The sequence below is a fragment of the Centroberyx gerrardi genome, chromosome 15 (assembly GCF_048128805.1).
Source record: "Centroberyx gerrardi isolate f3 chromosome 15, fCenGer3.hap1.cur.20231027, whole genome shotgun sequence".
NCBI lineage: Eukaryota > Metazoa > Chordata > Actinopteri > Beryciformes > Berycidae > Centroberyx > Centroberyx gerrardi.
The window spans coordinates 950328-1094506 of NC_136011.1; the positions used below are offsets into that span (position 1 = coordinate 950328).

At 41.3% G+C, this 144179-nt stretch overlaps 3 protein-coding genes across 4 annotated transcripts in view; 1 reads left to right on the forward strand and 2 right to left on the reverse strand.

Moving 5' to 3' along the window:
* Nucleotides 1-30870: 30870 nt before the first annotated feature.
* On the reverse strand, nt 30871-75694 carry LOC139915205 (neurotrypsin). Of its 2 annotated transcripts, XM_071903728.2 has the most exons (14): nt 75491-75694; nt 72089-72128; nt 62023-62265; nt 55270-55408; nt 53970-54148; nt 51568-51715; nt 48430-48608; nt 47260-47401; nt 42397-42611; nt 40716-40857; nt 37496-37774; nt 35883-36005; nt 34628-34908; nt 30871-32012 (listed from the first exon to the last, which is right to left on the reverse strand). In XM_071903728.2, exons 1-14 carry the CDS (start codon nt 75560-75562, stop codon nt 31693-31695), a joined length of 2502 nt encoding a protein of 833 aa, XP_071759829.2. In that variant the 5' UTR covers nt 75563-75694; the 3' UTR covers nt 30871-31692. The 2 variants fall into 2 exon arrangements, with proteins under 2 accessions (XP_071759829.2, XP_078145014.1); XM_078288888.1 differs by lacking the exon at nt 72089-72128.
* Nucleotides 75695-78675: 2981 nt separating this feature from the next.
* On the reverse strand, nt 78676-84441 carry chchd1 (coiled-coil-helix-coiled-coil-helix domain containing 1). The gene is made up of 3 exons (XM_071903731.2): nt 84139-84441; nt 82606-82724; nt 78676-79706 (listed from the first exon to the last, which is right to left on the reverse strand). The coding sequence occupies exons 1-3, from the start codon at nt 84275-84277 to the stop codon at nt 79596-79598; spliced, it is 369 nt and encodes a 122-aa protein (XP_071759832.1). The 5' UTR covers nt 84278-84441; the 3' UTR covers nt 78676-79595.
* A 25976-nt stretch (nt 84442-110417) lies between these two features.
* The window catches only part of LOC139915206 (rap1 GTPase-GDP dissociation stimulator 1-B), a 48060-nt gene continuing 14298 nt past the window's right edge, over nt 110418-144179 (forward strand). The window contains exons 1-5 of the mRNA XM_071903729.1: nt 110418-110430; nt 120366-120470; nt 134425-134547; nt 143023-143148; nt 143912-144040. Of these exons, the coding sequence (XP_071759830.1) occupies nt 110418-110430; nt 120366-120470; nt 134425-134547; nt 143023-143148; nt 143912-144040 (496 nt within the window). The remainder of the gene's footprint in view (nt 110431-120365; nt 120471-134424; nt 134548-143022; nt 143149-143911; nt 144041-144179) is intronic.

Below are 144179 nucleotides of genomic sequence, written 5' to 3' on the forward strand. Positions count from 1 at the left end.
TGTAACAGCCAATAAATCAAAACCCATTCGCATGATCGATCCCAAACTTCTCAGCCTCGTCTTGAATGGCATTTCTAACATGCGTACTGAATTTTGTACGATTCGACCAAAAGGGGGCGCCGCAAACGCCAAAAATGGGCGTGGCCTAACACAAAAACGGCCATAACTCCGCACCCGTTTGTTCAATGATCCTCGGAACCACTGACACTTTTTTCGCGACGTCAGTACCGTTCAGAAAAGGCTTGAACCCCTTTCATGGCCACTTGCGGCTATATTTTTCATTTATTTTTCATGACACAATTGCATCCTGTCACTGCATCCTTTGTTTGTCATTGCATCTCACTGCATCCCAAAATAAATAAATGAGTTTGAGCGGGGTTGTCCATGGTGCTGAATAGAGCTGCAATGATTAATCGATTAGTTGTCAACTATTAAATTAATCGCCAACTATTTTGATAATTGATTAATCGGTTTGAGTAATTTTTTAAGAAAAATAAGTCAAAATTCTCTCATTCCAGCTTCTTAAATGTGAATATTTTCTGGTTTCTTTACTCCTCTATGACAGTAAACCGAATATCTTTGGGTTGTGGACAAAACAAGACATTTGAGGATGTCATCTTGGGCTTTGGGAAACACTGATTGACATTTTTCACCATTTTCTGACATTTTATAGATCAAACAACTAATCGATTAATCGAGAAAATAATCGACAGATTAATCGACAATGAAAATAATCGTTAGTTGCAGCCCTAGTGCTGAATCTTTAGGCCAAAATAAGGCCCACTGTGCTGACTAGTGAGATAAGTGAAAATATTTTCAGAGTAAGAAATTGAGTTGTATTGATTGTTTGGTTGTACTGATTTATTTGCTTTTGTTTGTGAAGCAATCTGTGTTAAAGTTCTATAGTAATAATAATAATAATGTCAAAATATTATTTACAGACTGTATTTACAGACAATTTTATTTTTTAGGTCACACAAAGGTGGAATTGTTGCAGAGACATTTGCAAGGTCAATTCAATTCAATTCTCCGTTAAATCAACAAGTGATATTCTCCGAAATATCTGCTCACAAGCACGCCTGGCATTACGATGCCTTCGCCTGGAATTGGACCAAAAAAGGTGCCAGTACCCCTAAATTGGTAATATATCCCACTTCAAATGTATTTATGCATTTCATTACATACAAATATAATATTGCATATATGCTACAATAAAACCAACTGAAAATGAAACAAGACTGCAGTCAGTTTAGCTGCAAAACAACTAGTCCTAACCTGCCTTGCCATTTAAAAAAAAATCAACACAGAAAAATGTGCTGGGTTAGTGCTGTAATAATATCAGAGAAAGATTACATCAGAGAAAGATTATATACTTACAAGCATACAGAAGACTGATGCAAATAGACAGAGGCCAATATTGTCTTTATATAACTGACGGGCAGAGCTGTCTGTGCTTTTTGGAGGTAGTGGCAACAAAGCAATATTGACCTTTTGTAGTTGACAGTCATGATATAAGAAAACTAGCATTATGTAACTTGTTACATACATGTATTCCTCCTTGCGCTGCCTTCAGTGTGTAGGATGCTGTCTGCTTAAATGAAGCCCTATCAAGTCTATGGCGCACTTTTTAATACGGAGATACTCTCTTCATCCAACTAAGGCGTACCAGGAGGTGGCGGTACGGAATAAGAAGTAAGGGTACTCATGTGGACAAAAATCAGAAGTGCCAGTACTCAGTACCGGTGAGTATCGGCCCATTTCAGGCACTGCACTGCTGCCATGATCACTGGAAAGTCTGGGCGTGACACCCCTTATAAATGCGCTTCAATTACCACCAACTCTCTGAAGATGCTAATAATTTCACTGTAACTGCGTGTGGCAATTAGCGCCGATCTTTGTGAATTGGACTGTTTTTGCAATGAGGCTCATTTGCATAGAAAGGGGCCAATTTTGCACCAAATGTATGCATATTACCTAATTTAAATACGTGCAAATAGCACAGGAGCACCGAGACGCTATTTGCGTGGCAGCGCAGTTAGCGGTGCATTTCACCCTTTGCGAGTGCTTTGTGAATTACACGGTTTCTTTTTGTCTTATTTGCACAGGTTTAGCGTCAGCAAAAGCCGCGCAATCCTTTTGTGAATTCGCCGATCAGAGTTTTATGAGTGCAGTGCAAAGACTGGCATATTGCCCATGTTTACCATTGGATTCCACTGGATAATGCTGTCACTGTAGGTAAAGACAAATACTTAATCCTATTGAAATTAAAATGTTTCAGTTCCTGACAGTGTTCCCCACAGGCTGCATTTGCTATGCTTAACTTTTTTTTTTTACCTATGACACACCTCACCAGAGATGGGGTGCCCAGTAGCTTGCTGAGGTTTCTGGCCTGGTGCTGGTTCTCCTTTCTGTGGTAATTCCTGGAGGTGGGCGACTGGTTGGTTTCATATGGAATACCTGCTATACCGGTCAGCAATTTGGCCCTCCAGAGTGGATGGGTGAATGCTGCATTGCTTCAGGAGGGTTTTAGGGTTTTGATGTGGTCCTTGTAGAGGTCCTTGTTAGATCTACATCCAGGAGTTGCTGGGGAGGATTACATGATCTATTCAGCACATCTATCCAGGATTTGAGACTGGCTGAGAATGTCATTGTGGAGTACCCTGTCTTCCCATATCACGCCCAAAATCCATTAATCAATAATCATCATGTTCACCCTTTAGTTGTACTTGTCAGTTCTAAAGAATTTTCAACAGGGTTTCATACCTTTTTAGAAATCTTAGCAAATCATTCTTACCCTGGATTTATGCATGAGACACATTGGCAGACATTCTAAAATTAGACAAAGAGGGTGACTTTTTCATCAGTGTGATGAAACTCTATATAAAGCGGTGTCTTGGCACTCAGAATCAAACAGCCCTTCTGTAAAAAGACAGGATGAAGGCCTGTGTTGTGCTTAGACATTTGAGTTGTGGCAGATTTGTTTTTCTTTTCTTTTGAACTTCTCAGGCAAATACCACATAGAGCAAAGCAAGAAAAAAACAGGTCACATAGTTAATTTCTTCCAACTATTTTCTATATACTAATACTGAAAGACTGATGTGTTATTGCATTACTAGTCAATATAACATCCCTTATAATGTAATAATTGTCCATTATTACAATAAAGTTTGAAGATATTATATTTTCTGGCAATTTAAACAAGTTTTTATTACATTTTTGTCCCATTATAGATGGACATTTTATTGCACGTTGACCAGTTATTACATTATTAGTTGCTACGGTGCCCAAACAATCAGCCTTCTCTCAAAGCCACTGAGATTTCCTCTTTGATCCATGTTAGCCAAAATAATGGGCAACTGGGTCTGCCAAGCGGTTTATATATTCTCACCTTGCACCCAGTGGTCAAATGATCTTGCCACCCTAGTCACGACTACAGTCACTCCCCAGTTTCTGTGGCAGACTGAAAACCCATCTCTTCAGACTCCACCTTGCCTACTAACTTCCTGTCCCCCTGCCTAGCCCCTCAGCCTAGCCAGAGTCTGTATCCAGCTGCCCTATACCTGACCCCATCCTTACCCAAACCAGGGTCATGCTATCTGATCCATCTACAGTATCTATTATTATGCTAATATTAGATTAATATACTTAATTCAATTAAGTGTATATATATGAAGTAATCAATCATTATTTTTACATTTGGAGAAACATGTACACTGTTTATTGCCTATTTTGGTCTTGGTCCTGGATTTGCTGTGGTCTCAGTCTTGACTTGGTGTCAACCCCCTTTGGACCTGGTCTTGACTCAAACTTGATTGGACATGGTCTTGGAATTGAATCGATTAAGGAGGTCTTGACAACAGCCCTCGTTTCATAATTTACCACATTTACACCTAGATCCGGCAGCAGCCTGTCACCACTTGATATGCCTTTTAAGAATGCAGGAATACGCTTTCAGAGTTCTGTAACACACACAAACACACACACACACACACACGATCACAAGGGTGATGCACATATCTATGACACTACTCAAAAGCACATATATTAACATAAATATTTAAGTGTAGAGGTACTTAAAGTATGCAAGGCATGTAATAAGACAGATGTGTATGTTTGACAGATGTGTTTCTTTAATCATAGTTTAGTGGCATGTTTTATCAGTTATGGCACAGAAAGATTTCACTGACTGCAGGGAGATGGGCAAATGCAAATTCATAATAATATCAACAGGAAAAAATGCTATCAATGTATAATCTTCAGTAAAGGGGATCCAGGAAGTACATTTGGTGACAAAATAAGCATTTCTCACATTTGTACTGAACAGAGACAACCAGGGCCGGACTGGGAAAATCATTCAGGCCGGGAAATATAGCGCAAAATATAGCCCACTTTTTAAGCGGGGGGTCGCCCACCAGGAAAATTTTAGTTACAAAGACTTCATTTCCTGCATTCTGGTGAATTTTAGTGCATGTGAATCACAAACTAATGAGCCAACAACTGCTTAGTACAATGTACTTTTATGAACCTCAAATAAAACCAAAGGTACATATCATTAAGGAGGGAGATGACACAAGGACTAACGTTTAACCAATATTTATTCAATAATAAATAACTAAATAAATAACTAATGTACTTACAAAATAGAAAATGAGGTGTGGGCATCAGTTCTTCAGTGGTGGGTGCAGGGTGTTGAATGAAGTGTACGGGTGTCAAACTAGAGTAAGTGTGTGAGATGCAAAAAAACTAAAACAAATTAACATATACGTATACAACAGCTTAGCTGGAGGTACTGCAGGAGTCAGGAGGGATGGACAGCTGCTGGGTGAAGGTGGGCTTAGACAGACCTTCACTGCCCTGATTGCCAGCCTGCAGAGGTGGGCAACTCTTTTTTCCACTGTCCATCTTCAAGCGGCGGTTATGCTTGAGTACAGCCAAAACGACAACAGCTTTTAGCCTTCCGTGCCTGGCTGGCTGCCTCGTTTCTATTGGCCACGTGGGTATTCGTCACAGCGCGCAGCGTTCACAACACTTCCAAACGAGGTGGGGGGGAGAGGCGACCGCGCCCACTTAGGAGACAGGAAGTGTATACCATTTCATACCATTGGCGCAGCTTGTAATGCGTCATCTTGTATATAGAGCATCTTTGCTATCGCGCCGCTGCAACTATCGTAGAAACACTGGCCTGGCCTGGCCTGCTTCTAAGTTCAGTGGCCTGACTGCAGGCAAAAAAAAAAAAAAAGTTTTATTTTTTTTAATCTGCGGCCTGCGGGCCGTTTAGCAGGCCAGGCCACCGGGAAAACTCCCGGTGCTCCCGATGGCCAGTCCGGGCCTGGTGACAACATGCTGTTTCAGGTACATCTTTGAGGTACATCTCATAGGTTCAACACCACTTTGTAGTTAAACAGCTCATGCCTGGTTTTCCAAAAGCATATAGAGTTGGCTAGTCACGTGGTACAGTGGTTCAACAAGTGGCTTTCCCGATGTTAACCACTTCACTCTATTGTTGACGACAGCCGATCTGTATCAATGAGGCTGATTATCTTCTACGGGGTGAAGCAAGGCTCCATTATGTGATTGCTATCATCAATGCTTGCTAATGTTTCAACCAAAGATCATCTTCCCTGAACAGAAGATTCACCACTCTCAGAATGGCAGAATGGAGAGAGTGCTGCACAGTAAGCGCAAGATGATTAGGGGTCAATGGGGCATTTCACGAAAAAAAACAAAACATTGCAATTTGAAGCCATTATTGGTCTATTATTTCTTTAAGGAATATGTCTGCAGAAGATGTGAATTTGTCAAATTCATTTCATATATACCATCATTTTTTTCTTTATTTTCTTATCCTCAGTTAGTGCGTCATGCACACGTGTTGAAACTGATTCACCTGACATGGCCAATCAGCACTGTTTAGCCACATCGCTACAGAAGCTAGGTTTAAAAAAATCTAGATATAAAATTGAGAAACAAATGGTCATGGAAATAATGGAATTTGGGAATATTAGCACTCAGCTCGTTTAAGAATCTTGAAAAAATTAAAAGGTCAAATGCTGTAGAGGGACATAAAGTATGATTTTTAGGCGTGTAGCCCAGTCATTTTAGAGCTTGTTTGCGCTTACTGTTGGTAGGGGGTGCTCCTAATCACCCATTTTTTAATAAACAATTGAAGACATAGGGAGCGTATCTTCCTTTCAAGACAATCTTTGTTTCAACCTGTCGAAAAATGAGCTTGGCTGTACTTGTTATTAATGCCGGGGTGCTTGCGTTTACGTAGGAGGCATAGGTGTTAGCCGCTAAAATAAAGTACAAAAAGTCAAAAAGGAAGGATAGTGAAGCATTAAAAGCTAAATCACATCTTGCAGGAGAAAATGCTAACCCTCACCCCTCGTTGTTCATCTCAGCCATGCTTGTGTTTTGTCTGTTTTTTACGTCAGCATCGGTCTCACCCGTTATGCCTGGTTCACCCAGGATGTGGAACAGCCACGTAGCAGAAGTTACACAGGCGAGTCGCAGCTGGGCTTTTCACTTCAGACCAGACGCGTATTTCTCCACGCCGTCCAGCAGCCCTCCTGCACTACAGGAAGAGAAATACCCCGTGAAAATAGGCTGTATGCTACTTGTGCTCCAACAGTCAAGGCAACAACATCCAACACCTCATCTTTTTACTGTTGTCCTTGTAGACACAATGCTGACAGCTGACTTTTCCACATCAGGGATTAAAGCAATATTCCACTTAGTTTTAACATGGGGGTTATTCGGTAGTTGACCGCCATGAAAACCAGAATAAAAACTACTCACTTACTATAGATCAGATGCAGCTGGGATGAGTTTTTAGTGTTTGAATGAGGCCACAAAAATAACCTGAGAACTCACATTTAACACATTTATGAACAGATTCAACAACATATCCTGCTTTTAAGACAATAAAGCAGTAATTGGTCCTTCCTCATTTTGCATTTCTATTCTTGGTTTACACTACAATTAGTATTTCAAAATAAAAGTAGATCTGGGCCCGGATCTACTAACAAGTCGCAATTCCAGGCGCAGCGCAAAAGCAATTGCGGTGAAATTGGTACCGCCAGCGGAGGTGCTGAAAAATTAATTTGAATTGCGACTATAAGTGCAAATATAAGGGCCAAACAAGTGTTTGAGTCCGGAAACGAAAATAAAGAACTTGTCTATGCGTTTTTTATTCAAATCAAATGAATGTGAAATGTTGAATGCGTTACATTCACTCTTTCCAAAAACAAAAGACACATTTACGATACCTGGGTCAGTCGCAGCTCTCTCATCTTCCTCTCTAACGTTGTCAGTGTCATGCTGTTTTTTTGGCACAATGCCACTAAATATGGTTTCCCCCGTTATCGAGGTGTAACGTTCAAGAGGAGAGAGCTCCGATGTCTCCTCGCCCCGCCGGTGGCGCTGACACAACTGTCGCTGTGCAGCAATGCGCTTCTTGGTGTCAACCTTTATATCGGACAATTTCTTTTTTATTTTTATTTTTATAAAGGGTTCAGCTCTCAGAGCAGGCAACATTAACTGCTGCTGTGACATGTTGCCACTCAACAAACTTTCTTTGTTGGTGACGTCCGAACTGAGGCCACATGGGACATGTATCTTTTCCATCTGACTCTGACGCTTTGCCAATTTCTCACACAGAGAATGGAATGACAAGTACATTTACATACACATCAGTATTCATTCAGGGCGTTTCATTGACCATCTATGGTTAATTGTGGGAGTTAAGGGGCGGAGTATGAGGCTTGTGTACGTGTGCAACATTTCAAGTTGGATTGTGATTTATAAAGGGGAAATTGTGTGCAGGTGTTCGTACGCATGGTTTTATTTACTTTCAAATATTTTTTATTGAGCCAAAAAATCTTATGCATACAGTATATTATTGTGTCAATGCTCATTTTCACTTATATGAAAAAAAATTATAAAATTATATTTACATATCTTCACAGATACAAAACATATGATACAAAAAATATAGGATTGTTTCTTGAGATTTGTAACAAAATCAAAAACAAACAAACCAAAAAGAGAAAGGGAAATTAAAAGTAAGGAAATAAGTGACCTATATCTTCCCCGTAGCCTTCCCTATCTTCCCAAGCCTTCCCTGTTTCCTTGTCCTCTACCCTTCACTCACCCAATTACTCATTAAATAAAATATGACACAGTGTATAAGTGTAGGTTGCAACTTAGTAACTTCTACGTGCAATGTATGATATGAGGGGTTGCCAGATCGTATTATATTGTGAGAGTCTGCCCTTTAATACATATCTTATCCTTTCCAAATGTAATGTACTGGTCAGATCACGTAGCCACATTTTGGAGGTAGGAACCGTTGTTTCTTTCCATGACATAAGTAATAATTTTTTTGCTGTGATGAGGCAGTAAGAGAGGAATTGTTGTTGGGCTGTGGTAAGTCTTCTTAATGGTTCAGATACACCAAGAATAATCAGTAAAGGTTCTGGTTCTAATGGAGTGTTAATAATTTCTGAGATGTTGTTGAAGATATCAGTCCAAAAAGATGTAACTTTGGGGCATGATACGAAGCTATGAAAGAGAGTTGCCTCTGAGGAATGACATTTATCACACGTGGGTGATACGTTTGGATATATACTGTGTATTTTTACCTTGGAGTAATGGAGTCTATGCAGTATCTTAAATTGTATAAGACAGTGTCTGGCGTTATTTGAGCATTCGTGTATGTGTTCGAGACTTTCTTCCCATATGTCATCTGGTATTTGAATACCTATTTCATTTTCCCAGCTGGTCTTAAAACTTCCAGAAGATGGAGAGGTTATTGATAATAGGGTGTCATATAGATAGGAGACAAAATTATCTTGATATGGTGATGTTTTAAGGCAATTGTCTAATGTTGATTGTCTTTCGATTTCGAATCCTATTAAATATTTTCGTATGTAATCTCTAATTTGTAAATATCTGAAAAAGTTGCTGTTTGGGAGGTTAAATTTCCTTTGTAGTTGTGCGAAGGTGGCAAATGTACCCTCAATATATAGATCTTGGACACTATGGATTCCTGAGTTACTCCATGTAGAGAAGGTTTTATCTAAATTGGATGGGATGAATGTGGGATTTTTTGCGATGGGTAGAGCGAGCGATATAAGTTTAAGACCGAAATGAGATTTAATTTGTTTCCATATACGTGTTAGATTGCATATGATAGGATTATAATTGTAGATTGATTTAACGATTGGAGTGGGAGCTAGGAGTATTGTACCTATGGAATAGGGATGATAGTCTTCCTGTTCTATTTTTAACCAATTAGGTGGAGAGATTGAGGTATCTAGCCAAAAAGTAAAGGACTGAATGGCAGAAGCCCAGTAATATAGCATGAAATTTGGAAGAGCTAGTCCACTTTTAGATTTGGGTTTGTAGAGATGTTTTCTACTTATCCTATGAGTTTTGTAATTCCATAAGAAAGGTATTATTATTGAGTCTAATCTCTTAAAGAATGCCTTTGTCAGAAAAATAGGGATGTTTCGAATTAGGTATAATACTTGAGGTAAGAAGATCATCTTAATGGAGTTCACTCTGCTGAGTAGGGAGATAGGGAGAGTTTTCCAGAATTGGATTTTACTTTGTAATTTATCTACTAGGGGTTGGAAGTTGGCCTGGGAAAGAGAGGAGTGATGTTTCGTAACCTCAATCCCTAGATAAGTGAATTTGTCTGTGGATATCTTAAATGGAAAATGTTCTAAGGTATTTGGAGGGATAGAATGGACTGGCATCAATATACTTTTATTCCAATTAATACTGTATCCTGAAAATGTACCAAATAGGTCAATTTTTTCTAAGATTGTAGGTATAGTAGTTTGTGGTTTTGTTATATACAGAAGAATATCGTCTGCATATAATGATATTTTGTTTGTTGTTTCTTTTGTGTCGTAGCCATAGATTTGGGGGTCTAATCGAATACTCTGGGCAATGTTGTGTTGGACAAAACCACGTAACACGTCATGTCATGTTGAATGCTCAAAGCTAGAATGAGTCCCGATTTATTCTTCACCTCCCAAGCACCCCTGCATGAACTACAGTGCCCCCTAGTGGAGCACCTAACATACAGGTACATAGACTGTGTAATAGACTGAGAAGCTATTACTACATCTCCCTTTCTTTGAAACAACAGAACTCTTTCATAACATGTTTCTTTTTTTTTTTCTTCAAACAAACCTATATTCCAACAATGGTGACGGAACATATACAGGTCAGGGTGGACTACCTGAACCTGTGGCTGAGGGTCTACGGGATTATTCTGCCCACAAGAGACCCTTCAGTGTTAGGTACTGTTAATGTGGAAGTCCATTAAGTATGGTGGGGGGCGGCGCACCCTCTCAGGGTACCGACGTGGAGAAGTTGGAGGCGCCGCTGCCCTCGAGGGAGCAACTCCCAGCTGTCCTGGTGGGTCTAGCTGTCCAGGTGGGTCTGGGATGGCAGGATCTGTTAGGTCCTCGTTGTCTGGCTGAGTGAGTGTGAGGTCTCTGCGATTACGCCTTACTGTGCGGCCTTGCACTCGCACATAGTAGGACCGAGGTGTGTGTGCCCACTGATGCACGGTCCCTTTTTGTTTAGAGTCACGCACCCAGACAGTGTCCCCCGGGTTTAGGGCTGGGAGGGGTTTGGCTTTGTGGCGAGCATCGAAGTGAGCCTTCTGCTTCCACTTGGCCTGCTGGTCTACCTTCGAGAATGCAGCTAGGTCAGGCCAGGCTGGTGTGAGGAGCGACGGATGAGTTGGCACCGTCGTGCGGAGTCGTCTTCCTTGGAGGAGCTCTGATGGGCAGTAGCCACTGGCAAGGGGTGTGGAGCGGTAGGCAAGTAGTGCCAGGTAAGGGTCAGGTGATTTCCTGAGGAGTTGTTTGGCTGTACGTACGGCGCGTTCTGCTGCGCCATTGCTCTGGGGGTACAGGGGGCTGGAGGTCACATGTGTGAAGCCCCAGGCCTTTGCAAACAGTCGGAAGGTGTCGGAGGAGAACTGGGGTCCATTGTCTATTATTACCTGCAGGGGGACACCCTGGCGGGCAAACCAGGACTTGATGCGCTCGACAACTGCTTGCGAAGTCGTTGACAGTAGTTTGGCGATCTCAATGAACCTTGAGAAATAATCAAACATGACAAGGTACATGGAGTTATCCAGTTGGAAGAGATCCGCCCCAACTTTCTGCCATGGGCCATTGGGGGTCTCCCCAGGGAGGAGAGGCTCTGGAGGTTGCAGTCTGTATTGTGAGCAACTCTGGCATTTTTCAACAGTCTCTTGTAGCTGCCTACTAAGTCCTGGCCACCAAACAGAACACCTGGCTCTTTCCCTGCATTTTGTGATGCCTTGGTGGCCAGTGTGGAGTTTGTCCAAGATGTCGTTTTGCATCGACGCAGGGATGACTAGCCTAGTTCCTTTAAGTAGCAGGCCCTGGGCTATTGTGAGGTCTCCAGAGACGGCCCAGTATGTCTTAAGGGCGTTGTCTCGCTTAATGTCCTCCGGCCATCCTTTAAGACAGTATTGCACCACCTGTCTTAACAGCTCGTCTGCCTGTTGTGCTTGTCTCAGTTCTGTGAGGCGCCCCTCTGTGATGGGCAGTGAAGTGAGTACGGAGTTTATGTACCCTTCGACCTGCTGCTCTTCTGCGTTATCCTCGGGTGCGCGAGAGGGAGTAACTGGCGCCCTGGAGAGCACGTCTGCAGTGGCCAGACTTTTACCCGGGACGTGTGCGATAGAGAAGTGAAACCTCATGAGTCTCATTCTGAACCGCAGTATGCGGGGAGACAACTCATCGAGGTGTTTGGTCTTTAGGAGGGCAAGGAGTGGCTTGTGGTCAGTTTCCACCTGGATCGTTAACCCCAGTATGAAGTCCTTAAAGCGTTCACAGGCCCATGTTATGGCCAGAGCCTCCTTTTTGATTTGAGCGTAACGCTGCTCGGTGGGAGAGAGGGCCCAGGAAACGTATGCGATGGGGCGCTAGTCGGATTCTTGTCGTCGTTGGAGGAGGACTGCCCCCAGGCCATAAGAGGAGGCATCCGCAGAAACCTTAGTCTCATTGGAAGGGTCATACAGCGCCAAGCCTGGTGGGGTTGTCAGCTCGTTCTTTATGTCATTGAAGGCTTGGCATTGTTGAGGCCCCCAGTACCAGGCAGTCTCCTTGCTCAGGAGGTCTCTAAGCGGCTTACTTTTCTCTGCCAGGCTAGGGATATATTTCCCCAGGTGGGTGACAAGGCCCATGAAGCAGCGGACTTCTGGAACGTTCTTTGGTTCTGCCATCAGCATGAGGGCCCTGACTTTATCAGGGTCGGGCCTGACTCCGCTGCCGTCAATGATCTGTCCAAGGAACTTGACCTCGGTCTTTGAGAACTCACACTTCACGTTCAGGGTGAGACCCGCTCGATGCAGCCTGTCCAGGACAGCCATGAGCCGTGCATCGTGCTGTTCCTGGGTTGCAGCAAATACAAGGATGTCATCCATCTGGCATACAACACCCTCCAGACCCTCCAGGAGCTGGGACATGCGCCGCTGGAAGTGTTCTGGAGCCGAAGAGATCCCAAAGGGCAATCTCCGGAAGCAAAAGCGCCCAAAGGGGGTGATAAAGGTAGTCAGGAGCATCGACTCAGGAGAGAGAGGAATCTGCCAGAAGCCTGACTTTGCATCAAGCTTTGTGAAGATCTTGGCGTCCTTCAGCTGGCCGAGTGTGTATTCAACACATGGCAGGATGTGGAGCTCGCGGCAGACATTTTCATTCAGGTTGGTGAGATCAACGCAGATCCTCACTTTTTCTGTTCCATTGGGGACCACCACCATTCCAGCACACCAATCAGTGGGCTGCTCAATGCGTGAGATGATGCCCAGCTCCTCCATCCTGAGAAGTTCCTCTTTGACTCTGCCCATGAGGGGGAGAGAAACTCGCCTCGGAGTAGTCAAGGCAAAGGGTTTAGCATCGGGACTGAGGACAATGTGGTACTCCCCTTCAAGTTTGCCTATGCCCTCAAAGAGCCCAGGGAAGTGTCTTTTAGCCGCCTGTTCCACACTGCAGGAGGAGGAGTTAATGCTGCTGATGTCGGCTCTCTTAACCAGGCCCAGGGCAGTAATGGCAGGGCGGCCTAAAAGGGCTGTGCAGAGGCCACGGACCACGTAGATGGTCTGCTTTGAAGATTGTCGGCCCACTTTTATGTTGGCTGTGAACTTTCCCCTTACATCCAGTTTGATTCGACTAGGGCCGTAAAGTGGTTTTGTTGTGTGCTGCAGGGGCTCTGTTTGTAGACACTGATAGAGTGAATCAGATATTACAGTGACATCGGCACCTGTGTCTAACTTAAACTGAATGTTATGACCACCCAGGCTGACATCTGTAACCCACGGCTCCTCAGCGTCAACCTCGAGAAAGCCAAGGAATGCAATTTCATCGTCGGGGTCCTGTGACACCTCTGAGAGTACCGGGCGGGACCTGCAGACCGCAGCAAAATGACCCTTCTTCTGGCAGTTCCTGCAGGTTGCCTCTTTTGCGGGGCATGATTGTCTATTGTGTGAGCTCCTGCCACACCACCCACATTGCCTTGAAGTTTGAGTTTGGAATTTCTGACTCATCCCAGCCTTGATGTCGTAATCAGTAGGGTGTGATCTCAGGGTGCTAGCATTTTTAAATGGATTTCCCTTTACTGCTACAGCGTCCACCGCCTGCTCAATTTGGCTTTCATTTTGAAGAAGGCTTTGCTGTTTCTTAACAGCCTCATTTTGAAGAGACAGTGTTTTTGCCCTCTCCAGTGTAAGGCCTGGATCCATTTGCAATTTTTCAGATAACTTAGCTTCTCTGAGACCAACAACCAACCTATCCCTAATGAGCTTGTCACGTATTGGCCCATACTCACAATGTTCAATCAGCTCATATAATGCCTTGATGAAGCTATCAATGGACTCACCCCTCTCTTGGACTCGCTTGTGGAATCTGGCGCGCTCAAAGATCAAGTTGCGCCGGGGGATGAAATGGTTGGAAAGTTGCGTTTTGACGGTATCATAATCCTTCAGCTGGGCAGCCGTGATATCCCTGCATCTGATAATAGACTCTGCCTCTGGCCCCATTGTGTACAGTAGAGTGTTAACTTGCTTCTCCTGCGACTGTGTATCCAAGCCTGATGCCTGGCGAAATCGTTCGAATCTGCTCAACCAAAGCGGCCATTCCTCTGGGCGAGTGAAGTCGAAATCCGAGGGTGGGGAGATCTGGAAAAAAGCCTGATGGCTTGCTTGTGGTGGATCCGTAGACATACCGAAACTCACTGAGTGGCAGGTATATAAGGAAAGTAAACTGCTGGTTCCTCGTCTTGTAACCACACCTACAATACGTAACACTAGCGCATCTATGGTAGCTTTAGCATATCTTCGTCTATGCTAATAAATGTCTCGCCTGTTACTAGGCTACTCACTCGCCTGTTGCGTGGTTAGTTGGTGTTACCAGCTCGTAAGTGCACGTTCTTTGTGGATCCGCTTTTAGTTTAAATTAAGCCACTTCTGATACCATGTTGTGTTGGACAAAACCACGTAACACGTCACGTCATGTTGAATGCTCAAAGCTAGAATGAGCCCCGATTTATTCTTCACCTCCCAAGCACCCCTGCATACATGAACTGCAGTGCCCCCTAGTGGAGCACCTAACATACAGGTACATAGACTGTGTAATAGACTGAGAATCTATTACTACAGGCAAGTGGTTCTATGGCTAGTGCAAATATTAACGCAGATAGAGGGCAGCCTTGCCTTGTCCCTCTGAATAATTTAAAGGGAGGGGATAGCGTCTGATTTGTAAGAATTTGTTCTGTTGGGTACTTATAAAGAAGTTTAATCCATGCTAGAAAATTATCCCCGAAGTTAAATCTCTGGAGGACCTCAAATAAATATGACCATTCAATCTGGTCGAATGCTTTTTCAGCATCAAGCGTAAGTATGACCAGATCTTCATTTCTCTCCCGTTTTGTGTACATAATATTAAAAAGACGTCTTAGATTAAAGGTAGAATTTCTATTGGGTATGAAGCCCGTTTGATCCGTGTGGACTAATTTATTTATTAAAGGGCTCAATCTATTGGCTAAAATTTTAGCAAAGAGCTTTCCGTCTAAGTTCAAAAGAGAGATTGGGCGATATGAACCTACTTCTTGTGCATCTTTTCCTTTTTTGTAGATCATTGTGATTGTTGCTTCAGTTAAGGTTAGTGGTAGAATGCCATCTGATTGGGCCTGTGTGTACATTCCAGTGTTTCCCACACATAGACTTTACTTGGGCGGGCCGCCCAGGTATATTAACGGCCGCCAAAGTATATTTGGCGACCCATTTTAGCATTTTTTTTTTATCCGTCCGAGAGAACGACGCCATCCGCGATCGATTAACTAGTGGACAATCTCCCCTCGCTCTACCCCTCCAGGGTTTCCCACACATAGAAAACTTTGTGGCGGGCCGCAACAATATCAGCACTGACTGCCACAAATTGTCTTTTTTTTCTCTATTTAATCGTAGAACTGCGTGTAGCGCATTGATTCGCTCAGCCCCTAATTGCTCCACGCGATCTCTCTCTCTCGCTCTCTCTCTTTCTGTCTATCTCTGTTACTCGGTCTCTGTCTCTGTCTCTCTCTCTCGCTTGCTCTCTCTGTTGCTCCCCTCTCTCTCTCTGTTGCTCGGTCTCTCTCTCTCTCTCTCTCTCTCTTGCTCTCTCTGTTGCTCCCCCTCTCTCTCTCTCTGTTGCTCGGTCTCTGTCTCTCTCTCTCTCTCTCGCTCACTCGCTCTCTCACCGGACCCGTCTGTTTGCCTCCCACTGCACACGTGTGAGGGATATTTTTTTTCCATGCCAAGAAGACGGCCGACTGAATTCCTGAAAAGAAGAACTAACAGTTAACGTTACTCGGAATACAGCTGAGTTTCTGAGATTAGCACGCTGTATAACCTAGCTGCTACTGACTGATAACGTTAATAATAACTTTTTAACTCTGACTCTGAATGTTTGCTCCCTCAATCCAGATTAATATTGAAAAATATTTTCAAAGAAGGAAAAGGACTCGTCCTGAGGAGGAGCAGGACAGTCTGGACCAGAGGAGCTGCTGAGCAGTAAAACAGAGCAGATAATAATGTCAAAGGCTGTAATGTAACGATGTAAAGATACAGGTGAAATTGACAGCACAGAGAGATGCAGCAGGGCAGAGGGGCAGAAAATCAGATTTCTCTGTAAAAGAGGTCTCATTTCTATTCTTCACCTTGTAGACAAAAGCAACAACAAACAGAACAGTGTAGCACTGTTTATATTTTTAAGTTATGTTATCTTTGACACAAAGTACTGTAGATATATACAGGTTAGTTATTTGTTTGACAAATGGAACTATTTAAAATGGAGTACATTAGATAATTTTTCAGCCATCCAGGTAATGGGATCCTTTATTGATATTAGCCTATATATTGACAATATAAGAGAATACAAGAATAAAAAGGCACTCAAACCCCCCACCCCACCCCACCCCGTTGCCAACCCACCTACCACCACAAATACATTCGAATTCCGTGGGAAATACTGCATTCTGTGTAAGTACGGTGAAAGAATGTTGTTGAATTTCTTGTATAATTCGCTTGGAAGCCCATCTGGGCCTGGGGCCTTCCCATTCTTAAGAGACGTAATGGCTTTTTGAATTTCTGTGATATTGAGTTCAGAATTGAGGTCTTCACATTCTTCTTCACTTAGTTTCGGAAGATTACATTTATCAAGAAATTCATTCATAATTGAAGATTCTGTGGTGCCCTTTGATGTGTATAAGCCAGAAAAAAATTGTAGAAACCTATAATTTATGTCTTTGGGTTCCGTCAATGTAATTCCATTGTTACTCTTAATCTTATGTATCGTTCGGTCATTCTCTATTTTCCTAAATTGTCGTGCTAGTAGTTTGTGTGGTTTGTCTCCGAATTCAAAGTATTTTTGTTTGGTGTATAGAAATGCTTTGCTTATTTTTGTTGAGAGTATCTGATTATATTCATATTTCAAATTTGCTATTCTCCTATATAAATTAGAAGAGGGAGTGAGAGCGTTTTCCCTATCTAGTTGTTGGATCTGTTTTTCTAAATTTTCTATTTTAGTTTTATTATTTTTCTTTCTTGCAGCTTCAAATGATATCACACAGCCTCTCAGAAAGGCTTTAAAGGCCTCCCACAAAGTGGAAGGAGTGGTCTCTGGGGTATCATTTGTTTCAAAATATTGGTTAATTTGGGACTTCAGATATTTACAGAATTCATTTTCAGCTAATAATTGGGGATTTAATCTCCAGGTCCTATGTGGTGTAGTAATATCTTCTAGATATAGTGAAAAGGTGAGGGGGCTGTGGCCTGAAATCCCAATGTTATGATACTAAACATTTGTAGTGAAGGGTATCAACTTTGCATCAACTAAGAAATAATCAATTCTACTATATGAATTATGTACTGAGGAGAAGAATGAATAATCCCTGCCGGAAGGGTTCATAGTCCGCCATATGTCTGAAATATTTGTATTTTTAAGGAATGTATTCAGGAATTCACTTGAGTTATTTCTTGGGATTCTTCTGGTAGAGGATCTGTCGAGCTATGGATCTAAAGTAGTGTTAAAGTCTCCTCCTATTATCAAATTCGTTTAGGATATATCTGGTATTAATGCAAAGACTTTTAAAAAAAATGAAGGGTTATCTATATTTGGGGCATATAAGTTTACTAGGGTCAAAGAAGTATTATGTATTTCTCCTATTACAACTAGGTATCGTCCCTCTTTAATTGAAGAAACGCTCTGCGTCCTCTGCATTGTTGAATTTATATTCCACTTGTTGATGAGTGACCCAAAGCACAGCGGGGTAGCGGAGAGAAAACTTGACGGCCTTTTGGTGTAGTCTGGCCTTGACAAAGTTGAATGTGGCTCGCTCTTTAGCTAGTGCGTTGCTCAGATCCGGAAAGATGAAAATCTTATGTCCCTGATACATGAGCTGTCCTTTTTTCCTTGCAATTGCGAGGACTTGCTCTTTCTGTTGGAAACGCAGGAAACGCACGATAATGGGTCTGGGTCTCTCTCCCGCAGGTTTAGCTCTCAAGGTTCTGTGTGCTCTGTCCAGCTCGGGTGGATTGGTAAACGAGCCATCCTGTAGCAGGTCAACAAAAAGCTTTGACATGAAGGCGACAGTTGCTCGCCCCTCGCATCCCTCCGGCAGACCAATGACGCGCAAATTATTTCGGCGAGATCTGTTTTCAAGGTCCTCCGTCTTCGCCAATAACTCCTTGTTGTCACTCTGGAGCTTATCCACCTGCTTTTCTAAGCGTTCCAGCCTGTCGTTGTGATCACACAGGCAAACTTCCATTTCAGTGATACGCGGTTCATAGGCTTCAAGCTTTTTACACACCGTATCCAGTGACAGATTTATAGGCGAGAGTGAAGCTTGAATCTCGGACATGATAGCTGCTCGGTTTTTCTCCAGTTCAGATTTTAGCCCAGAGATGGAAAGCGTCATGTCCTCATCTGACTCCATTGGTATTCCGTTGCCGGCGTTAGCTAGCTTGGTAGAGTCGGAGGCGGTCTTCCCTTTTTGCGACGTCGCTTTTTGCCTGCCCGACATTGATGAAACGACTTGTTATCTTAAATTATCTCGCTGCAGTTGAACAAGTTCACAGTTTTGTTACTTGTAGCGTTTGTATGTATAAAAATATGGAATCGTGCTCAGAGCTTCTCTCCACGCGTCTGCCTTAGTCTGTCGCCATACCTGAAGTCAGGCATTCCTTTTCTTATTAGAATTGCTGTACCTCTTGTTTTCGTGGAAAAAGTTGAGTGATATATATCCTTTATCCATCTTGTTCTAAGCCTGTTATGGGAGTCATTTTTCAGGTGCGTTTCTTGTAGAAACCTTATATCTGAGTTCAATGATTTCAAATGGGCCAGAACTTTGCCTCTTTTGACTGGATTATTAATTCCTCTAGTATTCCAGCTCGTGAATATTAAACCTCTCTTGCTATCTCTAGATTGATCACTTATATTGTTTTGCATCTGTATTGCATGTCACATAGAGTCTTTACACTGTCCTGAATCAAATAAGTCAATTTCTGAGTGAGTAACCCTCCCAACCCATCTAAGTGATCCTCCCAACCTAACCTGTCCCTCCTTAAGTAACCTCCCAATTCCTGCATTTAGAAAGATAATAGAATTAACAACAATAATAACAAAAACAATATTTCTAGCCAATACTAAAATAGGTATGGCGTGAGCTCACTATGGGAAGAAAACAAATTAAGACTGAACTTAAGTAGCTTCCCTGTAAAGCAACTGTTAACAACCTCTGTTACTTCTGCAGCTTAAATAGCTCGACAATTTTAGTATGATTAACAAAAACAACTGTATAACATTATATCAGCCAAGTCAATTGGCAACCTAAAGAACGTTTCAAATAAACAAATGAGAGGTTGGATCTTACCATATTCTACACCATATGTGCTGTCGCCTTGCAGCTAATGTTTACATTCTCATTGAGTTAACTTAGCTAGTAAGCTATCTGCTAACTTTAGCTTCAAACTTTGAGTCCCATCAGCCACAGTATTGCATCTCACTGCTCAATTATGGTTCGTCTTGTGTTGTCGTGTCTGAACGTGATCCGGAGAGGCGTTCTCCGTAGTCCTGGGCTTTTTGGGGATCTGTGAATGAAGTCTGTGCGCCTTCGTATGTCACCAGGAGTGACATAAGTATCTGACGCTGGGTTGGCCTCGTAGTAGTTCCCTGGTTCTGCTGAAGAGTGCGCTCAGTTTTGCGATGGTTGGTGGATAGTTGGGGAAGATTTGTATCTTTTTGCCTTGGTATTGGAGGTTTTTTATCGCTGCAGCTTTGCGCAAGATGTCTTCCAGAGTGTGGTAGTAGTGTAGACGTAGGACGAAGGGTCGAGGTGGTTCATGAGGTCCAGGCCGCTGTCGGAGGGTCCTATGGGCTCTATTGATGAGTGGTTTCTCCTCCAGGGAGAGTGCCTCCCGCAGTATCTGGGCAATAAAGTCTCTTGGATTGGGTCCTTCTTTCCCCTCGGGTATTCCTGTTATCCTGATGTTATTCCGTCTTGAACGGCCTTCCAGATCTTCACATTTCTGAGCGAGTTTCTCCATTTCTGAATTGAGACGAGTCACCTGATGTTGTAGTGTACTGACACTATCTGAGTGAAAAGTGGCTGATTTTCGATCTCCTTGATAGTGTTGCTATGTGAAGTCGATGTCGTCTCAAGCGTTGAAATGGACATTTGTAGATCTTCTTTAGCCGTAGCTATTTCTTCTCTTAATTCTGCATATAGATTTTTGATACGGCTGTCGATGGTAGCACATATGTCGCTCTTGACCTGGGCCACTTCACTCCGTAGTGCTGTGATGCATTGGCAGCTAACACTGCTCTGTTGGGAGGATCCTCTTCCTCATTTGTCTCGGCAGGCATCTCTTGGTCAAGCGAGCACGGTGCTTGGTCCGGGCCTTGTTCGCTTTGTTCATTTTTCTTGTTTCTAGGCTTCACCATGTTGAGTTTTTCTCTCTGAATCGCGTATATTTAGTTCTTAATGTTAATTGCGTTTCAAAAAAACTTTGGGGGTGGGTATAGATGTGTTTTTGTATATTTAAAATATTAATTTGTTGGAGCTATCAGGAAACGCGTGTTACTCCTCCATTGCGCCCCCCACGCATGGTTTTATAAATCTGATTATTTTTGTACATATGTACTTTTCCTCTTTTGTGCGCACGTAACCTTTTAGTGTGGAATCCACACACAGTTTTATAAATGAGGCCCCCGGTGAAGGTACGGTTAAATATAGAGAAGCCCCGCACACACCTCTCCACTGTCGCGACAGTTATTACGCACACATGTTTTAGCTTCATTGTTTTCATCAAGGCAATATCGCGGAGACACTGGCTCATAATAAGTGTCAGCAAATCCAGAGAAGAGCCTGCAACTTTTCATTTATGTATATTTAGATAATAGTCTGCGGTAATAGTCTGGTCTCCTAAACAGGAACTATCTCTCCTAAATGGTATCTCTCTGCTATGTTCTCTTCCATCAATAAAAATGCTATTTGCCGAAATTATGTTATTATGTGTTATGTTAGGTGTCAGGCTATTTTCGTGGCCTCATTCAAATGAATGGGAGGTGAAGTCCAAACACTACAAACTCATCCCTGCTGCATCCGATCTTGATGAGTCATTTATATTATGGTTTTCATGGTGGTTAAGTGCCGAATAACCCCCCTATTAAAACTAAGTGGAATATTGCTTTAACTTTATATCGTTCATCTTCACTTTCTCCCTTTCTTCACAGAGTCTCACATATCAAAGCAGTCACGTTTATGTTTAGGATTTTTCTCAGCCAGAGTTGTGACTTGTGATTAGCAAATCATTAGGAAAGCCTATGGGACCTAGCCCACTGAGCAATTTTAGGTTGATTAGCCATTTAAAACACGTCTAAATGGTCCATAGCCGTCTAGATAGGGTTGAAAAGTGAAAGTTTAGTAGACGTCTACAGCTTGGACATTGTTTCCACGTCATTTCAATGGCTATATATATGTTTAGATGACGTCCAACCAACAGCTAAGATATGATGTAGATGTCTACTAAACTTTCACTTTTCAACCCTATTTAACCAGGTTTTAGCCTAGATGTTTAACCAGTGTATTTCCAACACTTTAGTTTAAATGTGTAAACATGGAATAACGGTCAAGTTTGCACAGTGTTAGGTTCTTTTTCTTTTTTCTTTCTTCCCATATCCTGGTTGGGCCAAATCTCACTTCTGAAAATGAATGTTCTTCCTCGTTTGGTATATCCGATACAAATGATTCCCATTGTATGGAGCCCGGGAGTGGCTATTGGGAGAGAAAAAAAGTTATATCGAATCCACGATTTACTGTAACATGCGCATGATTTAGTTCATTCGTGCGCACAAGATACAATTCATTCCCTCGATTTCGTTAAACTGTGTATTTTAGGAAAAAATGCTACTTAAAAGGTACCTTTTAGGTATTGCAGATATGCCTAGTAAGGATTTGGTATGTTAATATCCATTGTCTGTTTAAACTGAATAGGCATATCCCCCAAATATTGCAACATATTTAGCCACTTAACCTTCAGGCCATGTAAATACAATCAGGTGGCTCCAACACACCCAGGGCGACGCCACATTTAAAAATAATCACCAATATGTGCACTCTATGTGACTCTTTATAAGCTCGTGAAGAGCGCATGTATTATATATCGAGAGCACGATATCACTATTTCGAGGGCACGTTTTGGCAATTCGTGCGCACATAAAGAGGAAATCAAGGGAACGAATTGTATCTCGTGCGCACAAATAAACCAAAATGAGGGCTCATTTTAACCAGATCGAGGGAACGAAATGTATCTCATGCGCATGAAAAAAGAAAACGAGAGCTCGAATTGCATATCGTACGCACGTTCCAGTAAATCGTGGCCACGACATAAATTATTTTTCTCCCGATGGCCACTCCCGGGCTCCGTACCATTGTACTCACTCACAAAATAAATAGTTAAATTAATTAATTGTTAAAAAATTGAATGGCTGTTCAGCTCTTATTTGGTGTACACGAAGACCCTGTATTAAGATGGCCTTGTTGCAGCTACTAAAGTGATATGGGTGGTTTAGATCTCCCAAACATTAAAAAATATGAACTTAGTGCCCACCTACATTACATAGCTGATTGGGTCCAAAATGACATCTCTTCAGTCTGGCTTGATATCGAAGCCTCTCAATCCAAATGTCCTCTTGTTAATTTGCTTTTTCTTAATAATTTAAAATCGGTCAAGGAGTGTTGTGATAATTCAATAACAGTTAATACAGTTAAAGCCTGGAGAATGGTGCGGTGTATTGAAGGAACATCCGGACTAACATCCGTACTTACTCCAATCATTGACTATCCTGACTTTTTACCAGGTGTTTTAGACACAGGCTTCAAACACTGGGCCTCTAAGGGTATTTCCTCCTTTAGAGATCTCTTTGACAATGGCGTTAGTATGGCTTTCAAGCAGATTGTACAGAAATATAATATATCCAGAAAAGATCTTTTTCGCTTTTTCGACTTTTTAAGGAAAAAAACATAACTGCTCTCTGATGTATATCTATCTATCTATCTATCTATCTATCTATCTATATATCTCACATATAGAGAACCAGGTCTTTCGGGGGACACATCAATTAGTGTCTTACATGACACTAGAGGGACTACTCTGTCAGTGCTCAGGGACTGGAAATGACCTGGGAAAGGGAACTGGATCTAGAGATGACAGAGTGGGACGACATTTGGGACAGTGCAAAGAAAATAACAATTTGTAATCTGACAAAAGATATTACAGAGTACACTCCCAATCGTCTTTCTAAATTCAAATCATGTGCTTCTCCATTATGCCTGAAATGTAAGATAGACACTGGCAGCCTTACTCGTTGTCTTTGGTTCTGACCTCTGCAGGTACGTGGAGGATTCCAAGCGGCCTGTGGACAGCCTGCACAATCCACACAGCCAAGCCAGCACCTGTATTTTCAATGGCTGCTGAGGCCACTGGGCGTTGACATTTCCAAAAAAATGATTCTTCCCCTACTGCGAATGCAGGCTAACGCTACTGTCCTTCCATGACTTTTCCTACAGTATTTGGACATGAAACGCCACTGTTGATGGAGATGTGAGGGGGAAAAAAAACCAAAAAAATAAAACTGGACTTGGAAAGTTCAACTGCTGTCTGTTGTCGCAATAATTTTTACTGATTTACTGATTTACTGTTGTATTTATTCAGTCATTTATTTCGTCATTTATTGAATTTGTGTTGGAGAGTAATTGTATGATATGACAGGCAGTGTGAAAAGGAGACGCTAGAGAGCGGAGTCGCTCAGACACATTTTTTCTTTTTCTTTTTTTTTGACTTAAAGGTATATGTAACATTTCCGCATTAAAATATCTAAAAACGACTAGACCTATGCTATATATTTTGTTGAGTTGTGTACTTACATTATCCCAAATGTTTCCAACAATGTTCAAACCCAGAGAAATCCGTAATTTTATTCAAGGTAACGGTGCATTTCATTTGGTTGCCTGTCAATGGCGTCATATCCCCTTTACCCCCTAACTTCATTTAAGCAGACAGCATCCTACAGACTGAAGGCAGCGCTCCGCTCACACACGGGGACAAACTGCAGCCGAAAACAAAGCTGCATAGATCAAGTGAAGAGGTGTCACTCTGGCCCTAAATTAAATAGCCTCTTGTAATTATGTGTTCTGCAATATTAAAACCATTCTACTGACGTTTTGCCCCGCAAAGGCAGATTGTAAAGAATATAATGGCTTACATTCTGATGCAGGACTTTGTGGGCAAAACGACAATGGAATGATATTAATTGTGTAGAAAAAATAAATACATTTATATTGTGAGCAGAGTGATGCCATTGCCTCTTGACTTGATCTGATGGAGCAGAGTAGGGCCGTTAAAGTGTCAATCATGAAGAAATTCATGGTAATCAAACGCCAATATGTCCAATCAACACTACTGGTCAGGTGCCAATAGAGAGAGAAAAGAAAATAGAGGATGTGCAAGCACAAATGAAAGCTATGTTATTGCGCCAAGGAGGAATAAATGTACGTAACAAGTTACATAATGCTAGTTTTCTTATATCATGACTGTCAACAACAAAAGGTAAATATTGCTTTGTTGCCACTACCTCCAAAAAGCACAGACAGCTCTGCCCGTCAGTTATATAAAGACAATATTGGCCTCTGTCTATTTGCATCAGTCTTCTGTATGCTTGTAAGTATGTAATCTTTCTCTGATGTAATCTTTCTCTGATATTATTACAGCACTAACCCAGCACATTTTTCTCTTGATTTTTTTTTAAATGGCAAGGTAGGTTAGGACTAGTTGTTTTGCAGCTAAACTGACTGCAGTCTTGTTTCATTTTCAGTTGGTTTTATTGTAGCATATATGCAATATTATATTTGTATGTAATGAAATGCATAAATACATTTGAAGTGGGATATATTACCAAGATATGCGTATAAATATAAATATGTTCAAGACACATGCGATGCTCATGTCATGCAACTGCTGAATTAGGGTACTGGCACCTTTTTTGGTCCAATTCAGGCACTGGCGGAAGCTGTCCCCGTAAAAAAAACTCTACTTCACGACGTCATCAAACTACGTCTTTTGTTATTGTTTTGATTGAGAGACCTCTAGCAGCAGAAATTACATACTGTGCGTTTAATTAATTAATTTAGTATTATTATTATTATTTTGATATTATTTATTGATCATTTTACTTTCCAAATAAAATGATTCTTCCCCTATTGCAAATACAGGCTAATGTTGTTGTCCTTCCATGGCTTTTCCTACAGTATTTGGACATCAACTGCCGCTGTTGATGGAGATGTGAGAAGGAAAAAAAAAGAACTGGACTTGGAAAGTTCAACTCCTGTCTGTTGTCACAGTTGTTTTTTTTCTGTTTTTTCGCTTTTTTCTTTGGACTTTTTGTTATTATTTATTTATCATTTTACTTGGAACACAAGAATAATACCCGTAGAGTCTGCAAGAGCAGGGGTGGAAGAAGACTCACAGGCAGGGACTACGGCTACAGACCCTGGAATGGACATGACTATGAGTAGGGAGAGCACTACAATGGAAACCAGTTCAGATGCAGAGAGAAAGAAGTGTCAGGTGTGTTGTTGTGGCTGGGAAAAGATAACTACTAGCAAGGGCCTCAGAATACACCAAGGGAGGAAGAAGTGCTCGAGAGACGGTGGTCAGGGACCCCGCATTGACCAGTACTTCCGAAGAAGTCAGTCAAGTCAGTGGCAGGTAACAAACCAAAGTTTGCAGGATATCAGTATCCCTGTCATTGAGGAGGCAGACAATAGCACTGAAGTTCCAAGTGAGGAGAGCAGTGAGGTCACCCAGCCAAAGAAAGAGAAGGGTAGTGGGCTAAAACCTTGAGTAAGATGGCCTCGGGCTGCTGAGAAGAGGGAATGGGAAGGTGTTAACACAGATTTGATAGGGATTCTTGATAAACTTAGAGGAACAGCAGAGAGGAAGCTAGAGAAACTGTCAGATATTATTTATGATTACGGGGTAGCAAGGTTTGGTATTTATGAGAAAAGGAAGAAAGTAGTTGCAGAACCAGTTAAGTCTAGGCGACAGCAGGAGATTGTTAGAATCATCCAAGAAAGGAGGCAGCTTAGGAGGCAATGGAGGAAGGCTAGCGATGGCGAGAAAGAGGGCATCAATGTCCTTCAGACAGCACTAGGGAATCAGTTAGCAGCATTAAGGAGAGCAGAAAATCTTAGGAAAAATAGAAGAAGGAAAGAACGAGCTAGGATTGCATTTTATAAAGATCCATACAAATTTGTTAAGATGCTATTTAGTAAGGGCAAGAGTGGCAGCATGAAAGCAACACGACAGGAGCTAGAAGACCACTTAGAAAAGGTGCATACAGATAGGGAGAGGGGTAGAGAACTAGGGCTGCCCCCAGATATCCCCCCCATTGGGGCAATAGACTATCAAATAGATGACAGCCCACCAAAGTGGACTGAGGTGGAAAGGGTGGTAAGTCATGCAAGGGCTTCACCAACCCCAGGGCCTAATGGTATCCCGTACCGGGTATACAAAAGTGCACCAGATGTATTGAGATATCTATGGAATTAATGAAGCTAGCATGGAAAAAGCAGTTTATTCCTAGATCATGGCGCAGAGCAGGAGGGATTCTAATTCCCAAAGAGAAAAACTCTACAGATATAAATCCATTTCAGCCTATTTGCCTCCTTAATGTAGAAGGCACAGAGGCTGTCAACTTACTTGGAAAGGAATAGGTCAATTGACACAAGCGTGCAAAAAGCCGGAATACCAGGTTTTTCCGGGTGCTTAGAGCACACAAGCATGATTTGGCATCAAATTCAGTAAATCAGTAAATCATTAAAAATTATTGCCACAACAGACAGCAGTTGAACTTTCCAAGTCCAGTTTTTTTTTTTTTTTCTTCCCTCACATCTCCATCAACAGTGGCGTTTCATGTCCAAATACTGTAGGAAAAGTCATGGAAGGACAGTAGCGTTAGCCTGCATTTGCAGTAGGGGAAGAATCATTTTCTTTGGAAATGTCAACGCCCAGTGGCCTCAGCAGCCATTGAAAATACAGGTGCTGGCTTGGCTGTGTGGATTGTGCAGGCTGTCCACAGGCCGCTTGGAATCCTCCACGTACCTGCAGAGGTCACAATGTACGTCAGCCAGCACACAAGCCCTCATTGGCTGCCCGCATTCCATGCGCCAAGCGGCGTCCCCGCGTTCACTACTGCTTATAAACACCTATCTGCAGAGCGCTCGGCGCTGTGCGCAGTGTGCACAGCACGCCAACGGGCGCACCGCGCCGCTCGCCGTTTGTTCCAAGTCCATTTTCTTTCACATCTCCATCAACAGCGGCGTTTCATGTCCAAATACTGTAGGAAAAGTCATGGAAGGACAACATTAGCCTGCATTTGCAATAGGGGAAGAATCATTTTATTTGGAAAGTAAAATGATCAATAAATAATATCAAAGTAATAATAAATAAATCAATTAAGTCAAAAAGAAAAGAAAGAAAAAGAAAAAATGACTGTGGCCACAGACAGGAGTTGAACTTTCCAAGTCCATTTTCTTTCATATCTCCAGCAGCGGCATTTCACACAAGGCCTTATTTGGCCCTTTCCCAATCCGCTATTGAATACCGCCCAGTGTCTTTAATAAGAACCGAAGACAATGAAACAGTGAGAGAGAGCTCCATGTAACAGCACAAACACTCGTTTTCCCTACAAAAGCGCCATCAACCGCGGTGCGGTAGGCACCTTAAGTAGGTAGATAAGCGCTGCGGGGGGCCACGGACGCCGCAGTGTAGCGGTGAGCGAAGGCAGCTGCTTCTGGGCCAGAGATCCGGAGGTCGATGGATCGTTACTTCCCTTCCACTTCCCCTTTCCCTCACATCTCCATCGACAGCGGCGTTTCATGTCCAAACAAAGTGGTATACGTGCTGAGCTGAGTTTTGTTTTTCATATCATTCAATTTTGTTTCATTCTTATTTTATTTTGTCCTATTTATGTTTACATATACTGTAGAAAAGGCTCTGGCAGTGCACCCGTTAACGAGCCAATTAATTGCCATAGCAACCCCAGCCCAGGCAGGCTCTGAAAATCCCCCGTGCCACGCAGCAGACAGCCTCTTCAGATGGTCACCTCAAGGACTTAAAACCGAGTAAACCTTACCTGTTGTGTGCGTAGATGACCAAATGTAAGTAGAATGTGTCAGTTAACTGTTATGGAAATTGGTGTAAGGTTAAATTGATGTTAAGGAGATGATTATATTGAGTTGGACCCACATTGCCTGTTTGTTGCTTGGTGTTTGCTTGCGCTAGTCTCAGCTATGGTTAGAGAGCCTTGTTAAGTTTAATAACTAAGCTATGTGGAATTTGTTAGCCTTCATGTTGCACACCCAGTATTTTAATGAGAGATGCATCCATGTTGTGTGGACTTCTCCCTCACTGCTAACTACTGAGAGTTATATAGTAGTTATAGTAGTTATATCGTTATGTAGAGTTTTATATGTTTTTCATGCTGATTACCTTATTACTATTTGGATAGTAATTCTCGTGCATTCCTTGTTTAATTCCATTAGTAATGACAATTACACTCCTGTTTTAGACCACACACAAACCCACCATCACATCCCTGCATTGTGGCATGCCGATGGATAGGATGGAGAGACTATAAGCAATTGTTGTGCCTATGTACCTGATGCCTTAAACCTTCAGTAAAGTTCTATGCATCGAAGTCCAGTCTCCGTGTCCTGATCCGACACCCCATATTGGTGAACACTCCTGAGCCAGCTAAATAGTTCAGTACATATACGTTTTTGCTTGTAACATGCACTTGTGTGTTCTGTAAAGTGTAAAGCAAAAATCAATAAACATATCTTTAAAAAAAAAAAAAGTGTGTTACGCAACTTGCTAAAAGTCGATAAAGTCAGACAACGTATGGATACCAAAAGTGCAGATTTTCTCTCTTCCTATTTTCTTCGAAATCTGTTGATGCTGGTGCAAGGAAAACACCGCCACTGACTACAAACGAGTTGAACGTTTCGCGCATGCACAATGTACTTCCTCAAACTTCATTCCTCTTCTTCACAGTAAATACTCAGTGGGGCTTGGACCGACTGGATGCCTTTCTGCTGTCACTGCATCACAACCGTAGGTGATTTTGACTTTATCAACACTGTGAAACATTGGCTCTGTGTTCCTCTCTATAAAAAAGCCTAATATGAGAAAAATTATGCTATCGACATGGAGCTATTGATGTTAAAATGTGCATCAACTGGTGAATATCAAACTTCAAACTAACTTCACCCGGTGATCAACAGAGCCTTAACTGATCCTGTCTGGTCTCAAAATAAACGTCAGACTGCGCTCACAAGCGCTTTCAATTCAAATCTTCAGGTTTGATGTGAAAGCTAAACTTAACTAATGTTCCTACCCTTCTCTTTGATCAGTTCAAAGTAATGTGAATATTTCCAAGTTCTGCAGTTTATTGTTGTGTTCATTCTGAAAGCGAGTCGGTCGTAACTTACAAGCCTCCACTGCACCGCCAGCCTACAGTTGCCTATAGTCTGCTTTGAATAACATCATGTAGTGTAGCCTAATACCATAATTTAAAAAACAATTTGCATTAACTAAACATTTAACCATTTGAAAGAAAAATAAAAGTAGCGAAATATAAGTTTGATAAAGTAACTAATAACTGATTACATAAATTGAAAAACTAACACGTTAAGTTACTCGTTACCACAAAAAAGTAATCTGATTACTCTAACGCGTTACTTTGTAACACGTTACCCCCAACACTGGCCATAATAGCTATTAGGCACTGTTAGGCCTATATAATGTGAACCATAATAGCCCCTTGATTGATCACACAAGTAGATCTAATTTATGATCCGATATGCATTCGTCTTATTCCAAAATTATTGTACGATATGAAACCTATTACTAATCCGTTAACATGGGCACCGAAAGGAAGTGGGCTACGCTATGCGGTCGATACGCAAGCGTTCTGCATCCTGCATGAACCAGGTGGTTGGAGTGGGTCAACTGCCGAACGCCGCTGCATATCAAGTGCTGACTCCGCCTACCAGGGCCAGTCTCGGCGTGTACCGGTGACAGTTACAAGTGGACCCATATTTTATTGTCAGATACATATGTTTCCTTGACACCTACGACAGTATCCATAAAACTCCAACAACTCCCGACCAATCACATGATCAGAACAGCGCTTGTGCTGTTATGCTGGTCATGCTCTCCTCAGGCTGATTTGACATGCTAGTTAGGTCTGTCTGTGCTCCATAACAGCCAATAGTGTCCTAATACCCTAGCATTCATTCTTAATGAATCTGTAAAATGCTTTACAATTGGTTACAATTCGGCACAAATCACGGAGACCCAGCCGGTTTAATCGAAAACGCTAAAAGTTTGTTCATGAGTGTCAGGAGTTTCAAGATATTGTTGTCCTGAAGCTGCGACACACTGCATTGAATATCTCTGTAGCATGTCTGGTTTCAGCATTGTTTGTATTTCAAGACTCATAGTGGAATGTGACCATGTTATAATGAATACTACTTACATAGATACAGCCGACATTGATAGTCAATATGGATGGGTGTGTCTTTCTTTCAAATAAATAGGAATGATATGAAGGTTACATTGGCCAGTGGCAATTACACTGCAAAATTGGGCACAGAACTTAGAAAAAAAATACCTGTAAACTGTGGGTACTGTATGAAAAATGATAGCACACTTGCACACAGTTTGGCATGACATATTGAATTATAATACTGATAAAAAGCGTTTACAAGTGGAGCTTGGGAGAAGTCCATGATAATCTGAAATCAAACTGACAGATACAGACATCATTTTCCGCAAGCCTCTTTGAGCCATGTGTACAAAAACTGTCAATGGACTTTTCCCTGTCTTATTAGCCTTAGCCTCTTATTATTAACCTCATCTCTTAGGTTGCATTTACATAATAGCTTTTCACTGCTGTCTTAACTGAATAAACAAAAAACATCCATGTAGTTTCTATTTTGACAGCAATGGGAAGATCAGATGTATGTTGCAAAGACTTAATCAGATATTTAGCGCCAATGTAAATCCAGGTATGGTCATCTTTTCATCTATTGTTATGCTCATTACATGAATAACAGTTTGACCTGTGAGGTTAATTAGGCTTGTGAAGACGTGAAGATGCATGCACACTTGGAATGTTGATGAAACATTACCATAAGTAAAGCTAAGTAAATCTGTATGTACAAACACAACACTGTACCCAATAAGACACATCATTCTTCAATACGCTACCTGATTTTTCCCATTACTGCCATTGGTCCACCATTTTTCACGTTCTTTGGCCTCTTGCATGAAACTATTATTTACAGGTGACCCAGTGTGATTGTATGGCATGCATTTTAGTGCAACGTCATTCACATTGGCAGTCTCTGTAATGAGACTCATGTTTGGAACATGGAGGCAAGACAAGCAAACAACAGCTAGCAGGCTTCCTCTTTCCCCCACACCCAATCCCACCAGCCCTTAAGTCACTTAATGACACTGGTGATCCAGTGGTGGGATCATTAGTTCTTGTAGGGTTTGTTGATGACCTGGTCAATCCATCGCAGGAATCTGCTAACTCGTGTGTACACCCCAGGGAATGAGGGGTCGCCGCAGCCATGACCCCAGGAGATGACCCCTGTCAATACCCAATGTCCCCCCTCCCCCTGGCACACCAGTGGGCCCCCACTGTCACCCTGGCAACTGTCCACGCGCCGACGCTCTGACAGGCTTCCAGCACACAGCATGCGGCTGGTGAAGCGTTCGCCATAGCGCTTTTTACACTTCCAAGACGGCAAGAGGGGAACCCAGGCCTGCAGCAGGGTTCGGGAGTACTCTGAGTCTGATAGCAAAACAGGAAATCAAGCCATTAACATGAAAGCAGTGCAAAATACATAAGTAGAATGCATACAACAGAAATGCAAATATTGAATGCTGAAATAAAAAGGTTATTGCAAAATATTGGAGGGAAGTAGTTGGTAGTGCAAATCAATTTTAAAAGTAGTAAGTAAGTAGCATAGTACTTGGACCTGCAGAGAATATTGGCTCCCGAGTCAGCTGTCGGTTGAAACGGCGAGCTCCTGGTTTTTAGCCTCTTGCTGCTAACAATGAGTCCAAATGGGGTATGTCAAAATCTCTAAAAAAAACAAAGCCATTTATAGGCTCCACAGGAGAGTTGAGACTAAACATGACATAATTCCACCATTACGCACACTTTCACTAATCAGGAAATCACCAAAGTATTTTTGTGTGCCACAGTACAGACTGCTAAGGGGTGAAAGTGCGTTACTGGTGGTGTGATCTAGTCTTGAGGATGATCAAGTCAGATTGCAACATTTGCACATGGAACATGTAGAGTTTGGTAGAAGACTATCCACTAAGTGGAAATGGTGCAGTGCTGCTGCTTTTTGGGTTGTGAATATAAATGTCAGTTGGTCGCCGTAACGTTTTCACAGACTGACTTTTTTGGAGATATTTTGACAAACCCTGTTTGGATTCATTATTAGCAGCAAGAAGCTAGCAACAGCTCGCCGTTTCTACCGACAGCTGACTCGGGATCCAATATTCTCTGTGGGTCCAAGTACTACAGGTATGTAAGAGACAAATTATATATAATAATATAAAATCTATGAATTTATCCTTTAAATAATGTTAGTGGAATTAAGTAATTTAACTGATGTCACACTAGCTAAGCTCACCTAGCAATGCTTCAGTGCATCGCATTGAATTGAAATGAATTGAACTGAAAACACACGCGCCGTGGGCCCATACAGGAACTGTGCTTGTTGGGTAACAGTAGCCTATCCCTTGGTTTGAATGAGGAATACTAACACCATTAAAGCAATAGTTGTCCCAAAAACGAAAATTCTGTCATTATCTGTTCACCCTCATGCCAGTTGAAACACAGGTGAAGTTGTGGTCAGCACAACTCCGTAGCAGCCTTCTCCAAAACAGCTGAAGTCAGTAGGGTCAGGTTCTTCAGAGTTCCAAAAAGAGCAAAAAAAAGACCATAAAATTTGTCCATACATCGTACAAAAGCCAAGCAATCGCACAGTAAGTGGAAAAGACCGATACATTTAGCACAAATCTTCACTACAGCCGTTGTTTTCATGCATGCGTTCATGTGAATCTCCCCCACCCCTACACTGCCACGCATAGGTCACACAAACTGAAATAGCTCTGCTGAAGTGCTCCATTGGGACCTAACATTACCATTTCAGTTTTTGGTCTGTTACCTAGCTGTTGTAGCTTCTCTCCCTAGCGCCGATATTTAAAAAATGGTTAGAGTGAGTGCTCTTCCTGGATTGTTCAACAGAGAGAAGCCTGTAAGACTCCGTGAGAGGGCATCATCGCAGAATACAACTGTGACTTTTCACTAACTACCTGCCTGATCGAGAGAGGTTGTGGCTAATCGCTGGATGTCAACTCCTCCATTATATCCTTCCATGCAGTCTGGCTGCGTAGTGAACTTTCTCCTCAGACGATTACCTTCCTGAAGCCGACCGCTGTGCCGGCCGCATCTCTACAAAGAGTGGAGGTATGGGAAATAATTTACATGTATAGTGTTAGAGAGAGCAGACAACCCCGTTTTCCGGGAGCAGTCCGTGGATTTGACGCTTTGTTTCCGGGCTGGCACTGTCGCCAGGTTTCTCACTCTCCAAGCGCCGTACATGTATTACTTAGTATCATTCCTGTCAGATTTCAGAATGCATCAGTTTGGGTGTTTTGCTTAGTAACAGTAGGCTAAGAACTGGGTAAAGAACTGTTGTTCCTCTTCTATATCGAAGTCATTGGACATTTTCTTCTTTGTTTGAAAGTCTGATAAGTAAGCGGTTAGTGTTATAAGTCCGTTTGAGCAGAGGTCTCTCAGTTTATGTGACAGAGACTTAGCAGTGTAAACAAGGAAGTGGGAAGATTCACATGAACGTGTGAGGTCTGGGTGTGCGCAAGCGTGACCGTTTTTCAAAAACAATGCTTGTGGAGATTTGTGGTAAATAATGGTGTAAATATCGTTCTTTTCCACTCACAGCGCAATCGTTTGGCTTTAGAAGACTTGGATTATGCTGCAAGAGCTGTATGGAGTAATTTTATGGTAATTTTTTGGAACTCTAAAGAACCTGACCCTACTGACTTGTTTTGGAGAAGGCTGCTACAGAGTTGTGCTGGTAACCTCCCAGTGTGTTATATGGACTAACAAACTTCACCTGTGTTTCAACTGGAATGAGGGTGAGTAGATAATGAAAATAATTCGTTTTCGGGTGAACTGTTCCTTTAACTTGTTGACTGGTTGCCTTCAACAAGCCTTCACGGTTGACTGAAATACCAATGCAAAACCTTTTCACCGCTCTGTGACGAGAGCCTGATGTAAGAAAAATAGAAGGAAAATGAGACTAAAGTTTCCAAAGTCATGGTGTCCCTTTGAGGCTGATACTGAACATGCAAAGGCCAGGCCAGTACCTGTGATGCCCCAGCCAGTGATGACACAGGCAGCAGGCCTCTTGCCCCACTTGTTGCCCGGTGCTGGCAGACAGACTGCACTGGTGTGCGGGTTGAATGCCACACAGTTGCCTTCTGTGCCCTTGAGCTGTAGCAGGGCGATGTCGTACTCCCAGCCGTGAATGTGGTACTTCCTGTGTATGATGATGCGTTTAGGGGACAGGCTACGTTCAAAGTCGTCCTGTTCCTCTGTATGGTAGTCACCCAGCCGCAACACATAGCGCGACGCGTCCCTGCCAAACCTAAGGTAGTGAGGAAGAGATAGGAAATGATGGTCAGAGGAAATCTTGAATGTGTTGGACCATAACTAGCTGATAAAACACTGAGGAACCACATACATGTATACATATACATGACATTTAAAGCCCCAATGTAAGTCTATCAATTGTGCGCATAGATTCATGAAGAGTAGATATTCCTGATTCAAAATAACCTGCAACTCTCAAATCCCACTGTTAATTCTGGTTAATTTGGCCCCACAAATGGCATTATACTCCAGCTCTGACCTTTAATAAGATAAGACTCCTCCCAACAAACAAAATGAAAAAAAACAAAAATGTTTCATTTTGTTTGTTGAGAGGAGTCTTATCTTATTAAATCAAGAAAGAGGAGCAAAAAGTACAGAGTACCTTAAATGAATCTCTGTTCTTCCCAGCAAATACAATCAGAAGTAATCAGGGAAAGTTGGCCTTTTTAATTTTCAATCAAGACCTGATAATCTATTTTTTTCCTAATGTTCATCATTTATTGTGAAATCAATATCAGATTGCATGCAGAAACAGCAAAACAGACTAATTGCAACTCATGGTCATGATACTTTTGCAACCGTTTCTGGAATAAAATGTCTGAAGAGGGTTGCTGTGATCAACTGAAAGAAAAGGATCATATATTTTTTAGCCGACTATAGGCCCTTTTCACGTTCTGTTTCTCAATGCTTCTGCATTGAGAAACAACTTCCTGTTGCCAGCTATGGCCTTCACTAAATCGCTCCACAACCTGCCCAAAATCTTTAATTTGTTACATTACGTATCTAGTGCTAGTGACCATTACAATTTTGTTGTTTTTGTTGGATTGGTTTGTCAATAAGTCACAAAAAGAAACTTGCCACAGGAAGTTGTAATGCACCGGTTTAGCTGTTACCATGACGATGTGAAAAGGGCCTATTGTCTGTATGTGTAATCCTAACAGGTAACCAGCAGAGGATGCTGTCTCCTACCTTTTGAAGCAGTGGGCGGCGGTAAGAACCCAGCAGGAGTTGATAAGCGAGGCTCCACACAGAGGATGATTCCCTCTAGACTGAGATCTCAACCATAGAGAAACCTGCCAGGGCCAGTCACCCCTGAAACACATAAAGTTCAGACTGCAGTAACACACTGTTTCTTCTACTCTTCTGATTTTTCATTGGGCTTTGCCTTGTTTTACAGGAAAAACTCAGTAAGTGTTCATTGAAGGTGTAGGAATAATATGGTAAGTGGCATACAGCAAGAGAAACTGAACAAAAATAAAAAAAAGTGACAACATAGAACACACAGACACACACACAACTTGTGAGGACCTTCATTGAGTACATTCATTCCCTAACATTAATCTTTACCCTAATTGAAACCTAACCCTAATTCTAACCTTAATCCTAAACCCAAATCTTAACCTAGTGCCTTGCAGAAGTGAGAAGCAAAATGTCCATACTTTGGGGGATTTTCCCCATCGTTTTCTGCTCGAGAGGACATTTACATTTAAATACACTCACACACTCTCACACACACCAAACTCCACTCCTCTCAGGTTTGCCTTTATTGTTCTAATATTCTGCATTATGAATCACACAACAGGTAATTTCTTCCCAAAGTGGATGGAGCCTCTTCTAATGTAAGTTTGTGTCAAAGGTTGTAAGATTTCATATAGGGAAATTGTGTCACTTCCTGCACAGTTTGTTGTATCTTTGGCTACACAATGCAATTTGTAAAAATTATTTTTGGCGTGTGTGTGTCTGTGTTTGTATATATGCATCTACATATATTTTCATTCATTCGTTTTTTCTACCCACTTACTCATTTTCAGGGTGGCAGGTGGCTGAATCCTATCCCAGCATGCATTGTGGAAGACAGGGAGACACCCTGAACAGGCCACCAGTCAATCACAGGTTAACACAGATAGACAGACAATCCAATTCATTCCTATGGGCTATTTAACATCTCCAACCCACCTGTCTGGCAGGAGGAAACCCAGGAGAACATATTTTCTGTTTTGCAGTATAATGTACGTACAATCCTACCAACCCAAGGAGCTCGTCCCTCCTGAATAGACTGAACAAAAAGTGAATCAAACTCAGCTCTGGTATGTATGTATGCGTGTGTGTCAGTGTTGTAGTCAAGAATGTCTCAGTCAAGACCAAGATCCATACCAACCAAGACCAAGACTTCTCATGGTCAAGACCGAGACTGAAAGAGTACGACATCAAGATCGAGACTGCTCGCAATTTACAATTGTAAATGTAACACCTGGCAAAATTGGCACACAGCCAAGTGTTTTTTCTTTTTACAGTGTTCACAAACCCCTTACGGTTAGTAAATCCAAACCGGATTACCACAGAGGACGCAGACATGGCTGGCTGCTATGGATACCGCCTTCCCGATAGTAAACAGTACGGAGTGATCGCAGCATGAGGTCAGGTGACCGAGCTGAAGTGGGTAAACTCTGATAATCATTGTCAGTTTGCAAAATAATAATAATGATAATAATAATTTTATTCACCTCGAGAACGGTGTGAGTGTGTTAGAATCTACATATATTAGAGTGGAACCAAAGTGCAGTGTGTTTGTGTGTGCCAACCTCAGTGACTTATCTCCGCCTATGATCCTGCGGCGGCGGCGCTGGTTGTTCGGTCTCAGGCCGCAGGTCTGCATTGCCATGGCACCATCTCCCACAGGTTCTGGGGTGTAGTCACAGATGACACCCGCATCCTCACTGTGGCGACAGTCATGGGCGTCCTGACCCTCAGCAGGACACTCTCCTAGAGACAATTCGGTACCTGAGCATCGAATGTTGTCCAGATGGATTGGGCCCCGGCCCTCGCCAAAGTAGGCCATGGAGCGAGCTTTAGCCACACCGCTGAGGGAGAAGACACAAGACTTTTGGCTTTGTTTCCACGCATTGTTTTTCACTCATATTTTCATATTCCTCTTATCTGTTATATACTGAACAAAAATATAAACGCAACACTTTTGGTTTTGCTCCCATTTTTCATGAGTTGAAATAAAAGATCTAAGACTTTTACTATGCACACAAAAGGCTTATTTCTCTCAAATTTTGTTCACAAATTTGTTTAAATCCATGTTAGCGAGCACTTCTCCTTTGCCAAGATAATCCATCCAGACTGACAGGTGTGGCATATCAAGATGCTGATTAAACAGCATGATTATTGCACAGGTGTGCCTTGGGCCGGTCACAATAAAAGGCCACTCTAAAATGTGCAGTTTTTAATCACACAACACAATGCCACAGATGTCGCAAGTTTTGAGGGAGCGTGCAATTGGCATGCTGACTGCAGGAATGTCCACCAGAACTCATGTTGCAGCATGATAATGCACGGCCCCATGTTGCAAGGATCTGTACACAATTCTTGGAAGCTGAAAACATCCCAGTTCTTGCATGGCCTGCATACTCACCAGACATGTCACCCATTGAGCATGTTTGGGATGCTCTGGATCGGCGTGTACGACAGTGTGTTCCAATTCCTGCCAATATCCAGCAACTTCGCATAGCCATTGAAGAGGAGTGGATCAACATTCCACAGGCCACAATCAACAACCTGATCAACTCTATACGAAGGAGATGTGTCGCACTGCATGAGGCAAATGGTGGTCACACCAGATACTGACTGGTTTTCAAAAAATGCATATCTGTAGCCCTAGTCATGTGAGATCCATAGTTCAGTGCCTAATAAATGTATTTTTTCAAGATAAAACTGCACATTTTAGAGTGGCCTTTTATTTTGACCAGCCCAAGGCACACCTGTGCAATAATCATGCTGTTTAATCAGCATCTTGATATGCCACACCTGTCAGGTAGATGGATTATCTTGGCAAAGGAGAAGTGCTCACTAACACAGATTTAAACAAATTTGTGAACAAAATTTGAGAGAAATAAGCCTTTTGTGTGCATAGAAAAAGTCTTAGATCTTTTATTTCAACTCATGAAAAATGGGAGCAAAAACAAAAGTGTTGCGTTTATATTTTTGTTCAGTGTATATAATGCATACAACGATATGTCTATAATATTTCACTTTTTTCCATACAGCACATATTTCACATTCTTTTTGTCTAATGTCTACTGTTGCTACTGCCGTTTGCTAATTGCACACCCTCTTCACTCTTGTGTTTTCATTCATACATTTCTACATAACATGTTCTACTGTTGAAATTGTTGGATGTGTATGTTTCATATAGCCCTCTTTTGCTCTGGTCAAATATTAGGTCTTGTTAATATTCTATTTTATTTGTCTTTATTGTATCCTATTACTATTTTCGCAACCCAATTTCCCCACAGAAATCATTTGTTTCATCTTATCTTAACCCCCCCCCCCCAAACTATATTTCAAAAATATGACAGGATTACTACTAGATGTATTATTACTTCTGTCAATGACATTGGAAGGAGGTTATGTTTTCACCCCAGTCTGTTCTCTATTAGTAAGATATCTCAAAAAGTAACAAACAGATTTAGCTGAAATGTGGTGGACACATAGCCCTTGGCCCAAGGATCAGTTGATTAGATTTTGGTGATGACCCAGATCTGGGATTTCTACCATTAGACGATTATCATTTTTAGGCGTAACTTTTATGCACCTTTCATGTGGAAAGTCCGATATCCAGGACTTCCAAGTCAGCCCCTAAACAGCACTACATTCATGTGCTATTTTGAAGGAAAAGCAAACCCAGAAGACAAACAGTAAACAAACAAACCGTTACGGAGGCTGCAGCTTTGCAAGTTGGAGACTTGCTCAGCATTGGTTTGTGCTCTATTGAGTGACTTCTAGTATTATCTCTTATTACTACATACCTGCCAATCTAGCAGGATATAATTGGGGAATGGAGAAAACAACAGGACACAGCTTTTGAAATGAATACGACTTGTTCTAAAACCCCCAAATGATGGAAAAGTCTGAAAAATTAAATACAGAAGACTATGGTTATTAGTCAATACCTCATTCAATTCATGGCTGTAATACAGCTATACAGCTATAGAGTCAGGAGAAATTGGAAATTAAATACATTTTATGTTCCGTTGTCCTTATTCAACTTTCAATTTCATTTGCAGCCAGGGTTTAAAATACTCATAAGAACACATACAACAACCTGCAGTAAAGACATCACATAAAAGACAGTGGCCATGTTTACATGGACAGCAATAACCCGATTAAGATAATAATCTGAATAAGAAATTGCCATGTAAACAGCATTTTCTGATTACCTTAACCTGAATAAGATCATAGTCAGGGTAAGCATAATCGCATTAACACATGGGGTATTCCAATTTTAGTTGCATTATTGAAGGGTATTTTAGACATGTATACACCTTAATCGAACTATGACTATTCACAGTTTTTTGCGACACAAGCTGCAATCCAACTGCTTGACAACGCATGGTCTTCCAGCGGTTGCAAACTCGTTTACAGAGGAAAAAGATGACTGACACCTAGGCTACAGCCACAGCACAGCACATCTGCACAGTGTGCAAGTGTAACACACTTACTGCCTTACTGCCCAGGCTTGCATTATAATTGTATGCTATACTAGCCAAATTACCAGGACAAACAGTGATATGACCTTTATATCCGTTCTATTTCTGTGTATAGGTAGCTATGAAAATCATGGTTTCAGTCTAAACCAGTTGATGGTAGTTTTGCGTTAAAGGTTTGACAGTTTTGACATGTGTCTACCCAAAACCAGGTTACAGAATAACTGGGTTAAAAACACAATTCTCCATGCATGGAAGCATAGCAAATGAGGGACAGAGACAGAGAGAGTGAGAAGCTATAATCCATACTAACATGAATCCCAGCTGTCTGCACACCACGGCTGCATTGATGTCATTCCAGCCATCATCACACACACTTCCCCATTGGCTGTTGATGAAGACTTCCACTCTACCCTCCTTCCTGCTCTCTCCGGCAACCAACCGCACCAGAGGGCCTGCAAACAATCATTAATGTTAGATTATCAAAAACATGGACTCAGACCAGTCTTCTGGTACATAATGGGACAGTTAAACTTGCAATAAGCGATATAAGACCATATAACCATATCCTGAAACTAATGTGTGCTATGTGGAGATTTCATTGAGACATAATGATATAAACCAATATCCACACACACGGGCCAGCTGTGTTGCTGTTTTCACCTCCTTAAAATTAGCTTGGCACCTCCCTCGCTGTGTAAAAGCGTCTCTCACCCCCTCCCAGTCCTGAAAAAAATTCAGAATCGATGAAGCAAGCGAGTACACTAGTAAACTTGCTACCTACCTCTTCACTTGTCAGTATGGCACATGTAACCTTCAGCGGGAGAAAGTGCTGGCAAAGTGAGACTGGTAACAGGTGAGACTTCTCAGCAGGTACATTTAACTTAGCTATTAGGATTTATCATTCCATTTCTCCGTCCTAGGCCTCTATAGTGCAATGGCTTTGCTGTGTGTTATTTACAAATGTGTTGTGGTTTCTGTCGCCCGCTAGTGGTCAGAAAAATCGTTTATTGCAGCTTTAAACTAGACCGACTTTCTTCAGCAGGACAGGGGACAGGAGCAAATGATAAACACTTTACCTCAAAATGTAGAGAGGGCTGGACCCAAAGCTCACAGCCAATGAATAGCGAGGAAGCACAAGTTGAATTATTAACAATAAATTCATAATTACAATTGATAGCTGTCATTGGTCCCATGTTTAGAAAACATTGCATGACCCTGGGACCTAAACAAATGCATGTGAAAATGCATTGCATAATGTAATATTGCATAATATCATAAAATAGATACACAGCTTAATGAAAAGCTTTTTTTAACTCCTGAAAAGGTTTACAGGGCTTCTGCAGGACACCTCCAATATCACCTGTCTCAACAATCTCTTACCGCCTTAAGAAAAATCTATCTAGGCCTATACATTACTGTTTAAACAGCTTGGTGTTCTCTGATTTCTCCAATTGACCTTGACTTGCTAAACTGTGGTTTCCACTCAGTTACTTGCCATGTCATCCTCATGTCATCCTCCAGAAATGTGAAAATAATAATAATATTATTTTTACAGACCCTATATCATCAACCCAATGGAATTAATCTTAAATGTCCTACAAATGAAGACATCACTGATCATGGAGCTTCAATGTAATCCATTCAGTGTTGGTTAAAAATGATGTGAATCAAAGCCATCGTCTTCATCCTAGTCTAATCCAGTTTGTTGTGCTTGACTTGCTCCTTGACGCCTGATCGTAATGTACCGACCACTAGCTTGTTACTTGTCTAGGCTAACGTTAGCTACTTTACGTTAGAAAGCAAGCTGTGAAGCTTAAAAAAAACTTTATAATGTAGCTTATTCAAATCTACAGGTTGACAAGTTCAGGCCAGCAAAAAGTAACGCTTTTACTCTGAAATGGAGGTCCGTCCTGTCCGGAAGTGAGAGCATGGCAGATTTTCTTCTCTCAATTTCTTTTCTCCCCTCAAATCCCACCCCTAGGTGTACGTACCAGTGGGAGGCGGCAGGCCTGGTATCTTGTTGGTGTCACCTCCCCTCTCACAGCGAACCCCTACGTCCTCACTGTGGGAGCAGTCGTGGCGCCCCCACTCAGTGTGGGTGCAGACTGACAGAGTTCCCTCTGTACCCTGACACTGCACCTCGTCCAGCAGGATCAACCCCACACCCTCGCCATACACCCCATCTGGGGCCACCTCTGCTCGCCCCCTGTAGCCAAGACATAACCGCAGAACATTTCATTTTTAAAGTTTATCTGTCTGTTTGCATTCATTTTTAAGGAATCTATAGTAAGGAACATAATCACAACATCACCAAAAACCTGGAAATCATGAGGGGAAAGCACCAATGCAAATGAATGGAAGTTGTGTGTGCAAAAAAATGAGAACTCTGGAAACGCTTTAAAGCAGTACTTTCTGTATCAAAATGGGAGTTCGAGTAACACTTTATTTTACAGGTCCACAATTTCCTAGAAAGGAACTGTTAATTTCTTAGGAAGTTTCCCGGAAAGAACCATGACTTTATGTACTAATTATAGCCAAAATAGAGGAAGCGTTCAATGGTAGAGTTGGTAACTACCTAATAATTTCTAAAAACGTTTCTGTGAAAAGGCGTCTCCCCTACCTTTTCACCTGACCCTATTTCCCCCAGAATTAATGCATTCTAATCAGTTATGTTAACTTAACCTGTGCAGAGTCTTACCTGTTCCTTGGGCTGGTTAGAGTACAAGGGAGAGCACGTGGCTGCATCCCTGTATTTAAGGTGTGGCCTGGGCCATACCAAGTCAATGGGGGAGGGAGTTACCCTGGCTAAAGTGTAATGTGGAAGTTAAATTGCCCACATAGAGTGGTGACTATATGTCAAGTGTTGTTTTTTAGATAGTCAACTTATGTTTGAAAACTTATTTTTCATTTATATCTTAAGAATGTTTACAGTACCTCCTCTTGTATAGCCTACCCTGTGCTTACCTGAGTTGATAGTTCAAGCTGGTCATTCTGACCTTAGTAGAGAGAGAGAATAACAGCTTGCTGTGAGGCTGTGGAAGTGTTTATGATTCAAGTTGATATTTGTAGCATCCCGGGGCTGCATCTTTATGTTTCTTGATTTTTGTATATTATGATGTTTTGGTTAATAAAACCACAACCTTTTTGCATTATACCTCCGCCTCATGACTCCCTTCTTCAGTACACCTTTTTTTGACATTTCTCCAGCGCCAATTAGCCACACTAGCATCCTTTTTAAGTAGTGGTACAAGCAGTAACTCTACAAGTGTGCCAGTGGTGGGATGTTTTTGCGTCATTGACACTGGAGAGAAAGAAGAAGAAGCAGGGGCGCTACAACACCAGGAGTGTGCAGAGGGCCATGCAGAGTGACCAAGAGAGAGCCTTCCACTATGACCCCGGTGCTCTGAGTAACCAGGGTGACATCGGAGACCAGGCAACAGGAGGAACAGCCGGAGGGATTCCAGGGGGTCTAGACAATGGAGGATTTGATCAACTGTATGCATTGATTACGAAGCACATGCAGATTCAGAAGAGGCAGGCTTACAAACAGGAGCAACGATGGAGGTAGACAGACGGGACACCGGCAGGGGCAGGTTGGAGCCAGACAGCAATGAAGAGAGCGGTCCAGTACCAGTGGCTTATCTTGAGGCAGCGTCGCCATCCCCTGGCCAGAACCTGTATGCTACAGCTGGAGCTAGAACCTGGACCAGAGCCACTATTCCAAGTTAGAAGAGGGAGACGTTATTGAACAATATCTGACGACATTCAAAAGACTGGTGGCCCAGAGTGGAATGGGCAGTGCATCTACTACCTTATCTGACCGGTAAGGCAAGGAGCGCCTATATAGCAATGGTCATAGATGAGTCAATGGACTATGAACAAGTTAAAGAAGCTATTCTAGCTATCGTCAAAGGTTCCGGGAGCCAGACCTCCGTCCAGGAGAGACCCCCCGTGAGCTTTACAACCGTCTTAAAGACCTCTACAGAAAATGGCTGAGACCAGAAGAGAAGACAGTGGAAGAAATGGGAGAAGTACTGATCTTGGAGCAGTACCTCCAAACTCTGTTTCCTGAAGTGAGAGTGGGTGAAAGAACATAACCCTCAGACTGGCCAGCAGGCTGCAGAGCTGGTAGAGGCCTTCATCTCGGCTCGGAGGGGACCAAAGACCTTCCGAAGAGCCACCGGCCCTCCATGATGAAGGGTTAATCAGTTGGGTTTGGTGGGGGAGGTGGTCCAAGTTCTAGCGAGGATGGTAGAGGTTCAGGTGTGAGGACATTTACATCTAGACCCCCTGAGAGGTCCGCAGAAAGAGCAGAGAAAGCCCCACCTGTGTGTTATTTTTGTGGAAAGGAAGGTCACATAAAGCCAGAATGTCCAGCTCTTAAAGCTAAGCTAAGCTGAGCTAATACCATGTGTTGTGTGCCGAGATCCATTAGACATGGGGTGGGTGACCAGGAAGTTAGGGATAAGATGCAAACCACCACCATTTCAGTGAATGGCACCCCTGTCACAGCTCTGCTAGACTCTGCCAGCACCAAAACCTTCAGTCATACCCTACCTAGTTGAGAATCCAAATCAGTTTGGGAATTGGGTTGTAGATGTTTGGTGTGTCCATGGGGAAAAACGTCCTTATCCCACAGCCCATGTGTATCTAGAGGTACAGGGCCAGACCTACTTTTTGGAGGTTGGGGTGGTGCCAGGCTTAACTCATCCAGTACTGTTGGGCCAGGATGTACCCATTCTACCTGAGTTGCTGCAGGCCAGTAAACCAGTCAATATGGTGGTTACACGGTCGCAGGATAGAGACAATGTCAGTCAGACCCCTAGTGTCTCCCCTCACTCCCAGTGGCTACAGCACCTGCCCTTCAGCCAGACTGAGCTTACAGGTGAGGATAATGGCAAGGTTAAAAAGAGCAAGCAACAGAGAACGAGGGAGAAAATGAAGGGCACAGCCAGAAATGAGCAGTCACTCAGTCACCAGAGCCAGGGAAGCCAGACGAGGACACTTGGTGGGAGGTGCCAGGAGACCCGAACAAGTTACAGAGTGAGAATTCAACTCTGCAAACCTCCTTCAGCAAGGTTACTGAGATAGATGGAGCGAAGACAGGTGTAGCCCCCTCCTTAACTGGGAAAAGTTATGTTGTACGGGAGGGACTGCTATATCATCAGCCAGAAGGGGTTGCAGCTGAGCAGCTGGTAGTGCCACAGAGCCTTAGATGGAAAGTTTTGAACCTGGGCCATAGCATTCCCTGGGCAGGTCATCTTGGGAGTGTTAAAACATTAGATCGCATTGCAAGCAGATTGTTTTGGCTATGATTGTACACAGATGTGCAAGAATTTTGCAAAGCCTGTCCTGAGTGCCAGTTGACCAGTCAGAGGAGAGTCCAGAAGTTCCCTTTGCAGCCTATGCCAATTATTGATGTGCCCTTTTCAAGGATTGGCATGGACATTGTAGGGCCCTTAGAGAGAACCTAGTCTGGCTATAGGTACATACTGGTGGTGTGTGATTATGCTACTTGCCATCCAGAGGCTTTTCCCTTGCGCTGAATCACTGCCCGGGCCATAGCAAATGTCCTCCTACAGCTCTTCTCCAGGTTAGACATTCCCCAGGAAATAGTCACAGACCTTATGTCAGGTGTACAGTTTGCTAGGGATTAAGGGTATAAGGAAGTTATCAAGAAAAGTTTTCAAGAAAGAACCCTGAAATTATGTAGTAGTTAATACAGAAAATGAGGCGGTCAGTTTGGTGGAGTTGATCAAATAAAGTTTCCTGGAAAAACAGGCTAGGCTGCAGTGTGCCCTGGAGATTACACCCTTGATTGTTGCCAGTTCAGCTGACATGTTGACCATTGGGCAAAACATCCTCTAGGCCATGCTACAGTGGAGTGTAACACAAACTTACCGGCAGACACCCTGGCTTAGCATTGGTAGCCTTGTCAGCGATGACCCAATGACCAAAAAGCGGTTTCCCAGAACTTTGAGTTGATGGCTACAGAGATGGAGCACAGCTGCATGTAGATTACCTGTCATTCTCATACACATAGCTTCACTGAACTTACAGTAGCACTTCTTCCTCTAATTTCCTAAATATAATTATATGAAAAATGACTTGGGTTACCAAATTGACCTCTGCCTCTTATTTTGCCAATAAATAGTTTATAGTTTTGCAGTTGTTTCTAGGAAAATCTTACAGAAACTCTTGCTCTTTACAGTATCTTATCAACTGCTTCCAATATACTACTACATAATTTCATGGTTCTTTCTTGGAAACTCCAAAAGAAATTGCCAAGTACTTATCAACTCTTACCATCAAAACGTCCTAAGAAATTAACAGTTCCTTTGTAGCAAATTCCCATTTTGATACAGAAAGTACTGCTTTTCCGGGATTGATTGATCTGTAACAACAGAAGCAATGACACAGCTTGAAGGGATTCGGCTTAACTGTAGAGAGCTCTGGAAACAAGGGAAATTAGATTTGATTTCTATTAATTATCTATCAAACTTAGGACTTCATCAGACTGACTTGTTCTCAATTTTTTGTGATTGTGATAGACTTTAGTGTAATATGTGTAATCACAATGTGTCAGTTTCGTTAATTTGAATTCAGGCAAACATTTTGTCTTAAATCAATTTTATTTAGAGATGGGCAACCATGTGCCATGGAGGGTCAAGTGTCAGCAGGTTTTTTTTTCAGCCAAGCACTAGAGCAGAAATTAAAATCTGCAGTCTCTTGGACCACGATGGCACATGGTTGCCCATCCCTAACTTAGATTTCTACAAAATCTCAGGGTATGCTGGGGATTTCGTAAGGTACAGAGGTGTTACACAGTGATCAAGGTATAGTGATGCACTAACCTGAAGCCCAGCTGTCTACACACAACCTGGGCGTTGAGCTCAGTCCAGTTGTCATCACACACTGTGCCCCAGTCTCCCTGGTGGTAAACCTCTAAACGCCCCTCCCAGGGACTGTCTGCCCCGACCAGACGAACTACACCATCTACAACCACACACAGGGAAACACTGATATGGGAAGGCTCATAGGGGGATTCGTGAGCAGGGTGTGATGATGCATATGAACAGCTTATCCTGAATAAGACTGAGTGGAATATGAGACATTATCTGGAATACAGTCTGCATTGTGCAACTGTGTTTAATGAACTCCTATTCACATACCCAAATCTACACATCTGTACACATCATCTACCTTTGTGAAGTGTTTCATTTACACGTGCCTAAGTTTTCACCTTTTCTGTGCAGAGTTCCTCCATCTGCAGATCTGCATATCTGTACATATTATCTCCATCTGTAAAGTGAAGTGAATGTATCTGGAAGGTTGTAGTTCTACATGCCTAATCACTTCTGTACGTATGTATAGCCTCCTGTAGACCTGTTAATCTGAATACCACCCTCTACATATTTTGTAATCTTTCACATATCTTTTCTCCTACCTTTATAATCCTGTCATTGTTACATATTGTATATATATTTTATGTTATTCATAATGTCCAAAACTCACACTGGCTTTGTGTATCAGTTAGTTCTGCTGCTACTGATACTACTGCTGCTGTTTTAATGTTGGAATAGAGATTTCTTTACACATTTTTAGTCATACATTTCTACTTAAAGCTGCACTAGGCAATTTTGCATGTTGGCGTCTCTAAATGGTAGTGAGAGGTAACGGTTGAAAAAAACTAAATACATTTGAACATCAATACCCAGAAATCCTGTGAGATGATGACAGTAAAATGGTCTGTGATGCTTTATACAAAAGGATTCCAAAAGGACAAGAGAGGAGAGGAGACACTACGGCATCTCAATTAGTAGGTATGGGACGCTCCACTTTGTGATAAGATGGCTGGATTGTTACATCAAAATCTTGCCAGTGCAGCTTTAAAATGTCAGAGTATTGGAATTGTCGGTTCAGTGTGCTTATATAACCCTATTTGCTCTCAAGTTCATTCAAGATCATTCAAGTTTCTTCTGATATTCATGTGTGTTAGTATGCGTTTCCTTCCTGGTTCTGACCTGTGTATGGGTTACAGGAAACCCCAGCATCTTCCATGTGGTCACAGTTGTGTTGCTTCCAGTCGTTATGAGGACATTCCTCCAGAGAGAGCTCATTGCCTGTACACTGAACCCCATCCAGGAAGATGGGACCAGAGCCCTGGCCGAAGTGGGCCCACGTCCATGCCTTGGCCACACCCCTAATGGTCAGGACAGACACGGTCAATGGAAGTTGGCCCATTCTGGTCTCAAGTCATTAAATTAAAAAAAATAAAATAAAATACTCACAAAACTATTACCTGTTGATATAGATATGTTTTTGATTTTGCAACAATTCCCAAGCACAAGCTAGCAGTCTGTAATTTTGCCTTTTATACATCTTTTGAAATATGTCAGTATAGAGCAGGAAGTATTAATATTACTCCACTGTCCCCATACTATTACTTCAATTAAATTCACTGACAAAATTTAACAAATTCCAAAAAGAAATTTAATATTTACTTCCAAATGAATCAATTTATCAAAACACAACTGAAACTGCAAATGGTTTGCTAATGACAAAGCAGTCCTACATGATTTCATTAGAGATGAGAAATGAGAAACGTGGAAATACATTCATTCTTCAGATTTTGATAAAATCAAAGTTTCTGAATTGAGTGGAAGTAAGGATGGACATTGAGTCTGTTCCTAGTGCACTATTCCCTTTAATTGCAAAACATGTATGCCATGTATTATTACTGCAACACAAATTCAAACACAACTTTACCATGCAAATTGACCTGACAATGTCTACTATTAAAATTAATAACATGTGGATTAGCATTCTTTCTTGGAGATATATGCATTTCTCCTATACAATTTACATTAGTTGAATGAATAATATATGTTTTTGCATCTGTGTGTACTCAGTCGCAGTGCTGTGGTGTATATTTTCAAAAAACACACCAATATAAAATATACACACAATGGAAAAAAAAAACCCAGCATGCACTTCTGCAATATAGAAACATATCATCCATCTGTGCCTCAATGCAACTGTGTTAGAGCACCAAATATAGCTGTTGGAATGGAGGGATGAATCATTTATAGACAACAGCAGAATACCTCCACTCTGTGGTACAAAACACAAAACAATGTTAGTGTGTGTGTGTGTGTGTGTGTGTGTGTGTGTGTGTGTGTGTGTGTGTGTGTATGCACTCAGCCTGGCAACCTCCAACCATGCCAATAACTGATGACATCAGAATAATCTGAATCAGCCATCCTCTCTCTCTCTCTCTCTCTCTCTCTCTCTCTCTCCCACTATGACCCATCAAAACTGCTGCTAATCAAATATTCATGTCTTGTCTTCATCTATTTGTACAGTACTCTCAGTGTGCACAGAGAAATAAAGACCATTCTAGCAGGATTCCTCCCTGGTTGGAGGCTGGGAGGAAAAAGGCAGAGGACAGTGGAAGCGGAAGTGGAAGTGGAAGTTTTATTTCAGGGATCTGGTGCCAGTTTGCCTTGTTATAATGAAAACATTGACCAGATTGCAGAAAATTCTCATGAAAGAGGTGGGGGATTTATCTAAATCTGGCAACTCCTGTAGCTCTCAACATCCTTTTTATTCTAATTCAACTTTATACAGTAAGCAGACAATCCGCATTTGTTTTCTCTTTCTCTCTTTATTGTCTTATTCTCTTTATTTAGACAAATTACTACAATGAACTACAATGTATAATAAAGGATAACCTATTACTTTCCACTTTACTTTTTATATGTATGTACACCTGTATGAGTATGCAAACCTCTTGTTCAGCTTAGAAAGTAAAGATTTGGGTTCCTTTAAAGCTACACAAGGCCATTTCACACACTGGCAGCCCCAAATGCGAGCAAGTGGTAACTGTTTTAGTGTTGAGGAATTCATTACACTGAGATACTGTAAGGAGTCATCAGTAAACTAAATTCTTCTTCATGTGTGGTGGGGGTGGAGGTGGTGAAGAGGTTCAGCCATTGTTGGTGAGTCCAGCTTTCTCTGGACAGACTGCTCGCTGATGATTAAGAGACACTTTTGGATTTCACATTTAAGTTTGGATTTGTCACTTCCTGTGTGGAGAAGCTTTCCTACCAGTGACCATGCCAACACCAGAACACCACCAGAACAAATCAACCACTAACAATACTGTCCCCAGCTTGTTTGTCAAAGATGCTACTTCACATACCGGCACGGCAAATTTGGCATTCCTTGTTGTTAGCTAGCCTTTATTTTGCATTCCCTTAAGGCTGGGGACATACTAGAAGACTATTGAAATCTTAACCAATTTTGAAAATGCATTGCATCACGCATAGAGTGACGGATTTCACAGATTTTTTAGTCTCTTAGTGGTTAATCTGCGAACAACAGATGATTAGACAGGATGAGGTATCACACACTCAAGATTACTCTGCTACTGACATCACCACCTCTAATCTTCAACCAATCAGTCTGGGGGTCTAATTGGCTATTGGGGTCCACTCACTTCACTGTAATTTGGGCTCTCATTAGTTGTTGGTCTCCACTCGCCTCACTGTAAAGTGGGCTCTCATTGGCTGTTGGTCTCCACTCACCTCACTGTAAAGTGGGCTCTCATTGGCTATTGGTCTCCACTCTCCTCACTGTAAAGTGGGCTCTCATTGGCTGTTGGTCTCCACTCAATTCACTGTAAAGAGGGCTCTCATTGGCTATTGGTCTCCACTGTCCTCACTGTAAAGTGGGCTCTCATTGGCTGTTGGTCTCCACTCACCTCACTGTAAAGTGGGCTCTCATTGGCTATTGGTCTCCACTCTCCTCACTGTAAAATGGCCTCTCATTAGCTATGTGTGGTGATTGAATCTGTGTCTCCTCACACTACCAGGTAATCTGTGCTGACCAGTGTTCCCAACCAAGCCTCCGATCAGAATTTCTCCTCTGATTGTCAGGATGGAAAAATCTGGTGGAAATTGGCCTGTGATGAGTGGACTGTCTGCCCTCCTTTTACATTTTCTCTTTAATTAGACATATAAATAGAGAGAGTTTTAGATATAGAGATCATAATAAAGTGCCACAGCTATAGTAATTAGATCCTGACTTCCACAGAAGATTTCCATGTCTTTGCATAGCAGAAGCATAGCAGTAGACTAGGTGAAGTTACCCTGTCTTACCCCAGGCCCAGCTGTCTGCAGACCACCTCAGCATCAATGTCGTCCCACTGGTCATCACAAATGGTCCCCCACTTGCCATCATGGTACACTTCTACACGGCCCTCAAAGTCCTCCAGGCCTCCCACCAGCCTCAATGGGGCACCATTGCCTGGGAAAAACAGGGCAAAGCAACAATTGGGCAAATAATGCATATGACAAAATATGGGGTAAAATCAGTGCTTAATTTGTGCTGGATCCTGCCGGAACAGGATCCAGCACCTCGCGGTTTTGGACTACCTGCATTCCGATACTTATTTGCGTGGACCCGGCATCCCTGGTGGCATGAAAGTTTGTTTTTTTGGGTTTTTTTTTTGTCTGCCATGTAATAATCCCAGTAGTTGACTCTTCCTTTCCCCTCCATTGCAAAAACCGAATTGGCTCATTTCCATATGAAGACAGGTGATTACCCTATTAGAAAGTAGCAACAAGCGCATAGTAATCACGTCACATGAGTGAGCTGCTTTGCAGAGTGTGTTATGGTAAACTTTAGACATCGTCAAGGCTAAAAGACAGTTGAATTTGCTGTCCATATGTTCGCTGTGTGGACTATTTTTGGGTAAGCATGTTTTTTTTTTTTTTTGTAAACGTGTTACAGTTCTCTGCTGGGACAATAACATCTAAATTCATTTTTGCATAGATGAAAACAGAAATTATTTGGAGTGCGGACCTGTAAGTCCCACAGTTAAATATGTGGGCAATTGCGCATGTTATGTTGAGTGTCCAGAAATAATTGGTAATATAATTGGTTGACGTGAAGGGCTGTAAGCCCCACATCAATGTGGGTATTTCAAAACCAGCGCGGTCCAGCTGAGTGTGCGCATTTAGGCCGACTTCTAGCTGCATGGCATGACCATGACACGTTTTATTGCTGTCATTTCATTATTCGCTGACATTGTTTCCTATGTTTAAAATAGATATCCTATGAAAGTATTTGTGTTGAATATTGATGCGTAACTACTCGAGCCAGAATTTGTCTGGTAAATGATTTAAGCCATTGCAGTTTCCTTGATGTGTTTATGTATGATTAGGATATCTCACAGCCAAGTATGTGGGCATTTTATGTTGTGCACAGCGCAGTTATATCTTTAGTCTACTACTTGAAGGACAGGTTTGTAAAAACCCATCGGTTTGGACAAAATGAGCATTATGTAATCAAATATTGTTATAGGTCCCCAGCAGTCAGAGCTCCAAGGTCATATAGTCGGTCATTTGTAATGTTTAGGCTGTTAGGTCTACAGTAAGCTATATGGCTGTACTGAGCACCATCGTGCCTCCAATGCACTTGTTGTCTTGATATGTTCCAGAACCTTTTCCCTCCAGACCGACTCGTGGGAACACCGACCACTTAGTGTTCCGGGACCTCATTATTTACAAATTAAGCACTGGGTAAAATGCTATGGTAATGTTCATGTTGGATGCTTTTAATGAACTTCACATCAATTTAACCCTAATTCTAAATCCAAATTTTTTTGTAAATCTGTTTATTGATTTTCAAAATATAAAACAACAAGATATATATACAAAGTTGTCACACATCCAGAAAAAAACAGAATTAGAATAAAACCAAGCTGCTGTCATTGAACTTATTTTTTATGCCTTGTTTGAAGATGTATTATGGGCACAGGTATACCAGAAGTGTTCAGAAGGGAAGTCCAAAAACAATAAAAACTAGAAGGGCACTCGGAGAGCGCAGACCTCCGCCAAGGTTTGTGCTATTATTGCTTGTTCGTGAGTCGGATCCGGATCCGCTCCAAAATTTAATGGGTTCTTCCTTGGCCCATGCTACACCCTTCCACGAAGTTTCATGAAAATCGGGCCAGTAGTTTTTCTGTAAATCCTGCTAACAGACATACAAACAGACAAACAAACAAACAAACGGCACCGAAAACATAACCTCCTTGGCGGAGGTAATAAAATCCACTGGACTAAAATGAAGAGTTGAAGACATTTCGCCACTCATCTGAGACACTCATCAGTTCTACTTAGAGGTGGGGATTTTCCCGGCATTTAACCTCTGTGGGTGATTCACACCATGAAGTCACGTGAGAGTCGTTGAGGTTACATGACAGTCATGTAAGTCATTAGAGTCACATGAGTGGAGCAACGCAAGACTGCAAGAACTGTGATTGGCCCGCTTTGTATTTCCTCTTACCTGTATCCAGTCAATGTCTGATCCAATTTTTTTTTTTTTTTTTACATCTTACTACCTGCATGACTGTTTGAGGTGCTGTATAATGTCTTGATCCACATGACATGAGTGGGAGGCTGTGACTAGTTCCAGTTAGTTCTTACTGTATCATACTTTATTAACCTGTAAAGATTCACTTCTCTTTATCTTGTCTGAAGTGACACCCTGGTCTCACCTTCAGGTACGGCACACACCAGTCCTGCCTCGTTGCCATGGTTACAGTCACTGGTGACAAACTTCCTGCTCCGGCACTCCAGCAGGGAGTTCTCATTGCCACGGCAACCCAGTCGCTCATAGTGGAAGAGTCCAGAGCCTGGGCCGAAGTAGGAATGCTGCAGGGCTGTACCGATCTCACTGGGTGGATACACAGAGAGATGAAAGGAGTCCACTCTCTCTTCTTCTCTTAAACACACTCACACGCTCATACACTCAAAATGGAACACTCCCCACACAAACACAGGCAGACACAAAATAACAGAAGAAGAAGGACTTAAACTGTGAAGTTATTTAATTCAAGGGGAACAGGATGGAAAAGCATAACAACATATGCCAAACACAGTCAAACTGCATTGGTAAAGAGAAACAGTGGTGGCAAATGGAAGCTCTCTAACAGGGATAGACTGACACCACAGAATTGAACCAACACCTCTGTGAAAAACTGTACGGCATGAGCCTCATAAAGCTGGTATTTATGGCAGGGCTGCCATTGTTCTCTTGCAAAACCTAGTTGTCTATCAGCCTTTTTCCTCCATCCAGACAGGCTTACGTTTGGGGAAAATCAATGGATACCTTCACCCTACAATGTCAACTGTTAAACATGGTGGTGGACAGAACTGAAAATATTCACTGTCAACAGGTATTACACGACAGGCTATATCCACTTGACATTTATGATGATGTGGACATTCATGCCATGCATCGGTTTAGGCATGAGGAGATATGATTACAGACCTCCTCTCCATGTTGTATTCCTTGTTTAAGAATTAACCCCAATGACAGTAAATATAGATTAGATGGCACAATTTGACGCCTTCTCACTCTGAACCCCATTTATGCTTATCAAATGATTCTGAATTCATAAATGTATTTATATAACAAAGCAAAGCAATACATACTTTTAATAGTGAAGGGGCAGGTGCGTTTTTTTTGTTTTTTTATGCTGCTATGGACCTTTGAACCTTTGAAGTTTTGTTTTGTTTGTGATTCTGTAATGACTTCCGTGTTTACATTGTTGATTGCTTTTTGATTGGACGCAGCTGAAGATGTTTCTTAGTAACTAATTTGCACATTACTAAGGCTTTACTAGCTAAGACATTCCTTACATTTGAGTAGTGCAACCAGTAGTGCAATTAGTAAATCACTAGTGTGAAACTTACTAGTAGTTACTAAGAACTTAGTAAGGACACATATACACACACATTTACAATCAAGCACACATATCAAGAATGTTATGAAGCTTATAAAGCCACTCTCACCCCAGTCCAAGCTGTCTGCACACGACGCTGGCATCGCGGTCATTCCAGTGTGTGTCACATACTGCCCCCCACTGGCTGTTCAGGTAGACCTCCAGACGCCCACTCTGGCCTGACGACCCCCCCACCAGCCTGGCTGCACCTGCGGAGGGCACACTGCAGAGTTTAGCAGAGCATCAAAGGCATCTAAAGGCAGAAGCATTGCAGCAAGCATTGTAAAAACTGGCATACTTATATTATGACTCAGGGCCGTAAGCAGTTTGGTGAAGCCTTTTTATTGTGATCACAGGATGTATTATCTAAGGCCTTTGGTTTACTATAGGCTATCAAAACACTACTTTGTTTAGTTTAAGGCACATGACCAAGTTTCTCACCAGGTTGTCCAACACTAGCCCTTGTGTTATATTCACTTTTTGGACCTTTTGGTAAGGTTTGCTCGGATATACCGGATTTTTTTTTTGAAATAACATATATTGTCTTTAACTCAAACAATATATATAACATATGGGGTTAATGTTTGCCATTTACATCTGCTAGATCACATTTAGCAATGAAAGTGCCATTTGTTTTTTGTGATAACGCTGCGATTTATGTAAAAAATCCACTCTAATGAAGACATAGATGGCATAAATCATATTTATCTTTTTTATCTCAGAATTGATCTCTATATTATTGTATTCTGACACTTCTTCATCTTCCACATTACTTTGTTTTTCACTAGAAACTAGCAGCTAGTTAGCTTGATTGCGCTTGCTAATTTAGCCTGTCTGTTCAACTTTGCCAACAGGTGTTCAATAATCTGGGATAGTGAACATGCTGATTGTTTCAGTCTTTGTTGGTCCTGTTCTTTTCGGCCCATGACAGTTGAAGATGAGTAGTGAGCACTAGATACACAAAATTAATTGGCAGTTTGACGACACACTCATAGCCTGCGTAGCAGTAAGTGAGTCAGTCGTCACCATAGAAACGGAACATGGTAAGGTACTCACTAACATAGTGTGAACCAAGCTGGCTTTGCAAAAGGACGAACCAAGATTTTTTTTCTTTCTCTTTTTAATTCAGTGGAAAGTGAAAATCATCAAAGAATGCATGATGAATATTTCAGTAATTTTAGGCTTTGCACCATCATATGCCTACTATTTATTTTTATTAAAATGCATAGTCAAGTGCAGTAGTGGTTGTTTACAGTGACAGCAGGCTTTGATTGATTTGGGGTGGGTCCAACAACCCAATCGACCTATTACTGACTACATCTGTATATGTATTCTGCGACAGAAAAAACCCCAACATAAAATGCAATGCCAATACAGTAGTACAACAAAAGAAGACAAGGAGAGAAGAGAAGAGAAGAGAAGAGAAGAGAAGAGAAGAGAAGAAAAGAGAAGAGAAGAGAAACAGATCAAGAGAAGAAAGGAAGTGACAGTAGTAGAACAGAGGGTAGATAAGAGCATATAGATAGATAAGTGCAGCAGAGCACTGGTGACTGATGAACGGTTTTGAATAGCAGATCTTTGTCTATTAATATTTCACAGTCGTCAGCCAGATGGACTGAAAGTGCAGAGTCTGGCTGACAAGCCTCACAACTGGGATTATCTTGGATTATCACTCACCAGATTGAACCTAGTCTGTGTGTTTGGCATCTCAGCATCACTCACAATGCAGCACTGTGATACCTCAACCTGAGACACACATACACGCACATTTACACCGAATCCCAGCAGTGACCATGTATTTCTCCATCCATCCAGGGAAATGGAAGCATTTGAAGGAGAGCCTTGATGAATGCAAGACAGACAGACTGATAATCAGTCTTGTCACTGCCTGTCTGCTGCCTCAGGCCAAACACACCACACACCTGCTGCTGACAGCTGGCCACTCAGCCTGCCGACTGGCTAACGGACACGCATCATCAGGGCTTGTAACAGCATAATGCTAGAAAAATGACGGGTCTGTGGAAAACACAAAGGGCGGGGCTGACTAATTGAGAAGCATATATATATATATACATATTGGATCTAAAGATGTGTGGAAGGATTGACAGAGACAGAACCACCAACTCAGACAGACAGGATGTAACAAACAACAGACAATGACATCCTGCCACACAGACAAACACTCGGTATTGTTCTGAAAGGTCATATACAGGAACATAGGATATATCCTTCATCAAAAACTAGCGGTTTGATCACCACTTATTTCAAGACTATAAGTCCCTGTTATATTGGGAGTCTATACTATGGAAGCCCATTCCCGCCACTCAATATAATAAAAAACGACTAAATTGTGAGTTTTTTTCTCAGAATTCTGACTTTTTATCTCACAATTCTGACTTTATATCTCAGAATTCTGACTTTTTATCTCAGAATTCTGACTTTTTTTCTCAGAATTCTGACTTTTTATCTCACAATTCTGACTTTTTATCTCACAATTCTGACTTTTTATCTCACAATTCTGACTTTTTTTCTCAGAATTCTGACTTTTTATCTCACAATTCTGACTTTTTTTCTCAGAATTCTGACTTTTTATCTCACAATTCTGACTTTTTTTCTCCCACTTCTGACTTTATATCTCACAATTCTGACTTTTTTTCCCTCACAATTCCGACTTAATATCTCAGAATTCTGTCTTTTTATCTCACAATTCTGACTTTTTTTCTCCCACTTCTGACTTTATATCTAACAATATCTCACAATTCTGAATTTATATCTTGGAATTCAGAATTCCAAGATATAAAGTCAGAATTGTGAGATATAAAGTCAGAATTCTGAGATATAAGTCAGAATTGTGAGAAAAAAAGTCAGAATTCTGAGATACAAAGTCAGAATTGAGTTGTTTTTTATTTTACTGAGTGGCAGGAACGGGCTTCCATGCTATACAGCTGCGTACCTGGTGGAAAACACATAGGCTAGTTCAAAAGAAAGAGGTTCAAGGAGCAAGATAATAGCAGCTAATATAAGTCACTCTGTCTGTCAGTTACAAAAATTTCAAAAAACTTAACTGCGCATGTGCTATTGTGGGATACAGCTATAAAGACTCTATGAACCTAAATGCTGTATCACTTTGAGTTTAGCTCGATTGGTAAAGCATATGTTAGCCACGCCAAAGATCCCGGGTTCACGGTCAATGTCCATCAGATGCGTTTTTGATCCGGAATTAGACAGGCATGTGTCAGAGCCAGGGGGCAGGGATTGGCACGTGACCTCCGAATGGCCTCCCAAGCAGCCGTTCGCGGTACTGCAGTTATGCCCAAAAAGATTTTTTCAATTCATTTTCAATGGTGGAGACCCCATCTCCCCTATCGCGCACCATAATGACTTTCTAAAATGTCTTTGTCACACATAGACTCCCAGACCAGTGGTCTTTTCTTTTGAAATCCCTCGATAGTCGTGTGGAGAGAGGAAAAAGATTTGCATTGATTTATTTATTTATTTATTTTTGTCAATTTGTTGTTGACTGTTGAGGAAGGCACTTTGAGGAAGGGGATATGTTTGGAGCCACCAATGTAATACTGACCAACTTAGTAATGCATTGGGTGGAAGGGAGGGAGATACCCTGAACAGTCCATCACTGAGCTAACACAGGTAGACATTCATAAAAATTCATATCTTTGGACAATTTAGAGTCTCCAATCCACCTGACTGTGGGAGGACACCCAGGAGAACACAGGGAGAACATGCAAACTCCACACAGAAAGGACCAGGAAACAAACCCGAAACGTTGTGCTTTTGAGGACACAGAGCTAAACACTGAGACACCATGACACCTCTATAAGGGTTGCCACTATTGTGGAAATCATCCTGTATAGTCCCAGTGAAGAAGGGGTGCCACTCTATCCTTAACAATAATTTTCTTACCCTTTTCTTCGATCAGTTCAAAGTAATGTGAATATTTCCAGGTCTTGTTTAGATCATATTTATACTGTGAATACAGTAATTAGAGCTAGGATCTCTGAGGGAAAATCTACTTCTGTATGTTTTATTGATTTTCAAAGCATTTGATTGTGTTGACAGGGAATTACTGGAGTTTGAACTTATCTCAGCTGGTGTGAATGGGAAATTTTATAAAGCCATTAAAGCTTTATATAAAACCCCAGTTGCCTGTGTGCAGGTGAATGATATGAAGACTGGGTGGTTTTCAAGGAGATGTTCTCTCTCCTACCCTCTTTGCTCTGTACCTTAATGATTTAGCCCAACAATTAAAAGTGAAAACCTTGGTTTGCAAATAGGTGATGTGAAGTTGAATATTCTGTTGTACGCTGATGATATAGCACTCCTTGCAGGGACAGAGGAGGAGTTGCAGAACATGCTAAATACTGTTAATCTCTGGAGTAGGAAATGGAGATTATCGATTAATCTGAAAAAAACTGTAGGTCAGCACTGTAGGAGCAGGCAGAAGCACCTTTAATTTTCATGCTGGAGCTATGTCATTAGCATATACCAACTCATATAAATACCTTGGATTTACTTTGGATGAACATTTAACGAAGAGGGCATTAGTGTTTTGGCTGACACTGCGGGTAGAGCCCTGGGTACAGTAATAAGTAAAGTGAAAGCCTGCAAAGATCTTGGTTATGCTACATTTTCAAAGCTCTATGATGCATGTGTATCCCCAATTTTATTATATGCAGCTGGAGTCTGGGGTAGTAAGGAATTTTCCAAGGCGAATGCCATTCAAAACCGGGCAATTCGCTGTTTTCTGGGCGTGCAGAAATTTGCACCTGTGTTGGCGATCCAAGGGGACATGGGTTGGGAGCCATGTGTGATTAGGCAAAAAGGCGAAATGCTTAGACTATGGAACCGTCTATCTAATATACCAGAGGGTAGAGTAGCCAAAAAAGTTGTAGCGTTCATTATATTAAACAGGTTATTTCTCGACTATAAAGAAAAATGGGCTACTGACATCTGGCTCAAACCAAAACTTAGAACATATAATCAAATTAAAAACATGTATAGTCCAGAACCTTATGTTACTTTACCCTTGGAAATACCCAGAAGATCTCTGTGTGCCCAGTTGAGAACTGGTACCCTCCCTCTGGCTATTGAGGTGGGCAGGTTCAATTCTATTGATGAGGAGGAGAGACTTTGTACTGTATGTGAACTGGGTGTTGTTGAAGATGAATTTCATTTTTTGTTTCATTATGAGGAACTAAGACTGCTTTTATTTGAGAAAATGCAAAACAAGAAGCCTGAGTTGTTCTGGTTAGGAGATGAGTTTAAGTTGGAATGGTTATTCAGAGTGGAAGTTTTTAGTGTGGCCACTTTCATTGGGAAAGCATGGAAACTGAGAATGGCACCATGTGGTGCATGACACAATAAAAAAATCTATCTATCTATCTATCCAAGTTCTGAAGTTTATTGTTGTGTCCTTTCTGAAAGCTAGTTGTAGCCTACAAGCCTCCACCGCACGCCAATTGCATAGCCTGATTTTAATAACGTCATAACTTTATATTTTTTTTCTTTTTAATTTGCAGTAGGCCTAACAATTTTTTTTTCCATTTGAACGGAAAATAAAAGAATGATAATGTAATGCAAGTTTGTGAAAGTAACTAATAACTGATTACATAAATTGAAAAACTGTGTTATGTGTTATAAGTTACTCATTACCACAAAAAAGTAATCTGAGGACTCTTACCCCCAACACTGGTGTCACATCATGGTTGCACCACCCAGGACTCAATATCACAACCTTTCTTACCATGCACAGATAGACAGAACAAATTTGTTGAGCCAGCTAAGAAATTATTCCACATGTATTTTTTCACTATATGACTTTATGAGTGCAGGTGTATAGCTTTTACGCTTGAACACTAAGATGTGGGAGGGGTGCTCTTGAACAAAAGACTTTGCGATCAAAAATCAAACCACCAAAAATATACCAATGAAAACTGGTGATAGTTGGAGCACTTTTAATATATGACAAAAATGCAAAAGTTTATGAAAGAAGAACTTCATAATTTCCACTACGTAGGAGTGTACAAAAGATTCCCCTCAGATGGGCCTACATCCTCAGAAAATTGCACACCTGTAGAACACATGGCTGAATTTTAAATGAATTTTTAAGTTTTATACTTTGGACGGATAGACTTTAGCACCACCATCAGGAAGATTGGCCCCATATTACAGTATGTGTCGTTTTGGATTGAGCTGGACTACTACGCAAAGTTTGGTGCAATTTCAGTCATGGGAAGGCAGTTTGTAGAAAGAAAGAAAGAAAGAAAGAAAGATACCTCATAGCCCATAACTCTGTCTGTGATCACTTATTTTGTGTTTAAACATAATGTATAACACAATACAGGTGTTGTCACTGGCACAACTTTCTGTTTCTGTTGTCAGACGACTGCGAAACTATAAAAAAAAAAAGTGATTTGATCAAGGGTCACAAAATGCTAACAGTACAGAAATTACCATTAGGCTTGGTTAGCCAGTTAGCATTTTGTGACCCTCCATCACAGTTACTTGCGCAGTCATCTGACAACAGAAACAGAAAGATATGTCAGTGACAACACTTGTATTGTGTTATACACTATGTTGAAACACAAAATACGTGATCACAGACAGAGTTATGGGCGACAGAAAGTTGGCCTTTTAACATTGCTGGTAATGGTGAGAACCGAGCTATACCCTGCGGAAGTACGGCGGCCATATTTGTGAAAAGGGCCTATTGTAAGACAGAAAGATACTTCAGCCGCAAGTGGTGATTCCAGGGTTCAAGCCCTAACGACTTATAAGCCCAGTATAGGTAAGTCCCTCCACTCACCCTGGTGGCAGTCGCAGTAGGCCCAGCCGATGGCGCCAGAGCTCTGCCTGAAGAAGCACCAAGGGTTTGCCTCTCGGTCCGGGTTTCGGCAGAAGCTGTGGTCCCCCAGGCCTCGGCCCGGGTACTGCAGCATGTAGTCCGGGAAGTCCGTCCACTTCAGGCAGAGGGAGCCGGAGTCCGTCTGGGAAACTGAGCCGTTATAGTAGCCCAGCTCTGTAAAGCCCTCTGAACAGGACAGTGGGGCTGCCAATATAGACCACCAATCAATTATTCAGTCTTTCAATCCATCTATATTTACTAGATTACTACACATTACTACACATTATATGAGCAACAGCAAACCAAAGAGCTTTTGATTATAGGAGAAAAACAGTATTTAACAGAAAAGAAAAAAATATAAATAAGTAAGACAGACAAGAAAACATGCATTGTTTGTGTCAAAATAATACACTCCCCACCACCCAATACTCTCTCTGTGAAGACACTTTTGTTAGCTATGAATGAAGTATTGTTTTTGTTGGTGGCGCCGAATAAAGGTCAGAAATCATAATCCTTTGTCCTTTTGTGACTTTTACAGTCACGATGCACATACACTTCATTCATAGCGCAACCCCAATGATCAGTCCGTGGCAGTAACAAAGTGGTCCGTCATTAACCACACTGAGTCACCAACCAGTATGAACTTAGCTATTAGTTTATTCACACTGTCTTCAAAATACCACACTAAATGAAAGTGACTCACCTGCACTCACACTCCACGGACCACTGAAAACTGGTCCAGACCACAAAGACCACTCAACGGACCACTCACTAACTGGTCTGGACCATAACCGACTACTAGCTTCAGCGCCCTAGTGGTAGTAATAACAATAACATCATGGAAACCCATCCCCGCCTGTCATTCACATCAGATGACAGCTCAACGACCCGCAGGTAGAGCAAAACCTCATGGACTGGATTACGGACAGGTAGTCCGTAATCCAGTGCGGCAGGCCGCAGTATGTCCGGCTGCAGGGCACCCTGTCAGACGTGGTGGTGGGCAACACCGGTGCACCCCAAGGAACCGTACTGTCATCATTTCTTTTCACCCTCCAGACTTCAGCTTCAACTCTGGATCGTGCCACCTACAGAAGTTCTCTGATGACTCCTCCATTGTCGGCTGCATGACGGAGGACAATGAGGAGGAATACAGAGAGCTGGTAGAGAGCTTTGTAGGTTGGTGCAACAACAACCACCTCCAGCTCAACATCAGGAAGACCAAGGAGCTGGTGGTGGACTTCAGAAGGAGTAGGTAGCCCCCAAACCACAGGCTCCTCCTCCCACGCTGCAGGACGGAGCGCCTCAGGCGTTCCTTTGTGCCGGCGTCCATTGGACTGTTCAACAGCATCAGCGACCCCTGCGACAGCCAGCCATGACCACCACTCCCCCACCCCCCACCCACACACACACACACACACCCTGCACAACAACTTGGACCTGGACCCTAGCCCCTTATTATTATTACCTTTATTTTTTATCTAATTACCTCTTCTCTTTATTATCTTCTGTACTTATTTTTCCCCTAGTACTGTTCTAACCCTAACCTTGAATTTCCCAAGGGGATTAATAAAGTGATATCTTATCTCTTATCTGATCTTAGTAACCAGTGGTCCATGTTAGCGACCAGTGGTCCATGGACAGACCACTGAATTGGCTACAACCCCTGCTGACCTATGCTTTTTGAACCAAGGTAAACTCAAAGTGATGTGGAATCTTTATTACGGTGTCCAACAATAGCACATACATGGAAAAGTTTTTTATTTTATTTTTTGGGACCGAAAAACAGTGTGACTTGTACTAGCTGCTAAAACAGCAGTGAGGTGTGCTTCTATAGGGGGCACCATTCAGCAAGATTTAGCTGAAAAATACTGCGAGACATGGCTTGAAATTAACACTAGCCACCAACCAAATGCTAGTGAAATTTTGGCTATGGCCAAGGTGGCCAATTTAAAGCTCTATGTAATAACTTGGCACATCAGTGGCTACTCTGGTCAGAATTCGCAACTGCACTCCAGCCATCGCACTTTTAATGACATCACAATACTGTAAGATGCTTGGGATAAAACGCTGTGTCTGCAGTTGTAGAATACTACTCACAGTGGCGGCGCTTCCTATAGGCGACATAGGCGGCCGCCTATGTCAAAATTGTGCCCAGAAAAAAAAAGGTTCATCAGTGAGTGATCATCACAGTCAGAACATGCTTGATCATTGATGGGTACTAAATTGTTTTGAATGTAGCGTAATGTATTAACCAATCAAGGGCGATGTGTGTGTGCGTCGGGAAGGCCTATGTTGTGCGTCGGGTGAAGGTAAGATGCCTTTGCAGTTTATTTTCATGACTTTTTGCTGGGCTGTGCTTTTTACATATTTACTGTGTTGTTTTTCTTGGTTGTAGGTTGTGTATTTAACAATTGGCAATGTGTGATGATGGTTAATGGGACATGCACGTTGCGCATTTGGCATTGCGTAATGGTGAAAGCATATGGCAATTTGGCAACAAAATACATGTCAGGAACGAAGTAAAGTGCAAATTTTCATAGTAGATGATCCTATTTTTCTATTTTGCATGGTAACGTTGTGTGTGTGTTTGAGAGAGAGAGAGAGAGAGAGAACTGATTGATGCCGTGGGTCATGGTGTGGCAATAACAATGGGCATCATATTATTATTAGTTTTTGAGTTTGTATACCCCCCCCCCCCCCCCCCTCCCCAACATTGAGCGTTGGCAACCCTACGTGAAATAGTTGATAAAACGTGAGAACGTGTGGATGGGCGGCATTTATAGTTTTGCCCAGGACGCCTGATTGGCACGCGCCGGCACTGACTACTCACAAAAGCTATGGGCTAATATATGGCTACGATGCTAACGCGGCCTCAGGTAATTAGTATTAGTATTAGCGTCTACTAGTGTAACACACCATACACACACCATAGTCAAAGAAAATCATTGCATTGTCAACTTGCAATGAAAGTAAATTATAGATTCAACACAAATCTCATATCTCTCCTCTTGGTGATGGAAAAGGCATGTGCTACCTGAGGTTTTGCAGATACCTGAGAGGTGATCTGCAAAACCTCAGTTGTCAACAAGTTTGCTTTTAGCACATCAGGAAGAGGTCTTGATCAGGGCTGCTCATGTTGATAGCCCCATAAATTACCCATGAGCCTACTTTACTTAAAACATCTTCTGGTATAAACAAAATGCTCCACCACTCAAGTCATTACTGCTGTTTAATTTAAGATGTCTGAAACTGGATTTACACACAGAGGACTTTTTCTTTTTTATCAGTGTGATCAGAAGCAGCTTAAAAATGATGGTGTATCACACATCAGACATCTGTAGACACACATTCATCTGGTGGGCAGACAATGCTTTGGGTTAAAAGCAGGGCAGACAATAGCAACCAGATGCAATGCTAAACTACAAAACTGATCCATAAAAACCCACATCTATTTCCTGGGGATACTGTATGTGACAGGTATTACACACGCAAACATAAATGTATGCACACCAACATGCTCACAAGAACACATTCACATTTGTACACACAAAACTGTCATATAAAACATGTATATGCACATATTCGCCGTCAGCGCACACGTGCTCACACTTACACACAACCAATGAAATTTAGGCACCCCTGGTGAAAGGACATATGAATGAGCTGATTTCAAATGACTACATCACAACTTCATTGTGCTAATATCTTACTCATTCCTCACTTCTTTACACTTTTTAAAGCTCCCAGATACTACCAGGAGCTAAATTTTAACAGTTGAAAAAGTGCACTTGCAGCATATCAGCCTTTCAAACCAACTTCAATGGTGATCATGGGTTGGGAGGAACTGAGTAGAAACTAATTAATTAATTCATTAATTAATTAATTTCCCCCACTTATTCCCAGTTAGGGTGGTGGGGGGCAGAAGCCTACTCCAACATGCATTGGGTAGAAGGCAGGGAAACACCCTGGACTGGTCTCCAGTCCACCACAGGGCTAACACATAGACAAACTCACTCATGCTCACAACATAGTGAGGTTTAAAGGCTTAAAATAAATATTAAGGGTCAAATGACTCTGGAAAAGTATCGACAAGACAGAAGAACTCTCCTGTCAACAATATGTATGCATTAAGTGTGTGTGTATATACGTTTCTTTCCGTAAAAAACACTGAGACACAGATGTGCCATTTTGCACTTGAGACAATATAGCACCTCCGCCGCGACCCATCATTCAATGTGGCAAGGAGTAGCATAATAATGTGAAAATCCCCTCTGAGTGCCATAGTTTGATTCTTTTTGTACTCCCGACAAAATATTTGTCCGATAGGTCCGCTTGATATTAGGTAAGGTGAAACGAACCGGACTGATACAATTGAACAACCTAGCGAACTCTGGTTCGGACTTAAAAAAAAAAACTTCACAAACATGACTGCCGTACTTCTGCAGGGTATAGGGTATTTATATATAACTCCATAACTCCATATATATAACTACAGGTGTTGTCAATGACATATCTTTCTGTTTCTGTTGTCAGACGACTGCACCACTATAAAAAAGAAAGTGATTTGATTGAGGATCACAAAATGCTAACGGTAGGCTACAGAAATTACCGTTAGCCTTGGTTAGCCAGTTAGCATTTTGTGACCCTCCATCACAGTTACTTGCGCAGTCGCCTGGCAAAAGAAACAGAAAGATATGTCAGTGACAACACCTGTATTGTGTTATACATAATATTCAAACACAAACAGAGTTATGGGTGACAGAAAGTTGGCTTTTTAACATCGCTGGCAATGGTGAGAACTGAGTTATACCCTGCGGAAGTACGGCAGCCATGTTTGTGAAAAGGGCCTATTATAATGTGAAAACACTAGGGGTGTCACGATTTCGATTCTAAATCGAAAATCGATCAAAATGAGCGTTCGATTTCGACCTTCGAAATCACAAGCAGGTTCGCGATTCTCCCAGTTTTTTTTTTCTCTCACCCCTGCCTACTTGCACGTGTCTGAAGAAAAAAAAACAAACATTTCAATGACGACACAGCGTAGCTGCTAGAGAGCGCCCGTTCTATATTTCACTATAGCGCCCAAGAGCGCCCGTCATTTTTAAATTGTTTAAAATGTACCAAAAACTGAAAATCAAGTTATCAGCTTTGTTTTATATATACTTCAAGTTGTCATCGATGAACCGGAACCGGAAAATACTGTATATCTGGTGACACAGAGACATTTGATTTTCCCCGGGTTTAGTCGTCCTCCACCGGTAAAAATGGCTTCGCCGGCTAAGCGTCACGCTTTTAAAACCTTCTGGAAGCTGTCAGATTGTGCTGTGAGACAAAACCTGACCCGCTGTATGTAGTGGAAAGTTACGAAGACATTGTGAGTTGAAGTCCTTTGATCAAAATCGCTTGTTCTTGCTCGATAAAACAAGACACAAGATCACCTTCACTAAACAGCGGGACCTGCCTGCTCTCACCGCCGGAGACGGACGCTGTTTTCCGGGAGGCAGTGCGCCGAAGAGTCGGTAGGAGGACTGGCCGGGTTGCAGCGACTTTTATCCATATAAGTTTGGCGACTTTTTCCATATTTATTTGCGACTATTATTGTCTGATCTTATTACTGTGTGGGTTGCAGCGCTGGAGGTTTTGTATGTATTTTGGAAAGTTGTGTTTTTTTAAATGGAAAAACTTTGAAAAAATTTGACTATATGACCTTAGTGTGGTACATTCCAAAAAAACTATGGCAGTTATATCACACTTGATACCATCTTTTTAAAGAAGAATTTGAAAATGTAAATGACAGTTGTCAGGGCATAAAACCAATGATCTGTTGATCTTTACAAATCAAGACTCGATAGTCTAACAATGGCATAGCCGTCAGTGCTGAAAAAAAAAGAAGTTTAAATCGAATCGAATCGTGACCTTAAAATCGAAAGTCAAAACGAATCGTGGATTTGGAGAATCGTGACACCCCTAGAAAACACACTTAGTTACATCAGAACATGAAGATGCTGGACCTTCTGGCAAAAAAAAGAAAACTGGTTTTCAACATTTGAATTTTGAAGATAATCTACTTCCTGCAATGACAGGTACCATTCAGTAGCCAAAACAGAATCTGACTGGTCGCTTTTCGTCAACTCCGTCTCCATGATTCATGAAATGAAACTGCTGCCAAAGATAATCTCTGCCTAGCTGAACTGTGTGCTTTACCTTTGTTCTAATGAACAAGTCCTGTGTTATATTCCATTCATGGTTCTTCAGAAAGCTGTATCTGGCAGAATACTGAAAATGTTTTTTGGAAACACATCATGAAATATTTTTCTGTGCTAAATCAGTGCATAAAAGTCTAGACAGTATTGAAGTATTGAGGACACACACTTTGAGATGTTGTTCTGTACTGAACCAGTGCCTCAGTTGAATATGCCTCATGACTTAATGTGTTTACTGCATTCAGTGATCCAGCCCAATCAATCTCCCTGCCAAAGCCACACATAGAGGCGATAAATATTTGATAGAGTGCACACAGCAAGACAGGATACCCTGGGGGGATAATTTTGTGGGAGGTGTTCTTAGGTAAAGGTTACCAATCCAATTTGGTCTTTGAAACACATTCACACAGAGGCATATATAAAGCATACACACAAATACACTAGTTTGCAGGTGTACACACACACACAAACACACACTCAGTCATGAAGTAAGAACACAAACATTCTCCTCTCCACACCTTACACACATATACAGACAAATATAACCAGATGAATACATTAATGCTGTATCTCAGCAATTGGCTGGATTGTATGTGTTTGCATGGCTGATCCTACATCCTATGCAGAGAATGGATGTGCTTTAAAAATGATTGTATGACCTTTTTCCATTGCTGTTCTAAAATCTAAATCTCTATCTATCTATCTACGTAAATCCTCTAATATTGGCCAGGGCCTTTATTTACCTCAACTGCAGAGGGTACCAGGCCTTTATTGGAAGCAGGCTTATATTAGAGACAAGCCTTTATTTCTAATTCCCTCTGTTTGATAAGTATATTTGCTCATATTTTAGTACGAAGCCTCCTTGTTTTCTGATCTGCTTCTGTTGGGGTACATTAGGTAGACGTTTTTTTGTTACTACAATGCATTACGATAATTACGGTAATCGACGACAGCATGCTCCAGAGACTTCCGCCGGCCTAGCCATCTTGTGGCACTTGTACGTTACTACAAACTACAGTTACAAACAGGCACCAGGAGTTTACCGGTATCCACCGTTGTTTGCATATAAGCTGAAGCTAACTGAAGCTAACTGAACCTGGGCCGATGTGTTCCCGGTGATCCGGCTGAGATTTCGGCGGGGGTCCGGGGCTTGGATCGGGAGGATCAATGTCGGCCATAGGCGCAGTGGAGAGGCAGCGGCGGGGCCTGTATTTGAGGCCGGCCTTTATTTGTTCGTGTCGACCACGCCCCCAGCCATTATCGTAGACCCGGCTTTTAATTGACAACAGGCCACTATTAGAGGATTTACGGTATCTATCTACCTATCTATCTATCTATCTATCTATCTATCTATCTCACACATGGACACACAAACACACACGCACATCCACTGAGACAGATATACAGCTACAATAACAAGTGAAAACTAGCATAGTGCTAGTTCTACATGCTTGTCAGCTATGAGCATCATTGCAACTAATGTAATAAACTGTGTTTTCTATGACAATCATGGATACAGATGACAAAGGGTTTAGTAGACATATGTTATGTCATTAGTTTACAGTTTTGCTAAAAGTGAGTGTGAGCTGTCAGATTAAAAAGCCCGCCATCCTAAACCCTAAATTATTATAAGAAATTTACAGCTATCTAGTACTGTAAATTATACAGCCATCAGCTTGTCCTTAAAGGTAACTATCACTGCTGCCATGCATAAAAACTCAACTGTCAACTCAACAGTCAATCTGTACATTTGCCACTGGGAGTATAGCGCAGATATCAAGTCAGTGGAAGCTGAGGGAAAAGCAAGCCGTTCTGGGAGGAATCTGCTGTCTGAGCTTTAACTGGGACTGTGAACTAGGTGTGGGAGTAATATAGAGGCATGGTGTTGGTGGGGGTTTAACAGTGTGGTTTACAGTAAGCAGGCATGCCATGGCTGGAGGGGAGAAAGGGAGTTGAGGTGAGGAGATAGGGAGGGGTGGAAAGAAAGGAAGGAGAGAAGCAGAGAGCACTAGAGGGGAGAAGCATGTAGGGAATATGGCTTTGTTTAAGCATTTGTGCCATTACTGGAGGGAGGACGGAGGGAGGAAAAGAGAGGAGATAAAGACTAAACAGTTTGACTTGCATTCTGCCGAGGAGATTATGAAGGGATATTGTAACGTGGACATGGTGAGGGTTGAAAAACAAAATGGAATACCTGAGACATCTGTGTCTCATAAAACGTCTCAACCCTCTGACCCTACATTCAGAAAGAATGCTGTGTCAGATTACCCTGCCACTGCAACCATTCATGACAAACACTGCTAATTCATAGTACATAGAGCAGGCAGGTAGGTTGCTAAAACTAGACTAGTGGGGGATGCTCACACTACGTTTAGTTTAAATACACCAAGTAGTCTCCTGTGCCATAACTGGTGAAAGTATGAGCTTTTATTCTTTTTCTTTCCAATCAACACATACAACAATAATAAATAGATAGATGTTGCTTGCTTGTCTTACTGCAGAACTTCCTGTTTTGGTTGGAGAAAGGACCCCAGTGCAGCATCAAGCTGCCTTTTGTAGTGCCTGTGTGTGTGTGGGGGGGTGTCTGTGCAGGTAATACCTGCACTGTATCAACTAATTAATTCTTGTTCATGACTGTTTGGAAATGTATTTTGTACTTAAGTCATTGCTAAAGAAGAGTAATTATTACCGAAAACATTATGTTATTGGCTCTTTGTAGGAGTTTGTGTTTGTTATATGGATTTTTCTTTTTCTTTTTTGCATACTTTTTCTCACTTTGGAGGAGGTGAAACACTTTGGACTTTGCTGAGGTTGACCAGAATATATGGGAATTCACTTAAGCACAGTATCTTTGCTTGCCATATTTGTCTTGAGGTTTTCTTCCCTCTTGTATTTTTGTTAATCCTACTTTTTCCATTCTGTCTTTCGGCCCACTACCCTCACTCAGAGCAGGAGTGTGACAAATGCCCCCAGAAAAATCAGAGTTACTGTGACTGCATGCAAAGTCAATGGAAGGAGGCAATTAGGGTGAGATGGCAGCAAGGAGATGTTCAGAAATTGTCCTGACGCAGTAAAGTGAAAGCCTATCAGCTTCAAGCAGGACTCTATCCAGGCGTCTGTAAATTTCTTCCCCACCTAGTATTACAGCAGGAAAATCCATGGGTATTTGTGACCAATAACACTGACCAATGACATCTGACCAAAAAGTTTATAAAAGCTACATTCCCCAAACAAGACATTGGTACTGCTGCTGCCAAGCCAGGAACAAAAGGATTAAAATGTTGAATAAAAAAATCGACACTCTCGATACACTCTTCAATTTAGGGCTTTCCATGCTTCGATGTCACGAGTAAATGTCAAATCCTGCTAAAACAACAAATCTTTATCTCACACTCTACAACACAACACACACAAAACAGAAGAAAAAATATTTGCACCGGGGCCAATCACAATTATGTTACGCCACTGCTTCAGATGTAAAAAAAATCAATTTCTAGATTAAGTGGTTTTTGCCATGTGATTTTTTTTTTCACATTTTCACCTGCCATTAGATATGTCAATATTTGTTTCAATATTTGTGACATGTATGAAACATGCAAGAAGACAAGAAACATGAAAACCAACATCTGTTCCAAAAGCACGTCCTTTGAATTCATATGGGTTTTCACATGTGGCTTTTTGTGAGGGGAAAAAGGAATATGATTGTGTCCTTTGCACCAGTCCAGGGACTACATACTTCAGGAGAGTTAATGTAACTACCCACACTCCCTGATAAATACACAAACAAATGAATAAAATAGATGGCAAAGAAAACCCATGCATACCTGCACTCTGCAGAGTATTCAAGTATCCATCTTGAGAGACCTGTGGAAGTAATATAAAATCCGCAAACCAAAATACAGTTGAAGTACTGTAAAGTCATTGCCATTTCAAAAGCTGTCTAGGTAAATACTGATTATCACTGTTATCTATTTATTTTATCCAACAGAGTGCAATATTCAAACAGTGCAATTACATACAGTGCAATGCAATGCAATAACTATATTCTGTATTTGATTCTGATCTTATCTTTTTCTTCTACTGTTTCTATTTGTTTTTGGTTTACATACATATGTATACTGTATGTACTGTTTTTTATATACTGTTTTATTGGTTTATATTGTGTTGTATTCTTTCTCTTTCTGGATTGTGATTCTGATTTTGAACATCACTTAACATTATTAAGTGCATCACTGTTCACTTGGGCAGGCTGTGTAGTTCATAGCATAACGTAGTTCATAAGATAGATAGATAGATAGATACTTTACTGTCCTCAAGAGGAAATTTAGTTCCACCCTTTATACACAGCCTCACATACATGTACCCACATACCCACCACACAAACAGGAAGACCACAATACATTAACAATACATTGGCACAAGACATTCAATCAATGCATTGAATTCAGAGCTTCAATGGCAGAGGGGACAAAGCTCTTTTTAAAATGGGCATAATGAAAATGTTTATAATTGGCTGCTCAGTTCATAGCATAAGGTAGCTCATAATGAAGATGAGCTACCTTGTGTGCATAGAGTAGTTCAGAGGGAGAACGAGGAAACATATTTTGATTCACAAAGACATGTTTTCAGGATATAATAGTGTTCATGCAGATACATATTAGCAAACAATACATTCAGGGTGGAGATTTTTTTGTCCTGTTTAGAATTGTTTATGGCTATGGTTGTGTATGTTTTATAAAAGCCTATGTTTATGGTTACATAACATCTAGAGTGTGTGGTTTTTTTTAAATACAGCTTTTTTGCATCCATACTCTGGATGCACTCCAGGCATTGGGTCTAAACAAGGGTTTTGACAGGAGTGTCTTACTATAATAGACCTTTCATAGAATATGGATTGCTATGATCTATGATGGTCTAGCCTGCTCCACTGTTTAGAGAAGACTAAGGTCTTCTCTAAAAAATGGCATTTTTACATTTTGAATAATTTACTGTACAAAACTTGAAACAAAACTTATTACTGATGAAATACCACTAGACAACTTGTGACAACTTACCCCACATCAGGGCATGTTGTCACAAATGATGGGGCATGTTGTCATTTACTTTTAGGTATCAAAATTGTTTTTATGTTAGAGTGTTTTGACTTAGACTGTTGTAATCAAGGTAGCCTTTTATTAGGAAACTAAACATTAGTGTAATTGGACTTTTGGCTCTAAAATATTTCGTCTCAGAAATAATGCCACTGAGAAAATGTACCCATGTGACAACCTGCCCCGCTCTCCCCTACTCACAGGTGTTCTTCATATGGCTAATGAAGCAAATGGATAGTGTGGCTGTATATACCTGCCTTTGTTGGTCATGTATACTCTGAAGAAAGTCTCCTAGACTGAAAGCTTGCTATTAAATGTGAACTATGCACTCAACTGAGTGCACAGAGACTCCTTTTCTTCTTTTTTTTTTTAAATACAGCTATAAAGAGCAAACTATCCGTTTTTATACTTCATTATTATTGATAGGTCATTGCAAAACCATCACATTAATAATTTAATATCTCATGAATTTGGTGGATTTTTAACATTCCAGTCTAAACACAACCACTTCTGGTTTACATACAAATACAAATACTTTGATTGGCTGAACAAATATAGATGCAAATACAAATAGTAGCATCTCCAGTCCGCACACCCCTAACAGAAAGGCTTGTCAACAACTGATGTAAAGGTGACTCAAAGGCTATACAGCAGCTTTGGCTAATGAATTAGGCTAATTAAAGCTTCTCTTCATTCTACCACTGCAGCATAAAGTATCTCTTAGATCAGTGATTCTCAACGTTCTTGATATCAAGGACCCCTAATTTAGTCCACATTAGGGCCACGGACCCCCATTTTATGAGGTTTTTTCTCTCAGACCCAAATCTGAATATATTTTTTATTGTTAGACATGATTTTGTCCAGAATTCCCATGACTAGGCTATTTGTATTGTAGGTAGAGAGATAACAGTAAAAATATGATCAAAATTCTACATTCTGTAATTGCATTAACTTATTGTATGGTGACGTTTAACAATTCATCAATTTGCTGGGGACCATCTGAACCCCCTCAAGGACCCCTGGTGGTCCCCAGACCCCACGTTGAGAACCACTGTCTTAGACCACTTGATTTCTAAAATAAAACAGCCAACAAAAAAAAAGACTTTTTCATATTATTTCTAACCAAAAGCACTTGAATGTAAATTGCATTTGGCCTACAACCTTGAAACTTGGAAGTAGGAGCTTATGAGGAGCACTTGAGGGCAGTATTACATCATCTCTGTTTTACCCCAGGCTCTTAAAATGATTAGATACTCCATATCATTCAGAATAATTCATCCAAATGTTGAATTTCTTACTTATGTGGCTGGATACATTTTCTTTTTTTGTTGTTAAATAAAGGCTGGTTAGCTATGGCATGACTGGCATGGGATTACTTCTCTGGCAGAGTCGTTTATCAGTTCGATAATAACGAATAAGTTACTTTCGCTATCATTTACGTCACTATATTCACTACAAAGCTGCCACTTTCACCACTGTTATATCTCTATGGGCTAGTGATTCGGTAGCCTGAATAGAAAGGAGGGTAGACTTTGACCTCCAGTCGGTGATCATATAAACAGACAACCACCAATAGAAACAAACAAAAAAAATCTATCATATTTTTGGAAAAGGATTCATCTATGTATTAACGTTGTATTTACGCATAAAAAAGTGTTGAAAAGTTTGCATAACACGACAACCGTTTATATTCTATTTTATTTCTTATTATAGGCTACTTTGCTATTCTATATGTTTCTACTGATTTTTATTAAGTAGCCTACTACTCTTGCGTGCTTAGTTTTCTTTTTTGCCTATTCCTTTTGCTGCAAAGTTTTGACTTGAATTATCGTAGACAGATAGGCTATATCCTAATTCTGTAGCCTACCAAGGCAATTATAGCCTAGGTTAAAATCCTCTCACATGCCGGGATGCAACCTGATCAAATCCATGCTTCTAATGCGGATCTATTTGGTGATACAGGGTATGAAGTTTGGGAGGTGTAGACAGTTGTAGGCTTTATGGGACTTAACTTGATCAGATGAAGGTCTACTGTGTTTGGGCTCCATGACGTGAAAGCACGGGAGAAGCCCCGGTCCGGTCCAGGCTAAATGGCAAAGCAAAGCGTATATAATATGATCCGTTGGCAGCGCTTACCTCTGCAGAGACAGAGAGGGCCAGCAGCAGACAGCAGGGGACGAACCCGGTCACAGCTTTCCTCCAGTCCATCCTGCCGGGGAATCATCTCCTCCGCACCCTCGACACCTCCAACTTCACCCCGTCTGCAACTGATAACACGATCCTTCCTCTCGGGCTCGGGGAAAAAAACACACCGAAACACACCGGCTGATCCGGTCCGATGTGGACTGGCCCCGAGATACCCAACACGCTTCAGGGCTAAAAATGACGTGCTCTCGGTGAGGAAAGGAGATAGGACTGGGACACACACACACACACACACGCACACGAACACACACACACACACACACACACACACACACACACACACGGTGTCTTGTGAAGGGGCGTCGCTCCGACTGTTTTCTATTCAGAGTAACAGAGAGGATTTATCGGTGCAAAGCCTTCATATCCATATCTGAATAACTGAAATAACGAAAGGTCCCAGATAAGCATCTAATATTACACAGACAGTGCGGTGTCTCATATAAAGCCAGCGTAATGGAAAAACCGGAGGTCCGTGAAGATATAAGAGCAGTGTAGAACAGAGTTGTCGACAGCAAAGGGAAATGGTTTCAAGTGACGACTATGGGGAAACTTACAAGATAAAATTGTCATTGTGTTGCTGTGTGCAGACCTCCCAGTATAGGGCTATGCATTAGAGTTAGACCGATATATGGTATATATTCGTTTCTTTACACACATCTAATTGTTCAATAGTGCTTTTGTAAATGAATTCTTCATTTAATGGCCTAATGTGTCCCAGAGATTCCCTGCCATTGAATAGGTGTGCTGCTAACCATAAATAATATCACTATTCTGGGTTTCAGTGGAGAGTTTTGGTGTCCCATGATGGTCTAAATGCTGTTTCAGAGTCCACCCTGATAAGAATACAATTCTGGGAGAAACACTGAATACTGATTTTTTTGGCATGAAAATGGTGATATATAAAAGATATGGAATATCGGCACAAAATATCAGCTCTCAATGACTTAAGTATAACAAATGTCGGTATCAGCCTTCAAAAACCCATATTGGTGGAACCCTACTTGGCATCTTATCAGGTAAGGTGCGGCCCTTATTTGATAGACGAATATGTTATCTGGATCTGGACGTGAGACTACACCTGCTGATAATGAGAAACTGAAACTTGGGAAACAATAGAGGTGTTGAAAACAGAACCAATGGAAGTCAACATCCTGCCGCCGTGAGATCCCAGAAGATCTGGCCGAGATACGCAGGGTAAAGCCTTGATTTCTTTCCCATCAGCTGGATTTCAATGGCCAACATAAGAGGCACTGATTGTTGTTCCTGGCAGCCTTTCACAAACACACAGATGGTTAGAAAGCTTGAGCTTGATCAAATCATCAAAACTCTAAGTGTGCCTCTCGGGGGCGGACGGTCTTAGATGCTCGCTTGGCTTTCAGGAGATGTCAAAGATAGCGACATTTTCACAGATCCCATTGAAACAGCTGAGTATTTTCTGCAGCTATTCTAATCCCAACAAGGCATCAACAAAAACAGAAAGGCCCTCCAGGCCCAGATATGGCCTTCAAAGCAGGCTACTGAGTTGCTTTGTGTCTTGGGCAACTAATTATTTTTGGAGTGTCTGTGTCAAGTAAATATAGTCACATTTTTGCTCAGCTGGAGTACTGGATACTGGACGTGACCAGGCAACAGCAAGTTTACGAGCAGGTGAAGAGGTCAGTCGGGGGTAAATGGTGAGGAATATTTTCCCAGTCAGGCCACGTGTCAGTCAGGACCAGGCTTCCTGACATGGGGAGGGTTTGTATTTACGGATGCACCCTAATAGAAAATATACGTTGATTTCTCCTTTACCATCTGAATCACGTTGATATTTGTTGTGACTGTGTCTATGATGTACACTGCCTGTCAAAAGTTTGGGGACACCACATTTTTCTTCATTTTTACTACTTTCCACATTTTAGAATAATAATAAAGACATCAAAACTATGAAATAACACAAATGGAATTATGCAATGACCAAAAAAGTGTGAAGCAAATCCAAACTATCTTATATTTTAGATTCTTTGCCTTGATGGAAAGGCAAAGGCTTTTGAAAGAAATTCATACATAGGATCAACTTCACTATTTATATTTGTCTAAGAAACAGATTTCAAGCATTTAAGCAGAAGCCTTTATACCAAAATGGCTTTAAGAGAATGAAAAACAGAACATTCAATCACGTGTCCCCAAACTTTTGACGGGCAATGTATTTTTTATGTTTTTGTGCATTACTGTCCTTGAGTTAGTAATTTATTATGTGCATGTTGATGTAGACAGTTGGATTAACCTATGATGATTTTGTATGTGCTGTTTCAGTATGAGATCATGGCTACTCACCTCAAACACACCTGATGAAGACTAACGGTTGAAACGTTGTTTGCCACAGTATTATTATTATTATTTTTTGCAATTTAATCCCCTGAGAGGTGAATATCACTTTGATTTACTGTGGGTCTGCTCCTTTCTGTAGTTTACTGTAGCCAAATGAGTATAAGGCTGAATGTGTTTTCTTTCTTAGAACATACACCCCAAACAAAGATGTGATATAGAATTTTGCACTTGATGATGCATTCCATTCTGAATGAATGAAAGAATAAAAAAGAAGGAAAAGTCCCATGCCTGACCGACACTCTAGCCTGTGTGGTAACAGGCAATGTGAAAAGCTACTTTGCTGAAGCTGGCATTACAAATGTGTATCTATTTGAATGTTGATGGCTGTGGAGGAGTTTCTTCTCCGGTCTAGACGCTTCAGAGGAAGCGATAAGCGGGGTGGGGAAATGTTTGGTTTTGGGGGGGAGGGAGAGGGGGGGGTTAATGTTTAATGACAAGCAGATAAACATGGACCCAACAAAAAATTCACATTCTGACAATAGTGTGTGGAAACAGCACAAAATCCTTCCTGCTCCACAGACAAAACACGTTACCAAATCCAAACTTTAAACATCATTACCCGAATGTAAATAAAGACTATTTCTACTTGAACCCAAACTGTTTACAAAATAATTGAATTTGAAGGCAAAATAGGGATAAAAGGAAGAGAGCTGAAATGGGAGGAAGGCTGTGAAGAAGGGAAAAAGGACAACTGTGTTATTTATTAAGTTAAATGAACCATGACGTTCACATCACCAAAGGTTAAAAAGAACTGAAGACAATCTTGGCTTGGTAAAATAAAGCCCACAACCAGTTCATCAGATGGTGAAGAGCAGAAAATTAGCTCCGGAAAATGTGGAAATCCAGGCAATAGTTGTATATCACAGATACCTCAGTAATCTTATTTGCCATTCATTGGATAAAGATGAACCACAATGGGCTTTTGCTTACTGGTAATTTATGTAATCCTACCTGCCCAATAGGCTGATAATATCTGAACTATGCCATTAACCAGCAATCTCAAATTACACAGGAATGATGATCTACTGGAGACTGAAGTGGTCACTGATAATGGTAAGCTCCCATCAAGGGGCCATGAAATACAAGAATAATTCCATCCCATTCCACTAATACCATCTCTGCACCGTTCGTGATCGCTCTGCTAAATTGGATTGAGACAAAATGGGGAGTAATTTCCATCAGAGCCAATTCAGGACACACGGACGAGGTCAAGTTAGAATTCAAACCATAACACACAGCTTCTTATGAACACAAAGGCCAGGACTCGCCATTGATGGGCAACATAAAACTATTTCATAACTCGTGGAAGTCTGATGAAGTTGTATATTGCAAACAAAGCTATACACAGAGGCTGAGTTTGTGTTGGAATCATCCTTCAACCTGACTCAATGGTATTTCTTTATATGATATACAATAATAGAATATACTCAGTTTAACATATCCCCAGAAAACCACAGCTGGCATGGCTGTCTGTATTGTCTGTCTGGATTCAAGAGACAGCTTCTTTTTTTTTTTTTTTTTTTTTTTTTTAAACAAGACGACTCCGGACAAGTCCTTGCTTGATAAGGCCTAGTTGCTGGTCCAAGATCCCATCCACTGTCCGCTATTTAAGAGTCTTTAACCCACACATTACAAGTTCATATAACCTTCAGAAAAAAGGCATTTCCTAGACTTCAGTGCGCAGGTTGGGAAATCTCTTCAGCAGGGTTGTGGCTTGTTTGGGGTGCAAGTGTCCTCCCTGGATGCCGGTTTGTTCTGGTTTAGCCTTCATATCAGCCTGTGAAGGATGGAAATAGATTTGTTACCAGTATTTTTTTAATGTGCATTGTGTTTGCATTACTTCATTAAAGTGGCACTAGGCGATTTTACACGTTGGCAGCGCTAAATGGCAGTGAGACTGGCTCTTCTCTGCTGCAACCCCAATTATTAGCCGTTCCCACAGTGTTAACAGCGTTAGGTGAAGACATCTCAGCTGAGAAGAGAAAGGAAATGAAGCCAGAAACAAATTGACGTCAGCGGATGCACCAGCCAAAGCCAAGAATGTGTAAAAAGTGGGAGAGAAAAGCAAAACAGGAGGAGAAGATCCTGCAGGAAACAGAATGGTGTATGGCCGTGGGTGAGAGGGAGAGAGTGAGTGAGTTTTGTTGTGACTCCTCCCAGGAAACAAGTGGCTGGCCTAATTACCTTTTCCCTAGTCTGCTGAAAAAAATATTCAGCAGACTCAGCAGAACTGAACAGCTTGAAACAGCCAGAGAGTTGGATATTTAGCCTGAACCAAGGGAGGCTGGTGTATATAGGAACTAGGCATGGGCCGGTTTCCGGTTTCAAGGTATACCGCGGTTTGAAAAAGTCACGGTTCCAAAACCACTAATATTTCCCGTCATACCGTTCCGACGGTATGAGCTGTTTTTTCCCCCCCCAAGTTAAAATGACTATTCTCAAAGAGAGAAAGTGCAGGGAATCCCCCAGGTCGCGTGCAGACTGCAGAGGAACACGCCCCTCCCCTCGGTTGGTACCGAGCAGTCAGCACTCAGCAGTCAGTCAGCTGTGTTTACAACCCATGTGTAACATATAATGGACGAAGGAGGTGAACCCCCCGAACTTTTCCCCCTGTTGAAAAAGACTAAGTCGGCTGTATGGGAATATTTCTAGGGCTGCAACTAACGATTATTTTCATTGTCGATTAATCTGTCGATTATTTTCTCGATTAATCGATTAGTTGTTTGGTCTATAAAATGTCAGAAAATTGTGAAAAATGTCAGTATTGATCAGTGTTTCCCAAAGCCCAAGATGACATCCTAAAATGTCTTGTTTTGTCCACAACCCAAAGATGTTCAGTTTACTGTCATAGAGGAGTAAAGAAACCAGAAAATATTCACATTTAAGAAGCTGGAATGAGAGAATTTTGACTTATTTTACTTAAAAAATTACTCAAACCGATTAATTGATTATCAAAATAGTTGGCGATTAATTTAATAGTTGACAACTAATCGATTAATCGTTGCAACTCTAAATATTTCGGTTATCGAAAAAACACAGACGGCCACGGCTTAGAGGAGGAAGGTCACTCAACATGCAAAACATGCTGGCGAAGAGTGGCTGCCAGAGGAGTCAATACATCCAACATGATTGCACATCTACGGGAGCACCACCCATTGCTGTTTGCCAAATTCAAGGTAACATTGTCTTGAAATTAACTTGAGCATGCATCGGACAGAAACCATTTTCCACCGGCAGGTTTGAGGAGTCTTTCATGGTCATGGGACTAGGGAGTTACCGTGCCTAGCTAGCTAGCTGACATTCGTGAAATAAATACTCTAGGCTAGCTACCGAGGCAGATAACATGGCTAATTAGCTAGCTAACATCAGCAAACCATTAAATTTTGTCAGAATTAATTAAAAGCAAAATGCCACAGAGCCAGCAGTTCGTTTAACAAAACGTATTGCACTGAAGACATGTACATAATGACCATGAAAGACTCCTCGAACCTGCCGGTGCAAAATGAGGCACAAACTGTGGCTATGCGGAGACTGAGAGAGAGCGCGAGTGTGTGTGTGTTATACGGAGAGAGAGAGAGAGCGTGTGTGTGTGTGTATGAGAGAGAGAGAGAGAGAGAGAGAGTGTGCGTGTTTACGTGTGTATGTGCGTGCGCATCAATGTTGAAACAATCAAAGTGTATTTTTTTTCCAGAAAATAATTCAATTATTTATGTTCTATATGTTATACTATGTTAACTTAACATACAACGTTTACTAATGTTCCAAATGTTCTATGTTATTTAAAAATAAATTACATACTGTTCAATGGCAAAAATTTTTTTTTTTTTACCCAGAGACAACACATTTTAAAGGTGCACAATACCGCGATACCGTGAAACCATGGTATTTTTGCCTAAGGTTATCATTAGGGCTGCACGATATATAGATTCAGCATCGTCATCACGATGTGCGCATGCACAATAGTCACATCGCAGGACGTGCGATGTCAAGTAAGGCAAATTAACTCAAACACGTCATGCTACAACTTTTATGCTGCTTGAAAAGGAAAACTCGCACAGTTCTCATTTTCCATGACTAATCTACAAGAGAAGTCTGTCTGATATAACATAATTTACTCCGATTTCAGGGTTTGTTATAAGAGTAGCATATGTTACTTTTCCAGCTTTCGCGGCTCCGAACCGTAGTTGGGAAGCCTCTGGTGTTGTGCTAGCCTATTTTAGCTTAGCCTGGCTCGTAGCTGGTAACAAGCTTTTTACTAAGAGTCCGGACCAACTCTGCAGTGGAGAACTGGCACTTTATTTCGGTACAGCAGCGAACATAATGCACGGCCTCTCGGTGACGTTCTAAGCTCTTTTCCCGCTAACTATGGTAACTTTAGCATCCTGCAACTCACTCTGGCTGCGGCTAAAAACACACTCACTTCCTACTACGTCACCCGCGCAGGTTACCCACAAGGCCACCTTCTTAAAGGGGCAAGGCTTGATAGAGCTATTCAAGTCATTTGGTGAAAATTCCTGTATTTTTTCATATCGCAATATATATCGCAGAAGAAAAAAATATTGCAATGTCAGTTTTTTCCAATATCGTGCAGCCCTAGTTATCATACCGTCAAAATCTCATACCTGTAAATAGGAACATACCTGATGTCGGGTGTATTGGTGTGTATGGGAACATACCTGGGCCTTCTCTACACATGTGTAGAAGGCTTTCATTTCATTGGAGCACAGCGCGTCAACAAAGTTGTTCTGCTTCCAACAGACCATCATGACCGATATCTCTGTGATGCAAGTGGCCTCTGTGGAAAAAAAGGAGAGTTTATGTTCACCCTCATAATCAACTCTGCCCCCTCAGGGATTAACAATGATGTGGCAGTGTGTTAATTGTAAGGTCAGAGGTTAGGGTCAGCTATAGCACCCCTGAAGCTGGTAGGGACTCTGGAAGATATAAGAATTAGCAACCAAATACAGGAAACCTCAAGGAAGCACTTAGTGGGTCCAAAAGCTCTAGATTTACGTCATTATGTAGCATTATTCTAGGTAGAGGAGATGATAACTCCTTCTTGTACAGTGTGTCAACTGAAACAAGGAAATGGGCTGATCCTGTTTATAGCTGGCCAGCCCATAGAGGATGTTGGGGGCGGTACCAGCTAGCACTGAGAGCTTTCTATTGGCTGGCCAGTTGTAAACAGGATCAGCCAATTTCCTTGTTTTCATCACCATCCCAACACAAGTAGTAGTAGAAAGTACTTAGTGTTTCCTCTACCTAGAATGACGCAGAATGACACAGTGAGGCAAATCTGAACCTTTTTGACTCGGTAACATTTGGCAACAAAACACTTTGATTATGCTGCAGGAGCTGTTTATAAAATTTTGATGGACATTCTCTGCTCTTTTTGGATCTCTAACCAACCAGACCACATTCACTTCAACAGCTTGTTAGAAGGCTGAGAAGGAAATGCAATAGCTAACTCACTGGGTATTTGGTGGTCACATGGACTTCAATGGAGTTTCCACTGACATGAAGGGAGGAGATAATGACAGGATAGTGACTAAACTGCTCATATGGAGGAGATACAATAAAAGGTAACATATCAGGGAATAGTTTGCAGCAAGCTTGTGGGTCACCTGACCTTCATGTAGCTTTAGGTACGCTCTGATGGAAGGTTTGGAGGCCAAGGGTAGTGACAAAAATGAAAATAACAGTGACAAAAAAGTGTAAGGGGGCAGTGGTAGCTTCAATGCAAGATAAGGAAGACACTGTCACTGAATGCAATGCATAAATCCTCATCGTAAAACTCATATCCTGTCTCCCACATCTTCCTCCATTGCTGACTCTAATGTGCTCATATTTTGAAATAAAAATGTACCTCTCAGTTCCTCCTCCCTACTCCCTCTATTTCCTTTCCTACTATTTATTTCTTACATGTTCATTCTAGTGCATTGAGAATACAGTCAGGGCATTGTGCACGGCTCTGACCCTTAACTTTCTTACTGTTAGTTGCTTGTAATGTTGTAGATGTTGTAAAACAATTCATGCTTGTTCTACTGTTGACCTCACTGAAAGTCACTCTGGATATCACAGTTACATAAATGACTAGAATGTGCTGTAATACGGACCTAACAAAATCTAAATAAGATGCGTAGCAAGAGGACAAATTCTCCAACAACAAAATAGGTCGACTGTCAAATATCACGGAAAACGGGATATACCTCCTTTCTTCATTTTACGGTTAGCCACAGCATCTTTTAAAGCCAGAGACTTGTTGGGTTTGAGGACCGGTTTCCCCTGCTGCCTACTGAGCAGCCTGCTGACCTTCTCCTGGAAGGCAACACCTCCCTGCGATGCCATTTCTTCGCCAACGAACAAGTAGGCTACACTACTCACTAACTACTGGAGACAGTAGCTGGTAAACTGCGACGATATGTCTATGGATATATTACAGAAAATAGATTGGAAAATCAAGTCAGTCTGCATATCAACTCCACATCATTTCCTCAGTCGACTAGGGTGCGCGGCGCCATTAGCCGTAAAGTGCGTTGTAATGTCGTAAAGCCCAGCCCATGTGTTTGCCACAAGCTTCTGTTGCGTTCAGCGCTGTCGGAATTCTCAGGATTACTAGTTGTGCGCACCATGAATGACCCAACAAAGCGGTAAAAGGGACTGAGAAACATTAGAACGAGAGGATATAATAACAGGAAAGTGGGGATTTTCTAGATAGAAACGGCAGTCAACATTTATAAAGGACTTGATTTTATTTTTTTCCTTTGTAAAACAGAAAATAAAAAAATAATTTATAAAGAAAACAATAGGAACGAAAGACCCGTTCTGGGTCTGAGAATCCGCTGCTGTGCGTGGCAGAGAGAGAGAGAGAGAGAGAGAGAGAGAGATAGAGAGAGAGAGAGAGAGAGAGAGAGAGAGAGAGAGAGAGAGAGAGAGAGAGAGAGAAAAGGAGGCGCTGCTCAACTCAGTAATTTATTTACTTTATTTCTGATAGAAAATATGTTCAAAGACCATTTTACCAATCCATCGTCCTGTCTGGAATAATGTCACCTTCCTATTCCTGAGAGCTGAGAAAGCTCCAACACGTGGATATTAGAATATTGCGCATATCAGATCATAATTAGACCTATCGTGTGTGATCAGTCAATAGGCTGTTATTATTAACTAGTCTGATTTTTGTTGCAAAATACATGAAATAATGAAATAAGAGAAAGAGAGATCCTGGGAGTCGGGCAGACGAAGAGATTAACCCGCCGTGTTTTCAAACTGCAGACACTCCGGCGGTGAAACGTAACTTCCGGGAAATGACAACCGTGGAATGAAACGGTATTGCCAGTGCTGTGTGAATGGCAGCAAGCGGAACGGCCGGGGCACGGGATCGGAACGGCTCCGGAACGGAAGGCAATGTACACCGCACGCGTTTATTGAGTTGTATGCATCACCCGCAAGTCAATAAAGTGCATTTCCACGCTTGTCAGACGCAAGCGGATCCGGCAAAAATAGACCAGACGCGGAAAAAGAACGGAGTGGTCCGTGCCGCTACCGCAACGCATCTGCACCCCGTGGACATTGCAGTGTTGATTCACATGGGCACGAGTCTGTTCCGGCACACGCACAGCTTCCGTGCCGGAGCCGTACCGCATCTGGTTAAAGCCCAAAGGCGGAACGGCATGTCTTGTGTGAACAACACAAACTGCTACCATTACCGGCAAACTTAATCACTTATACATAACCTACATTTACAGGTTTCATGTGTGAAAGGGGCTTCTGATTGATGATCATGATGTAGTAAAGACATGGTCAGGAAAGAAAATAATGAAACCAGCAGATTACTCTGGTGGTTATTTTCACATGACTCACCTTATGTATATATATATATACATATATATATATACATACATATACATACATATACTGTATATATAAAGGCACATAATGTACCTTTCAGTGAACTCCACTGGGTAAGGAAGGTTGGCCAGTTTCCAGTGGAAAAGGTACACTGTACTTATGTTGGTGCTTGGCCTATGGCAAGATGACATTCAGTGAAATGTAGGGCAAGTCTTAACATCAGCCTATTTCTCAAGGCATGTTGAATCACAGCTGCAACGTCAGCAGATATTAGTGTTGGTACCACGTCAAGCTTACCTCTCACTTCAGCCTTTAACTGAATCTACACATCCAAGAACTGAAACTGGATGACATATCCTTCAAGACATTTCTAATTCAGATGGTTATGCAGAATAATCATAAATGCTTCATATGATGATGTAATGCCTGGCTTCATTACATTTAATTCAGTTGCTTACCTGTCTGCTTAGTTTTAGGTCTGTCTGTATACAAATGAGTAACTAGGATCGAGAAATTTGTAAAGACCTTTCAGCTCACACAGAGTTGCATAATAAGTTGATGAAAGAACATATAAGAACATATTGTCTGAAAATGTAGTCCTTTAACAGTAGACAGTATGTATCTCTGACTTTTCCCTCTCTTCAACTCCCTGCTCACACATTAGACACATTCACACACTGGGGTTGGCCAGCAGGGCGGGTTATATAAAATACACAAGGTGGACAAAATAACAGAAACAGCTAACAATATATGGATATCAAGTGTCTAATAAGGAGTAGGGCCACCCTTCAGTCCTTGTCCTTCTGTCATATTGGATCCTGAACTGTGTGTAGTAGGATACTGGAGCTTTCTTCAAGGAGTTTGACTCATTCTGCTGTTCATCTGGGGGCATTATCATCTTGGAATATGGGAACATCATGAAGAAGCAGTGTTAGCACACTAGGGTTGTAATATGGCCTCCTATTCCTTGGCCATTATACAACCAACCATGCAGAACAATCATCAGACCAAATGACTTACAGTAGATGGCGCTATACCAGTACAAATGCACCACCATGTTTAAGAGTTGGCAGCAGATAGGCCCTTTTCACAAACATGGCTGCCGTACTTACGCAGGGTATAGGTCAGTTCTCACCATTACCAGCAATGTTTAAAAGCCATCTTTCTGTTTCAACATAGTGTATAACACAATACAGGTGTTGTCACTGACATATCTTTCTGTTTCTGTTGTCAGGCGCCTGCGCAAGTAACTGTGATCGAGGGTCACAAAATGCTAACTGGCTAACCAAGGCTAATGGTAATTTCTGTAGGCTACTGTTAACATTTTGTGACCCTTGATCAAATCTTTTTTTTTTTATAGTTGTGCAGTCGTCTGACAACAGAAACAGAAAGATATGTCAGTGACAACACCTGTATTGTGTTATAAATTATGTTGAAACACAAAATAAGTGATCACAGACAGAGTTATGGGCGACAGAAAGTTGGCTTTTTAACATTGCTGGCAATGGTGAGAACCGATCTATACCCTGCGGAAGTATGGCAGCCATGTTTGTGAAAAGGGCCTATTGTGGGTTGAAGGCTTCCTTTGTCTTTCTCCAAACGTAAACTTGTTTGGACGAGACAAAAAGGCTGAAAGACCCATCAGACCAGATTACTTTTTCCATTGCTCAGGGCACCAGGTTTTGTGCTCCTTGCACCAGGATGCATCTATGATACATGTGGTTTCTGGATGGCAGCCCTGCCATAAATACTAGCTTTGTGAAGTTTTTATTAAGACTGAGTCACAGAGGTTTTGTTTCAATTCTGTGGTAATTTTTGAGTCTGTAGTTTTGTGGTGTTTAGCAACCATTGTGTTAATCCCTGCTGTTGAGCTTCCATTTGCCATCATTGTTCCTCTTTACCAATGCAGTTTGACTGTTTGGCGTATGTTGTCATGATTTTCAAGACTGTTCCTTGACATGTTAAATAATTTGACAGTTTTTGTGACCGATGCTCTATGATGGTCTCTGGTCTTTGATAGTCTTTGGTCTCTGGATCTCTGTTAGTTGCCTCATGTTGCTTTGAAAACTCACATATAAAAGTGCTTTGTCAGAGGCCTTTTAAAGCTGACACATACTGTTAAGTTGACATTCAACTTAATATGACTGGCCTGTGTAGCTGTTGTTAGAATTGTGATTTAGTTACTTAAAAGTTGAAGTCCTTTTTTATGTGGTATTTCTGTTATTTTGTCCACCCCATGTACAGCCTTATGCCATATGATTAGGCAGCCCTTTTGCTACATTTCTCTTTTGTACATGGCATGATGTAAGGAGAGGTATGGATGAACATAATAGCCTATAGGCAGAATTCTTGAAAGACTACGCAGACGTGCAGGTTTCCGCACAAAGGGCAGCAGAGTGATTTCTATGCTAATTGTTCTCTACCTCCCCCCCAAACACACTCATCTGTCCTTTACTCCAGTTTTGCCTTTGTGTGTGTGTGTGTGTGTGTATGTGTCCCTAATTTGAATAATATCTATCCGCTTAATTTGCTAACAGCTTGTCCTCTCCCTTCCTTCCTCAGGTTTCCAGTGGTAATACTCTAGCTGGTGAACATACTGGCACATCCCTGCAACTCACCGCCTCTTCTGGAAGCTCTCTGGTATTCTCTGTCTCAGCATGTTCTTACCTGGAGGAATGGTGCATGAGAGAGCTGTTTCTCCACTTGGCAAAATATGGGCTTGATACTGTGCCAGGATCAGTTGATCCTTAGTGATTTAGAAACCTTCATGTCAGTGGTCCCTGGGGCCAGCACACAGACAAATCAACCCACTCTACAAGGGATATATTTTTCTTGCCAAGAGGTGTGTGTGTGTGTGTGCATTTTCTCTTGACATTGGAACAGAGACATCAATAACATTTTCATTTCTCAATAACATGGGGCAAAAGGCACAGTAGAGGCTTCAAATGAACGGTGAACCTTCAACCCTTCAAGACATCTTAGAACACACACGCACGCACACACACACACACACACACACACAAATAAAAGGAAGGCACTCTCAAAAAGTCTTTGTCTTTTGTGAGGAAGTGAACTGATAAATCACACTCACACACACCCAGTTTACCCAGTTTACATTTTCAAAAATCTAGAAGAGACACATTATATGATAACTTACTTTTGCCAAAATATCAGATAGATCATGAACTGATCTGAACTGAACTGAAACAACAGCAGGAACAAATGATGAATCAGGTTCCGACACATCCAAGATATTTCTGTGTAATTATGAGATAGTTTTGATAAGCTCCACGTCAACAGAGAACTGGTTGGAGTTATGGAAAAAATGACTGTACCTGCCAAAGTGTCTGCCAGTCACCACAAATATTCTTCTTCTGTACCGCAGAGCATGAAATACAAGAAGAGAGAACTCAAATCCTGTGTTTCTTGTGTATGTTCATCACTGTTGAGGGGAACTGTAAATCATTTATCTCATTAGGTACTCTGCAAGAGAGAGGCATGATCCATGTTGCCTATGGCGTCTCTAATGGGAGCAGAACAGGATAGGCAGTGATGTTGATGTAAACATAAAGGAGGGTAAATATTCTCCTCATGTTTCAAAGAACCGTCGTCATACTGTAAGAAAAGCATTCATTTATGTTTTTTTTTTTCCTTAAAAGACCTAATCCTCCTATAACCTACATCAGTGTGATAGTACTTACTATGGTGTATACTATGAATTTATGTCATTAAGATTTATGTCAGCCTAAAAAGCTGGGTAAACGGTGGGTTTACCCTCCACTACATCACTGGTTATGGACTGTTGCAATGGTAAGAACTCAGAGAAACAAACTGGTTAAGTGTCAAACTAGAACCCCTGTAAAGTTGACTCCCCCTCTTTTTACTTTACTGACTTTATTGTCCCCGGAGGGAAATTCTTTTGCAGTGCTTCACTGGCGCATAGCGCAAACAAAAATGACTACAACATGGCAGAGATCACCGTTAACACAGGTCATATTCAATACTACACAGATCACAAAACAGAACACATCACATACACATGCAAAGTGAGAGCAATCTGCTGGCAATTTTCCTCAACGTGCTTTTTTGCGCTGCTGTTGCATTACCAAACCAACAGATGATGCAAAAGGTTAAAACACTCTCAATAAAAGCACTGTAAAACATTTTAAGCATGGAGCACCCAACATGAAAGGAGACCAGCTTTTTGAGAAAATATAGCCTTTGCTGCCCCCTCTTAAAGTTCTATACATTGGTTCTACTGCAGCTTATGGTCTAGAACACCACCAAGGTATTTGTACTCCCTGACTGGCTGTATAGGCTGGCCTTTGATGATCATATTTAGTCATATTCATATTCAATACAAGAGCAAAACACATTTAGGTTACTTGCCATATCCCGTTCCCCCACCCTCCCCAGGCTGGAAAAGAACCTCCCCTGTCCCTTGTAGGGAGCGCTGGCCATGGCTTTAACACCCTGCCAGGCCACCCTGGGATCTCCTGAGGGCAGAGTGGCTTCCACTTTTTGCTTATAAATGCCCTTGTCAATCTTCATATGTCTTTTTATTTCCTGTTGGATGTCTCTCTTTGCCATTTCATTATGCTGAGTGTGGACCAGTTTCTTTTTGTTCAGAAGTTATTTCAGTTTTTTGGACACCCAAGGAAATGTTTTATATGTCTTAGTGGGCACGACTGTATCTACACAGACATTTACAGTATATAGTCTGAAATTGTCTGGACTTTCAAAGACCTCCCACTTGGTACAATCAAAACACCCCTGCAAATGTGATGCTATCCTCATTCCAACTCATGACAGACCTGGCAAGTTGCTTCTCCCTTTCCAGGAGCCTCCGATAGACTGGCTGGAAGAGGATCATGTTGTCATCCAGAGTCTTATTTTTCCTGGTGTAGCAGTTCACATAGTAATATGTGTGTAAGCAGTTATGCAAGAAAGTTAGTTCTGCTGTCTTACCAACTGCCGTCTTACCAAGATGGCTACAACACATAGAGTTTCAGACAAAAATGTGAATTGAAATAGATAGAAACATTGATGTGCATTGATGAAACTTTACTGATTCTTGTGGGGAAATCAGGTCATTGCAGCAGCAAAAATAATTCAGCAGGGAAAAAAGAATAACACAAAATATGCAGCTAACATTTCCGTTAATTAGTGTTACATAAGAAGTATTTATTACTACCATGTATGGATTTACTTACAATATCTCTCCAGTGTGAAATAGAGGATCCATTACAAAAAGTATCATTAGTATAGACATATACTGTATAGAAAATAAGAATATAAAAAAATAAGTGTCATCAGTAATATTATAAAAATATAAAATTCTTATCATGAGCAGTATGCAGCACTAGACAGGTTGTTAGACTAAGCTGGGAGTTTGAGGAATGCTTTTCTGCATCTTGGTTTAGCCCCTTGTGTTTCTGCTTCTCCAGTTGCAGCATGACCTTTGACCCCTACTGTCTTGTTTGTCTTTACTGCTGTAGAGTCTGAATCAGCCGTGAAACCCTCTGCAGATCTGCATATTTACTAGTTATGTCTGTCCAAGTCAAGTCAAACCTTTATTCTCCCCAAGGGGAAATTTTGTTTGCAGCAATGGTAAAAAAAACTTTAAAAAAACTACACAACAATAACCACACAGCAGTCAACATATGGGAGGGGAGGTTGGGTAAGTGCTGCTTTGTTAGTCATCACCTCTCCTGTAGAGGTGAGACGAGCTTCAGCTACTGCACACAAACACCTGCAGAAAAGATCTTTCTCCTCCAACTAGAAAAAAAATGCAACCGTTTAATAGGAAAACTTGAACTCTTTCTCTACAGAAGTTGTGGGCAAGGCAAGGCAAACTTTATTTATATAGCACATTCCATACACAAGGCAAATCCAATGTGCTTCACATAAAACAGAAAAAATACATAAAAATCCAACGCCAAGTTGCTCAGGGCCACACACCACAACAATTTAAAATGACATTAAAAAAAGAAAGAAAGAGAGAAAGAAAAAATATAGAAAGATTGAGATAAAATAGGTAAAACAAAAATATAAGAAATAAAATAAATAAATAATAATAAAGATAATAACACCTGTTACTATCTACATACAGATGATTTAACAGACAAACAAAAATGTGGAGAATTGCCTACGCATCAAACTAACTAACTAACTCATTTTCAGCGCCAGGCGGGCGCTGTCCACAGCTATTGATTGTACTAACCGTTTCAGCACCACATGATCGCGCCGCCTGCCTGTTCAGTGAAACGCAGCCGTCATCCAGCCTCATCATAAATTAAATAGCCTATAACTTGAGCATTTTTTAAGTGGGGGTAAATTCTTTATTTGGACATTATAGTGGGGACTCTGGGGACGCCAATCATGGCCCGCGGGCCGCCTGCTGCCGACCCCTGATGTAGAGGTTGAATAAAAGAGGGCCAAGGATTGATCCCTGTGGAACTCCACATGTCACAAAGTCACCGATAGACACAGAGTAGTTCCTGCCTTGCAGGTAGGTCTTGAACCAATTTAAGACCGGGCCAGAGAGTCCAACCCAATTTTCTAGTCTATCTAATAATATTGTGTGATCAACAGTGTCAAATGCAGCACTAAGATCCAGAAGTACAAGGATAGAAAGCTTGCCTGAATCTGTGTTTATACGAAGATCATTTACAACTCTAATAAGGGCTGTCTCAGTACTATGTTTGGGTCTAAATCCGGATTGGAAATGGTCAAAGTGGGCATTTGAAATTAAATAGTTGTTAAGCTGGTTGAAGACAATTTTTTCCATGATCTTACTAATAAAAGGAACATTTGAAATAGGTCTGTAATTACTGATCACAGAGGCATCCAGGCAACTCTTCTTTAACAGAGGCTTAATAACAGCAGTTTTCAAAGCATTTGGGAAATCACCAGACAAAAGAGAACTGTTAACAATTTGCAGTAGCTCATTCGCCAAACAGCTAAAAACATTTTTAAAAAAGCTTGTGGGCAGAGGGTCAAGGCAGCAGGTGGACGACTTAAGCGGGCAGCTGATCACTGGTGAGGATCTTTCAAACTCTTTCCATGAGAGATGTTATGCAGGGAAGAGACTCAAAGGTCAAAGATGGTAAAGTTTGGCTTCATCCTCCGCTTTGAGTACTGTATCTATTTGGCTGTGTCTACAGGTAAAATAAACATTTGAGGCAATGTAAATGGGCAAAAATCAGGACTAACAGTATTTATTATTACACCTTTGCACCTTATTGCCCACCATGCAATCCACATCGATTTTGTCTCACTGGCCGATCTATGTTCCTGCTGACAGCAACATTGCCCATTTCCATTAACTCAAAAAAGTTATCCATGTATCATCATCTATGACATGTCACAAACTTCAGACAAGTTGCTCTTTTTTTCTCAACCTCAAGTTGACCTCTGTCTTTGGATAGTTATCTAGCATCACAACCATATCATATTTTATGATATGGGTGTGGGGTTAGGGTTTGGTGTTTGTGTGTTCCGTTTCCCATTTGGTACTAGAGTGACAAATCGAAACTTAACAGTGAAATCCAAAAGTGTCTCCTAAAAAGCAACGATTGAGCGCTCTGTGCAGAGAAAGCTGGACTCAACAGCAATGGCTACACCTCTCTACCACCTCCACCCCCACCACACACTAAGAAAAGGACATTTATTTCCTTACAGGATTTCTGGGTAGTATGCATGTGTCAGCCATTGAGAATTGACTTCCATCAGAGGCAACGGCAGCGCCATCGTAACGCAACGGCAACACAACAACAGTGCAATCATAACGGCAACTCAATACCAACGCAATGCAACACAACATAACGGAACACCAACATAACGCCAACGCAGCACAACGCAATAGTGGAGCAACTTTAATTGATTTCAAAAGAAACATTTCCACCATGGCTGTTGGCTGGAGTAGAGCTTGGAGGTTATCAAAAATGCTACCAAAAATCATTTGAAGCCAATAGGAAGCATAACAAAAGCGCTCTTATCAGGGTCCTGGTGGCTCAGTGGTTTAAAGTGCATCCCATGTAATTACAACGTCCTCAATTCAAATCAGGCCCAGGACCTTTGTCGCATGTCTTCCCCTCACTCTTTCTCTCTGTTTCTCTTCACTGTACAACTACTGTATCTAATAAAGGCAATAATCTTTAAAAAAAAAAGTCGCTCTTATCTTATCGCTTCCACAAAATTCAATGTCGCGGGGTTGTTAAGACTCTTAGCCTTGTTTCTTACCAAGCCACTACCAGCCATCATTGCCCCGTCCCACTCTCTCTCTCACCCATCAACCCACATACAAGCCAATCGGCCATGAATATTATGCACTAACAGTTCTCTCTTCTCCATTACGATTCAGCTAAGCTGCATGAAGAGAGAGCTCCCTGATGTGTGTGTGTGTGTGTGTGTGTGTGTGTGTGTGTTTGTGTTTGTGTGTCTGTGTGTGAGTGTGCAGAGTAGAGGGGTCCCAGTGTTTAGTGTTGAATTATTGATGAGGGCATAGGGTCTGGGGAAAGCCACAGCTGGTATGTTGTGTAGGGGGCAAAGAGGAAGTCTGTGTGTGTGTGTGTGTGTGTGTGTGTGTGTGTGTGTGTGTGTGATGGGGGTTGCAGGGGTCCCTGCCCCCCCCCCACTGAGTGCTGGTCCATAATCACAGCTGTTAGTGACACACAGAAAGAGAGAGAGACAGAATGGGGTTGTGTTTTTGTAAGTGTGTGTTAATGGGAAAATTACTGCTATTGTCTTTCAAAAATATTTAAAACACTATAGAATTTTGCCACAAGTAGACCACAATAGCTTCCTTAGTGCTGTTGACTGGCAGCCTACAATTATTTTGCTTTAAATGACTGTTAACGTTGAGTGGCTAGTAACATTTACAGGATCCCTGCTGTAAATCAGCTGACATCATGATTGGCCTCTGAGGCAGCTGTGTACAGTAAAACACACCAAGTCTGTGATAGTGCTGAGCGAAGAGGAATGACAAGACACAGTGCACTGGGGTTCAGGTTTCAGCAGAATGAAATGAACAGAAAACAGACGAAGGAATCAAGAGACAGAGACAGACAGATTTTGAATTTGACATTCTTTAATGAATTAGCCTCTCTCACGAAATATCTCAGAAGACACAAACACAACAGCAACAACAAATCCAACACAAACCCAACAAATAAATACATGTATTTAATATAAATAATATAAGAGATTTGTTTTTTGAGAATTTTCAAGTTCAAATGTCATCATTATTACTGTTACTATTTGTGAGCAAGCAGTATAAAAGAGTGGGAAAGGTATTGGGACTCAGATCTCAAAAGATCTTTTTTGCTGCTGTAATTATTTAAAAAAAGATTCAAAACATACTGAACAAAAACATACATGCATTTCCAAGAAAAGCTTATTTCGGTCAAATCTTGTACACAAATTTGTTAACATCCCTGTTAGTGAGCATTTCTCCTTTGCCAAGAATGAATGTCTCTCAGTTGAATGTTTTTCTTATAGTGCCGCCGGTGTGAAATAAGCACAAAGTCTTAAAAGGCAAATATGTGCTCTGTGCACAAAAAAGTGAGAGAATTATGTGTTCCCATCATGAAAGGGTTACGTGAGGGAGGCATAACTACAAACAGGAAGTAGTCTGATGGGCATAAAGCACCTGCCTCAATTCTGACAGCCTGAATTTTTTTGATAAAGTTTTTCTTATTGAACCATGACCAAAGCCTTTCCCAAACCTTAACCAAGTTGTTTTAGTTCCCTAAACCTAACTGCAACCTTAACACTAACCTTAAATACAGTTGCTTTAGTTTCCTAACAGTAACCATAACCTTAAAGTCGAGATGAAACGGCATTTCGAGAGCATCTAACTTCCGTATCGTGATGTATTTCCGAGTGAAACAGGAAAGACAGGCGGGACATAACGTTGGGAGGAATTTGATTTGAACGTTGAAAAGTGGGTGTGCTGTTGCTAGCTAGCTAACTAATGAATCTTAGCCTCTTAGCTCTGTGCGCTAAAAGTTGAAGATTGATTGATGGGTGGATGTCATGATATTATTGGTTGAAATTAGTTACGGGCATGCGGCTTACGTAAGCACACGGCATATTTTGTTTTACAGGAAGAAAACATGATTGAATTTTGATATAAGAATACAATGAAATTGATTTTTGGTATTTTTTTTGGCATATATTGTTAAATAGGTGCACAGTATGACCGGGGATGTGATCTAAAAGGGTTAAAAAGGCATTTTTCATTTCATCTCGTCTTTAACCCAAACCTTAACTAAAGCTATTTCACTTGCCTAAGCTTAACTTAGGCAAGTGAAATAGCTTTCACAGTTACAGTTAACCCTGTAACGTGTTATTGTGACATCATCAAATTCATGGTGGAGGAACGTCATCTTAACATAATTTGTGTCCACACATTTCACAAGTCCACAAAAGTACAGAACTCAGTCTCAAGTCTTGAGGCACAAGTCTCAAGTCAAGTCCCAAGTCTAAATGTAGAACAGCAAGTCAAGTCAGAACAAATCAAGAGTCCAGTATCAATTTAATATCTTAAAGAAAACTAAATATCTAGGACTTTTCAATGCAATATGGTTTTAATAGGATAAAAACTTGGTAAGAGCATCATGAGTTTGATTTCTATAATCAGTTTCAACTTCAATACATTCAATCATTCCATACAAATTCAGAAAACAGAATTTAAATTCAGACATCTGGTGGAACAAATATCATCACTTTCAATCTTAGTCATTTACACAAACACAAGATCTCAAGTCAAGACTTTAGAAACCTTTTCAAGTCATCAAAGTACAAGTCAAAGTCAAGTCCAAAGTCATCAGAACCAAATTCAAGTCAAGTCTCAAGTCTTCTCTTCATGGATCAAGTCAAGTTGAGTCTGACTTGAGTCAAAGTCATGTGACTCGAGTCCCCACCTGTGCTGGTTATTATAGTTAAACCTTTGGAATTAGTAAATAAAATAGAAATAGAAGGAGAGAATAAGACAGTGATCTCAAATCAAGATTTTGAAAGCAAGACCACAGCCCAGAAATCACCATATTTCCATAGTGGAATGCCAAAATACTGTATATTAATAAGCAGTAAAATTCAGAACAGCTTGCTTAAACAACTCGTGGAGACTGATTAAACTGAAGTCTCTTTCAGTCAATTGTTAATTCAAGTTTACTATCAGTGCACAATCATTTTGCATTAATGTCTGTTCATAGATAGGTTATATATGTTGAGATGTATTTTGTCTTCCTCATGCTTCGGCAATGGAATTCATTTTATCATGCCAATACATACACATTTTGAATTGAGAGTGCAGAAGGAGCAGAAGGAAAGAAAGAAAGAAAGAAAGAAAGAAAGAAAGAGAAGCCAGTGCCTGTGGGAGAAGTGAGCCAAAGCCAAAGTGAGGTGAAGGACGGAGCGGTGGGAAAGCATCAGACTGTCTGGGCTCGTCTGGCAGACTGAATTGATTATCTGGACAAGACCATTAGCTAATGAAGCCTGCACTGTTTGGAGTTTTCCTCTGAGAAATTGCCATCCTCCTTCCTCGCACAGACACGCTGCTGCGTCATACTGCTTTTTATGAGTGAGGGAGTGTTGAAAGCAATATCAAACATCCTCATTCATGTGCAGAGATAAGCGGTCATGCCTGCCGTCGTGAGAGTGGACATGAATGTACACACACACATGCACACATACACATACACCATACACACAACCATGACATGCATTTCATGTTTCATCAAGAAGTTTCTTTCCCTGACCCATGTCCAACTCAAGTTGCCTTGGGTGCAGTGGTCTAAACTCCTCCTCAGACAGTTTGGAGTGTTATTGCATCAAAATAAGAAAATTTCACCCTCTAGTCTGTCTTGAGGTCATGCCAATGAATCACAAAGCCGTCCTCCGGTGCAATAGTGTGAATAATGTGCCTCGAACAGTGTGTATGACAAGGAGAACCTGCCTGAATACAAACTACTTCTACTACCTTTTTAGAGGAACCCATGCACTTTGAGCGGATGAATCCAACCTGATCTCCTGAAATTTTGTGAAATGAGCACAATGTCTTAACATGCAAATAAAATTAAGAGAAAGTGGTACCCTAGTAGTCTGACATTCAAATGACGCAGTGATATGCTCGGGCGATATCCAAAATGTAATATTGCGATACTGTCCCGCCAAAATATCGATATTCAAAAGTTTCAAGAGTTTCGGGGTTTTTTTTTTCCTGGGTTCTTTTGGTTACTTTGGTTGTCAAATTTATAGGCTATAATTAATTGATAATACAATAATTACAATAATTATCATTAACAGCCTAGAAATTTGATGAAGCATTGGAGGAAACAACGGCCATTTGGTGTAATTTGCTAATTTCTGCTATTTCTAGGAAAACAGGGTGATTGCGATATTCGCGAAGTATCGCGATATTCGCTAATATGGAGTATATCGATTATATAATATCGGCCCAAACCTAGCGGTGTAGTATATCATAAACAAAAAATGTCTTGAAACAAATATCCACAGCTTGCTAGCAGTGTGTCTGTTTCTTTGACTTCTTTGTTAAAAACAAAAACGTGGTAGTTTACTCTGTCTCCCAGAGTACATGTGGCTCCTGCATGCTCTTGTTCTCCAGGTGTTTGTCCCCACCTGAGGGGACAACACAAAAACGTGAGGAAAAAAATGCATAAATAATGAATATTTGGTGCACGTGATGAAAAATTAAAAGCTGATGCTCTCATTCCATTAGAGGAATGGATACATGATTACAGCATCAAGAGCAGTTTAATGGAGACACAGGCCTTAACATGCATTCGGTGATGTGATCAGGACAATACAAAGCCGTCTGAAATAGTATCAGAAAACAGACAATCCCCAAGAGAAAAGAATGAGTGCTGCTTCATGCAAGACCAAAACATTAGCAGTCATATTTATGCACTGAAATGTGCAGTGGTGATCGTAAGCATGCTATGTTCTGATGTAGATTTGTTTCACTAGAGAATTGGACAACACAGTGCAGACACAGACAAGACAGAAGACAATTGCATTTGTCATCATAACAGTGTCTTCAAGTGAAATGTGAATTAAAGCCCCAGTCCTTAAACACAGTATGGTGGCCCCTTCCTAAAAAATTGTCACCCGACAAATGGATTTGTATGGAAGCCCATTCCCGCCACTCAATAAAATAAAAAACGACTAAATTGTGAGTTTTTTTCTGATTTTATATCTCAGAATTCTGACTATTTCTCAGAATTCTGACTTTATATCTCAGAATTTTGACTTTATTTCTCAGAATTCTGAGAAAAAAATTCTGAATGGAGCGGAATTCTGACTTTTTTTTTGCAAGAAAAAAAAAAAGTCCAAATTCAGAGAAATAAAGTCAGAATTCCAAGATATAAAGTCAGAATTGTGAGGAAAAAAAGTCAGAATTGTTAGATATCAAGTCAGAAGTGGGAGAAAAAAATGTCAGAATTGTGAGATAAAAAGTCAGAATTGTGAGAAATAAAGTCAGAATTGTGAGAAATAAAGTCAGAATTCTGAGATATAAAGTCAGAATTGTGAGATAAAAAGTCAGAATTGTGAGATAAAAAGTCAAAATTCTGAGAAAAAAACTCACAATTTAGTCGTTTTTTATTTTATTGATTGGCGGGAATGGGCTTCCATAATTGGAGACATTTTCTCACATTCAAATAAAAATGTGATTATGCTTTTTGTACAAGGGTTAACAGTATGTGACAGCCAAACATGAGATTTACATAATTTTGAGGTTGCAAAATATTTGTTTACATTGAGGTTTGTAAAACCTGAAGTAGCCTAAAGCAGATCTGTGAAAGTCTGACCACATAGAGGGGAAATGCTACCAAGCCTCTTGTTGCATATACAAGTTGGTCAAAGAGCTTATAGAAATAAACAAATCCCTAAAAATGAATCGACATGGACTTGAGAGTATGTGGAAAGTGACAAAGGAGAACCAGGCCTTAACCTCTTAAGCCCGTGGAATACACTTATCTCAACTGACCACTATTAGATTGTCTGCTCTAGTAATTGGGTTAGTCTCAGGGGTACATGTATTTGAAGAACACATTCCCTTTAGTGAAAGAGGAATGCCTTGGCTCTGTTGCATTAGGTTATCAATGTATCTAAGTCTATGCTCTTAACTGTCTACTGAACGTTTGAGACTTGCGTAATAGAATTATTCATCTGCAGATATAGCCATAGTAGAAGTCCCATTTTTTATGATTTATATTTTATTGAATTTTCAAGTATATGTTTTCTTGTATAACATGTACATACAGATAGACAAGTAATGAGGGATAAATAAAAAACATATATATTTTCATATATATTTATTTTTCATGTCATAAAGTTCAGTACAGTGTACATGGAAAACAGTGTGTATTCTCACACCTTGTGGCTCAATACTAATCTAGTGTCAAAATTTGCAAATACGATGCCGTTCATCCACATATTTTTTTTTTACTATAGATATACTTAAAATATTTGCCCCATTTTAATTTACTGTATATTGTTCTGTCCTGTCCTTTAGTAGAAGTCCCATTTCAAAATCTAATGCAGGATGGATGCAGTGTGGGTGGACAAGTGCAAGGCTGCCATTGCTGGGTACAGTTAGTATACATGCTATTTGTATGCTAATGTGTAGTATGAGCTATCTGCCATACTAACTAGTATACTGTAAGTATAATCTTTATTATAGTCTGTCAATAGACTTTCTGACTTGTTAGTCTAAACAGTTCTGTGAGTCTATCCTAATACTAAATACTATACAGCTAAATGGAACCTCTGTATACAACACATAAATGACCTCTTGACCTTCATTCAGGCTCCACTAATTCATTTAAGATGACTTGTATGTAACTGAGGCCCCCTTCCCCACATTCTCACTGCTTTCAGTCCCGTGATTGTCATTTGGTTTATAGCCAAAAGGTCACCAGGGAAGTCAAATTGAGGATATTTGTATATTTTACAAAATGTAAAATTTTTAAATAGATTGGAGGGGGGGATTTGCATAAAGTAATGATGACTTCACCTGCTAAACTGTCGATGCGTTACCTCACCTGGAGTTTACTCGGGCCGTTTGAAAAGAGCTGACTGTAGGTTTACATCATCCCATTGTGTCATGCTGATCTCCAGATGATGAAAGTGGATGTAAGTCCTGTGGAGGTGGGGTTGGGGGGGGTGCCACTGTGAGACCACCAATCCTGACAACCACCCTCCCTGACAATGCTGTAAAAGGTCCAACTACCCCCCCTGCTGTTTAGAAAGTAGAAACAACTGAAGCCCAGCCACTGCCCCTCTGTCTTCTCTATTTTTCTCGGCCCTGGGTTTGGCCCCCTCTGGTGGTTTGCTCTCATAACAGTTAAGACAGCACTCTCAACCGTTTATTATTTTGCAAAAATAACATTTTCATTGTTTTCATGCAAAGTACTGAACTAACTCTATACCATTTCCCCCAAACAGTGTACACAACTCTCCGCACAAAGGTCCATGCTCTCTCACAATAGTTTACACAGCTGTCTACCTCTTTATAATTTTGCAAAACTAAGGAGAGGAGAAGATGGGGGGAAGACGAGAAGAGGGGAGAGGAAGATGAAAGGAGGAGAAAATGGGGGGAGAAGAGGGGAGCGTAAGAGGAGAGGGGAGAGGAGGAGAGGATGGGGAAGGAGGAGAAAGGGGCAGGGGAAGAGGAGATAAGATTATCAAAATTGACAAACCTACAAAATGTGAAACTGAAATATTATTGCATTTCCAACATTATGAAAATCTTTAAAAAGGAACTCTATCAACAAATTATGGATACTATTCTATAAAATCAGTTTATGGAAAAAGATTGCAGACTCTGATATACATATTTTACCATTAGTATTCCTGGGCGGATATAGCCTATCTTTTCAATAGATGACATGCTTAGTGAATATTTAGTTTCTATGAAGATATTATCTGAAAAGAAAGCAGTACTTCATTTTGCAGTAGAATTGAGCTGCTTTGCAAAATGAATCTATTTTGATGGCCGTGTTCACCGTTTGAGAGCATGAACCTTAGTTTGGAGAAATGTCAAATCAACTGAGGACAAATGAATACATCATCTCACTCAAATAAAAACCTCAAATTATTGATTGAGGAAGTTGTTGGCAGCTAAACATGAGATAAGATCAGAAAAGATAAAACTGTATTAATCCCTGTAGGGGAATTGGGTTGTTAACAGGATAAAAAAAAAAGAAAAAAAAAGAAAAACAGAAAATGAGTACAAAAATAGAATGTAAAATATACAGTGATGAGCAATAAATGCAATAGAATAGAATCTAAACATTTGTGGGGTTATATAAACATGCAGCAGACAATTTCAAAATGTTAAGTAGAACAGTGGTTCTCAAACCTTTTTGGTGAACAGTTCAACCAAAGAATGATATCCCTCAAGAGACTGAAAACTATTGATTATTTCACAAGAATAAAAAATACAACAAAAAAAAAATCTGAAAAAAATATACAAATTCATATAGTAAAAATACTTTTTTCCTATCCCATAAATCATCTCGCGACCCCCTGGCCAGTGCTGACCCCCAGGTTGTGACTGTATGTAAAGTAGATTGTATTAGTATAAATACTTGTATAAAAAAAGTTATAAAATGTGGGGAAAGGGTGTGGGGGCTGGAGACATCCCAGAAGATACTAGGGGAATTGCTAAGCTTACAAGTCCAAGGGTCCAATCCATTGTCAAATCCTTATGCTGAAGGCCTGAAACGAAGCACGGGTCAAAGCATAGAGAGTCCAAAAGAATGGTCCAGTTAGCCAGAAAGCATTCCATGAAACAATCCAAAATCAAACCAGGGTCAATGTTCCATTACACTGCAAAAAATCTCCATCTTAACAAGTCATTCAGTCTATTATTGAGTCCTAAAATTCTTATTTTCTTAAAACAAGTGAAGAAATCTACCAGTGGGGTTAGATAGTTTCACTTGTTTCCAATGCAAATCAACTTGTTTCAAGAATTTTGTAGAATCAAGTGTCCCTTTCTTGATAGTAGTGCAGTGATCTGCCTTATTCTGACTGGTTTCAAGATATTGACACTCATTTCTAGAAATGTCCTTAAACAAGTGACAATGCATTGGAAACAAGTGGAGTTATCTCACCCCATTGGCAGAATATTTCTCTTGGTTTAAGAAAAATAAGATTGAACGACAAAGAGTGAACAAGCTGTCTGGGTTTATATAAGGGGCAAACCTGATTGCTGAGGATTGCGGGAAAGAACTGGCCCTCCACACCTGCCTAGCAAGCCTCTGTGTGGGAATGGCCGATGTCCCTGGTGCTGAACCTCAGTGGAGCACCTCCTCCAGCCTGGGGCACCACAAAAGATCATAAAAAATCATTATGTATACAGTATGTCATAGGTGGAATCATTATAAAAGCTTCAGTATATATGCAGTATGTAACAATAAGACTGATATGGGAATCTGAAGAAAGCAGATATGTGAATTTACATCAATGTACATGATGTAATAATAATAATAATAATAATAATTTTGAGGTTGCATATTTGTTAGCATTGTTAATGTTTATAAATCTGATATGATCTAGATGGTGGCTTTTGAAAGTCTCTAATAAAGTCTCAAATAAATTCTGGACTGGACTGGAGTTGGTAACGCTTTATTTTCTGGGTCCACAATTTCCTAATAATTTCCTAGAAAGGAACTGTTAATTTCTTAGGAAGTTTCCTGGAAAGAACCATGAAATTATGTAGTAGTTATATAGAAAATGTCTGGTGGAGTCAATAAGATACTGTCAATTTCTAAAAGAATTTCCTGGAAAGAACTGCAAAACTAGAAACTATTTATTGGAAAAATAAAAGGCACAGGTCAATTATCATAAGTCATTATTCATTATTTGCTTCTGGTGGCGCAGCGCTGCTGTGACTCGGGCACGAGAGAATGGGCGTCTGTTTGTTGAGAGGTTGTTTGTTTAAGTCTGTCAAAGTGTGGCAAAGTTTGTCAAGTGTGCTGAAGTTTGTTGGAGGCTGGCGAGTTTATCTGGTCAGAAGAAAGTGAATGAGAGAACAAGAATAACACAATGACGAGGGAGGAGGGGCGGCATTCAACATCGACTCCGCCGAAGGTGCAACAAGCCACTGCTGCCATCAATACTCTTCAGCAATGCTCGCTCCCTGAGGAACAAGATGGAGGAGCTGCGCCTGAACACAAGGGTCTGCAATGAATACCTTGAGTCATGCCTCATGATCTACACAGAGACCTGGCTTCAGGGAGATTTCCCAGATCCATTGGTTCAGGTACAAGGGTTCTCAAATGTTCGCATGGATAGGAATAATAACTCAGGGAAAACGAGGGGAGGTGGCATTTGTGTTTTTATTAAGGACTCTTGGTGCAGGAATTACACAACAAAAGACGTGGTATGCACCCCTGACCTTGAACTCATATGCTTAAGTCTAAGACCATTTTACCTACCCAGAGACTATGGGAACATTTTTATCTGCGCTGTATACATCCCGCCTAGTGGGAACGCATCCAAGGCTGCCTCACATGTAGCGGACTGTGTTTATCAGCAATTAAAAAACAAGCCCGATGCACCGATATTTGTATTAGGGGACTTCAATCATTGTAAGATGGAATACGCTCTTCCAGGGTTCCAGCAATATGTCAATAATAGCACACTAAGATCAGACCCCCCTTTCAAATTCGGATCATAACACCATCCAGTTAATTCCCACTTTCAGGTCCACCCTTAAAAGAAGCAAAACTGTCTCAAAGACTGTCAGTGTCTGGCAGGATAAGAATAAGGAGGAGCTAAGTGGTTGCTTCCTGGCCACAGATTGGGATGTTTTCCAACAAGACAATAATATTGACAGTATTGCGGAGGCGATCACAGGGTACATTCATTTTTGTGTCGACACTGTAGTGCCAAAAAAGACCATTAGGATATACCCAAACAACAAAGGCTACATCATGCCTGAGATCAAACATTGCATTAGACAAAAAAAACAAGCCTTCCGGAACAATGATATAATGGAACTGAGAGCAGTTCAAAGAGAACTAAAGGGGAAACTAAGGGAAGCGCGAGAGCAACATAGTCTACGTGTCAGAGAAGCCTTTTCAACTAAGAACTCGAAAAAACTGTGGGACTCTGTGAAAGAAATGACCAACCTGAACTCTGACAAGAGGGAAATGCATGTACTGAATGAACTGGAAAAAGCAAACAAACTCAACAATTTTTATAAACGTTTTGATTCTGAAGAGAGTATTGATGAATGTAGAAACCTGTCAATTACAGTAACATGTGACCCAACACAGGGTAGAATAGTAATTGATCTAAGTGCTGTGGCCAAGGTTTTTAAAAAGTTGCACACTAAGAAGGCCAGTGGGCCAGACGGTATTTCGCCTCTTCTTCTTAAAACATTTGCTGATGAGTTGACCCCAGCCTGGAGCCCTCTATTCCAGCTCTCGGTTGATACATGTACCATTCCTACAATATGGAAAAAAGCTGTCATTATTCCTGTTCCAAAAAAACCTTGCCCACAGGAAAATAATGATTTTAGACCAGTAGCACTGACATCAATAGTGATGAAATCACTTGAACGCATTAGGGAACCTATGAAGTGAGGTACAACATCTCTTGGACCCCTACCAATTTGCTTATAATGATGGTAGAGGCACTGATGATGCTCTAAACACTACAACTCACTTTATTTTAAAGCACCTTGAAAATCCTACAGCTTATGCTAGACTAATGTTTATGGACTTTAGCTCAGCATTTAATACCATACTCCCTCAGACCCTGTTAAACAAGCTGAAACAGATGGAGGTGAACCCCTATATAATCAGATGGTACCATGCATTTCTCATAGGAAGACAACAGCAGGTGAAAGTTAATTCAACTCTCTCTGATATACAGGTTATAAGCACTGGAGCTCCTCAAGGCTGCGTAAGCTCTCCCCTTCTTTTCACATTACATACAAATGATTGCAGAAACCAGTACACAAACAACTACATTATCAAGTTTTCTGATGATTCGGCCATACTCAGGTTCAGGTTCAGGTTCAGGTTACTTTATTTGTACCCGTAGGTAGATTTGGTTTGCAATAGAGTCATCCATCTTGACACACATTTTAGAAACAACACAAACAGTAGACAAACATAATAAAAGTAGGCTCAAAGTTCCAATAATCACTAAAACTAAGTTTTAGTTTTAGTGACAAAAGATTCAGACATTGCTATGTATAAGTCAGAGATAGAAGAGGTTGTGAAGATTCAGACATTGCTATGTATAAGTCAGAGATAGAAGAGGTTGTGAAGTGGTGTGAGGGGCACAACCTGATGTTAAACGTTAAAAAAACTAAAGAAATAGTCTTTGATCCCAGGTCTGTTGGTGATCACAGCCCAGTTCTAATCAACGGGGAGAGAGTTGAGCAGGTAACAACATACAAGTACTTAGGTATTCACTTTGATTCTCAGTTACAATGGGCTCATCAAGTGGAGTATGTTTGTTCACGAATCAGTCAGCATCTGCATTTTCTGCGAAGGCTCAGGGTCCATGGAGTGGATAAAAGCATTATGTTATTGTTCTACAGGGCAGCCATTGAATCGATTATTCGTTATGGCATCACAACATGGTTTGGTAACCTGTCCGTTAAACTCAAATCACAACTCTGTGCAATATTTAACGTTATGGCTTTTATTGGGGGGAACGATAGTTAAGTATTGTAACTCTAGTTCTATGATTACAGGCGGAGCCCTCTAACAGGGCTCTATTTGCTTAGCCACTCATCTAGTCGCCTCAGCGCACTGAAAATTTGCATACATGTGCTCAGCCAATCAGGATGAGCCTATACACAAGTCTTCAGCGACTCGTGGAGCGGCAGGGTGAGCTGTTAGAGGGCTCCGCCTGTGATCATAGAACTAGAGTTACAATACTTAACTATCGTTCTATTTCACACAGGCTTCGCCCTCTAACAGGGCTCTATTGGCATAGGGGGCGAAGCCCGATGACTTCACTCCCTGCCGAGACACTAACACGAACAACATGCTGTGTCATAGCCTGGATTGACTGTAACAATGCAATAGGTCAGCCAGATATGGTTCCGCTCACACCCATGTCTATAGAATGGGGGGCGTGAAAAACCAACGCTACACTTAATCATGTTGACAAACAGTAAGGTGTAATGCTGGCCAACCCAGTGGCCGGTCTCCATCGAGCTTCAACACGAGAGACTCAGGCCTAGTAGGTCATTTCTTCACAGGTCTTGTGTACCAGTACTGTACAGAGTACAGAACCGGAGAAAGACCCAGACACATCCAACAGATAGAACCTGATGAATGGACAGGGCGTCGACCAGGACGCCGCTGTGCAGATCTCCTCCACACCTGTTCAAGAGTCAAATCAAGTCAAGAAAACTTTATTGTCATTGTACTGCCGTGCAAGACAACAACACAACGAACACGACGGCACTGTTCCACTGAACAGTGCCGTCGACACAGCCATACTCCGTGTTGAGTGCGCGCGGATGACTGCAGGAGGGTCCCTACCCGCCAGCACATAAGCCTGTGATATTCCCTCACAGAGCCAGTGGGCGAGTCTCTGCTTTGACAGGGGCTTGCCAACCACACTGTCTGCATAGCACACAAAAAGCTGCTGTGTGCGCCTCACCGTGGCTGTGCGTTCCACATAACATGCCAACGCACGCACGGGGCATAAACGGTGCAGCCTCTCCTCACCATGAGGAGGAGGATAGAAAGCCTCCAGCTGAATCTTCCTAGACCGAAAAGAACTATTGATGTTCTTGGGTGCAAAAGACGGATTCTGTCTGAGTGTGGTGCCACTCAGGTCCCCACGTATCAGCAAACAGCTGGGATGGACCGAAAGAGCGCTCTCTTTCACTCACTCTTTTAGCCGAGGTCAAAGCAAGCAGCAGAGCCGTCTTGACCGACAACAGCTTAAGAGAAGTCTGCCTAATTGGTTCAAAAGGCTCCTTAGACAGAGCCTCCAAGACCAAAGGCAGTTCCCACTGAGGGGCAGTGGAACGCACCACTGGGCATTTTCTCCTAGCCCCCTGCAAAAAACGCTTCATGAGGGGGTGGCCGAAAACCGACCTCTCTCCAAACCCCTCATGGCAGGAAGAGATTGCCGACGCATACACTTTAGTGGAGTGCGCCAGCCCCCTTTCCAGCAGGCACTGGAGGAAAGAGAGAACAGATCCAATTGAACAGTTCAAAGGATCGATGTTCCGCTCCCCACACCATTTCTGAAAGCCCAACCATTTAGCCTTGTAGCTATCAATGGTGGATTGAGCCCTCGCACCCTGGATGGTCTGCACCACATCCGCAGCCAGTCCAGCGTGCATCAGTCTGTCCCTCTCAGGAACCAAACCCTGAGAGGCTGTCCAGGCTGGGCATCGTGCCTAACGCTCTATTTGCCTGAGACAATGCCCCCCAAAACTGGGGAACTGTCCAGGGCATCTCCACGTATCACGGTGCCGTTGTGCGGTCCGGGGCCACCAGAATGAGCGACAGTCTCTCCACTTTCACTCTCGCCAGCAGGGGAGGAAAAGCATACAGCAGCTTTCCTGGCCATGGCGTGTGTCCGAATGCGTCCACCCCCAATGGGGCAGCGTCTCGGGGAAACAGAGAGAACCACAGGGGACAGTGGGCGTTCTGCCGGGTGGCAAACAGGTCCACTTCCGCCCTCCCGAATCGGGACCAAATCTGGTCCACTATGTCGGGATGTAATCTCCATTCGTCCTCCAGGGGCCCGCCCCTCGACATGAGGTCGGCCCCCGTGTTCTCCAGGCCGGGAATATGCAGCGCCTTGAGAGAACGGAGGTGCTCTGTGGCCCAGTGCCACAGGTTCTTTGCAGACTTCAACAACGGTGCAGATAGTTTGGTCTCTGCCACCAGCCAATAGACTCCCTGGGCCAGGCGATCAGCGGCGCGAGGGGGTTCGGGGGGCGGAAGCGGGATCCCGGCATTCTCGGCGGCTGTCCTCATCATGTTGGGAAAGTCTTGTTTCAACGATGGATGAGGTAGAGCGCCGTAGGTGAAGGATGCAGCCGTGACGGAGATGGAGGAGATGTTGTCATCGCTGTCCCCCGGCGGCATCCCTTCTTCATCCTCCACTACCAGGGGAGGAGCCGGCAGCGGAAGCGCTGCGACAGGAGCAGAGGAGCAGGGCTCAGGCGAGCTGCCGCCGGCCTCCGCCTCGCTGTCATCACAGCGGAGCTCGATTTCAGGGGAACGCTGATGCTGGTAGCGTTCGAAATGAGCCCAACGCTGCCGGCATCTCACCATGGAGAGAGCCCTGCAGCTGCTGCAGTCCGGCGAGTTGGAGACACCGTCCGTGGTGTGTTCTGGGCCGAGGCACTCGAAACACGCCTCATGCGGATCCGAAACAACAGAAGTAATTGTAGGTACTTACCAACTACCATTGAACTCCTTCTCTATTTTCCCTATAATTAGAACATAATTTCATAGTTCTTTCCAGGAAACTTCCTAAGAAATTAAGAGTTCCTTTCTAGGAAATTATTAGGAAATTGCGGACCTGGAAAATAAAGCGTTACCCTGGAGTTTTAAGCAATAAAGCTCTAATACTACAATGCATTCTCTATGAGTCTTTTTTAAGGTACTAGTATGTGACAAGCTGAAATATCATGTGAATAGCCAGGCACCAGACTATATCATGATAATCTTCTATTCTCCTCACCCACGCAAACACACATGCACACCTCTTCATAAACGTAATAACCAGCTGTTCTGCAACTACACCATTCATTTACTGGCTCTTGTTGTGTGAGATCGTCGAGAGACGGCATTTTCCAATCACAACCCAGCAGGAAAAAGGGAAAGTGTGTTTGCATCACGACTTCCTCCTCTGTATCTCAGCCTCAGTGTCGCTCTGTAGCTAATAGTCAACTGATGAGCTTTGAACAGATTTAGGTTTTAGAGCGTATTAGGTATTAGGTGAGACTGCAAAGAGAGACATAGATACAGGGAGAGGGAATAATCTGTATTCTTGTTCACATAGAAATTCATATTTTACTGTATGTATTTCAAAGTTATCTGAATGAATATGAGCATATATGAATGCTTTTGTACAGTATTCTGTGTTATAATATTTCGCTTTTTTTATGATTACGGTATGTTTATTTGTTGGTTATCATATTACAAATAATATATAAATGCACTGGCAACACAAGCTGTCTTGTGCTGCCAATAAAGCTTATTTGAATTTGAGAAAGTGAGAGAGAGAGATAGAGAGACAGAGAGCTAGAAAGAGCGAGAGTGAGGCTGGAACAGAAAGCGAATGAACACAGAGAGAAAACGCAAGCGCAGTGGCAGCAGAGGGAGAGAAAGAGAGGGAGGGGGAGAGAGAGAGAGAGAGAGAGAGAGAGAGACATAGATAGGGAGATTGGGGGAGTGGGAGCGAGAACGAGGGAGAGACAGACAGAAAGAGAGAGAGAAACTGCTAAGCTGACTGAAGCAGAGTTGGGGCACGCCTGGCCCGAAGAAGGGAGGGTAGCTCCTCTTTAAGCCACACACACACACACACACACACAGACACACACACGCACAGCGATAGCAGGCAGAGAAAGTCAGCCAGCCGGCAGAGAGCCTGCCGACCTGCAGCCATGACAGACACCGGTGAGTAGCTACATATCTAACATCCATCTATGACAGAGGTGTGTGTGTGTGTGGAGGGGGGCGGGGGGGCAGATAAGACAGCCATACTGCTCAGAGCAGGCTTGGGGCAGATGGGGAATCAGTTGCAAGGAAGGGATGAAGGAATGAGAGACACAGATAAATATATATGAGTGAGAGAGAGAGAGAAAGAGAGAGAGAGCGAGAGAGAGAGAGAGAGAGGGAGAGAGGGAGAGAGAGAGAGAGAAAGATACTGTGTTTTCAGATATTTTTTGGCCATGAGGTCTTACTAGTTGGCTGGAAACTACGTCTTTTGTTGTATAGAACTGTTTTTTTGGGAACTTTTAGGTGCTATATGATTAGATTAAACTTTATTGATCCCTGTGGATAAATTGGGTTGTGGCAGCACCAAATAGTAATAGTATACAGCAAAGAAAAATAGAATATAAATAGGAATACAGCAAATGAGGGTCATATCAACATATGCAAGCCACAATTTCAGAGGTTTCAAAACATGTGACATATTATACATTGTTTTTGTTTGCTTTTGTTTACTGCTGCTTTGTCATACAATGTGGCAAGTTTCCAATCAAATTTGACATTTTAAAGTGGTAGTCCTCAAGATCAAGTTGTATTTTTTTTGTTTTTTTGCTAAGTCATTGCTGTTGCATTTTTTTATTTTGTCTCCATCTTTGGTTCTAAGCGCTCAGTGTTGTGGTCTTATTTTATCTATGTCTGTTTGTGTAAGTACGTAGGTATGTGCATACATGCATACTTCAGTATGTTTATGTGTATGTATACTTTATATGTATGTATGCATGTATATATATACTTTGCATGTGTGTATGGATACTGCATATACATGTGTGTATGTATGTAATAAGTGAGACTGGAAACTTGCAGTTTAGTTGAATGAGCAGCTGTAATAAGCACCTTAGGGAGTCCCTAATAGCACTCTATGAAACTGATGAGTAAATTGCTACCTGCTCACTTGCTACACCCACACATGCACACACACAAGCACATGCACACATGTACACGCATACACACACCAGAAGGACATGGGGTTCAGATCTTGACGTGGCAGGGTGTGAATTGTCCTGATAGCCCCCTCCAGTCAATCTATTTTCATTCTACTTACCAGGGATTAGCTGAGGTGATTACCATCTGCTGCTGTCTCCTCGCAGTGTGTGTGTGCGAGTGTGTGTTTGTGTGTGTAATTTAGTCTGTGTGTAATGCATGCTCAATTAGCTCCTGAGGTTGGTGCCTGAGCTTAATTTCATGTGAAAAAGTGGAGGAAATAGCAAGGACGAGAGGCAGGCCACATGAGGTATCTTATGATCATTTTAATCAATGTCTGTCTGTCTGTCTGTCTTTCATGACCGATCTATCTATCTACAGTGGTGTCAGTGGTCAGAATTCACTGGAGGAACCCACCTCTCTAGCCCCCTCATGGCACCTCTAACATTGAAGATCTTTTTAGGGATCCAAGTAATTCTAATGCCCAACCCAATTTCTGATGGTGTTTTTATCATTATTTACACTAAAACCAAACTAGGCCATATGACAAATGCTGTACTTGGCAGGTATTGTGATTATTTCAGCATTGACCTTATTACACCCATTAGAGCTTTTCACAGAAACACTGCACATATCACTATACAGTTAACTTGGATCATAAATTATTATAATAATAACAGCTGCATACATAAAATAAACACACAAAAAAGCCTATAGTGACACCATGGGTAGTGCATTGTCCTAATCTTTTGCTGTCCTTCCCATGATATTGATAGAATAGACAACATTACCTTTAAAAATAAATACAATTGACTGGTTTCCTATTTTACTAGCATTGACATGACAAAAAAAGTCAGCTCTCAAAATACCACCCATTCATATTTATTATACATGGCCTGGATGAATACTTGATTCTGATTGGCTGGAGGGGTGTTGATTTCAGATAATTTAGGAATTGAATGATATTATTGTGTACAAGGGTACTGGTTAGGAGATGGACATTGCTTTTATATGATGGCACCAACAAAATCTTTAGCAAAACCAGGAATACACTTATTTTAGCCTTATTAACTTGTGTTCAGAATTCATTAGATTGATGGCTGTCTATAGGTAACTTTGTAAATGACTATATTCAGTTTCATTTACAAAGATGGATCATGTGAAAATGACAATGACATGTGTCTGCAAGTTATATTCACTTCAACACATTGTTTTATCGCTCTGATTGGGTTGAAAATAAGACAGAATATCTAGTTTCTTCTTTGTCGACATTTTTACAACACAACTCGGTTGTTGCGCAGCTCAGATTAAACTGTCTGTGCTTGTCATTTGATTGGACGTTTGTATATGGCCTAGATTGGCCCGAAGGACCAAACACCACCCAGCAAACTTTGGTAAAAAACCAAACCGACCCAGCTGTTTACGCATTGCACTGATTTTTTTCAAAGATTGAAGAAAAAAATTGAACGAGAACGTGTCTTCCGTCGTCAAATTCACTCCCGGAATGCCGTTCCGGTTTGTTCTAGCCCAATGACTATCTATCTATCTATCTATCTATCTATCTATCTATCTACCATGACCGATTGGGTTGAATGGCCCCAGGCAAGATTAAAATAATTACTATAAATGTACAAGCATCTCTATACTTTTGAATAAATTGAAAGTATACAGCTCATCAAGCTGAGTGACAAGTGTTGGGATGGGAACTTGACCAACTGAGAGGGAGTAGGGTGGGACTAACAATACACTTCCTGCCTAAAGGTGAAAAGTTGCATATTGTAGCTTTAAAATCAACACCGAAATTATCCTTTGGTATGGCAGAGAGATGAGAAGAGCTGAAGAAGATCCAAATCAAAGACTACAGCAACTGGAATGATGTTCATTGTTAGCTAATGTTAGCCATTGTTAGCTAACTTGAACATCACACAACGAACATCATTGTTCGCTAATGTTAGCAGTCAACGACTTCATGTTGTTTATGTTATGTGTATCTCCAAATAGGTCGAAGCCTTTATCAGCATTAACAGCCTTTATCTTTAGTATTAGTAGTATGCTAACATTATGCTTCATATCCTTAGTGGGGCTTCTTTGACAGTCAAATGAATTATGTTAGCTGTGTCTGCTAGGTAACACTAGGTGACTTTAGATTATCTGAACTGGCACCACATGAAATACAACAACATTGTCGTATTCAGGCTAATTTGTTTCCATACGAGAGTAACCTGGCTGTTGGTCATACTGGTTTAGGTCTTATTCAGGTTAATGTTTCAATTAACCTTTGATACCCTGTGATTGAGTCTCCCTGTCACCATGAATAAACCAGTTAACGGAATATTCCCCCTCCCTCTTTGCCTGAGCAAATCATTACTAATACAGGGGAAACAAATTATGATCCCAATAGTGATAATAATAGAAAGTACTGCTGTGGCCATGTTTTTGTTGACATCAAAATGTACCCACAATGCTATGCGAGTCTGACTTTGACTTTCACTCTGTGGTACATTAATGTTCCTCACGGTACAACTTGAGTTGTTTATGGAACAATAAGCAAAACTAGATAACTGTGTTCACTTACCCATAGATAAAATCCTAGTTACGCGCAACAGACTGGGAAGACCGTGGACAGAACAATAACGGAGCAGCTTAACCACCATGCTGCAACTGGGCCGCAACCAGTTCAGATAAGCAAACGGAACGCATGCTGTGTAGCTCTGGGGTTATGGTGTTTACATGCGTTGACTGAAACCATGTTAGTTGAGAAACGGGGTTAAGAACAGAATTCACAATGCAAATGTAGCCATTTTACCAACGTGTTTTTGACCCTTTAAAATGCATTTTCATTAAAGCTTTGGTCGAATCCCGAGGTTTCCTACACATGACGTCTGTTAACTGTAGATGTTGCAATTGGAGATACAAGATTTCAAGTTCAACTTTATCACTCTTTTGTATGGAGAGAGATAAGTAAACTGGAATTACATACCAAACAACACAGATTGACACAATATTTCACTTTTTTTCCCAAAACATCCATGTATCCTTTGGGCTGCTGCCTGTACAGAGTGTCAGTGTGCAGGTTCCCTGGAGTCAGTGAGAATTCAGTGTGTATTGCTCAGCAGGGCAGATAGGGTGGGATCCAACCTGGGACCTTCCAGTTACAGGTTAGAGGTCTCTAACCACCAGCCACTGGAGCACCCTGCTGCCCTTCTAGTAAAATAGCAAGTGCTATTTATTTTTATGAGTTAGGGTTTCTGATTCTGAAGGACATAGTGTTATATGTAAAACATTCTATCTTTTTAAGGACTACACCAAATTGGGGAAATTTACCCTTTATGTGACCAGATGATTGTCAGAAAAAAATTGATGGCAACTCTAAAACTCTAAACTCTAAAAGCTCTATCTTCTTACGTTAGAAAATGCTAGTGCCAGGAAAGAGATATCTACTAGAGAGACAAGACATGATTTTGGTGGTACTTCTATTGTAACACATAAAGGATAATTTTCCCCAAAAGTTGTTGTAGTCCTTTAACGATAGATTTAAAGGGAAAGAGGGTAGGAAACAACCCCCTAGATACCATTGGAGATATGAAGCTACTGCGGGACTCCAGTACTCACAATCACACATTCACATCATCTGCTTAGCCTCAGTGTGTGCCAGGGCTTTGTTTTGCTCAGATGCAATGCAGCAAAAATGAGTTTGCCATCATCCCAGACTGCAGTGGCATTCAGTAGCACTGGCTTGTCCAGAGAAATACAACACAGAGGCTGCTCACTGTGGCTACTGTCGCTGGGCTGTTACAGATGTGCTCAGTATTTCTATATTGACATATGACTAGGTGATGAATTGTACTAATGCATTGGTATAGGAGTAGAATATTGATGCATTCATATGTGCTGGGGTTTTCCTATTAATGGCTATGGCTGGGAGATTGGAAAACTGTGTGTGAGTTCAGCAGGGTTTTGGGGGATTGGTAGATACAGTATGTATACAGAGTTACATGTCTGTCAGTGGGGCTTGGTGGGATATATGGCATTATGTGCTCTATGGATGCATACATTTAGAATACTGTAATTAGGGTATCTGATATGAAGGCCGATACAGATACAGAGTATTAGGGCTGCCCCCTAATAGTCGACCAAACGTTAGTCGATGAGAAGAGTCTTAGTCGACCAAGTTTTCATTGGTCAGTTAGTCGCAGGGGAAAAAAAAAAGCCCTCAAACTCCATTCGGGAGCTGCGCCTTAGACCAGGGTTGCACTTGGCGGGTGTATTGCTGGGGACCCAAGGACGTGCAGTGTCAGATTTGGTGCAATTTGGACACACCACACATTCAATATTAATAAACTTTAAATAAACAAGCGGACAGCGCTCTGTGCAGCAGCGGGGCTCAAAGCAAGCGACTGATAGCCTACGCCTATTGTGTGTTTTTTTTGGGTGAACCACAGTGTATTTCACCGGTGTTTCTGACTGCGAGAAGCCGCGACTTGGGTGTGTTTTTTCCCGTGAACCAGAGTGTATTTCACCGGTGTTTCTGACCACTAGAAGCCGCGACTTGGGTGTGTTTTTTCCAGTGAACCAGAGTGTATTTCACCGGTGTTTCTGACCTCTAGAAGCCGCGACTTGGGTGTGTTTTTTCCCGTGAACCAGAGTGTACTTCACAGGGGGTTCCCCACATTTTTGAGTAGCCAGCCAGATGGGAAAAGTAACCGGCTAAGGGATGTTTGTGGCGGCAAGATACATTTTTCCGGTGATGCCACTTTTTACCAAACCTTAAATATGTTTATGAAAGCATGACAATTAAAATAACATGAATAAACATTTTTATTAAAGGCTCAATGCTCAATTGAAAAATAAATGGATAATCTATATTAATTGTAAATGTTTAATGTACTTTCTTCAGTCAGTGCAGAAATTTAATTTTTAATTGTAGGAAATAAGTAGGCTAAAACAAAAATATTATAACAAATAGTAATAAATATAAGAACAAAGTTCATATCTTAGTCTTCTCAGAGCAATACTGGATCTCTCTCCTGAGTACTACTGCACTCACAGAACTGAGATCCAGTAATTATGGAAACATAAATCAGTTTAAATAATGAGGAAATGCCCCAATTTTACATGGTCATAACACCTGCATACTGGGGCTTTAACAAACCCTCCTAAAACAGAAGCCCCTATGATCTTTCCCTGTTCCTCCCTTTACTTCTCCCATTTATATTTTGAACACTGGCAAAATGGAGTCAGTGTGCAAGTGGGACTTGTCAGGATTGGTTAAATTTGGGTGGCAACATCAAAATCAAGGACCAGAATGGCTCGCGCAGATTAGACCCCCCCCCCACCTGAAAAAAATCAGGTATTGACTACTGAATTTGAGAGCGGTTTCATTTAGTCCGAGTAGGGTGTAGCAAAACCGGACTGGACAACTTTTTGTTAAGTGACGTAAGGTGAAACACTCGTTACGTTACGTAACATTACCATCGGTAATTTGAAAGAGATGGAGGTAAGTGTTGTGAGACATTCTCAATTTTTCTATCCAGTCTGTTTCCTCAACATTGCGGTTGTTCCTACCAGTGCTGCGGTCTTCGGAGCAAATGTTGCGGTTAAAACTATCAGGTCCATGTGGTGAAAAAACAGAATGTGACTCCGCTGTCAGTGGCGGTTTATTAAGACCTTATGGATAAATTGACGCCTCTGGTTACTGGTGTCAAGTAAACCGAAAATACAGGCAATGGTAGCCGCCATATTGATCTGAAGTAAACGTTACTATGGTTACAGACATTATTTACAGCCATCGCGAGATCGTACATATGCACATTCACTCAATTCAGTGAGTCAGGCAGTGTGTACGTAGGCTTAGTGACATTCAGTTATAAAAGTAGCTGGCCAGACAGAGGTGGGTAGACGGCTAAATAGCTGGCAGCCGGTGCTTGGGGAACCCCCTGATTTCACCGGTGTTTCTGACCGCGAGTAGCCACGACTTGGGTGTGTTTTTAAAAAAAAAAAAAAAAAAAAAAAAAAAAAAAATAATTAAATGAATATCATAAACGTGCGACGACTAGTCGACTAATGGCTTGAACTAACGACTACTACTCAACTAGGAAAATCTTTGGTCGGGGGCAGCCCTACAGAGTATTCAGAATTTCCCTCAGAATTGTATTCTTACTGTAATCACATTACTTTTCCCGGTAACGCAGTAGTGTAACGCATTAATGTCTAATCTTCAGTAATCACATTACAGTTACTGGCCTGGTAAAAATTGCATCAATATTGAACAAAAATAGTTTTGCCTTTGGCTTGCCCCTTTCCGCTGATACACGCCTGCTTGCACAGACTGCAACAGCTGCTGTCCCCCGACAGATGATGGTGAGAATGCCTCAACCCCTCCTAAACAGGCAAAGATTGAATTTGTCATCCATATCCATAGCCTCTGTTATCATTAATAATTTCTCTCATTGAAATATTTTACTTTGAAGCAACTTTTGAGGGAAGTATATAAAAAATTGTCTTGAATAGGCTTCTTTTGGCCTTATACCTGTTGTTTCATCCTGACCATACATACTGGCTATGCCTTGTTGTGTCCAAAGGCAGTAATGCCTTAATGTTCACTTACTTTGTTCACTTACTTTGCAAAAATTTGCTTTATTAAGCACGTTTTTGCAAAGTAAGCTTTTTGTCTGTCAATGCCTACTCTCCATTGTAGTAAGGATTAGAGGATTAGGAAAAGTAAAGCAATGAGTAATGTGATTACGTTCCTCAGGGAGTCATGTCATCTCATTACAATTTAGAGAGTGTAATTGGTAATGGATTACTTTTTCTTAAAGTAACTTCCCCAACACTGGTGTTACTGTAATGCATTAGGCAATCCCCTTGTTAACTCAAAACCATGTCATTTTTTTCACCTTTTAAACAATAGATACAGAGGATGCACGTCTAGAAGCAAATCTAAACATCGATGTTGTATTTTTGTTAGAATGTGAAGATGTTAGGAATGCAGACCTTTACATATTTGCCTGTCTCAGCTGTTAACCGACTGTAACATGGGAAGACAAAGATAACTTTGTAGGCTAATGCTAACAGACATAAAGAGAGACTTGTAGCCACACTAGCTAGTTAGCTGGAACTTGCAAGAAAAGGAAACCAAAAAGCTGTGTAATTTTTCCTTCCTCCGTTACCAGCAAATGTGTTTCTGTCAGTCAGACAACTCCTGTACTGAATAGGAACATTTTTATTGAGAATAAATATAAATATAGATTTTATTTTGGCTTCAAGGCTCACTCTCTGCGACGCGTAATTTAGAGCCAGCCAAAAGTGAGAGCAGGGAGAGATCAATTGCAAGTTGCAACCCCCTCCCCCCCGGGGAGCCATAAAGGAACAGAGCCCACAGGTGGATGATGGGGTGTTGGTGGAATGTGACATGCATAGGCAGCAGCAGCAGCAGTGGCAGCAGCAGGGCGAGCAGCAGCAGAGAATGAGAGTCAGTTTGACAGCTTAAACAGACCGTCCAACCAGTGATGGAAATACACAAGCTTAGCTGACACATCAGCTGATCCGGAGTGCATCGCCACTCGAGTTGTCTGCTTGAACTGGCTTCACTTCATATCTGCTGACCTGACCATGATGGGACTGAAAAAATGCCTCCACCTATGTTTAGATGGAAGGAATACAATAGGAAAACTGAGGAAAACATCCTAAACTGTTCAGATAATTATGTAACAGACAATTCAATGATATTGCGTAAAGAAACACAGTTTTAATAAAACTGAGAACATTGCTGTTTCCATATGTCTGATTGTCATGGATCATAAAACAAAGAGAATAGGCGTGCTCGACTCAAAACTTCAACTTCTTCAGGTGCCGACTCAAGAAAAATGTCCGCACTCACGTGTATATATTTATGCCAGTCTTTTATTTGCACAGCAGCCACAATAACGTATGCGTTTCAGCCCTTGGCCTTCCTCAGCGTTTCTATTTCCCTAGTGGAGTGACCCATATTTATAAACAACCAGGGTCTTCAATTATCAATCAAGCAATAACTGTGCATAGAACATAATAAACATAAGAAAATACACAAAATATATTTACATATTATACAGTCATCAATATGAAAAAACACTCAGTCACATTTTATGGACATATTTCCATCAATCAGTTTCATAAGAAGCCCTTTGGGATTCTCAGTCTGTAGCTGGTGTATCCAATAAGCTTCTCTTTGCAGAAGTTTTCTATCTCTGTCTCCTCCCCTCCTCAGAGGCAGAACTACCTCAATGCCCTGAAAACATAGTCTACAGACCTCATGGCCAGTAGCAGTGAAATGTCTGGCTATGGGAGACCGCTCATCTCTGGTCCATGTTACTCTTATGTTCAGAAATTCTGGTCTTCAGTTCTCTGGTTGTTTTCCCAGCATAACAAAAGCCACAAGGACATTTCAGTAAATACACCACATGTAGTTTTGCATGTAATTCTACCCCTGACTTTTTTTTGTTGCCTTTTTTTGTGTATTTTCGTATGTTTATTATGTTCTATGCACAGTTATTGTTTGATTGATAATTGAAGACCCTGGTTGTTTATAAATATGGGTCACTCCCACTAGGGAAATAGAAACGCTGAGGAAGGCCAAGGCGTACGTTATTGTGGCTGCTGTGCAAATAAAAGACTGGCATAAATATAAACACGTGAGTGCGGACATTTGTCATGGATCATAACCTGCAGTTTCAACTAGACTAACTTTACATGTATACTAATTTACTGTAATAGTTGTATCTGCATAGCAATGTTGGTAAATCTGAATGATTCATGTACATTTTGCCAGAACTAATAGCGTGCATGTATGTGTGCGTGACAGAGGCAGAAAGCAAGACTATGTTAAAGTGGCATATTCTTAACTATTGGTTTGTGTGTACGTGTGTGTGTGTGTGTTGCAGACTCTCTGAGCGAGGCGCTGAAGGCCATCACTGTTAGTACAGAGCTGATTGAGGAGGAGTTGAAGCCTCATTTGGACGCAGTGCTGTCTGCACTGCTGGAGAAGAGTAAGTCATGTATGCCTACACACACACACACACAAACACACATCTGTCCAAATGAGAGCATGTGTTGGTTTTTCTTTTCTAAATGAAGCGAAGCCTGCGAAGCTAGTTCAGGCAGACAACTCGAGTTGCGCTGCAGTCACGTGATACACACACTCCTCATACAACTCTTATCAAGCGCCCCCCTCTCAATAAGGCGGTCTATTTATGCTTCCCACACCTGCTAACACACGCTTTCATCATCCCCACCTCCACCCCAGCATCCACTTGTAGGCTCTGATTCTAGGTCTCCCCCGGGGGGGAAGTTCCCTATTGTCACTCCCTGCTTTCTTAGGCTAGCTATGGTGCACGCTCGCTGGGTGAGTGGCCGAGTTGGCAGACTGAACTAAAAAACATGAACACTTAATTTATCTTACAGTTTATCTTAACTGTTTACACAAGACACACTGACAAAAATCACACTCATGTGCCAAATCTCTTAAACCACCAAAAATACAAGCGCATTTTCTGTGTTTCACTTAGATCACAATTCTAAATCACATTTTTTGTAAAATACGACACACAATTCTGTACATTTGGCACAATCTTCATAAATAATCTTGTACTCATATGGAAAGCACTGCCTTTCAAAATGCTAAACTGAACGTATCACTTGGCCACATTGACTACTCACAGGTACAAATAACAGTTGCTACTTTTTTTTTACTGTTGTACTACATATACATATGGTATATACATACGGTAGTCAGTGATTACTGTACTATAGGATGCACTATTGCAAGTGGACCATACTGTAAACAGCAAGTATGCCCCATGTATCGTATGAAATTAGGAGGCTGGGGATTCCGAACTTGTCAGCAGAAATTTATGTTTACTACATAGTATTTTTACTGTTACTGTAGTATCACAGTATTTTACTTTATTTGTACATTTTACAGACGTGAGAGACTTCCAGGTCATGGTGGTAGAGACCTAAGCAGGAAAATTATATTAACCTGGTACTGGCAAGCAATGCCATTAGACTGAGGGAAATCCATAGTCAAATCATTGTAGACCAGCCCTTGTTTCACAAAATATTGAAAGGGTTGAGCTTATCGACACTGGACCGTGTCCTACAGCCAAACCTAATTGTGTTTGCTGAAATCAATACAGTATTTTGTTCCTCTATTTCTGTTTGGCTAGTAACATGATAATCTATTACAAGCAAGTAGTAAGTAAGTAGTAAAAAATGAAAAAGGCATAGGCCTGCTGATAAGTAAAGGCATTCATTGTAGTGTTTTCCTTTGAATACAATAGTGTGCAATTCGTTCTTAGAAAGATCTATTCATTTGATGCCACGCGTGTAACATTTGAAGGCAAAATTTAATTTTTGCTTTTGAATGTAATGTTTCGGTAACCCTTCCTTTTACCGTGACCCTAACTACTAGCTATATAACGCTAGACAGTACCAGCCCCCATTCATAGGCCTAGTCGATCACAACAAAACCACACAAAGCGGACTTCACACCTACGTGGTCATGAACATGTTCCAGTGAGTCTACACAACTTTGTCTCTGAGAAGCCAAACAGAGAACCTGCTTCATCTTGAAACTGGTGAAGTGCTGCACCTGCCTGATGAACACACACACACACACACACACACACACGCCAGTTCAGTGTGTCTGTGTCCCCTATCTGCTACAACAGAGCTCAACTCTGAATAATCATCGGCTCCTCTGGGTCGGTGATTCATGCATCACACAGTTATTCCACTACATGACACTTCATACAACACACCATACACATTATTACGGCTCCCTGTAGTTAGTGACTCAGCACTTAGCAAGTCCACACACAGTCATTGACGTTTCTGTTATTCAAAGTTCATAATTCAGTGTTCTTAGATAGTTATATTGTCACTCCTTTATTGCCCATCTCTTAGCTCATATCTTCCATCGTTCAACTTCTGTAATTGCGTCTAAATATTGATAAAATTATCATTATTATATGCTCATCTATCTGTGTATTACTGTATGGGTTTAAATGGGTTTAGCTCAGAATTCAGTCCTTCAGATGAGACCTGTTGATGTTGTCTATATCTGGTGCCCCGTTGAAGCTAACTCAAAATCAGACACCATCAATAACTACTTACACTACAGTGAGATTGAGAAGAAGCCCAGGGCTGACGGACGGGCAGGTGTGTAGGGCTTGAGCAATGCAGAGAGGTATGATGGAGCTAGTCCATTCATTGCCTTGTGGGTGAGTAAAAAACCTAAAAATCAGCTCTGTATTTAACAGGAAGTGATGCTAAAATGGGGGTCATGTGTGCTGATTTGGAGTCCTGGTCAGGATTCTATCAGCTGAGTTTTGAATCAATTGTAACTTGTTGATGAGAGCATTTGTGCAGCCAGACATGAGTGAATTACAGACATTCATTTTCAGCATCCTGCTATATTATGTAGGTGATAAATAGAGTTTCAAGGGAGACCAGAGTGAATGAGTTAAAAGTGACTATGCCCAGATGGCACTGGACTAGCTGTGAACTGGGGCTGGCAAGATCTGGTTCAATAGAAGACACGGTGGATGTTGATTTAGGGTGACCATAAAAGGAAGGGTTAGCAGTGTGTGGAGTTTTGCACTTTTGTGTCTGTGATTTTTGATCTGATGAAGAAAAATAAGAAAATAATTTCAGACAAATTGTGTAAACAATTAAGGAAAACTAACTTGCAAGTGGTACAGTACACTTGAAGTTGAAGTGTGGAAAAAATAAATCGAGTGCAGCTGAAGTAGTGCAAATATTTGAATATGCACTTGCAGTAACTGCAGTGTCATCCATCCAGGCTGCTGTACTGTATCTCTAAGCCTGTCATTTGTTTTCACCCACAGTTTAGCAGTACACAGTCAGCTAGCTTAGGGATGCAAGGCCCATATCACAACTAAGGCAGAGTCACATCCATCTATCTCACAGTGAAGTAAGCACAGCTCTATCTCAAGGATACTAGGCTAGTGTCTACAGAAAGTACTAGCAATGTTGTTCTTTGATTGATTGATTGTGTCCCCCAAAGTCACTGTAGCATTTACTGTGATGTGAAGTGACAGCCGTCTCTGCTCTGGAAGATGTAACTGGGGGAGGTGGTAAGGTACGACTTTAACATACGGTGCTGAAAGAACAGGGTAGCTGTCAGATATTGCAAGACGAATGCGACTACCGTCAATAGAACTTGCGGAAGTTACCTGGTGGTTAGTGCGCATTAGTCGGAGGTAGACAGTAGTCACAGTTACATCTCCCAGGAGGTATCATTCAGTTTCTTTTATTATCAGTACCGACCTTATAATTATCAACTGCTACCCGGTCCTTACAGGACATTTGGATAATTTCCCAGTGAAGAACTTCAGAGATAATCAGAGTTATAGCTATGCCTAACAGAAGTTATCATGTAGTTATCAGTACCTACCCAGTCCTTACAGGAGATTAATGAGTTTTAAGAGAAGAAGCCATGTGGCTCTTTTTCAAACGTCAAATCATTTTCAGTTATTTCACTGTAACTACCATGTAACTTCACCAGGTGAGCACCGTATACTAAAGCAAACTATTCCCAGTAGTTTCATAGTAACTCTTTACAGTACCTACCCAGTCCTTACAGGAGATTAATGAGTTTTATGAGAAGAATCCATGTGTGACCAATCCCAGTAGTTTCATAGTATCTATCCAGTCCTTACAGTAGCCTACCTATCCAGTCCTTACATGACATTAATGAGGTTTATGAGAAGAATCCATGTGGCTCTTTTTCAAAATGTCAAATCATTTTCTGTTATTTCACTGCAGCTACCATGTACGTTCACCAGGTGAGCACCGTATACTAAAGCAAACCTTCCCCAGTAGTTTCACAGTAACGTCCTGCCTATAACCGATAACTTACCATGTCCTGTGGAAAAAGCCCCCGCGTAGGATCCATGTTGTGGTGATGGACTATTGCAAACAGTTTACCAGACGTACAGTAATTTCGGCCTTTGTCGCATATTTCCAAGTTAAAACAACGTTTAACCCACACATTTTCAACACTTAAGTTTAAATGTATAAACATGGAATAATGGTCAAGTTTGCACACAGTGTTAGGTTCAGAACTTTAATTTTTTACTTAAAACATGAAAAAATAATGAGGACACAGGGTTCATATTCTAACAAAATAGCTAAAGGTAAAATGCTAAAAAATAAATACCAAATCCGATAAACCATAAAATGAAAAATAGTCTACAAGTAACGTGGACAATGTGAAATTTTCCAGGAAAAACACTTATTTCTTACCTAGAACATGTGTCACGCAACTTGCTACAAGTCAATGAAGTTAGACAACTTATGGATAAAAAGAAGAATACCAAAAGAGCAGATTTTCTCTCTTCCTATTTTCTGATGTCTTCGAAAATCCGTTGACGCTGAAGCCAACTGAAGCTGCTGCTGACACACAGCATATTCTCTTAAAACTCATTAATCTCCTGTAAGGACTGGGTAGGTACTGATAACTACATGATAACTTATGTTAGGCGTAGCTACAACTCTGATTACCTCTGAGGTTCTTCACACGGCGATGGGTGGGGTGAATCCATAATATCCTCGACACTCAATTATAAGGTCGGTACTGATAATAATAAAAGAAACTGAATGATACCTCCTGGGAGATGTAACTGTAACTACTGTCGAACTCCGACTAATGCGCACTAACCACCAGGTAACTTCTGCAAGTTTTATTGACGGTACTCGCATTCGTCTTGCAATATCCGACAGCTACCCTGTTCTTTCAGCACCGTATGTTAAAGTCGTACCGGTGGTACAGTTGCTAATACACATTTCTTGAATGATACTCGATTTTCCCAAAACTAAAAAGCCACAGTGCTCTGGCCAAACGTCACACTGCTAAGACAAAATGAAACACACACCACCGAGTAAAAACCTGTTTTCCCATTTCATCACATCTATTTTTATCATTTCATTTCAACACCACTGAATACACATTATACACTGAAATAAATAAATTAGCACAGATCCTGTACAGAGCCATGGCGCGGTCAATCAATTCAATTCAATTCTATCCACTGGAGCACTGCGACATGGTTAGCGGTTAAATTACCAAATTCCAACGTTCTAACGTTAAATACCACAAGGTAAAAATGTTACCTACCATTAAAGTTTGTAGGGCAGCAAAAGACGAGTTATCAGGTTACTGTTTACAAATCCAAATTACAAATTAAGCAAGTTTGGAGCAAATTGTGGAATGTTAAGTTTCACTTTAGTTTTCATTCTGGGAGGCTGTTGGATTGAGTACAATGCTGCTGGTATGCTGTCTGTGCATCTCCACATGACAGACATGACGTGATGCGACATCAGGCGCATTAGAGATCGATTTAGATCAGTTTATATACATTGACCAATTTTGATTTTGTGCCTGTGACAAAGATGCCCTCTAGAGGCCATCTCACGAAACGCATCATCTCACGAAATGACTGACTGCCTGACCTGAATTTGCCTTGTGAAAAATGCTCAATAATGAATCAGTAACTTTTACAGAGCAACTGACCTCTAAACATTTTGTACAACAACATGCTACTGTAATCTACCCTAAATTATGTAATTGTGCAACGTGTGAAACACAATATCAAAATTCTAATTTTTATTTTCTGAATTTCAACTGAATTTGCCGACACACAGAGAAAGTAGGGGAAAGGAGTAAAAAAAAATACAGTAAAATTCATTTAAAAATCAAAGTCAATATATTTCCAAAGTAGGCTATTCAACTGAAATAAGGGATATGTTGGAGTCCATTGTAATAAAACATATCAACTCATCTGTAGCTCATTTTATTCAGTGCTTTCTACATGACAACACAAGGTCACCTGTGCTTTAAGAAGGGACGTGTGTAGGGTTTCGCAAAAAAGCTTCAACAAATCTGCAATTTGTGTGAAAACAGGTGAATAATGCTTCTAGGTTTGTTGAAAGAGTCTTTCTTTTGGTGGCTACTGTAATGGTTTGGGTTTGTTGATGTTTTGTTCATACAACCAATTCATTCAATTCAATTCAGAAAAACTGTAATTCTTGGTTTCATATTTTGTCTGCTCTGAATCTTTAAGCTTGGCCTAATAACATTTTCTCTCACGGTTTGGCCAAAATATTCCTCTATTTCGACCCGGGTCCTTACCCTTTAAACTCGGATCGGCCGCCTGTGGCCTCATTTGCATCATGCTGTTTAGATGGCTCTAAAATCGAAACCATAACAGCTAGCATCATAATTCTTTTTGCATCTGAAAGCTAAGACTTCTGTCTTCACTACAACCCCTGCCCATGCAACCCCTGTAGCATGTTTTTTTTCACTCTAAACGAACTGCAGAAAGTTGTAAATTTGTATGTCAAGTTATGAGATGTAAAATCTATTGATTTGTGGATTAGGTATGTTCTAGAGATCTAATGTTGACATCATCACGTTGTACCACGCCCGTGTCTGCTGGTGAAAAGGTCCGGCACACCCGGCTGTTTAGGGTGCTAATGTGCCGGGTGTTTGACTGAGGAGCAAGCGTGTCGGTCAGCTCCGCTCTCCCTGAAATGTCTCCTGCTGCCGACCCTCCCACCCCTGCGAAGAGGATAACCGATGTTTGGAGAAACATTAGCAGTTGACTAGCCAACTGCTAATATTGGCTAGCCAAATGCTAATGTTTCTCCTCGGGCAGAGAGGAAACAGAGAGCGGGCAGGTGTCTTCCAGACATCGGTTACCCTCTTCGGCGGGGTGGGAGGGCCAAAACTAACAAAAACACCTTTGCACTCTGCTCATAAAAATGAGCATATCTCAAAAACTAAAAGATGTACATAGTTCAAATAAAGTGAAATATTTTGTTCATGTTCCTTACATTTACAATTTCTGTGGCTAAATATGTTTAGTGTGTGTATTTAGCAAACTTTGGTCAAAAAACATGTCCAATTTTGTCTGGTTTTTAATTTATGACAATTTCAATATTTTTTCTAGTTATTATGGTTTATTGATTTACATAGCCTTTTAGCTTGGGTTGTGCAGATTTTAGGGATATGAAACATTTGAAGATACTCAAAAAAATGACATCACAGTAAGCAAAAATACCAGTGTAGGCTCTGGCGGACCATTTCTATTGCAGAGTATAAAGAGTTAAAAAAAATAAATTAAAAAAAAGGCAATACTATGGCAGATTGTTACTCAGTCAACACTATTAGATATAAAAAAAAAAAATACTACCCATATAGTACTGTCTTGTTCCTACTAGGGAGATAGGATGCTATTTTCACCAATATTTATTAATGAGACATATTAAGTATTAGTAATATTTATTAATGAGACATATTAAGTATTAGTTATGCCAGATACCATGCAGTGCAGCCTTGGCCCAAATCTGAGAGCTATAAAAAGCTCTGGAGGAGAGGGCTGGAATTTCAAACCAGAACGCCCCACTGCCTCACCTCTACAACAGCAAACAGCTGCTTGAGTGAAGCGCATAGGAGTGTGTGTGTGTGTGTGTGTGTGTGTGTGTGTGTGTGTGCATGCGTGTCTGTGTTGGAGGCTGGAGGCAGTCTTACTTTGGCAACACCAACTCTCAGGTGGATTAAGAATGCAAGAGGGAGGGATGCTAATCTTCATTAATATCAGAAAGAAAGGAGAGGTGAGCCGCAACAGATTAGTAGGCTAAAAGCTCTCTCTGTCTGTCTGTGTCTCTGTCTGTCTCTCTCTCTGACTGTTTGTCTGTCTGTCTGCCCCTCTGTCTGTTTCTCTGTCCGTCTGTCTGTCTGTTTTTCTCTCTTTGTCTGTCTGCCTCCCTCTCTCTGTCTCTCCGTCGCTCTCTCAATCACTCCTTCCACCTCTCTGTTGCTTTTTTCCCCTCACCCTCTATCCTTTTCTGTCTCTCTTAACCTCTCTCTCACCACACACACACTCACACATTCCCTCCTGTCCTCTCTCCTGCCTGCCTCCTCTTTCCATTCTCCTCCAGTAGATATCCAGTCTATCTGAGGTTGCTGAGGCTGAAAATGGTTCCCCTCTCAACCTCAGTGGGGGTGGGGGGTTGTCATGGCAACGCAGCCCACCCCCCACCTCCCCACTCACCCCCACCGCTAGCACCACTAGCACCCCCACTTCCCCGGTTATTGTGGCATTCCCATCAACATCCGCTAAATACTAGCTTTCCTATCTGTCCTATGCTCCAATGCCAGAACTACACCCTTCACCCACATACACACACACCTCCTCCTTTCCTTGCAAGATTTCTTTCTATGACTACCATATACAGTATATAGTGCATTATAAGGGAATTATAATGTACTCATAATGCCCCTTAATGCTTATTGGTGCAGTATATCAGCATTCATAAAACATTATAGATATAACTTGTAATAAATTATAATAAATTATATATGGTTATTATATACGGTTATCTTATTTTAAGTATTATACAAGTTTCTTATGACAAGTTCAGAGGTTGTCTTACTGAGATTAAAAGTTGTCCGCCTAACATCTGATATCATAAACATTCATAAGATGCCACCGGCTTTGTTTACATGACAGTTTAGAGGCTTTTCAGTTGAGTCACAAATCTACCAACCACAGATCGTGCCATAATGAAGGTCTATCTTAGAAGTAGCTGTGTGTAAATTATGTCAAAAACTAGGCTAGAAAAAGAGAGCTAGTTGAAAAAGCGTGTTGTGGCGTGGCTGTAGATCCTAGAAGAATCCTTCTATGTAAAAGTAAATAGTCTGATTAGGTAGATTTGTTTCCCAATTTAGGTTATTGTGACACAGTAAACTGTTTTGTCTTTAGCCCTAGTCGAATACTACTCGACTACAACTAAAACACTCTGAGTGAGTCAGTTAACCTGAACAAACCGGTTTTCCGGCTTCGTTAGCTAGCCATCTATGGAGAGCGGTGGGTGTCGCATCAAATATTCTAGGCTAATACGGTGATTAATTATCAATAATTAATTAAAAGAGAATTAAGTTGATAATGAAAATGCTTTTAAATGGCTCATTTAATAAAACTATTTATAAACCGATTAATAAAAATGCTTTTAAATGAGCCATTTGATAAAACTATTTATAAAACAGTTAATTAAATGGACAAATGAATGACTGAATTTAGAAATTGATTTGCAAAATGCGATTTAAAAAGACATTCAAAATTTGCCTTTTTTATTCATTTTCATATTCTTGTTTATTCATTTTCATATTATTTGTCCTTTACACAATTCATTTTGGACCTTACTTTACCATTGGACAACTTTTTTACTTAAAGCACAAGCACCAAGAGTGCCACACTAATAGTAATAGCTGCAGAGCTCTCATTGAAGTATTTTAATATAACTAATTAAGAGAAATAAATAACAATAACAATTTATTAAATCACTAATTAAAATGGATTTAATTAAACTCAATTCAATGTTAATTAATTAAACTTTTGTATAATAATCAATTGAATGGGAAATTAAAATTAATAATATGATTTCATAATACTTTCTGTAACCCATAAATAAAACCACAAGTCCAGTGGTCCGGAACAATGCCAGTAAAACGCGCTGACATAAATCAACGTCATAACTTTTCCATAACATAACTTAAACACAACTTAAAGTACACACATTCAATAGCACAGTCTGGTGGCTTGAATCAGTGGGAGAAATGGCACTGTTTACCTGTAACCAATAGCCCTTTTCACACATGAAACCCGTAAAAGTGCCAGATTGATTTTTCCGGTAATGATAGCAGTTTGTGTTGTTCACACAAGACATGCCATTCCACCTTTTTAACGTAATGCTGCCATTCACACAGCACTGGCAATACCGTTACATTGTCATTTACCGGAAATTACGTTTAACCGCCGGAGTCTCTGCAGTTTGAAAACATGGCGGGTTAATCTCTCCGCCCACCCGACTCCCAGGATCTCTCTTATTTCACCTTCTGTCCAATTCCACATTTTCCTCAAAAAAGTAAAGCTACAGCCTGTTGTATGGTGGTTTGTATTCCCCTGCTCAGCAGCAGAGCATCTTATAACGTTGTGCTTGTTTGGTCCGTGTATTTTATTGGTCTTTCTATTTTCTTTTCAGAAACAGAAATTAAAAAAATGAAAAACGAATGGTGATTTGATTTTCATTTAAATTTTATTTTTTATTTAATCTACAAATTAAAGAAGATGTTATCCTGGTCAGAAACGTCAGATAAACATAAAGGATTTTCCTTTTCTCCTTTGTAAAACATGGATCGCTGTTCAATTCAGTAATAAACTTTATTTCATTATTTCATGTATTTTGCCAGAAAAATCAGACTAGTTCATAATAATAGCCTGTTGATTGATCACACACGATAGGTCTAATTATGATCTGATATGCACGATATTCTAATATCCACGTGTTGCAGCTTTCTCAGCTCTCAGGAATAGGAAGGTGAAATTATTCCAGACAGGACGATGGATTAGTAAAATGGTCTTTGAACATATTTTCTATCAGAAATAAAGTTTATTACTGAGTTGAGCAGCGCCTTCCGCTCCTCTCTCTCTCTGTGCTGACACACGTAAGGCCTCTTCTCTCAGACCCAAAACGGGCTTTTTTGTTATTGTTTTCTTTATTTATTATTTTTTTATTTTCTGTTTCACAAAGGAGAAAAGGAAAATCAAGTCCTTTTATAAATGGTGATTCTGCTGTTAACTGACCAGAAAAATGAAAAATACCTTCTATTTCCGTTTTTCAGTTGTGGATTTTTAAATGAAAAATAATCACCATTCATTTTTCATTTTTTCATTTCTGTTTGTGAAAAGAAAACAGAATGACCAAAAATACAGGAACCGTGCTTGTGCCGTTAATGTTCTGGCGTCGTTAACACATACAGTCGATACGGAACATTACTTGTAACGTTACAACGTCTTGAGCTGGGAAATGGTCAGAACTGGTTTGCTGGCATTTCCATGCCGGCTCCTGTTCACACATGACGGCATGCCGTAACATTGACGGAACAGGCTGCGTGTGTGAAAGGGGCTAATGCCTTGAACCTGGGCACAAATGGTGTGATTTCCAGGCGGAGGCACTGACCCAAGTGTTCACTGGTCAAACTGTTGCAGTAGGAGTTTTCCACAATGTTCATCGTGGAAAATCCAGACTCCAAACATGGTGAGCATATGATTGGCCACCTTCTGAATGTGGGGAACATTTGACTGACAGTGACAATTTGTTTATTACGCTTTGTGTGATTGGACCAAAGTGAACGCATCCACAGAAACTGACGACGGGCACGCGGCACACACAAACACACACACAAGCAACTCCGTGAAAGTGAAGATCAAGGATGGTTAGCTCTACAATGCGTGTCAAACATGCGCTCGCGCACGCAAGTAAATATATGTACGTTCAATCACACATTGCGTCGGACACAAGAAAATATATTCCTACATTACTAACGTTACATTACCTTATGTCTAATGTGACACAAGGTGCAGTCCGGATTGATTTGTAGTTTGGTCCGGATCCGGACCTTGGTCCGGAGCTTGAGAAGCCCTACTATAGTTTATACTTTGTTATGACATTTGTATATTTATTTAATTTTTATACTTACAAAGTTTTGTGTGTGCAGTAAAAATGTGTGTTGGTAAACATACTGAAAGTTGGCTCAGGAGGTCAGCTCAGTTGACCCAGGGTCCTCCTCATCCTCTTCCAGGGGTCTCCTGGATGGTCTCTTGATAAGTGGGGAGGTCAGACTAGGTTGTACAGTGGAGTAACAAATGGGACAGTTGAAGTGGCAACTCTGAAATCTCTGCAGGACACTGCTGCTTGGGTACCTTGTATGCACAGAAGCAGATTTTTAAAGTCCTGTCAGAAATATCAGATTGTGCAATATGAAGTAATGAAAATTTAACTGACTTTTCATGTCTGAGCTGCAATGAGTCATTCCTGTAAAAAATTCTGAAGACTAAGACTAATAACTGATGTATTCAAAATATAATCTGCTAGATCACAAACCTATACTTCTGATGTGATGCTGCAGAGTTTTCAGTGATCGCTGTGTGCCAACTGGTCTGTCGCTGGGGGAGCAGTCTGGCAGCCAACATATTGTACCATTGGGAATGTAGGATATTGCATCATGACTAATACCTACACCTTACAATATACTGCAATCCAGTACTACATTACCACAAACTACAGCCTCAATAATTACTATGTAGTTGATTCTAAATGTCTCCAACACAGTCTCAAGAAAAATAGGACATCATAACCTCCAGAAAGGTAGTATTTATTGTAGTCTCGTTGTTCAGGTTTTCTAGTTATTTTTTGCAACAACCCCAGCTGATTACAAGACTAGTCACCAGACTAGGTGCAAAGACATAACGTGAAATGTTACATCTCATCAGCCAGTAACTCCCTTCCATTCATTTGGCGTTAGAAGTGAAATGTTCGTGGTGACCAGAGTCCCCGATAAACAAAGACAACAAACACTTTTCGAGTTTTGCCACGTTACAGGTGCGGTTGTCTCGTTTAAGGAGATGTGTCCGCAAAGTGAGCCAGAGGAGCTAACCTTAGCTAACGCTAATACTAGATTAGCTAGCTGCTAGCGGCACTAGGGCGCTAACCTTGATGATAGTAGGTTTGTCCTATCGGGACCAGGTTAACGAGACGAGGTGCTCGTTTTGGCCGGCTGAGGTACAACCGACTCTAACTGCACATGTTTTTGCCCCAACTGCTAACTGTGGCGTTGTGGCCACATCCATGGTTGTGGCCAACAGGCTTCCTCGTATTCACAGGCCCGCAACAAACTCTGTCTCATCAGGACTGGAGCTAAATCGCTACCTGATGCTAATTGGACTGAAATACCATAAACTACCGTATCCATTTCTCATTCTCAAGATACGTCAGCGGACACGTCTCTCCACACAACTGGTTTAGCAACAAAGCACCATAGAGTATATTAAAAAATAAACAAGAAAACAATGTCGCAAACAAGCAAATGGAACATAACTTTACACACGTTAGCAAACCATGACATGTTCTCAAGCCAAGCTGACTGTACTGTAAATATTATCACAAAGTGGTGACACTTACCGATTGCACGTTTGCTGTTGGGTCATGTCCAGTTGGGATAGATCCATCTTTCAGGAGCAGTTTTGATTCAAATCCTGCTTTGTACAGACACTCGTTTACGAAGCAGTCCGAGGCAAAGCGGTTAGCACAAACATAGAAATTTGGACTAAGTTAACTGTAGTTGGAACGCTATTGTCAACAAGACATTTCAACCACTCCTTCTTTTTATCTTGCGATACTAGGAGGGAATGTAGAGATTTGTGTTCAGCCTTACAGCCAACAATGGGACATTTAGCGTGCTTTGCTCTTGCTTTCGACATCTTTTAAGCTGTAGTAGCAGCGAAGTCTCTCCCCGAATTCACAGACAAAACAGAAGTTTACTGTCAGCCTGTCTGGGTTGCCAGACGGGATGCCAGATCTGATAAATAAGTATCAGTTTAGGGTTTATCGTTAATATCTCCGAAACCTCGTGACAGATCTCTTAGAAAAATACAAGCACACTCGCCCAACGTAGGGCGCATATTTTGATGTATGCTATGTAACGTAAAAACTGTAGGCGAAGAAAAAAGAGGAAGAAAAAAAGACAATAGTAATAGTGTGCTTTGCCTACAGGAAGCACACTAATAATAAGTATGTAAGATAATAAGATTGTGCTTCGCTTGCGGCAAGCACACTAATTATGCTGGACAGCTCGGACGGATGAACTGGAAATGAACGTTATGCCATTTGTCATTTATAGTGAGGCTGTTTTCTGTGTGTGGTGGGTTAATAATATTTACCTACCCTCCTTTCTTTGCAATGGTTTTTAAATGAGCCAAAACGAATTTTTCTAGTATAGAATTTCAAATCACTCCATTGTTTTCATACTGAATAACTGGGTTTTTGGTGTGTGTGTTGGTCTGTGTGTGTCCATAGAGAAGGGTGCTGCTGTGGAGATTGCCAGAAGTGGGATTCTGCCCACGTTGGCCCAGGCCTTACGGAGTAGAAGCAGCCTGACCTGCCAGGTGGCACTGGTGGTGGCAGAGATGGCACGGGAAGGTAGGATAGTGGTACAGCTTTTATCACTATATCCTCTTATGTTAAAGGATAAGGCCGGTGTTTTTTAATGCATTGCCTCCATCAACAAATCCTATGAAAATAACAAAATCAGCAATGATTTTGTTTTGCCAGCAAATCTCGTCCATGTAGCCGGTGCCCAATGAAGCCATGTCCCTCCATTGTATTAAAAAAACGATTAAAAACACGTCAAAGAGCCATGCCGTTGCTCTGGGCAGCATATTTCATCATCATGATGCACCGGGCCAGCCGACTTTTTCCTCAAACAATTTAATAAGCCGGCTGTAAACACTTTGCGATCTCAGGAAAGTAGTTCCGTAGCACCGAAAATAGTCCCTGGCATAATGAAGAATTTCTTCCCATTTGAATGTGATTTGGTAATAACTACAATAGCTTGACTTTTCGTGGTAACAGTTAGCGATTTTTAAAATTGAGACTATGTCTTTGTGAGCTGTATTTCAAGGTTTTTAGCTTACAATTGGAGCCAATGACTTCCGGGTTGATGGCTAAAAATGGTACCTGGGAAGTCAGAAACTAACGGGAGTAGAGCAAACGCATTGTTGATTTTGTTATTTTCATAGGATTTGTTGACGGCAAGCAATGCATTAAAAAACACCAGCCTTATCCTTTAAACTAAATTAGTTTGTAGCAGTGTGTTGCTGAAAAAGAATAAGTGTCCTCAGATAATATAAAATAAGATGGAACTTTATTGATCCCTGTGGGGAAATTGGGTCATTGCAGCAGCAAATTATAATAGGATACAGCAGGAAAAGAATACAGTACAAAAATAAAAATAGAACATAAACAGTTTTATAGCAAATTATGGTTATATAAGCATATGCAACCTACATTTTCAACACCAGAACATGTTAAGTAGAATGTTTGAATGGGAAGTATGGGAAAATGTATGGATTGCAGCATTATAAGGCTGTGCAAAATAGTAGCAATACATTTGGAATATAGACAATATAAAAATATACAAAACATATGAAATATATATGCTATATATAAATATATATAATATATAAAAAATATATACAAGTATATTTCATACTGCATGCAGTATTAAGTAGGTCAGTCAGTATGTATTCAGTATGCAGTCATGTATTTAGTTGGAAATCAGTCAGTCAGCTGGCTAATAAAGGTTAAATAAAATTATATGAAAAACAAGGTGTTGTTGGGCACAGTTTTTTTTTCTTTTTCATTTTCCATTTCATTTTTAACACACTTCAGAAGTCACCCCTTATTGTAGCCCAGTACAGACTCTGCTTTACTTGCATTATTGCCTTAATTGCATTAAGCATTAAAATCACATTTTTGTACATTGTAAACATCTACAAACGTCTGCCTGCCTATTTGTTGAATGATTTATATCAAAGTGAAACAGGCAAGCACAACATACATAAAGGGGATTTATGTGATTTTGGAGAGGTCTATGTGGGTGTGCCTTCGCCAACTAAAGCCACGAAAACAGCAAAGAACGCCAGTGCCTGTGCAAAGACGTGGTCGGGGTAGGCGGAGGTGCAAGCTTAATTTTTATACCAAAATTGCACTGTGCCACCTGATTCAAATTGACACTCCCCCCTAATGTGCTCCCTGGCCATTTTGGCATGAGCGATGCCATAAAATTACCTAAGGGGCACAGGCAGGAAAATTTCTGCTTGTGCCCAACAAAGTTACCACTTAACCAGTGCAAGGTCACTGCACTTGATCTGTGCCGGCATGAGAATAGGGCCTTTGTCAGTAAAGTGACAATATTTTGCTTACACAATGAACCAATGGATTGTGTAATGTTGATGCCTAGATGTATAAACCCTGAACTGGACAGTTGGAAAGGCAACAGTGACTGTAGTATATCTACAGCCAATTGATTGATAGGGAAGCACTCACTGTTTTGCATATGTAACTTGTATCCAGAGAATGTTCCAAAGTCTCTCAGAGTGGATAAGATGCAGGAAATACAAAATAGGAGGTTAGATACTACAAAAGCAGGTCGTCAGCATATAGTGACAATTTATGTTCAGAGCCCCATCTCCAAATGTCTGAAAATTCTCATTATGTGAGAAATATTAAGATTATATGGCTATATATTGTAACAGGCTTTGGACCAGACCCCACATACACCTCAAAAAATTGCAGGGACCAAATCATTGCCAAAGTTTCTTTTTCTACCACCGAACAGTTCAACTAGTGCCTGTTAAACTTACGGGAAAAGAAGCAGACAGGATGGTCAACCCCAAAATCCCCCTCCTGCAGCAAAACTGCTCCGGCCCCCACTCCACTGGCATCTACCTGTATTTTAAAAGGCTTGTCAAAGTTAGGGGCTGCAAGTACAGGAGAGTGACAAAGCAAGTCCTTCACAACTGTAAAGGCCATCTCACATTGAGGAGACCAGACAAATGTGGCCCTTTTACCCAACAAATCAGTAAGTGGAGCCACCACTGTAGAAAAATTAGGGCAGAAGCTACGGTAGTAGCCTACCAACCCCAAAAACCGCATCAGCTCCTTTTTGGTTGTGGGTGCCGGGTACCTGTAAATAGCCTCCAATTTGGCCTGCACAGAGCGCACTTCACCTTGGCCCACCACCCTGCCAAGATAGTTGAATGTGGCCTTAGCGAACTCACACTTTGCCAGGTTCACAGTCAAACAAAGCATCAACACACTTTACATGATCTTCCCAAGTGTCGCTATACAGGACCACATCATCAAGGTAGGCTGCACAACCTGTCAACCCAAATAAAACCTTATTCACAAGGCGTTGAAATGTTGCAGGAGCGTTACATAACCCAAAAGGCATGACAGAGTATGAGAATAGCCCACCAGGAGTGATAAACGCTGAGATTTCTTTAGCTCTTTCTGTTAAAGGCACTTGCCAGTAACCAAAAAGATCTAATCAAAAGATCTAATTTGGTTACAAATTTGGTATTTCCAACCTGGTCGATACAATCCTCCATACGAGACAATGGGTAACAATCCGGTTTTGTAACAGCATTTACTTTTTTGAAATCTGTACAGAATCTGTCAGACCCGTCAGATTTTCCAGCCAACAAACATGGAGAGGCCCAGCTTGAACTTGAAGGTTCTGCTATACCATTTTCCAAAATATAAGCAACCTCTTTGTCTATTCTCTCACGCTTCTCCACTGGAACCCAGGAAAAAAGCTGCTTAATGGGCTTAGCATCCCCAACATCTATATCATGTTCCACCAGGTGAGTTTGTGAAGGCATATCTGAGAACAGAGTACGGTGAGAGTTAATCAAACCTATAACATCTGCCCTCTGAGTGTCAGACAAGTAAGCCAACTGAGTTTCTAAAGTGTTCAAATAAGAACAGGTTCAGAAGGCACAACAAAATCTACTATCAACTATGAACTGGTAAGCACTGCAACAGTCAACACTGCTTTAGGTACTAAATCACCTACTTCCAATTAGGGCTGAACGATTTTGAAAAAATATCTAATTGCGATTATTTTGACTGATATTGCAATTGCGATGTAATTTGCATATTAGAGGGAATGATAATTTTTACATCATTATTCTCATTTTCGGTGAAAAACGTATTAAAATGATTATGGTGTAATTTTTGCGGAGATCTGTACCAAACAAAGATGTTTTCTTAAGTCTGTAGAATATGATGTGTAGGCCAGGACATCTCTGCAGCACGACAATATTTAATTTAAAATGGCATTTTGACACACATTTCGCCTTTAACAAATATTGCGCCTCCTACGATTTGAAAATTGCAGTAGGCCATATTGCGATTTCGATAAAATTTCGATTAATTGTTCAGCCCTACTTCCAATCCAACCTTACCCTGCTTCGAATCAGCTGTAGTGTGGTATGGTTTCAGGAGATTCACATGGCACCACTGCACTTTCTTCCTTCTGTCCGGCGTATGAATCAGATAATCACGATCAGAAATACAACTCTTAACAACATAACACCCGCTGAATTTAGCCTGAAAAGGGGACCCAACAACAGGTAGCAATACCAATACTTGGTTGCCCGGCTGAAAGTTGCGGCTTTTTGCTGATCGATCAAAAATCTCTTTCATTTTTGTCTGTGCATTTCTGAGTTTCTGATGAGCAACAGAACAGGCATGATACAAACGGCGGCGGAAGTCGTTCACATAATCCAAGACATTTGACGGGGGATCAACACCTTTCAGATTATCCCCAAGTACTGCTAATGGACCTCGGACTGAGTAGCCAAAGACCAACTCATTGGGCTAAACCCAGTGCTTTCTTGGGAAACCTCACGAATGGCCATCAACAACCATGGCAGACCTTCTTCCTAATCATGGGATAGCTCAGTGCAATACGAACGCAGCATGGATTTCAGGGTCTGATGAAATCGTTCCAACACTCTCTGCGACTCTGGGTGGTATGTATTTGACACTTTGTGCTGAACATGGAGCTGCTTCACCACACTAGCAAACGTACGGGACATGAAGTTACTTCCCTGATCAGTTTGGATTACTTTAGGAATACCAAAGGTTGACATAAAAGTAGTCAGGGCTTTAAGCACAGGTTTGGCTTTTATGGATCGCAGTGGAAATGCAGCTGGATACCGAGTACTCTTACACATTACTGTCAACAAGTAAGCATTTCGTGACTTGTTTTTTGGCAATGGGCCGACACAAAAGGTTTTTCCACCACTGGAATGGACCATATTCACACGGCGGCCATTTTCCTCTGACGTCACGCTCAGGGTGGGAAGCTTGCTGTTATCAAAAGGATAATGTGCTGTGTTCCAGGTTGCAAGTCGTATAAACGTAGGGAATCTGACAAATCGTTATCATTTCACCGCTTCCCGATTGACCAGCAACTGAAAAGACAATGGATAGTGAAAATCCGGAGGGACATCGTGCCATATTTCAAGGTAAAACAACATATTTGATAACCCATTAGTTGCTGTTAGACAACAGCTAACGTTAGCATTCAACCACTTCCTAGCTAACATTACCATTTGATAGTGTTACATGATACGATAGGAAAGGCGTAAATTAATTCTGAAATATCAACACGACAAGTGTTGTAGTAAGTAAGACAATGTGAATATAAATTTCCTTGTCACAATACTGACACCTTGCGCATATGCACACCAACAGCACAGTAATGTACCGAATCAAGTTAGTTTCATAACCCATGAAACTCAGCTAAATAATTCCTATCTCTGTTCACACAATGTAAATAACATACACACATACTCATGTTACACACAAATATTCCCGTTCACCTCTATCATTAGAGAAATACCAAAATACCGTAACCTTACACTACAACTCAGTGGCTAAAACACCACGAGGCTATGCTAGTTCACGGAGCAATTTGCTAGTACGCCATGTGCGGCAAATGCTTTGAGGTTCGGTACTCACCAAGGAAAGAAAAGAAAAGAATAAAATGAAGATCAGATGTTCTCAGGGTCGCTTCAACAGTTGACTAAACTCTTACTTGCTCGAATAGTTTTTCCTTTTTGCTGCATAGTACTATATCAAATACAAGTAACAAGTAATATCACCTCGAAATTTCAATGTCTCTGCTGTCCTCTCGCTATGCTCCGCTCTTCTTCCACACTAGACAGCGTCTCTCTAGCCTGAGTGAAGAAGGCGGGTTGTTTTACACCAATAGCAATCAATTATTCAACTTTGAACCAATAAGCTTATTTGTTGTTAAGTTTTTTCCAACAGAACACTTACTGATGCAAAATTAGACCTCTGAGCTAAAATGAAATAATAAATTAAATATAGAATAAAATAAAGAACGTGGTTATTAATTAAATAAAATGAATTCTCAGTGAAGGGGAATAGTTCTAAATGTTCTAGTAACAATTGGTTTTCCATTGGGTTACACATGGTAAAGTAGCTGCCAACACTTTACTCGGCCCTTCGCCATCATCCAAAACCAGTTTGGCCTCAGTAGAATCATGGTCAGACTCTGGCTGTTCAGGCTCTTTTACCCCAGTTAGTTTTGCGGTCATTGCCCGAGTAATGGCGCAAGCTGGAGAAAGCTTAGGGTGATTACTCTCACAATCATCAGGCTGCTCCTTCAAGCAAGGAGATGACCTAACTAACAAGGGTGGTGGAACATCTTTCCAAACTCTACTCCCAGCTAGATCATTACCCAGGATGATATCTACCCCTTCAATAGGCAAGTCAGGACGTACTGCCATGGCCACTTCCCCTTGCACCAGGTCCAAAAACAAAGTAAATCTATGCAAGGGTACACTCAAAGGAATTAAGCCAATCCCTCTGACATCACATGCACCCATGCAACATCACCCATGCAACATCACCTGTGTCAGTGCTGGAGGAAAAAGGCAACACACCCTCCCGAATGAAACTGTGAAAACCCCCAGTATCCCTTAAGACATTAACTGCCACCTTCTCAGCATGACTTCCCAAGGACACAAACCCAGATGTAATGAATTGGGTGAAATCATTGTCCATTTGACAACCCGAGTCTAGGCCAGAGTGCCTTTCCGGGACTGCAGGACTCAATTCGGGCAGCGCAGGAGCTACCAGTGCACAAGGTTTCACATATACACTATCAGCAGTGGAAGCAGACTTTCGATCCCCTTTAGCAAGTGGACACTCCCTTTTCCAATGGCCTTTGTTCTTACATGAATGGCAAACTCTATTAGGGTCAAACTTCCATCAGTGCCTGGAACATTCCTCACTATACCCTGCACCAACTCCTGTGGACCAACAGATTTTCCATAGCGAGGTTTAAAATTCTGCCTGTGGCCATCATCATTATGGTAACGACGAGCTGCTGAACCACCGCTATGTGTTAACACATACTCGTCAGCCAAGACCGCAGCTGCAGCCGCTGTCTTCACCTTGTTCTCATTTATGTAGGTGGCAATGTGGCCAGGAACAGAGTTTTTAAATTGCTCCAACACAATTAAGTCACTCAAATCTTCATAAGTATTTACCTCTGAAGCTGAACGCCACCGTGCAAAATGGCCTGCAAAGTCATGTGCAAATTCTACATGAGCTTTCAATACAGCCATCTTAACCTTTGCATAATCCATACTCTCAACAGGACTAAGGGCAGAATAAACCTCCTGAGCCTTCCCGAGGCTAATTGCCCCTGCCAATGTTTCAGGGGTGCTCCTGAGACAACTGCTACTAGCCGCACGGATCACACACAAAAACAACAAAAAACACCCAACAGTCCCTGCTAGCAAGGAACTGTTGCTTCCTCCTGCCTGGGGAAAATGAACAGATGCTCCAGCCAAACAGCCTAAACAGCAGACTATCCAGCTACAATCCTCCCCACAACAGTACAATGTATGAAAAGCACTTACTGTTCCCCATACAATACCCCATACAATACCGGAGCGCACTGTAAAGTCTGCAAGTCTGCAAGTCCGCCGAAGTCCGGACATTTGGATTCAGCCAGAGACACAAACAGGCAGGGCCACGGCCTGAAGGCCGTCACACTACTGATAACAGCTCAATGGTGAGGCCAAAGAATAGGGGGAGATTGGGCACCCCTGATGTGTGACGTGCTAAGGGGAAGAACTTTGAAGAATGAGTGTTTGTATGCACACATGCCTGAATTGAGGTATAAAGCAAGCATATCCACTCCACTCTGTTTGAAGGCTTTCTCTGCGTCAAGAGAAATTTACCACTTCTGGTTTAACAGAAGAAGATGGAGTATGGATAATGGTATGAAATCTTTGAAACGAGCAAGGACCACACCATCAACAGAATGTTTATTCAGTGATTAAGCGTTTGGCCGTAGATGACATCTTCTTCTCGGATATGGATGAGTATCTTTGCAAGTGTTTTTACCGCTAATGGTAATACAGTTATGTTTGGTGTTTATGGCTCTACACTAAGCTGCTCCCTGCTTACCCAGCAAGCATGCTGAGGGTATAGCAGGTGTGCAATGCAAAACCCCCACATAGCACAGAGCAAAGCCAGAGCAGCAACACTGTGCCGTGCTATCACTTAAAAGCCACCATAGACTGTAGCAAGAATCAGTGTAAGAGGAGGTTATTTAAATAGACTGCCTTGTTATGAGCATGGATTGTGATGGGTGTGTGTAGCAGTCAGCTGACATCAGCTGACAACATGTGACTTTTGTGTCCTGTCTGAACTAACACGATGCTCCATTTCATGAAAGTGTTTACATTTGCTGTTCTTTCTGTTCTGTGATGAATCAAAATTTAAGAGCAAAATCAAAAGTGTCTTGTAAACAGCAGTGAGTGTGCGCTCCATCCAGAGGAAGCCCCTGCAGATATATTACAGTCATTTTGTGATATGGGACAGTAAAAGTCTTCTCATTGCACCTTTAAATATAATTTCATGGAATCTGTGCTTTATTAGACAGTGTACAGTGGAGAAAGATGGAGGAGATGACACTGAGTTACCTGGACACCCCCATGTGTCTATTGTGTTATTGCCTTGCAATAAGTGCTTTAAATCTCATTTCTGTATATGTTTTAGCTGCGGTGAGGGACCCATGCATCGAGGCAGGCTTGGTGACGGCACTGGTTCCTCATCTGAAGAGCAATAACCAGGAGATGCTGCTCAACACTGGCAGGGCCATCGGACGCATCTGCTTTGATAACTGTGAGTTGGTCTGACAGCAGCTGGGAAGCTCAACACTGCCACTGGATTTAATGATGATGAACAGTGTGCTTATGTGGAGGCAGAGAATAGGCTCTAAGGTATGGAGCTCAACCCCTAAGGCCTCAGGCAGATGTTAACCCAGGACCTAGGACAGCAGACTTAAAGATGAAACAGACTTAAAGATGGAACAGAATGACAGACAGCAAGCTCATGGTTCGGGTTTAATTAAAGGTGATATGCATATCATTTTTAATCATCAATATATCATTGTCATATTAATTGTGAAACCTTGTTATATTACCTCAATGTGTAGAATTTGAAATGGTGATCCCAGAATTTTAAACTTAATTCTCTGGCACACAGGAAGCCAATGCAGTGATCTCAGCACTGGAGTGATGTGGTCCATTTTCTTAGTCCTAGTTAGACTTTTAAGGCGTGCCTAAGGCTAGTTCCCTCATATAGTGCTGAGCTTGTAACCCCATATAAGCCCAAATGTAACCTGAGATCCTCGGGCAGGTGTCTGCTGGTTGTTCTTCAGTCTAAGTTGATAACAAAAGGTACAGCTTTTTCCATCCGGGTCCCTAAACTGTAGAATGCCCTGCCTGAGGAGATCAGTGTCCTCTTTTAAATCACTTCAAAAAAAACACTTTTAGTCTTGCTTTTACTTGATTTGTGTTGGATTCTGTCATTTTTCCATTTGTGCTTTTAACTCTTAGTCATTGTTTCTGTGCCCTACTTTTGCTTTTACCCCCTCCCGCTACAGCGGCCCAGCAGGACCAGTTGGTCCAGAGTGGTGTGATCCCCAGACTGGTGTCCATCATGAGGGAGTATCCTGAGAATGACCCTCTGGTCAACGTCTGCTTGCTGGCCCTGTGTAACCTGGCTGACATGGGTTATTATTAACAACATGAAAAGTATTACACTAACTGATATCTCTGGGGCATCACAGTGTCTCAATATTTAGCCACAACATTGTGGGTTTGATTCCCGGTCCTTTCATAGGTATGAATGTGAGTGTCACTCTTTCTGTG

Excerpts from the sequence above, each read along its gene's own strand:
- LOC139915205 (XM_071903728.2), bottom strand. The coding sequence starts at position 75,562 with ATGGACTGGAGGAAAGCTGTGACCGGGTTCGTCCCCTGCTGTCTGCTG. Across the intron at positions 51,716-53,969 it reads GGTGTGTGCCGTACCTGAAG|GCAATGGTGCCCCATTGAGG; the intron begins GTGAGACCAGGG and ends TGTTTTTCCCAG. Across the intron at positions 42,612-47,259 it reads TGTAGACAGCTGGGCTTCAG|GGGGCGAGCAGAGGTGGCCC; the intron begins GTTAGTGCATCA and ends TCTTGGCTACAG.
- chchd1 (XM_071903731.2), bottom strand. The coding sequence starts at position 84,277 with ATGGCATCGCAGGGAGGTGTTGCCTTCCAGGAGAAGGTCAGCAGGCTG. Across the intron at positions 82,725-84,138 it reads CCGTAAAATGAAGAAAGGAG|AGGCCACTTGCATCACAGAG; the intron begins GTATATCCCGTT and ends TTTTTTCCACAG. Across the intron at positions 79,707-82,605 it reads CATGTGTAGAGAAGGCCCAG|GCTGATATGAAGGCTAAACC; the intron begins GTATGTTCCCAT and ends CATCCTTCACAG.